A 144,179-nucleotide genomic window follows, 5' to 3' on the forward strand; every position below is an offset into this window, starting at 1 on the left:
CTCCCTCCCTAACTGCACAGTAGGTGTGCCTACACCTCAGCGACTGCTGGGGTTCACGAAGGCCACTCACCACCACCTTCACGAGGGCAATTAGGGGTGGGCAATGGAATGCTCGTCTCGCCACAGAAGCCCACATCCCGTGAGAAACACAATAAATGAGAATGCTCATTCCTGGCGGGAATCTCACATCGGTTTAACTGGGTGACGACAAAGCTCCGATTACAAAATAGTCAGGCAAAATTCTTACAGAGCTCCACAGGGTAGACACACACAAGACATTTCCCCTGATTGGGGAGTCTGGAACCAGGGGGCACAGCCTCAGAATGAGGCGCAGGCCATTTAGAACCGAGATGAGGAGGAATGTCTTCACTTCGAGGGTAGGTGATGGATTTTGATTAGAGGAGGGAGTCAAGAGTTATGAGGAGGAAGAGGGGGCAGGGGGGGGGGGGGGTGTAGGCAGACGAGGAAGTGAAGCAGAGATCACAACCTGATCAACAATTGATCTGATTGAATGCTGGAGCAGTCTGATGGGCCGAATTGGCTACGCAACTACTTCGCATTTCCATTCTTGCTCCGAATACATTCACCCTTTTGTGAGTTTCTTTTTAAGTTATGCAAAAATCACGTTCCTGGCAAGATGTAGTAGAACATCAGTCCTGACCACCATCTTGAGAGCACAAGGAATGCACTAAATCTGTTCTCATCTTCATAGTGTAGAGAATATGTCTGCGGATGAGATGATAGGAATAGAAAGTGAAAGTCTTCCATTTCTGCAGCTCTTTTCAGAACACTGGAGGTCTCACAACATTTTACAGCCAATGACATCCTTTTCAATGTGTAATCACTGTTGTAATGTAGGAAACATCGATATGTGAACAGCCAATTCTCACAGTGTAAGGACAACCAAATCTTCGGTTTCTGTGATGTTGATTGAGGGATAAATAGTGTCAGGATACCAAGGATAATTCCCCCTGCACTTTGAATAGCCAGTTTAGCTCAGTGGGCTAGACAGCTGGCTTGTAATGCCAAATAAGGCCAATTCCCATACCGGCTTACCCGAACAGGCGCCGGAATGTGGCGACTAGGGGCTTGTCACAGTAACTTCATACTTGTGACAATAAAAGATTATTATTATCAAATCTCAGTGACAGTGGGCAGGATTCTCCGCCCGTTCACATCGGCGGGACTCTCTGGTCCAGCTGCAGTTAGTGGGCGATTTGGCTGAGTGCCAAATTCTCCGTCCTCACTCGCAATGGAAGCGAGGCGACGTCGCAACATAGAATCCCGGCCAGTACCTGCAACAGTGCAACGTTCCCTCAAGTACTACACTGGGTGTCTGCTTTGATCTTTGAGCTCAAGACCTGGGGCTGGATTCTTCGCACCCCGACGTCAAAATCGCGGCTGACGCCGGGGCAGAGAATCCATTTCCCCGCATGGAATTGGGACCTGCGCCAGTTTCCTAATTCTCTGGGCCCCGAAAAGTGGCATACTCGGCCGCATATCGCCTACCTGTGGCCATTGCTGGAGGCCCGCCCCGCCATTCTCCGCCATCGACCGGCCGAAGTCCCGACGGTGTGGATCTAACATGGTTCTGCCGGTCGAGATACTAGGGTGTTGGCTGCGGACCCAGTCCGCGGCCGCCCTGGTCAGGGGCAGGCGATCGTAAGGCTCGGGGGGCCTTATATGGGACCGGGCAATTTTTGGGCGGGTGGTCTAGGTCGGGCGCGCGGCCGATCGGGGGTACTTTGTTTAAGGTCCAGCTCCGCGGTCTGAGTCCGCCATGGAGCACAAGGCGGCCACTGGAGGCCATCACCGTGCGCATGCTCGGCCTCTGACCCGGAACTGCGTGGGTTTGTATCTGAAGCAAAAGCTGTTAGTTTCACGCTGCGAGTTCCCTGCAGAGCTCGGAATATGTGGCCCTTTCATGCCAGTTTTTCTGGCATGAAAGTCCACAGTTTTTACGACGGCGTGGGCACGTGGTCCCAAAAACGGCGAATCCAGCCCCTGGAGTGTGAGTTGAACTCAGAACCTGGTGATTCAGGGACCAGGGGCTGGTTTAGCACAGTGGGCTAAACAGCTGACTTGTAATGCAGAACCAGGCCAGCAGCGTGGATTCAATTCCCGTACCGGCCTCCCCGAACAGGGCCGGAATGTGGCGACTAGGGGCTTTTCACAGTAACTTAATTGAAGCCTACTTGTGACAATAAGCGATTATTATTATAAGAGCGTGACCAATGAGCCATGGCTAAAGTTAAAACACAGCACATGTCCTCTCAGGTAAATGTAAAGAAATCCCATGGTGCTGATTGAAGAGGAGGAGAGAAATTGTCCCGTTGTCCTGGCTAATATTTATCCCTCAATCAGCATCACTTAAACTGTTTATGTGGTTATTACCTTGTTGCTACGTGTGCACAATTGGTGGCTATCTTCTCTACATTACAATAACAATCTCACTCTAAAAGTACTTCAAAGGCTGTGAAGTGACTTAGGACATTCTGAGGTTCTGAAAAGCTCCATGTCAATGCAACTTTAACTTTCTTTCACTTACGTAATTTTTACATTCACACGCACACCACTGCACCACACCTATCAGTGTAGCTCAAGGCAGGGACTGGCAGAAGTACAGGGAAGGCGGGAGTACTCCACCCCTGCCACATTCACTTCAGCAGTATTGGCACGGCCCAACATTAGTCAAAGACAATGTGGGTCTGCCCCTGAATGTTCCCAAATAACTATCTTTCCTCATTCCCATTGCTATCACTAAGAAAACATCTTCCTCAGTTGCGCAACACCACTCTAGTACATATTGCAAAATTACATTCCCTGACTGATTCACTTTCCCAAAACTTGTTTTCCTTTGAAAAATTTCAAGTTTTTAGGTGTCCAGATTACTAACAACCTGTCCTGGTCCCCCCATGCCGACACTATAGTTAGGAAAGCCCGCCAACGACTCTACTTTCTCAGAAGACTAAGGAAATTTGGCATGTCAGATATGACTCTCACCAACTTCTACAGATGCACCATTGAAAGCATTCTTTCTGGTTGTATCGCAGCTTGGTACGGTTCCTGCTCCGCCCAAGACTGCAGGAAACTACAAGAAGGCGTGAATGTAGCCCAGTCCATCACGCAAACCAGCCTCCCATCCACTGACTCTATCTATAATTCCCGCTGCCTCGGAAAGGCAACCAGCATAATTAAGGACCCCCACATACCCCGGACATGTTCTCTTCCACCTTCTTCCATCAGGAAAAAGAGACAAAAGTTTGAGGTCACGTACCAACCGACTCAAGAACAGCTTCTTCCCTACTGCCATCAGACTTTTGAATGGACTGACCTCGTATTAAGTTGATCTTTTCTCTACATCCTAGCTATGACTGTAACATTACATTCTGTAGTCTCTCCTTCCTTCTGTATGTACAGTATGCGTTGTGCAGTAGAGCATTCAAGAAACAATACTTTTCACAATATACTAATACATGTGACAATAATAAATCAAATCAAATCAAAAAGCTCAATCCATTATACCAAGGGCTATCACACAGGTAAGAATAATTGTCATGGGTTCCATCAGAATTGAAATTCCTCCTGCGGATAATTTTCCTGAAAAACAAAAATATGCCTTGGAAGAACCTCATCCCAGAGCGAGAGAACGTTTTGTTTATTAATTGATGAGGAAAAATGTTGTGAGTGACAGTGATTAAGTAGGAAAGTCTTTTTCATCAGTGTAATGAATCGGCCATTTCAATTTACCCCATTGTCAGTTTGCTTGTATTGTATATGTTGGAATCATTTTGAAAATTGGGGTTACACTTGCAAATCAAAACTTTAAAAAATGATTTCATGAGATGTGGGCTTCACTGACAAGGCCAGCATTTATTGCCCATCTCTAATTACCCTTGAATAGGTAATAGCTTGAATTTGAAATAGCTTGCTAGGCTATTTCAGATATTTCAGAGGGCAGTTAAGAGTCAACCACATTGCTGTGGGTCTGGAGTCACATGTAGGCCAGACCAGGTAAGGACGGCAGATTTCCTTCCCTGAAGGACATTCGTGAACCAGATGGGTTTTTACGACAATCGACAATGGTTTCATGGTCATCATTAGACTTTTAATTCCAAATGTTTAATTGAATTCAAATTTCACCATCTGCCATGGCGGGATTTGAACTGGGGTTCCCGGAGAATTACCTTGGGTCGCTGGATTACCAGTCCAGCGACAATACCACTTCCACATTGCCAAGAATATATGTACAGAACACCTGGAGCTGCTAGATTTATAACCACTGCGCGGAGAAATCCCACCATCTCATAAATGTCATGTCAAACTGGACTATGCGACCATTACCAACACAATGCAGATAAAGGATCCACAGAGTACACCAAATAACTGAGCAGAATAAGGTGCTTTACTCAAAAGTGTTGCAATTTTAATTTTTGTTAGCTATCACCAAACTGTTCTAATCTCTGTAAATCATAGAGGGGGACATATGTTAGCTATTATGTAAATCAGTTCAAAGTGGTGCAAAAGCAGCGAGAAATATATTTGAGCTTCACTTTAGCAAATTCATGTTTTTTCTTTGAAAGGTGGGGTAAACGGAAGTGGGTAATTTGCATAATAAACCTTTCTTGTTCCCAGTCATTTTTTTAAGCTTCAATTCCCGGCTCAGTGGACTATTAAATTTATCAACTATGTATTGCACAATATATGTTAATACCCTTCTATAGGTAAAACTCTTCTGATTTGCGGCATAAGCTACGACATTTGGGACACCACAATAGTCAAGGGATAGAGTGGGAAAGTGGATTGGAGCTAGAAGATCAGCCATGATCTTAGTAATGGTGGAGGAGATTCAAAGGGTGCTGTGGCCGACTCCTGCTGTTACTTATTAAGTTTGTATAATGTAAAAACAACATCCTATAATATTATAAAGCCGATTAACTAACATACAATTTAATATACAGTATAATAAAGTCCTGAACATCCATTTCCATATGTAGAAGCTATGAATAGAATGTATATTTGTTGGAAAGCAGACTGTATTTTCTGTCCATGACAGTTTCTTCCACATTCATTTTACTGCTGCGCTTTTCCTTTTGTACCTTTCTCAGATGGAAGTGTTGAGCCTTTGCTTGGCGGGAGGTTCATTGCTGCCAGTCCTTCTAGCACTCTGTCCCAAAACTGTCATCGGCATCCTTCCATGTACCAACGATGATGAACATGCAGCAAACAACCCATTTCAGATGGGGTGTCCTCATACGCTGCACCTCTGCTGAAGGATGAAGAGTTCGATTTTTGAGAGGCAGGTTCTGCCACAAGGGCCGTACATGAAGCTACCAGCTGGCGCATTGGATTGTTGTGTTCAGTGTTGGCATTTCATGCCAAGCTGCTGTACATCCTGGTCATCGTGGTGGTGAAAATCAGCCTATAAGAAGTGTCGCTATTTTCCTCTGTCATCAGCCTGTGACATGCAGGTATGATAAGGGCCTTCATTCTACATTTGCAAGCATCCTTGAAGTGGAACTATGGCCATCCTACTGGTCACCTGGCTTCGGTCATTTTGAAGATGAGGAGGCCCTTGGGTATTCAACCATCTTCCATCCTGCTGATGTGCCTCAGCCAATGAGGCCACCTCTGTTTAAAGAGTGCTCACAAACCTAGAAGCTCCGCCCTTGAGAGGAATTCACGACTTTGTCCATGATATACTCATAATGCACCTCAGATGGCGAAGATGGAAATTATTGAGCTTCTTTTCCTGGATTGTGTAAGTCAGCCATGCTTCACAGCCATTCAAAATGATGCTGAGAATACAGGCCTTATAAACTATCAGCTTGATCCCAAAGGTCAGCTTGATGTTATTTCATGTCAGTTTTGTGAGTGAATCAAAGGCAGTAGCTGCTTTCTCCTTGCATGCTTCGAGGTCCGCACAGATTATCACCGTGGAACCTAGGTAGCAGAATTTGCTAAATATTTCCACTGGGATGATAGTTAGTGCGATTAGAGGTGGAAATACAACACTTGCCCCATTTCCACAGTTTTCCTGAAGCATGTAGTCAGGGAGAACAAGGTACAGGTGTGGGAGAGATAACCCAGAAGCCTTTGTGGTTGAGTTTCCAAGTGAGCTATGAATGCAGCATCATCAGCGTAGAGGAGTTCTCTGCTCAGGATACAAAGGGTGGAATTCTCCATGTGACAGACGAAGTGCTGACGCCGGGACTAAGTCACAAATGTTCTATGTCCCCGAAAGCGACGCAGGTCCCGGAGCAATTCAGGGCACATTAATGGGGTAGCACCGGTGCCACATGGAACTAGTGCAATTCCAGTGCATGCCGGCGTGTGATACGACGGGGTTGGGATCGGCAGTGGAGAGCCTGACAAGCTGCAACAGGCACTCCGCTCCCCCCCGCCCCCCCATCCCAGCCAAGAAGGTGGCACTGGTTGCGCTGGAACACACCCATCCTGTTGATGGGTTGGATGGGGCCAGAGAGTGCCAGAGAGGGCCTGGGGAGGCACCCGTACAACCCGTGGTGCTAAGTGCATAGTGGGCAGTCAGCATCGTGCGCAGCTGCACGGCTGCCTTTCCGGCTGCGGCAATGGTGGTCTGTACCCGGCCATCCCAACCCCACAGCTCACCTTCTGGCCGCTCCCTGGCCCTGGCAGACCCCCCACCCCCCCCAGCCAGTGGCACAACTGTCAGCACATTATAGTGATGTTGGACACTTTGTGTACCCCCTCGCTCTCCCTCAGTAACCACGGCGCCCAGTCCCAACTTTTAATACCACAAGTGAACCTCGTCATCGGTAATTCCATCTGGCGGAAGCGGAGCATCGCGGGAGGTCTGGAGAATGCTGGGTCGGGTCAGCTAATGATATGCCAAGGGCCTTTACTGTACAATTTGCACTCCCACGCTGGCGTGCAGCATGGAACGCATTCATGCCGCTGCCAGAGCATGGCATTCCATTGGGTGCCCGGCACTGGCCTCGATTTTCGGCCGACGTGTGATTCTTGCTGGATGGAGAATCCTGCCCAATATGTAAAGAGGCAAATCCTGTTCCCAACAGTGCTCTTGTAACTGCTGTATGGAGAAGATGATGTCCACAGTGGATGTGCTGGCACAGAAACCACACTATGCTTCCTCTGCAAGTAGATGGAATCTTCGAAGTGTGACCCTAACAAAGACCATCCCCATCATGCTGAGAAGTGAGGTACCCGTGTGGATGTGGCAGTCTCCCATACCTTTGGATGAGGATAAATGAGCAGTTTTTTAATAATGTGATGATTTTGCATCACCATCTCCTGTGAAATAGGGCCTATCTTCCAACAGAGAAGGAGCAGGTCATAAATCTGCAGCAATGGATAGGACTTTCTGTGCTGAGCAGGTTGGTTGGACTTCACTCCTTGCTGGGCGCCTTTTTGTTTGCTAAGCAAATGGCCAAAGCATCAAATTCAATATTCCTGTCTTCATTTATAAACTTCTCTATGGCCTCACTCGCCTAGTTTCTTTGGTTAAACAGTGCAGATTGCAAGGTGACATGATAGAAGCCTTTAAATTCATGAAAGGATGGGACAGAGATGATAGATGAGACTGTTTGCTGTAGTTGTGTGTGTTTGTGTGTGTGTGTGTGTGGGGGGGGGGGGGGGGGCTGCTCTAGAAGGAAGGACAATAGATGAAAGATCAAGTGCAAGAGGTTTCCAACAAAGAGCAAGAGAAACTCCTTTACACAGAGCAGTGAAGTTGTGGAATAACTCACTTCTTGGGTGAGTGATTGAAGCAGCTTCGACGTGGAGAATCAGGATTTGATTGGAGAAATGGATGAAAGAGAAGATGATAAAGAGGTTTTGGGTAAATGTGATTGGAACCATTTGCTTGTTTGGAGGGTAAATGCAGACAAGGATTGGATGTGATGAATGGGCTGTTTCTGTGGTATAACTTCACTGTATTTCCTGCAGAATGACATTCCTGTCTATGCCCTATGGGATCTGCATCCTTTCCCTCTTCTGACATTTAAAACTTTGTGCAGGCAATTTGATGTCTCGTTCTGACAGGGTGCAACTAAAACTCTAAACATCTTCAACTTCTTCTATTCCTTTCCATCTTCAAGAGCCTCATCAAAAACCTACAGTTTCTGATGATGATTTTGGTTATCTCTTGTCGTTTTACTGTACTTAGTCTGTTTTGTCCTATTTGTGGCAATTTGGGATTTTCTTTTATTAAAATGCTAAAAAAGGGAAGTTTGTTTTGTTGGCAGCTTTTTCTACCCCGAAAATATACTTTATTTATAACATTTGTGAAAGTACATTACAATCCTTTTGAATTGAATATTGCAGAAAGTGCGATTCAATTCATCTTGTCTCCATGCAGCACATTGCACTCTGAGGCACCTCAATACAATTTCAATATTCTTGATATTTGCATTATACATTCCATGTTGGGCATACAGCTGAGGGGTTTGACACAGTTTCCAGCCCTTGCTGTACTATGGCTAATAGGCCTTAGACAACCCTTTGATGTTATCTCTGTCCGAAGTCCTCAGCTCTGGGTTCCCTCTATTATGATCCCAGCCCAGACCCCGAGGGAGGCTAGGATACTGGCCCAAAACCCCACTATTTTAGTTTATTTTAAGATTGTGCGGAAAGAATGATTCTCTCCAGGAGTGATTGCATGATAAAATAGGGCTTTGGTATTTCAAAAACAAAACGTTATTGTGAATATAATGTTAAACTTTTAACTTCACAACAAAAAGTAACAGCTCACAATTACCCCTTAACACAACTATACAATTTCCCATTGAACAACAAAAGTAGAAACATACAGCCAGCTTTAAATTAGCAGGGCATAGCACAATACTTGCTTTATAAAACAAATTTGGCTCTGGTTGGAACCCCTTCAGACTCTGGCTGAATATCTTCAAATAGCTGCTGCAACTAGGTTGAAGTTTCTTCCTTCTTTTCGGACAAGGTTGCTCTGCTTTAAACTATTATTACTGTTTTTTTAAACTATCCTACTGGGAAAGAATTGTGGACTCCGAGCCAGGCAGATCAGAATTCAGCACCCTCTCTCTCAAAGCTTCTCCAAACTCACTGCCTCTCTACCTTTCCTGGATTCCACCCAGCAATGACCTCGGGCGGGCTTCTCTGATACTGAGGCTACGTGTTGACGGCGTCATAAACGTTGTCGCGAAACACGCCCTCAGGAGAAGCAATTCTGACCTCTACTGGGGGCCAGCACGGCACTGGAGTGATCCACGCCGCTCCAGCTGCTGATGCCAGCGTCAAATGGGCGCCGTGGGTCTGCGCATGCGCGCTGCGACCGGCACCAGTACGCGCATGCGCAGTGCGGCTGGCGCCAATGTCCCTTCTCCGCGCCGGCCCCGACGCAATGTGGCGGAGGGCTCCAGGGGCCAGTGTAGAGCAAAAGAGGCCCCCAGCCCGACGGGCCGGCCCGCCGATCGGTAGGCCCCGATCGCGGGCCAGGCCACAGCGGAGGCCTCCCCGGGGTGGAATCCCCCTCCCCCCCACCTGGACACCCCCGGATGCATGCACACCGCGATCCCGCCGGGTAAGACCACATGTGGATGGCGCTGGCAGGACTCGGATTTGTTGTGCGGCGGCTCGGCCCATCCCGGGCGGAGAATCGCCGGGGGGTGCCGCATAGAGCGGCCCCCGACGGCTGCCGCGCCGACCACGGAGAATCGGCAGACCGCTGTCGGGGCGGTCTGTCGTTTGCGCCCGGCCCGGCGATTCTCTCGCCCCTCATCTCTCCAAGCTAAAAAACAAATGATCGCTGCAGGTTGCAAAAGCATATTCACTCCCCAGGGACCACTGCAGTCAAGTCACATTCCTCTGGCCAATTTCTCCTGCTTTTTCTGGAAGCAAAACAAAATCCTTTGAAAAACCATGACCGCTATAACTGCAGGCTTGTTAAAATAGTTAGAAGCCAATATTCCTAAAATTTTCCAATTGTCACACCTCCCTAAATCTTTAAGAACATAAGGAAATGGAGGTGTGGACTACACACAATAATAATAATCTTTATTGTCACAAGTAGGTTTACATTAATACTGCAATGAAGTTACTGTGAAAATCCCCTAGTCGCCACATTCCGGCGCCTGTTCGGGTACACGGAGGGAAAATTCAGAATGTCCAATTCACCTAACAAGCACGTCTTTCAGGACTTGTGGGAGGAAACTGGAGCACCCAGAGTAAACCCACGCAGACACGGGGAGAACATGCAGACTTCGCACAGACAGTGACCCAAGCTGGGAATCGAACCTCGGACCCTGGCACTGTGAAGCAACAGTGCTAACCACTGTGCTACCTTGCCGCCCGATATGGAGTCTGCTCCGCCATTCTATACAATCACTGGGCTCAGAGGCGGATTAACAATGAAACACACCATGCCTAGGCACAGGGCTCCAACCATTGCAAGAGGGGGTGCGGGGGGGGGGGGTGGGGGGGGGGGTGCGGCCAATGTCTGTGGGCACCAATCACAGCCTGATAATTCTGCATTTGTTGATTGGCTTATTTCTTTTTGTTCACTTTTCAGCAGGAATGCAGAGTGATATCAGACTCTGATTGCTTGAGTCCCCTTAGAGTAGTAAAAAAGACTGGTCTGAACATTGAGGCACACGCATGCAAGCAACGAGAAACGACTAGGTGAGGAGGGAGCGAGGCAGCATTGTTTTACTTTGCTGAAAGAAGGTCCAGCCAGCAGGCGTCTCGAACCCCCAGAGCTGAGGAGGTCAGGCTGGCCAGCAACAGAGCGACATGACGCATGAGGCGGCAAAACAAGCCATACCAGCACAAGGATACGATGAGTGAGACAGGAGACTTGAAGACGCAAGGCAACCGAGGTTGGTGTGATTGTGAGAATGGGAGAGTGTGAGCGGAGGAGGGGGGGGTGGGCTACTGTGAGGGGATGGTGATGGGGGGAAGAGTGTGAAGGCGTGCGGGGACAGGGTAAGGAGAGCATGTGAGGGAGTGTTAGCCAGGGTCGCAGACTTGCAGGGAGGGCCAATCTGAGGGCCAGGATGGGGGAGGGAGAGTTTGTGACGGGGGAATGGTTGTTTGAAATCCAGTGTCACAGCTTCATAGTTGAAAGATGAATCCAAATTTTGCAGAGCTTGAATTGGGATTGTGAGTGCAACAACCAGGGGCTGGATTCTCCGCAGCCCTGCACCGAAATCGTGTTTGGCGCGGGGGCGGAGAATTGAAGTTCCTGACGGAATTGGGCCCGGCGCCGCTCCGGCGCTTCTCCAGGCCCCGAATATCCGCCCATCCGCGAATGACGTCACCCGGCTGGGGGGCCATTGACAGAGGCCCGCCCAGCGATACTCCGCTCCCGACCGCCGGAGTTCCCGACGGCATGGAACTAATATGGTCTGGCCGGTCGGGACTCTCGCACGTCCACAGCCGCCCTGTTGGGGGTCAGGGGGATCGAGCACCGAGAGGGGCCATATGGGCGGCCGGGGCAGCAATCGGGGGGGCCTAGTTTGTTTGTGTTGGTCCACGGTCCGAGTCCGCCATGGCGCTCGGTGCGGCCGCTGGAGGCCGCCGTCGTGCGCATGCGTGGACACGGATCCAAAAGTGCGGGGGCCCGTTTGCGCAGCGAAAGCTGCGTGAAGCTCCCCGGGTCCCTGCTAGCCCACTGAAGGGAAGTGTATCAGGTTGTTTTCCAGGAAACTCGGGAGTGCAATGCCAGCGTTTTCTCGTCAGCGTGGGGAGAATCCAGCCCCTGCTCTTTCAGAAAATTCATTAAAACCAGGTTTCTTTAGTACTATGCAGCTGTCAATCTGGCTGTCAGAAGTGCAGAAAACTGAAAGCGAGACAAGAGGACGAAACTCGACAAGAAGACAGTTTGTCACCTTAATTAAAACATTTTGAAGGATTGTACTGTACACAAACTGGACATTCATCCTCATCCAAATGTCTGGGTGAATTGTCTGATAGCTTAGACTTTTCGGAAATACCACATTGCCTGAAAAAGGAACTGCAAGATATTGCACATTCTGCTGCTGAAGTCAGGGAAGAAACCTACCCTGAGTACTTTACCTTGTGGGCAAAATCTGTTCCACTGGGAAGGATAGAATATTTCACACCAAATAAATCAGAAAACATAGGTGACATGGGAAATTTGAGAAAAGGGTTTGAGGTTGCAGGTTGAAAACCAGAGAGAAGTCTTCAAAGTCCCAGTTTCTGAGGGTGAAGAGAAATGGAATGATGGAAATTGGGAATTGGTCGATTTCTCGGAAATCTCTAAGGCAGTCTGCTGTTATATCGGCAAGTTGTTCCCTGGTAAAGGGAAACAAACATTCGTCGATGGGTACTCTAACTGGAGAAATGTTGGAAGAGATATGCTGATCAGAAACTTCCAAAGTTCATATTAAAGCTGTGTGTGCATTCAATCAAAGGTGTAAATGATCTGGAAGAATTGATTCTACTTTATTGGCTCAGTTTGAAAAGGAGTGTTCTTATTGGAGGAAAGTTGCAGTCAAACTGCTGTCTTCTTTGGGACTATCTCTAAGAGGACATGATGAGTCATCATTGTGTTGCTCTCTTTGGTTGGCTCTGAATATGGCGGTCAATATGGTCGCCTTCCTTAATCCTAATTATATTTGCTCTAGAGTCACCCGGTATCTTTCGATACAGCCACAAGGTTCAAACCCGAATACTGATGAAAAGAGCCAATACACCAGTTAGTTAGTTCAAAGTCAATACTATTTATTTATACACACAGTAATATCTACTCATGCACGAAATACTACAGACTAAACTATCACTACTGCTAAAGCCTATACTTAGCTTCGGGCGCCCACTCAGTCAGAGGAACAATGGCCGTTGTTTGGATCTGAGGCTGCTGGGGTCGAAGTGGTAGAGGAGAAACAGCTAAGGTCGTCCGTCTGGTAGCGAGCGCTGACCTTGGACTTACTTGCTTCTGGTGGACGGGTCTCTCCGCTGTGAGAGCCAAGTCCAAGAGAGCGATTCTCTCTTGGGGCCTTCTTCTTATACCTGAAGGGGGCTTTGCGCGCTTTTGGACGGGCCTTGTACTTGGCCCAATTAATTGGGCCACATCTTGATCATCCGTATTGATCCTGACCAATAAAGGGGTGGGTGCCCTGATGGCTGGGCGTGTCCTAGGTGGCTGTTGGCCTGCTTTGTTTTCTGCTTTCGATTTGGAGAACTGGCGCCGCGAGGTCTGGGGCCAGATCGGTTACTTAAGTATCGCCCTTTGTTCCCGGAGATGGGCCATCCATATGCTAATGGGCCTACAGTTTCAGTCTCGGCTGGGAGCTGCGGCTCCAATATGCAGACAGGCTCTGTGCCTGCTTTCTTAACATTGTCCATTTTTCCCTGCAATCTTTGCAAATGTCCATTTTGTATTCTGGAAGTGGCCATCCCAGATGGCTACAATTGTCAAAGCGAAGAGATAATTTTGTAGCCTGCCTTGAATATCTCTATGAGTTTGACGAGCTTCTCAAAGAGCATTTGAAAAGTTATCAATGTTGTGGCTCAGGAAAGACCAACATTTTAATGCACAGAACCTACGATGACTTCATCACTGTAATGACAAAGCAGCTCAGAAACCAAGTCACTAATGATGTAAAAGATGCCAAATACTCTTCCATAATAGTTGATTCACTACCAGGTGCGAGTCATGTGGTCCAAGTAACATTAACTTTAAAGCATGTGACCAGCGATGGTGACGTTGCAGAGTGATTTCTTTGTTTTGTCCAGCTACAATCCCACACCTCTGAGTGTCTGAAGACAAATGTTTTGGAAATCATTGCAAATTTAAGTTTGGACATCATAAATTGTCATGGGCAGAGCTTCCTCAATTCCGGAAATATGGCAGGAAAATATTCAGGTCTACAAGCCAGACTGAACAATGCAAGCAAGCCTCAGTGCATTATTCACCCCATGTTCCAGTCACTCCTTCAAATTAATCTGCAATGCTGCAGCTGAATCCTGTGAGGCAGTCGCACATTTTTTTGACTTTGTTCAAAATGGGTATGCCTTCTTTTCGGTTTCCACGCATTGGTGGAATATTTTGCAAGCACGTCGATGAAAAACATTTGATGGTCAAAAGAGTTTGTTACACCAGGTGGTTCACTCGTGCAGAGGCTGGTTTGGCTTTGGAAATGAACTTTGCTGCTATAAAGGAAACCTAATCAGACATAGCCACGCCAAATTCAGAAAAAACATATATGAAAGTTGAAGTAAAATCCTTAGCAGAGAAGTTTGAAAAGTACGAAATTGCAGTTTTTACTGTTTTGTGGAACCATTAAATCAAAGAATAAATGCAATCAGCAAATCGCTGAAAAATGTTGGTACAACTTTGCTGAATGCAGCACAATTCTTAGCCTCAGTTAAAAACGTTGTCATGGAAATTCGAATTGACTATAACTCAGTGGAAGCAGAGGCACTAACGTTAACAAAAAATACAGCTCCCTCTGATGATAAGAAGCATAAAGGTATTTTTCGCTGAAACTAGAGACAATGAAATCACTTTAAAATTGAAAGGGAAGATCATCATTGAGACTGTCAATATTATTTGTGACACATTAATAGTGCAATTGCAGAGTAGAAGTGAATAGGGGATTTTCACAGTAACTTCATTGCAGTGTTAATGTAAGCCTAATAATGTGACACTGATAAAGATTATTATTATTTACGCCCACTCTCCATTTTCTATCCTTTAATTAATCCTCTGTCCATGCTAATATATTACCACCACTCCATGAGCCCTTATCTTACCTATTAACCTTTCGTGCAACACGTGATCGAATGCCTTTTTGAAATCCAAGTATACTACAGCTACTGGTTCCTTTGTATCTACCCTCCTAGTTACATCTCCAAAAACCCACAATAAATTTGTTGAACGAGATTTTGCTCTAGTAAAACCATGCGTTTTTGTTCATAAAGGAATTTATATAGTTTTAAAAATATGTCCATTAATTTTATTTATAATAAACAAAATTATATAGAATAGTTAACAAAAATTACACAATAAAAGAGAAAGACTAACAAGCAAAAACACATCTTAACTTAAACCCAAAAACTAAATTAAACCCCCTAACAGCTGACGGTGACTAGCTCTTTAAAAAAGGAAATGGATGGCTGCCATCTTAGGTAGAGCCTTTCTTTTTTTTTCTTTATTCGTTCATGGGACGTGGGCATCGCAGGCTGTGCCAGCATTTATTGCCATCCCTAATTATCCTTGCGGGACAGTTAAGAGTCAATCACATTGCTGTGGGTATGTAGTCACATGTAGGCCAGACCAGGTAAAGACGGCAGATTTCCTTCCCTAAAGGACATTAGTGAACCAGATGGACTTTTATGGCAATGAACAGTGGTTTCATGGTCATCATTAGATTTTTAATTCCAGGTGTTTTATTGAATTCAAATTTCATCATTTGCGGTGGCGGGATTTGAACCTGGTCTCCAGAGCATTACTCCGGGTCTCTGGGTAACTAGTCCAGTGACAATACCATTAGGCCACTGCCGCCTGTCTACCGACCCTCTAATGATGTACTTAACCTTCTTCAAATGCAGAAAGGACATGAGGTCACGCAACCAAACCGAGGCACTGGGCGGTTTAGAAGACCTCCACCCAAGCAGAACTTGTCTCCGGGCTATCAACGAGGAGAAGGTGAGCACATCCGCCTTCACCCCCATCTGAAGCACCAGCAAGTCTGATAACCGAAAAAAGGCCATCAGCGGACATGAATCCTAATCAACATTGAGTATCTCCGACATGGTGTTGAAGAAGGAGGTCCAGAAGCTTGCCAACTTGGGACAGGACCAGAACATACGAGTGTGGTTAGCCGGCCCCCGAGAGCAATGTTCATACTTGACCTCCACCTAGAGACAAATCCACACATCCTCGCTTTAAAAATAGAACATACAGTGCAGAAGGAGGCCACTCGGCCCATCGAGTCTGCACCGACCCACTCAAGCCCTCACTTCCACCCTATCCCCGTAACCCAATAACCCCTCCTAACCTTTTTGGACACTAAGGGCAATTTAGCACGGGCAATCCACCTAACCTAGGTCTTTGGACTGTGGGAGGAAACCGGAGCACCCGGAGGAAACCCACGCAGACATGGAGAGAACGTGCAGACTCCGTATGGACAGTGACCCCGCGGGGAATCGAACCTGGGATCCTGGCGCTGTGAAGCCACAGTGCTAGCCACTTGTGCCATGCTGCCTCAACTTTAGCCAGATATGCTCTACGTACTACCTTGAATTGAATCAGACTTAGCTGAGCACATGAAGACGTGGAGTTGACCCGTGAAGGACCTCACTCCACACCTCATCATCCAGAATGGGAACCAACTCACCCTCCCATTTCGCCCTCACCTCACTCAAGGTAGCTGACTCTGCTGAGAGGATCTGGCCATAAATGCCCGAAATAGTCATCTCACCAGACCTGGCCAAAGACAAATTCATCTTCAACAAGGAAGAGGATGGTGCCAGGGGAACGGATGGAAAAGCCTCGCGTGGAAAATCGTAAATCTGAAAGTATCTGAAAAGACTGGAACCAGGCAGTTGGGAATTTCTCCGTCAGTTCCTTAAAACTGTCAAACCTCCCCTCCACAAACAGGTCTCCCAATCTCTCCAAACACTTTCTCTCCTATAACTTAAACGTCGAGTCTAAACCCGCTGGCAGAAAAAGATGGTTATTGCAAATGAGGGCTAACAAAGACATGAACAGAGCTTGAAATGCTGCCTGAACTGCTTCCAGAGTCTCAGGGTGGACACCACCACTGGATTCAGGGAAAATCTTACTGGAGAGAAATGCTACAATGGGGTTACTATTGTACCAAGGCTAGAAACAGTGCAGGAGCTCACCTCCACTTGGCCCAGGACCACTGAATGACAATAATATCTTCAGAATATTGGCTGCCCAATAGCAAAACAATAAATTGGGCAGAGCTAAGCCCCCTGACTGCCGATCTCTTTGGAGCAAAGCCCCACGGATCCTTAGAGTCTTATCCGCCCAAATAAAGGAGGACATGAATTTATTGACTTTGTTAAAAAAGGACCTGGGAGAAAAATGGGGAGGAATTGAGAAAGAAATAAAAATCTCAGGAGTACGTTCATGCTGATAGTCTGAACCCTGCCCGCCAAAGTCAGGAGGGGCTTATCACACTTCTGTAGGCCAGACGTGACACTATCAACCAGACTAGAATAATTTAATTTAATTTATGAAGCTACAATTGCCGACCCTTAACGAAGCCAGTTTGAACCTTCAAAATGGCCTCTGGGAGGCAGGTCTGCAGCCGCAGCACCAGCAGTTTGGCCAGTAACCTAATGTCTGCATTTAAGAGTGATATAGGTTGATGCAACCCACACTTTGTTAGGCCTTTGTCCTTCTTAAGAATCAAGGAAGTAGGGGCCTGTGCGAGGGTAGAGGGCAGCGAACCCCGGGATAAGGAATCATTAAACATGTTCAGAATTAAAGGTACAAACTGCTCAGCAAACCTCTTATAAAATTCAGTGGGGAAGCCATTAGGGCCAGGGGCTTTCCCAATCTGAATCAACCCAATGCATTTCATAATTTCCTCTGGGCTCAACAGGGATTCCACCTCCGCACACCACTCCCCCTCCACTCCTGGGATGGATAAGCTGTCAAAAAAGTGAAACATGGCTGACCCCTCAGTCAGAGGCTCTGATCTATAGACATCCCAATAGTACGATTCAAAAGCCACGTTGACCTTCGGAGGGGCAGAAACCAGGCTGCCGCTTGGGTTAAATACCCGGACGATCTCCCGGGAAGTCACCTGTTACTTCAGCTGGTGAGTTAAGAGGCGACTCGTCTTTTTACCGTGTTCATAAAGCAAGAATGGAGTCCACCAGCCTCTGCTGCTCCGCCCTTGCTGTCTTCACCATATGCAATTTGTAGAAGATAATCTCCCCCCTGAAGACCACTTTAAGGGCTTCCCACAATGGAGAAGGTGAGATTGACTCACTTTTATTACATTTTATATATTCCCCAATGGAGGTGGACATTTTGGATTGGATTGGATTTGTTTATTGTCACGTTGTAGCACCGTCAATATGACGCGAGGCAGGTTGAGGTAATGTCAATTGAAGGCTTTATTAAGCAGAACTTTATCCCCAGCAGCGTGGTTACAGAATGCAACTGCTGAGGGAAATGGAGGGAAAAACTGGGTTCTTATACCGGCATTTCTGGGTGGAGTCCAGTAGGTGGCAGATCCTATCAGGACCTGGCATCCCTCCACCAATAGCCTGTCGACACGTGGTGTACCGTATTACCCCTAATACATACCACCACACACGTGTACCGAGGTACAGTGAAAAGTATTTTTCTGCGAGCAGACCAACAGATCATTAAGTACATGGGAAGAAAAGGGAATAAAAGAAAATACATAATAGGGCAACACAAGGTATACAATGTAACTACATAAGCACTGGCATCAGATGAAGCATACAGGGTGTAGTGTTAATGAGGTCAGTCCATAAGAGGGTCATTTAGGAGTCTGGTGACAGTGGGGAAGAAGCTGTTTTTGAGTCTGTTCGTGCGTGTTCTCAGACTTCTGTACCTCCTGCCCGATGGAAGAAGTTGGAAGAGTGAGTAAGCCGGGTGGGAGGGATCTTTGATTATGCTGCCCGCTTTCCCCAGGCAGCGCAAGGTGTAGATGGAGTCAATGGATGGGAGGCAGGTTCGTGTGATGGACTGGGCGGTGTTCACGACTCTCTGAAGTTTCTTGCGGTCCTGGGCCGAGCAGTCGCCATACCAGGCTGTGCATGTGTTCGCAAAATTTCTTGTCCGCTAATAATGTCGTGCCCAGTCTCCAAGGCAGACGCTAGGAGGGGGCAGATCTTAACGGCAAATCAACAAAGTGCGGGACGTGGTCCAAAATCACAATCGCTGAGTAACCAGCCGCCACAAAGGGAGGAGAGACCTATCTACCAGAAAAACATCGATCTTCGAGTACACCTGACGGACATGTGAGAAAAATGAAAAATCTTTAACACCCCCCCCCCCCCCGCACCCCACCTCACCCCCCCGCCCCCCCCCCCCCCCCACCACCTGTGCAATGAAAAACAACAATCTCTGACCGCCCATGATTTGAGTTTGGACTGATCCAGACTAGGGTTCAGAACACAATTTAAGTCCCCACCCAAAATAAGCTGACGAAAATCCAAATCGGGGAGGGAGGCAGCAAATTATTAATAACATTTGTATCATCTCAGTTTGGAGCACAGATATTAACCAGAACCACCGGAGTGCCTGCCAGAGAACAACATGTCTGCCATTGGGGTCAGACAAATCTTAGCGGCAGAGAACGGAAACCTGTTATTAATATCTCCGCACCCCGGGCCCCACGTCTTGGTAAATCCTGATGGCATGGCCTTCCCATTTGAAATCACGATGCTCCCTCGCCCATCTCAGGATCTGCTCTTTGTCTTTGAAGCTATCGGATGGCACGGTAGCACAGTGGTTAGTACTGTTGCTTCACAGCTCCAGGGTCCCAGGTTCGATTCCCCGCTGGGTCACTCTCTGTGCGGAGTCTGCACGTTCTCCCCGTGTCTGCGTGGGTTTTTCCGGGCGCTCCAGTTTCCTCTCACAGTCCAAAGATGTGCGATTTAGGTGGATTGGTCATGCTAAATTGCCCCCTAGTGTCCAAAGGTTAGGTGGGGTTGCTGGGTTACGGGAATGGGGTGGAGGTGGGGTGCTCATCAGGGCCTGGTGTAGACTCAATGGGTCGAATGGTCTCCTTCTGCAAAGTAAATTCTATGATTCTATGATAAATAAATGCAAGTTGATGTTGCTAATGCAGGGTTGATTGACAAGAGGATTTAGTCCAATAAAAATCTTTTTTTAATAATTTAGAGGATGTGGGTGTTGCTGGCAAAGGCCAGCATTTATTACTCATTCCTAATTGCCCTGAAGAAGATCACGTGGGGCGCGATTCTCCCAAAGGGAGACAAAGTCCCGACGTCGGAGTGAAAACCGGAGTGTTTCACTCCGGCGGTGGAGCCCGCTCCCAGCCCCCTGGGCGCGATTTTCCCAAAGGGAGGCAGAAGTCCCGACGCCGGAGTGAAAACCGGAGTGTTCCACCGGAGCGGGGTCGCATATTTTACGCGCTGGGCCTTGGCGCCGTGTAAAAAGCGGCGCCGCGTAAATAATGCGGCCGGCATCGCGTAAATGATGTCACCCACGCATGCGCGGTTGCCGTCCTCCCCGAGGCCGCCCCGCAAGAAGATGCCGGATGGATCTTGCGGGGCAGCGGAGGAAAGGAGGTCCCCCTTTAGAGAGGTCAGCCCGCCGATAGGTGGGCACCGATGCGCGGGCCAGACGCCATCGGAGGCCCCCCTGGTGAAGGAAACCCCACCACAGGCCGCCCCCCCAGCGTTCCCGCACAGTTCCCGCTGACAGCGACCAGGTGTGGACGGCACCGGCGGGAACCTGTCGTGTCGGAGCGGCCGCTCGGCTCATCCGGGCCGGAGAATAGCGGGGGTACCGGAGAACCGCCGTTGTGAGTGTCTTGGCCGATTCTCCGGCGGCCGCGGCGCAGAACCCGATGGGGCCGTTTTCGCCGGTTGGGAGAATGGCAGGTCGGCGTCGGACTGGCGTGGCGCGATATAATGGCACGGCCGGCGATTCTCCCAACCGCCGCGGCCGCGGAGAATCGCGCCCATGGAACCATCTTAACGTCTGAGAGGCTTGCTCGATCATTTCCGAGGGAGGTTAAGGATCAACCACATTGCTGTGGGTCTGGAGTCACTTGTAGGCCAGACCAGGTAAGGGCGGCAGACTTCCTTCCCTAATGGACATCAGTGAACCGGGTGAGGTTTTAAAAACAAAAATGGAAATCCAGCTATTTCATGGCCACCATTACAGATACTTAAAAATAAAATTCCAGATTGATTGAACTAAGTGAATTTTAATTCCCTCAACTGCCACAGGGGGATTTGAACTATTAGTTATATAAACGTAAAACAATATAAAATGTACTATTTTAAGTTAAACCAATTAACTTCATCAGTGCAGATCTATTCCAGAGATTGAAGGACTGGGATAGAGTGGGGTGAGCTCATTCTCTCCGTGTTGATGGAACGGATATTTATGATGTCACACTAGAGGGAGCTCTACACAAAATGTCCGCTCCTCATCGGCTTCAACCCAACAACTTTCAAATGGTCACAAAGGTTCACTGCAAGACGGAAAAAGTATGGGCCACAGAACGTCGAATCCTATGATAATTGGGTAGAATACGTACTTAACTTTAAAAGGCACATCATTCAGACTTGGGAATTTTCGTTGAGCAGTCCTTATTCTGGGGAAGTCTCGTTATAAAAAGATTAATTTGGAGCAACCAAGTTAGATGCAGAGGCACATTTAAGCTGAAGCACATGTGGCATCTATAATAACAGATGCCATTAATGTTATTTATGCTGCACCACAAACTATTCCAATGCATATTTCATGGTAATATTAAACTTCAGCAGCATGTGAGGCAGCCCTTTAGGGAAGGAAATCTGCCATCCTTACCAAGTCTGGCCTACATGTGACTCCAGGCCCACAGTAATGTGATTGACTTTCAACTGCCACACAACGCCAGGGACCTGGGTGTCATGATATGCAACCATGCAACCAATGAACACTCAGAATAGGACACAACCAATGGGCAGTCAGGACACTCAGAGGTGGCATCACCACAAGGGGGCATGACATAAACACTATAAAAGGGATGAGGCACTCACACCCTGCCTCTTTCCACAGACAGACATCTAGAGGGTTAGACAGGTTTGATCAGCAGCATCACACCCAAGCACCTGGCTTAGAGCAAGCTGCTAGAGTTAGACTGAGTTACTACAGTTAGATTAGCAGAGAGTCCAACGCATTTGAGAACTGTGTTAATAGTTCAATAAACACGTTGAACTCATTTCAGAGTCTGGAGCATCCTTTAGTTAAGACTGCATCAAGTAGCAGCCTGTGTTCTCCGAAGCAGCATAACACAACATGATACCAGGAGTGCCTGTTCAATCTATTTAGTTCAACTCAGCAAAATCCGTGACAACCAGCTACTGAATACAGGCACAATGGACAAGATTCCATTGTGCTCATCAGCTCAGGACCACCGGCAATCTTAGTGCCAACTGGTGATCATTCAAGCAGAAATTTCAACTCTACGTGGAAGCATCCGACCTCAATGGCGCGACCGATGCTCGCAAGATAGCTCTTCTACTCACAACTGCGGGTGACCATGCGATAGAGATGTTCAACTCCTCTCACTTTTCCGAAGGGCAGGACAAAACGAAGTACCAAACCATCCTGGACAAATTCGACAGCCACTGCGAGGTGGACACCAACAAAATCTTCGAGCGCTACATCTTCAAGCAGAGGATGCAAGGTAAAGACAAATCCTTCACCTCCTATCTAACTAACCTTAGACTGCTAGTGCAATCCTGCAACTTCGGTGATATCACTGACTCTATGATCAGAGACCAAATCGTTTTTGGAGTCCACTCTGATCCTCTGCGAGAGCAATTGTTGAAAATCAAGCACATGACCCTGCCAGTCGCGATTGAAACGTGTACTGTGCATGAGCACTCTAAAAATCGCTGTTCACAGTACAAAATGGCAGAAAGTGAAAAACAAGCCTTGTGGTAGTCACCACTGTTTGTATAATAGTTGTATTAGCGGTAATACGGTAAGGTAATATTACAGGTACGGGGTAGATCCCTGCCTGTTGGCTCCGCCCAGTAGGCAGAGTATAAATGTGTGTGCACACCGAGCTTCTCCCTTTTCTGGTAGCAGATGCAGGAGGCCACACATCTCTGCTTAATAAAGCCTCGATTACTCTCTACTCTCGTCTCGTCGTAATTGATAGTGCATCAATTTATTAAGCAGAGATATTACAGCGATGGAACTACGCATCAAGCATGATCGCCTACAGCTGCACCCGCAAGCAGCCAACGTCGGCCTTCGACCACTGGCTTGCTTGTTTCGAGAGCTACCTCCGATCCGCGACGGACCAACCCTCGGACGCACAGACGTTCCAGGTCCTTTACTCACGGGTGAGCTCTGATATTTTTCCCCCTTATCTGGGATGCGCCTACTTACACGGAAACAATGGAGCTCCTGAAAGGACATTATATTCGCCCGATCAACAAACTGTATGCCAGGCACCTCCTGTCCACGAGACAGCAACTCCCTGGTGAGGAATTGCGATTGCCAGGCAGTTTTGGCAGTCGACCATACTGAACTTTCAATCAGGGACGCTTTTGTTACGGGCATGGGGTCAGCGTGCATCCGTCAGGGCCTATTAGAAGGGGGTACGCTCGACCTTGCGGCAACCAGGCAGCTCGCGAACTCCACATCTCTCCCAAAGTGGATTCCAGAACTGCAGAGTCGGGTCGGTTAGCTCGGTTGGCTGGATGTCTGGTTCATGATGAGGAGCAACGGCAACAGCATGAGATCAATCCCTGTACCGGCTGAGGTTATTCAAGCATTCTCAACCTTGCCCCTTGCCTGAGGTGTGGTGACCCTCAGGTTAAACCACCACCAGTCAGCTCTCAAAGGGGAGAGGGACTGTGGTTGCATTTTACATTTAGGAAATAGGAGCCGGACTAAGCCATACAACCCCTTGGGCCTGCTCCAACATTTAGTGCCACCAAGGATGATCCTCAACCCCATGTCCTTGCCCAATCCCCACATCCCTTAATTTCCTGGGGTAGAGAATTCCAAAAGTTCACAACCCTATGAGTGAAATATTTTCTCCTCATCTCAGTTCTAATAGCCTTATTTTGAAATTATGCTCCCTCAGTTCTGGAGTCTCCAGTTGACGTTAGCAACCCTTTCACGATCTTATATGTTTCATCACCTCTGATCCTTCTAAACCTCAGAGAGCAATCAGTCCCGTAAACCTTTGTGGCTAAAACAACCATATCCCTCCATAGCTACGAAGACCAAAACTACACACAATATTCCAGGTGTGGACCATCCCTCCCTTCCACCTCCTCTGACCTATCCCCCAATAACTTGGTTGTGCCCCTCGCCACCTCCAAGGCCTTCCCTACCCTCCCAGCTCTGGCACCCCTGGCCCTTACCTGGGCTTCCTGTTCCCGGGCCTTAGGCCCTGGAAACTCCATGCCTGTCTTCCGGCCTGTAGAGGTGCTGCTGGAGAGGCTGGGGAGCTTCTGGGCAATCTGATTGGTCGGCATTCTCTTCCTCCCCACAAATCGGGGGCTGGAGGATGGGAAAATCTCTCGCCTTATGCCAATCAACGCAAAATAGTAGCAGGGTTCCTGGATGTCATCCTAAAGATTCCCACCTTGAGGGCGAATCTTTGTCCATATATGGAGGTGAGTATGGAGATGGGTGGGTGCAAACATTTATTGACACTGCTGGCTGGCGTGCTGGTTTGCTGGCACCATTCCACCCCGGGGCATTTTCCTGTGTACCCAGGCTGGTCTGTGGAGACATGCCATCTCTCTTTATCTTCTCTCCGACTGGCCCTCCAGCTTCAGGAACCTGTCCGCATTTTTCATTGGAAATTAAATGCACTCTCAGGTCACTAATTGGCCGATTCAGGGAAAATCACTGTCAGATGACTCGCCTACATAGTCAGGGATCGTGACCCCCATTGGGCTCCTGTTTTGCCTCCCTGTGTGTACCGGGGAGGAAGATGGACTCATGTTACTTAAAGTTCTTCTGTTTCTGTAAATTACTCTTTTGACGACCCCCCCCGATACGACCATCAATTCACTCGAGACGGGAGTAGAAGTAAACTGTGGCTTTAATCAACTTAGAACAGTGCCTGCCTGCGACTGATCCAATACTGAGAACCACCTACAGGTCGACTGCTCTTTATACCTCCCTTCAAGGGGAGGAGCCATGGGCAGAGCCAATACAGGCCCCAACATGTTCCTCTATGGATAATGCCATCCAATGGCCCATAGGAGGAGCCCACAAGGGCAACAGCATAGCACAGATACAAATACAAGGGCAACAGCACAGATACGAATACAATGGTGGATTATTGGCATAATATATTCACCACAATTTGTAAGATGAAAGAAATACATTGTGAAAGTAAATTGTTACTGTCATGAAGGAATGTCCAGTTGACAAAAGAGTAGAGCTGCCCTGTTAAGAGGAATAAGCAGTCCTCAACCAGGCTCCAAGTTCATCAATCAGCTATATCATCACCCCTCTGTTTCACCACACCCTTACTGAATGTGACCTCACAGCCAATTGAATGGCAATGAATTTGGCCCTTGGTCATTTTTGTTTTCTTTGACCTGATTGAAGAGATGCAGGGGGTCAGGGATTAAGAGCAACCCCTCCAAGAGCTCTTCAGGGATCACATTTATGTTTATTTAGGTAAATTAATTGAGAAACTAGAGAGTGCATTAGGAAGGTTTTTTTTTGTTCATGGGATGTGGGCATCGCTCGTTGGCTGGGCCCGAATTTACTGCCCATTCCTGAGGGCGTTTCAGAGTCAACCACATTTCTGTGGATCTGGAGTCACATGTAGGCCAGACCGGTAAAGGTGGCAGATTTCCTTCCCTAAAGGGCAATTGTAGGGCAGCATGGTAGCACAGTGGCTAGCACTGTTGCTTCACAGCGCCATGGACCCGGGTTCGATTCCCGGCTTGGGTCACGCTGTGCGGAGTCTGCACGTTCTCCCCCGTGTCTGTATGGGTTTCCTCCAGGTGCCCCGGTTTCCTCCCACAAGTCCCGAAAGACTTGCTTGTTAGATGAATTGGACATTCTGAATTCTCCCTCTGGGTACCTGAACAGGCGGCGGAGTGTGGCGACTAGGGGATTTTCACAGTAACTTCATTGCAGTGTTAATGAACTTTACAGTGGGGAGAGACCGTTCACCTGCTCCAACTGTGGGAAGGGATTCACTCAGTCATCCACGCTCAAGAAACACCAGAGAATTCACAAATGATAGGTTGAGGTACAGGTTGAGAAATGACCATTGTAAATTCAATCAAGTTTTGCAAGCCTTAACCATCCAGTCAGAATGGATTCTTCAAATGGTAAATTCTTAGGATTCATTAACTGTTAAGAGGTAGGAAGGTTAACAAGTTAAAAAGATTTTTTAAAACTTTCAATTAAAAGTAGGTCGCCATCAAGACAGGAAGATGAAACATATCTGTCAGCTGGGCTACTTTATAAAGTCTTTTTATTAATGTTTTTCAAAAGTTACAACGGTTTGGCTCCAACAGGAAGGCTTTTCAAACAATTGTGTCTGCGCAGGTCAAAAACAACCAGCAAACTATTGTAATCCCATTTCCCAGAACTTGGCCCATAGCCTTGGCATCACAAGAGCACATCTTCGGCACAATCGTTAGCACTGTTGCTTCACAGCGTTAGGGTCCCAGGTTCGATTCCCGGTTTGGGTCACTGTCTGTGCGGAATCTGCACATTCTCCCCGTGTCAGCGAGGGTTTCCTCCGGGCGCTCCGGTTTCCTCCGGACGCTCCGGTTTCCTCCCACAAGTCCCGAAAGACGTGCTGTTCGGTAATTTGGACATTCTGAATTCTCCCTCAGTGTACCCGAACAGGCGTCGGAATGTGGCGACTAGGGGCTTTTTACAGTAACTTCATTGCACTGTTAATGTAAGCATACTTGTGACAATAAAGATTATGATTATATTATTATTAATGTAAGCCTATTTGTGACACTAATAACAATTATTATTATTATTAGTGAATCAGATGGGATTTAATTCTGGTTAATGGTCATCATTAGACTTTTAATTTTAGGCATTTACCGAATTCAAATGGTGGAGTCGAACTCGGGTCCCCAGAGCATTACCCTGGGTCTCTGGTTTACTAGTCCAGCGACAATACCACTTCGCCACTGCCTCCCCGGGGGGGGGGGGGGGGGTCTCCACGGTGGCCTGGCCCGCGATCGGGGCCTACCAATCGGCGGGCGGGCTAGTTCTGTGGGGGCCTATGTTCTTCTGCGCCGGGCACCTGTAGGGCTCCGCCATATTGCCCAGGGCCGGCGCGGAGACGGGAACCCACACGCCGGTCGTGGCACGCATGCGCGGACTCGTGCTGGCCGTGGCTCGCCGGCTTTCGAGCGCCGGAGCTGCGGACACCACTACACCACACCCTTGCCCCCTAGGAAGGGCTGGATACCTGCCTCTTGAGGCCTGTTGACACCGGAGTGGCTCCCGCCGCCTTTCACGCCGGCGTCAGAACTTGGACGTGGGATTGGAGAATCCCGGCCCCTGGCCGGGAACTTATATAGCTGCAGCGAAAGCTGACCTTTGTGGATTTTATAATGGAACGTAAGTTTGTAACGATGGCAAAATTCTCTGCCTTGCACCGCCGCCAGCGGAGTCACCGATGAGGTGCAGAATCCAGAGTCGCGCTAATCCATTTCCCATATTCCAGCACTTGCTGGCATCAGGGGTCGAGCCCCGCATCAACAGGAAGTTGCAAATGGGCCATTAAGACCCATTTACATCCACTTAATGGGACGGGCACCATTTCTGTGGGCCCTTGTGATTCTCCGATCCTCTGGGTCGGGAATAATGTGGGCAAGAATCACTACTGGTCTTGACAAGCATGGCCCTGATGGGTGGACCTCACGTTAGACCAAGGGAGTGACTCTTTAAGGAAATTGTGCCCAAAGCTCACGCTCCCCACCCCACAATGCAAGACCTGCCCACCCCATGCCCACCAGACCCCCTCCACCACCACCCCTTACCAGAGACCCCCTAAATAAAGAGACCCCCCCAGAGACTCCCGAAACAAAGTGACCGCCCCAGAGACCCCTTAATAAAGAGACCCCCACAGAGATGCCTAAATACGGAGATCCCCCCCCCCCCTCCCCCCCCCCCCCACCCAAAGGGGCTGGTTTAGCACAGTTGGCTAAACAGCTGGCTTGTAATGTGGAACAATGCCAGCAGCGTGGATTCAATTTCAGTACCGGCCTCCCCGAACAAGACTGGAATGTGGCGACTAGGGGCTTTTCACAGTAACTTCATTGAAGTCTACTTGTGACAATAAGCGATTATTATTATTATTATTAGTTCTTGCACTGTGGGGTGGCGGGAGTAGCCCTCAGATAGACTTTGGACGCAACCCCTTTTAAAGACTGGGAATCGCTTCGGGGGCACAAATTAGGTGCAATTCAGCTCCGGCAGGAGAACATAGTCTGCTAAATGGAAAATTTGCCCCAATGTATATTATTTTAATTATGTTTTCATTTTTGTTCTTCTTCGTTTGATGAGTCATGTGGTACCAGTTCTACAAGAATCAAGTAACAGACCATGGCCCGGTTTTAATTCACCAGAATGCACAATTCCTTCTAACAGATCCTCTGATCATTTCCACTTCTGAAGTGCCATTATTGAACAAGTCACTATGATCAAACATGAAACTACTTCTTTCCCAAGTGGTTTCAAAAGGAATCTTTAGGAATTTTAGGGAAACTCCAACAGCAGCCAATTTCAATTGTTCTGTGGCCTTTAAAACACATTTCTTCTTTTCAGTATGTTTTACCCAATTTTCTAGTAGCAATCTGACATTTACGTTCTATGCTTCAGCTTATTAGTTTTTTCCAGCCGTTGGTTATGCATTGATGTAATCTTGTTTATATTATTATGTTACGTATAATTCAGGAGTAGCAGTCCTGCCTCTGGGTTTATGGGTCCAGATTCCAGCACAATATGTAGGCCGACTCTCCAGTGCAGCCCAGTGTAATTCCCATGGTCAAATCTGACCATGTTGGCATCGGTCAGCCAGCACAATTTTGGAAGGATTGGCCAATCTATGGCCAGATGGCTTGCTCGCCATCCAATTAAGGATGATAAGCAGGGCCCGGACAGCCAACAGGAGGCCTTCCTGCAGCCTGCCATGTCAGGTAAGTGAGAGAGAGGGGGCACTTACATCTTGAAGAGTGGCTTCTAAGCACTGGTACTCCACTCTGCCAACAGGAGGCTACGTTCCCTGTCACAAGGGGTGAGGTATGGGGATGAGGGGTGGAGTACATCTACTGCAAAATTCCAGTCAACCTCTCATCTTAATTGGCCTCTTAAATGAGTTAATAAGCTGCCCGTTGCTTGTGTTGGAAGATTCTTGGCAAGGTCTTCTGGTTGTTCACACCAGCGGGATTTTCCAGTCCTGCCGATGGCACACTCCACCGCGGGTTTCCCAGAGTCATGGGGAGGATTCAATGGGAAATCCCATTGACAGCAACAGAAACAGAAGATCCCCCCCCCCGCCAGCCAATGGTGGGCTGCCTCTCGCTGCTGAGAAACACACCATGGAAAGGCCAGGGAATCTCGCCCTCTGTGCCAGCCCACTTCCGTTTCAAACCCCATACTGGCATTACCACCCTGTCCTTTGAGTCACATTGCTGTTAATAGAAATTACTGCAGGGCGAGATCTTCCGGTCTCGCCTCTGCCAATGGGATTTCCTCTTGAATCCACCCCACGCTGCCGGGAAACCCGCAGCAAGGGTGTGCCATCGGTGGGACTGGAAGATCACACCCGAGTAGAATCTGCTGTGATTTTGCACTAAGTATTTAAAGAGATGGCAGCAGCCTCTTTCTGACAATACAATTTGTTGCTGATAGAAGGGGGTGGGGCTGCTGAGAGGGTATTTAAAACCAATATTTGAAATATAATTAAATTTATTTCAGTAACTTTGGCCCTGGGCTAAGTTGATTTGTGTTTCAACCTATGACGGTTTATCAACCGCGATCACTTACACCCTTCAAGGAATGTTTTATTTGACAGACACACTACGAGTACAGAATAACAATATCACTCAGCAGCAGTGGTGATGGAGAATGTAATTGTTATCAGTGCGCAGTATCAGAAGTGATAGTTTCTATTCATTATCCCAACCCTTCAAATTCCAATCTGTTTTCTAGTAGAAATATAATAATATGCAATGATGACCGGGAGGTTTTGAGTTACAGTTGTCAAACCAAGAGGAACAAACTTGATTACAATGGCAGTATTTAACTTTTTGGAGCTGACTTAACCAACTATAAAACGACAGCCATTGAATCCGCATCCCCGCCTTTGGGGCATTGGAAATGAAAGCTTTTGTTTCGAAACAGAGTGAAGTAACCTCAGAAGATCTGAGTGCTGATAGCTCTCCAGTTATAATGCACATCTGCAGCTATTTCAGTTGTCCAGCTCTATAAAATAATGGGAACATCTGGAGTTTTGAAGCAAGGGGAAGCATTGCATTTGGATTCAATAAAGTAACTTGAATTTTCTAGATAATTCTGTTCATTATCTATCTTTCACATATCACGTAACAGAAGAAACCATTGCCACATTGGATTTTATTTATGTAAGCCGATCATACTGACAGCTTTCATGCAACTTTATCCCAAAATCAGGTTAAAAAGTGTTTCTCGGTGCATTTTACTCATAACATCTGCTGGTTACCTTCATAATTTCCTTGAGGTAAATGCAACCAGTCAATGGTTGACTGTCCATTGAATTGCGATGTTTTATACGGCACTGGCTTGGACAACTGCAGTACTGTAATATCTTACATCTGCTCAAACCACAAGTGAACCTCCCCTGGTGTTATACAAGGTAAATTCAAGCATAGATTTCATTTTAGGAATGGAAGAGCTGTACCACGCAATGCACAATGGGGGTTACATTTTGACAGGGGCCTGCCACAATCTTCCACCAGAACTTTGACAGAAGATCAATGAAGTTCCCACAGACATGTTCTACTTAAAAAAAATTAATTTACGGGATGTGGCCATCGCTGGCTAGGCCGGCATCTACTGCCTATCTCTGGATGCTCTTGAGACGATGGTGGCGAGTTGCCTTCTTGAGCCACTGCAGTCCCTAAGGTGTAGGTACACCCACAGTGCTGTAAGAGAGGGACTTCCAGGACATTGACCCAGAGATATTCTTTACAGTTTCCATGTATCTCCTGACACAGCTATGACAGACAGGTGACCTTACTGTCATAATATACATCTATGTATACAATGGAGTGCAGACAGGCAGTGATTGACACACAGATGACCAAAAAGGACACAGAACAGAGCAGCCAATCACCAGACAGCACACAACCACTATAAAGCCAGAGGGCACCAGTGTTCCCGCTCTCTCGGGACCCAGCCTCTGGGACAGTCAGAGATAGTGAGCTGGCCAGTGCAAACACCATGTGGTAGCTAGTAAGTCTGGTTAGGCTAGTATCAGGTCTCCAGTCAAGTCAGCATAGTGTCAACCCACAGTTGAACATGTATAATAGATTAGATGTTAAATAAAATCATGTTGCATCTTATCAAGTGTTGGAGGTCTGTCTCTCGCTACACTGCATCAAGTTCATTGACGGGCTTACCTTGAGTGGATCAGCGTTGACCAGCAAACAGCCATCCGGTGACATAGAAAACGTCCGCCCTCCTCCACAGCTCCGCATCGCCGGCAACCTCGGTGCAAATTGGAAGATCTTCAAACAAAAGTTCAAACTCTATCTAGAAGCCACCGACCTCGAGGCCGCATCGGACACCAGGAAGATCGCACTATTCCTCTCCACAGCCGGGGACCACGCCATCCACATCTACAACTCCCTTACATTCACTGAAGGCGAAGATAAGACAAAATTTAAAACAGTCCTACTGAAGTTCGACAGCCACTGCGACATTGAGGGGTGAATGAGAGCTTTGAACGGTACGTTTTCCAGCAGAGGCTTCAGGGTAAGGATGAACCTTTTCAATCCTTTCTGACCCATCTCCGCATCTTCGCGCAGTCATGTAACTATGACTCGACCACTGATTCCATGATCCGGGATCAGATCGTTTTCGGGGTCCACTCCGATTCTCTTCGCCAGCAGCTCCTGAAAGTCAAGCAGCTCACCCTCACCATCGCCATCGAAACGTGCGTTCTCCACGAACATGCTAACAATCGGTACTCCCACATCAGGGCTGCAGAAACGGCAAAGCTAACCTCCCACGAGGCGGAACGGGTGCAGGCCACCCCACAAATGCAGGGCCTAAGTATCGACGAGAGTGGCCATTTTGCATGCTTTTCCCAGGCCCCTGCGCATGCGCGCCACAACCGAGGGGACGGCGAGACCGACGACCAGACTGCGCAGGTGCGTACGTTGTTCGACCGCACTGCGCATGCGCGATGGCGCACGGAACGCACTGACATTGGAGTCATGACGTGTCCGAATTGTGGCTCCGCCCATTTAAAGTGGCAATATCCGGCAAAATCACGACGGTGTCTACAATACAGCAGGCCATGCCAGACTCCGACTTCGACAGCCCAACATATCCTGATGCTGCGTGCCTCAAATCTCCATACTGGGTGGGCATCATTACGAAGCATGCGCTGCCTTTCTCCACGACAGCGAAGCACCTCCCGATCCTCAGCGTGGATCCCGACAACGAGTGGTGTACTGTCCTCACAGTCAACAAGGCTCGCATCCGGGTCAAACTGGACACCAGCGCATCGGCGAACTTCATCTCCAAATCCGATCTCGACACCATCCGCGTCAGTCCAAGCATTCTTCCACCAGCCTGCCAGCTCCTTGACTACAATGGCAATGCCAGAGCTGCCAGTGGCTCATGCCAACTCGGAGTTTCCAATAAGTCATTTAAAGCGACACTGCGATTTGAGATCGTGGGACCTGCTCGGTGCTTGGGCCTGCAAACTCCTGAACTTGGTTCAGCGAGTCCACACCATGTCATCCTCACAGGCGACGGCCTCACCTGATGAGAACTTCCAGGCTGAAATTGATGACATCATCACGCAGTACCAAAGCGTGTTCGACGGAATGGGTACACTCCCATACCGATACAAAATCCTGCTCAAACCAAACGCCACCCCTGTGATCCACGCACCACGTCGGGTGCCGGCACCCTTCAAGGACCGCGTCAAGCAACAGTTACAGGACCTCCAGGACCAGGACATCATATCAAAGGTCACAGGACCCATGGACTGGGTCAGCGCCATGGTCTGCGTCAAGAAGCCGTCAGGGGAGCTTCGAATCTGCATCGACCCCAAGGATTTAAACCGCGCCATCATACAAAGAAAGAACAAAGAAATGTACAGCACAGGAACAGGCCCTTCGGCCCTCCAAGCCCGTGCCGACCATACTGCCCGACTAAACTACAATCTTCTACACTTCCTGGGTCCGTATCCTTCTATTCCCATCCTATTCATATATTTGTCAAGATGCCCCTTAAATGTCCCTATCGTCCCTGCCTCCACTACCTCCTCCGGTAGTGAGTTCCAGGCGCCCACTACCCTCTGCGTAAAAAACCTGCCTCGTACATCTACTCTAAACTTTGCCCCTCTCACCTTAAACCTATGCCCCCTAGTAATTGACCCCTCTACCCTGGGGAAAAGCCTCTGACTATCCACTCTGTCTATGCCCCTCATAATTTTGTATACCTCTATCAGGTCGCCCCTCAACCTCCTTCGTTCCAGTGAGAACAAACCGAGTTTATTCAATCGCTCCTCATAGCTTATGCCCTCCATACCAGGCAACATTCTGGTAAATCTCTTCTGCACCCTCTCTAAAGCCTCCACATCCTTCTGGTAGTGTGGCGACCAGAATTGAACACTATACTCCAAGTGTGGCCTAATCATGAGGGAACATTACCCAATACCAAAACGAGAGGAGTTGACCAGCGAGATGGCTCATGCCAAACTCTTTACGAAGCTGGACGCCTCCAAGGGGTTCTGGCAAATACAGCTGGATGCATCCAGTCACAAGCTGTGCACATTCAATACCCCGTTCGGTCTCTACTGCTCCAACCGGATGCCTTTTGGCATCATCTCTGCCTCAGAGGTATTTCACCGCATCATGGAACAGATGATGGAGGGTATCGAGGGGGTGCGTGTGGATGTTGACGATGTCATAATCTGGTCCACAACTCCTCAAGAACACATCGATCGCCTCAAGCAGGTATTCCACAGAATCCATGAGTATGGCCTCTGACTAAACAGAGCCAAGTGCTCATTCGGTCAATCAGAAATCAAATTCCTTGGTGACCACATCTCGCAGCAAGGCGTGCGGCCAGATGCTGACAAGGTCTCGCCGATCAACGCCATGAAGACCCCAGAGGACAAGAAGGTGGTCCTCCCATTCTAGGGATGGTCAACTTCCTCAGGAAGTTCATTCCCAACATGGCGGCACACATCACAGCCCTCCGCCATCTTGCCACAAAGTCGACGGAATTCCAGTGGCTGCCCGCTCATGAGAACGAATGGCGTGAGCCGAGGGCAAAACTCACCACAGCCCCGGTTCTGGTGTTCTTTGACCCTACCAAAGAGACCAAAATATCCACTGACGAGCCAGGACGGTATTGGGGCGGTGCACCTCCAACGGGATGACTCCTCCTCATTGGGCCCAGATGCGTATGCCTCCAGAGCCATGACGCCCACTGAGCAACGGTACGCTCAGATCGAGAAGGAATGCCTGGGCCTCCTAACGGGAATTGACAAATTTCACGACTATATGTATGGCCTCCCAAAATTCACGGTTGAGACGGACCACAGGCCACTAGTCCACATAATCCAGAAGGATTTGAATGACATGACGCCTCGGTTACAACAAATCCTTCTCAAGCTACGCCGCTATGACTTGGAGTTTGTCTACACGCCAGGCAAAGAACTCATTGTTGCAGATGCCCTTTCCAGGTCTATCACCACACCGTGTGAACAAACTGACTTTGTCTGCCAAATCGATGCGCAGGTGCAATTTTGTGCCTCCAACCTTCCGGCCACTGATGAGAGGGTCATCCAAATTCGTGAGGAAACAGCCAAGGATCCTTTGCTACAGCGTGTGATGCAGCACCTCACGAATGGCTGGCAGAAGGGACAGTGTCCCCAGTTTTACAACGTCAAGGACGACCTGACGGTGGTGGACGGCATCCTCATGAAGCTCGATAGGATTGTGATTCCGCAGAGCATGCGAGCTATGGTGCTCGGCCAACTCCATGAGGGTCACCTGGGGGTCGAGAAATGTTGATGCAGAGCTCGAGAGGCGGTCTATTGGCCGGGCATCAGCCAGGACGTTGCCAACACAGTCCTCAACCGCCCCACATGTCAGAAATTTCAGCCAGCTCAACCCAAAGAAACTCTGCAGCAACATGAGATAGTGACCTCCCCATGGTCCAAAGTCGGTGTCGACCTTTTCCACGCCAAGGGGCGTGACTATGTCCTCCTGGTCGACTATTTCTCCAATTACCTTGAAGTGGTGAAACTGTCCGACCTCACGTTGAAGGCGGTGATTGAAGCATGCAAAGAAACGTTTGCCAGGCATGGGATACCGCTCACAGTGATGAGTGACAATGGTCCCTGTTTTTACAGCCAGTAATGGTCTAATTTTGCTCGCCTATACAACTTTCGTCACCTAACCTCCAGGCCCCACTACCCGCAGTCAAACGGGAAGGCCGAAAAAGGGGTCCATATCATCAAGGGATTACTATACAAAGCTGCAGACTCAGGCTCCGACTTCAACCTGGTGCTGCTGGCAGACAGAGCATCCCCGCTGTCCACTGGGTTGTCTCCCGTGCAGATGCTCATGAATCACACTCTGCGAACCACGGTTCCAGCCATCCATGTTCCAGACCTTGACCACCTCACGGTCATACAAAAGATGCAGCAGTCTCGGGCCCAACAGAAATCAGTGTACGACGCTCATGCCACGGATCTCCCCGAGCTGGTCCCAACTGATCGTGTTCGGGTGCAGTTGCCTGACGGCGGCTGGTCCGCCACAGCTGTGGTGGTCAAGCAAGTGGCCCCGAGATCGTTCCTCGTCCGCATGGCTGATGGCTCCTTCCTACGACGCAGCAGACGGGCGCTGCGCAGCGTTCCACGCCCGCCACCTAACCATGATATCCCGCCTCACACAATGCTTCCTCCGGACGTGCCCTACCACGAGGCCACTGATCTACCAGCAATCCTGCCGACCTCTGCGACCACCGCATTGGTGGCGGTCCCGCCTACCCAAGTGCAGGCGGCCCCTGATCCACCCTTGAGGCGGTCAACCAGAATTCGTCGCCCGCCGCAGAGACTAAACTTACAGACTGAACTTTTGCACATCTGTGTTACATTATCGTTTTGACCTCTGTAAATATCGTTGTTACCGTTTCATCTGCCCTATATCTGCACTAGCGACACCTTCCTGTGTACATAAGGTCATTTTAGCACATTCTGTATATAGTCACGCATATCCACACGCACAAGCACCTTAATATTTATTATCTCAACACACACAATACAGAACAAAAAAAAAAGGGGGGGGGGGAGATGTCATAATATACATCTATGTATACAATGGAGTGCAGACAGGCAGTGATTGACACACAGGATGACCAGTAAGCACACACAACAGAGCAGTCACTCATCAGACAGGACACGACCACTATAAAGCCAGAGGGCACTAATTTTCCTGCACTCTCGGGACCCAGCCTCTGAGACAGTCAGAGTTAGTGAGCTGGCCAGTGCAAACACCATGCGGTAGCTAATAAGTTTGGTTAGGCTAGTATCAGGTCTCCAGTCAAGTCAGCATAGTGTCAACCCACAGTTGAACATGGATAATAGTTTAGATGTTAAATATAATCGTGTTGCATCTTATCAAGTGTTGGAGGTCTGTCTCTCGATACACTGCATCAAGTGAAGTCCACTTCAACCCAGCCTACCCAACACATCACTTACTATCCCTATTCCATCCACCCTCCCCCACCTCCACTCACTCCCCCCTCCACCCCACACCTTCGCAGCTCCAAGGAAATTTAAAGCCATTTTGCATCACAATAACTGCTAGCCCTCAGCTGCACGTTGCTAGGAAGCAGTTTGCTCAAAATGGGTGAGAAGCAACAGCCCATCGGCAGGCCGAGTAGAATATTAAGTGGCAGCAAAGCTCTGACCTGCAACAAAGGAACTGTCACACAGGGGAGATGGCGGCACTGTGTCATGTCATTGGGCTAGTAATCTAGAGGCTCAGGCTAATGCTCTGAGGGTAAGGGTTCAAATCCCATCATGGCAGATGGTGGAATTTAGATTCCAATAATAATAAGGGGCGAAATTCTCCGGAAACGGCGCGATGTCCGCCGACTGGCGCCCGAAACAGCGCAAATCAGACGGGCATCGCGCCGCCCCAAAGGTGCGGACTGCTCTGCATCTTTGGGGGCCGAGCCCCAACCTTAAGGGGCTAGGTCGGCGCCGGACGAATTTCCGCCCCGCCAGCTGGCGGAAAAGGCCTTTGGTGCCCCGCCAGCTGGCATCTCCGTGCAGCGCATGCGCGGGAGAGTTAGCGACCGCTGACAGCTTCCCATGCATGCGCAGTGGAGGGAGTCTCTTCTGCCTCCGCCATGGTGGAGACCGTGGCGAAGGCGGAAGGGAAAGAGTGCCCCCACGGCACAGGTCCTCCCGCGGATCGGTGGGCTCCGATCGCGGGCCAGGCCACCGCCCCCCCCCCCCCCAGGACCCCGGAGCCCGCCCGCGCCGCCTTGTCCCGCCGGTAAGGTAGGTGGTTTAATTTACGCCGGCGGGACAGGCATTTTAGCGGCGGGACTTCGGCCCATACGGGCCGGAGAATCGCGCGGGGGCCCGCCAACCGGCGCGGCGCGATTCCCGCCCCCGCCGAATCTCCGGTGCCGGAGACTTCGGCAACCGGCGGGGGCGGGATTCACGCCAGCCCCCGGCGATTCTCCGACCCGGCGGGGGGTCGGAGAATCTCGCCCAAGAAATTTAAAGTGATGACTAATGGTGACCATGGCAACCATCATCGATTGTCGTAAAAACCTACCTGGTCCACTAAAGTCTCTTTAACTGCCCCAGTTCGAGGACAATTAGGGATGTGCAACAAATTCTTCCCACATTCCATGAACGAATAAGGAAAAATCAAGTGACCGTGGAACTAGGAAGTAGATCTTAGGGAGAGCCTCTCAGAAGAGAAAGAGAGGGGGCAAACTGAGTGCTAGCCCAAACCTTGTTCTGAGGAGCTCGGAAAGTAATCCTGCTCCTCCTAACTCCACAAGAAACATTAACAAAGCAACTGAAGAAAATATCAGCAGCATCTGTGGCTGGAGAAACAGAGTTAACGTTTCAATGGGACTCTTCTTATGAATTGGTTGGAAAGTTGCTGAAGGTTTTCTCTCACTGGAATATAAAATTAGTGGGTTTACCCCATCCCGACCAAGTTGAGCAGATTCTGTAGATCGCCTACCAGTGAATCACTGCTGTCAGCTGGGGGTCAGACTAGCTCCTGGGAGGAAGGAGGCAGAAATTCTTTGTCTAGAAGACAAACATTGAAGGGTTTTGTGATCGAGTGTGATCACTAATGGGCGTCATGGTGGCACAGTGGTTAACACTGCTGCCTCACGGTGCCAGGGACCTGGGTGCGATTTTGGCCTTGGGTGGCTGTCTATGTGGAGTTTGCACATTCTCCCCTTGTCTGAGTGGGTTTTCTCCGGGTGCTCCGGTTTCCTCCCACAGTCCAAAGATGTGCAGGTTAGGTAAATTGGCCATGATAAATTGTGTCCAAATGTTAGCAGGGTAATGGGGTTACAGGTATACAGTGAGGGAGTGGGCCTAGGTAGGCTGCTCTTTTGCAGGGTCGAATCAGTCTCGATGGACCAAATGTCCTCCTTCTGCACAGTAGGGATTCATAGAATCTACAGTGCAGAGGAGGCCATTTGAAATGAAATGAATGAAAATCACTTATTGTCACAAGTTGGCTTCAAATGAAGTTACTGTGAAAAGCCCCTAGTCGCCACATTCCGGCGCCTGTTTGGGGAGGCGGGAATTGAACCGTGCTGCTGGTTTGCCTTGGTCTGCTTTAAAAACCGGCGATTTAGCCCAATGTGCTAAACCAGCCCCTACCCATCGAGTTCTATGAACTAAAACCTGACTAGACTGCTAATCCAATTTGTACGTTCTATCTTAATTGTCTCTGACATTTAATTCATACCACAATTTGGCTATTAATTCATGTTTAACTCTAATTAATTCTGGATATTAGATAGATATTATTTAGTGTTTTCTTTGTTGGCTCTTGTATAATAAATGTTTTCTGTTTTAAACCTTGGAATCCTGAGATGTTATACATTTGGTAATTAACTGTGACTTTGAATTTTTAAATTTTTTTTAAAAAGGTTACTGATCTCTACCAAAATCATACCAATCTGATGACATTAGATTTCAAGCTTATCGAAGGATCCCACAGGATTCAGCCTGGTGTCCTCCTGATTTCTGGCAGGCAGGTAGAGTTAGCTCAGCATTTTAAGATTGTTTTGTAACTAAATAAAATGAGACGTCATGGTGTTTAATATTTACATTATGTAGATGTATTGCAGAGGTCCCCAGCCAATCATTAGCCAAATTCATTCACTCCAGGTGACAGCAAGAATTGGTTGACTGTGCTATAAAACGGGACGGGCTTAACAATAACTTAGTTTAGGTTCCACCAGGACTACCCAGCCCTGACATCATTACAGCCCTCGTCTAAACCTAGAAGAAAAAGAGGTTGACTAAATTGGTGTGCTTGGAGTGGCTGTCCTTGACAGCAAGGCAAGATTTGACCAAATGTGGCATCAAGGAGCCCAAACAAAACTAGAGCAAATGGGGATCGCCAGAAAATGTTCCACTGCGGGAGTCATACCTAGCACAAAGGAAGATGGTGGTGGTTGCTGGGAGCCTTTCATCTCAGCCCATGACATTGCTACAGGAACTTCTGAAGGTAGTGTCGTGGGTCCAGCTATCTTCATCAATAACCTTCACCAATTATGTCAGAAGTTTAGGTATTTTTGAAGGCAGCATGGTGGCACAGTGGTTAGCACTGCTGCCTCACAGCGCCGAGGACCCGAGTTCGATCATGGCCCCGGGTCACTATCCATGTGTAGTTTTCACATTCTCCCAGTGTCAGCATGGGTCTCACCTCCACAAACCCAAAGATGTGGAGAGTAGGTAGTATGGCCACTCTAAAATGGCCCCTTAATTGGGAAAAAAAAGAATTGGTTACTCTAAATTAAAAAAAAAAAGTTAAAGTATTTTCAGATGTTTGCACAATGGTCAGAATCATTTGTAGCCCTCAGATAATGAAGCACTCCATATTCAGATGCAGCAAGACCAGGACAACATTCAAGCTTGGGTCGCTAAGTGGTAAGTAATATTTGTGTCACACAAATCCAACCATTGTCCCTTGATATACAATGAACATAGAACATACAGTGTAGAAGGAGGCCATTTGGCCCATCGAGTCTGCACCGACCAACATAAGCCCTCACTTCCACCCTATCCCCGAAACCCAATAACCCCTCCTAACCGTTTTGCACACTAAGGGAAATTCAGTATGATCAATGCACATAACCTGCACAGGACTGTGGGAGGAAACCGGAGCACCTGGAGGAAAACCACGCAGACACGGGGAGGACGTGCAGACTCCTCACAGACAGTGACCCAGCATGGAATCGAACCTGGGACCCTGGGGACGTTGTGAAGCTACAGTGCTAGCCACTTGCGCTACCGTGCTGCCCATAGATTTGCCATTACTGAATTTCCCACTATCAACATCCTGGGAGTTACCATTGACCAGCAACTGAACTGGTCTAGCCAGATAAATACTGTGGCCGCAAGATCAGGTCAGAGGTTGGGAATTCTGTTGCAAGTTACTCACACCCTGACTCCCCAAAGTCTGTTCACCATCTACAAGGCACAAGTCAGGAGTGTGACGGAATACTCTCCCCTTGTTTGGCTCCAACAGCACTGGAATGTGAACACCAACGAGGACAAAACAACCTGCTTAATTGGCACCCCATCCACCACAATAAACATTCACTCCCTCCACCATGGCAGCCCAGTGGCAGCCCTTTGTACCACCTACAAGATTCACTGCAGCAACTCAACAAGGCTCCTTCGACAGAACCTTACAAACTTTCAGCCTCTACCACATAGAGAAATACAAGGGCAGCAGATACATGGGAGCACCGCCACTTGTACGTTTCCACCAAGCCACTCCCATCCTGACTTCAAATAATTTGTCGTTCTTTCACTGTCACTGGGTCAAAATCCTGGAACTCCCCCCTAACAGCACTCTGGGTGTACCTACACCCCATGGACTGCTGCGGTTCAAGAAGACAGGTATACCACCTTCTCAAGGGCAATTAGGGATGGGCAACAAATGTTGGCCGAGCCAATAAAAGAAGAAAAAGATAAATTAATAGGTAGATGGAAATCCGACAAAATATACAAAGTGAAAAAAATGTTTCCTGCTGTTCACTTTCTGACCTTGAAATAACTCGGAGAATAATCTGGAGAAATAAAGCAGATACCAATCTGGAGAAAGTTCCACTATAACAATGAGACTGTAATTGACTCAGGGCCTTTTAGACTACTTGCCCCATGGGGAATACCTGCAGTATGTAGCCTTGAAGGAAGAGTTGCATTTATACATCCTGAGGAGGTCCCAGGGCCCTTTAGAGGAGCTGACGTGACTTTGAAGTGAAGTTACTGATGTAATGTAGGAAACAGTAGCTAATTTGCATACAGCAATTTATATGAACAGCAAAGAGATAAAGGATCAGATAATCTGCTTTTAGGTATAAATGCTGGCCAAAGACTGGGGTAACTCTCCTACACTTCTTCAAAACAGCACCTTTATACCCACAAGAGAACACACAGAACCTCTTCAGAGTTTAATGTCACATCCAAAAGATGGCACCTCTGGCAGTGCAATCCTCCAGACCAGGTTAGCAATTAAATAATATAACCATGTTCCAACTCAAACTACCAATGAGGAACGCCACAGGAGACTAGATCCATCTCTATTGCGTTAACTGCATCTAAAAGAATCATAGAATGCCAACAGCGCAGAAGTAGCCCATTTGGCCCATCAAGTCCATACCGACCCTCTGAAAGAGCACTTACCTAGGGTCACACCCCATCCTATCCCTGTAACCCCATCTAACTTTGGACACTAAAGAGCAATTGATCAAGGCCAATCCACCTAGCCTGCACACCTTTGGAATTTGGAAACCGGAGCACTTGGAGGAAACCCACGCAGACACGGGGAGAATGTGCAAACTCCACACAGTCACCCAAGGCCGGAATTGAATCCGGGTCCCTGGTGCTGTGAGGCAGCAGTGCTAATCACTGTGCCACCGTTCTCCATATACAAGAAGATGCACCAATCTTTCTGCACTTTATCACTCTATGATATCTCACAGCTTCCACAATCTTCTGATGTAAGAATTTTCAAGAATGATTTAACCCTCAAATGTAAATGTCATACTCCAATTTTGCCTTTATATTCCTGTCTCATCCACAATGCTGGCCAGTAACGTGAGCTTGAAGGAATGCGATAAAGAAACAACATCCACGCCGCTATTGATTAAATCTCCCTTGGCCCCCTCAACAAAAAAATATTATTCTAAATTTCCATCTTCCACAGTCATATTTAAATTATTAAGCTGATCCTAAACCTTTGTTTCTATTGTTTCTGGTTGGGCTCTGGATTTGTCTCCATAAAAAGATTGGCTCTCTCTCCTTTAAGATGTTTCTTAAAACTTACCACACCTTAAAACAGACCAGCTTTTGGTCTGTTGTCGTCATCTCCCCTTGGGTGGTTGTTGTCAAGGTCCAAGCACCTTGTGATGTTGTATGAAGATAAGGTACGGTCTAAATTTAAAATCTTTATAATCTTTATTATTGTCACAGTAGGCTTACATTAACACGGCAATTAAGTTACTGTGAAAAGCCCCTAGTCGCCACACTCCGGCGCCTGTTCGGGTACACTGAGGGAGAATTCAGAATGTCCAATTCACCTAACAAGCAAGTCTTTCAGGACTTGTGGGAGGAAACCGGAGCACCCGGAGGAAACCCACGCAGATTAGATGAGAATGTGCAGACTCCGCACAGACAGTGACCCAAGCCGGGAATCGAACCTGGGATCCTGGCGCTGTGAAGCAACAGTGCTAACCACTGTGCTACCGTAGCCATCCATTATTGTTAGAAATTATAGGATGAATTTAATGTGAGGCTTCAGGTTCTGAAACATGATATCTCACTTTGGCAAGTTGTCCTAAGCACCATCATCATCAGATGATTCAGAGGAAACCATTGCCAGACTTTTAGAAGCAAAACATGGATCATTCATTTTGAGTAATACTGAAATGCGTGAATTAACAAGGGCAACTATCGACATATGTGACAGGTTCTGCTGACACCAGTAAGGGAGGCTGTTGGGTAGTTTAACCTCCTGCCTTTTCACAGCCCAGATCTATTTCATGTCCTCTAGCCCTTGAAATTCCATCCCTTCAAACGCCTGGAGACAGAATTTTATACTAAAACAAAAACATGTCAAGATTTGTTACATCTGAGAGCTGACTAAGGAGCCGCACACATTCAAACGAGCCTCTCCATAATTCGGGTTAAGTGGGGAGAGGGAGTTTGGGTGCGGATGTTAATTGTTGTTGGACTGAATGATGGGGAGTTAAAATAGAATCATTGATCCCCACTCCCGCGTGGCAGTCATTGTACTTTCTACAAAGTAATCCGAGAGTGACCTGTGTGTGTCTAGGAAAGTAGCACTTGGCATCGTTTGATAGAATTATTGTCACTATTAATGTGACTGAGGGTAACTGAACAAACTGGAATCCTGTAGATAAACAACAGACCCACAAATGGTGTCCACCTGGGGATTGTAGTCTTGCCTTATGTTCGCTGTTAATTGTTATTACACTTGGAGATTTCCAAACATTTAATCGTTGTAATAATTCTTTTTAATATCAGATCTCAAAAATAACATTTTCCTAATCCCTCTGTGTCTTTCTGTAAATACAGGGAGCCTCGACATTCTTCATGTGTGTTTTCTGTTCACAGTATTATTAGTATCTTATTTTTGAACTGACTTTTAGCGGTTTAATCCACTCAGAATGGACATGGGCAATATCTGCAGTCTCAGGTTACACGACGCAACAGATTGTTGTGCAGTTCTGACTGCTCTTAAAATATGTTCAAGTCCAGGGTGCCGTTTTACAGCAACTTAATCCCTTGTTTTGAAGGAATGATAACACCTATCTTTAGACTGACCCATTAAGTTATTAAGTATAAGTCTGGCGCACAATTAGAATAAGGCAACAACAACTTAGGAAGCGATAACCTTACCAATCGTTGCTTACCTCCCACTGGGGATGCAAGGACTTTCGTCAGCATGGAATCCTTCTCTCTGCAGGCACCAAGTTCAAACTCCAAACTTGATACCTTGGATCACTGTGTCTTGAATTCGTATGTATAAATATATAGCACTTTTAAGACAGCAAAACTCTGCATTGTACGTTTTCACTTTCAGCCATGCTGTTGGTTGGGGGGGGGGTGGTGAATGTATTATGCCAATAATCCACCATTGTATTTGTATCTGTGCTGTTGCGCTTGTATTTGTATCTGTGCAATGCTGTTGCCCTTGTGGGCTCCTCCTATGGGCCATTGGATGGCATTATCCATAGGGGAACATGTTGGGGCCTGTATGGGCTCTGCCCATGGCTCCTCCCCTTGAAGGGAGGTATAAAGAGCAGTCGACCTGTAGGTGGTTGTCAGAATTGGATCAGTCGCAGGCAGGCACTGTTCACTGTTCTAAGTTGATTAAAGCCACAGTATACTTCTACTCCCGTCTCGAGTGAATTGATGGTCGCATCAATTTAATCAACTTAAACGCAACTATGGAATCGTCCCTCAAACCTGACCGACTGGAACTTGATCCGCAGGCCGCGGAGGCGAAATAAATTTTTTCGCACTGGCTCCGCTGTTTCAAGGCTCCTCCATGCCTTCCGTCACCGAAGAACAGAAGCTGAGCCTCTTCCACGCACGGCTGAGCCATCGAATGTCTGTTCAACATCGACAAGGCCTCATCCTACGCAGACGCCCTCGTGATGCTCGAACACCTCTATGTATGGCCCGTGAATGAGGTCTACGCGCGACACATCCTCACCACTCGCCGCCAGTGCTCCGGGGAATTGCTAGAAGACTACGTTCGCGACCTCAAAGCCCTTGCACGCAGCTGCAACTACCAGGCCGTTACGGCCACTCAACATATAGAACTCGCCGTCCGAGACGTCTACGTGGCGGGAGTCCGGTCCAACTACGTGATACAGCGCCTACTCGAAAAGGGGGCCCTGGACCTGGATCAGACGGTAAAATTAGCCTCCTCTCTGGAAGTAGCGTTCCAGAGCCTTAACGCCGTCCCGGCTGACCACGCGACCCCTCTCGTGGCCCCCGACCAAAGACTACCCCAGGCCTGTGTCGCGTGTCCGCCTGCCCACCATGGGGGGCTACTCTGCTATTTCTGCGGCCAGTCCCAACACTCCCGGCAGCACTGCCTGGCCCGTAACGCGAACTGCAGCAGCAGGAGAAAAGGACATTTCGCCAAAGTTTGCCTGGCCAGGGCCAAGAACTCTAACTTACAGGCCCGATCCTCAGACTCACAGGCCCACAGACCCCGCAGTGTGGCAGCGTGTCTGCCGACTCCGCCTCCTGTAGAGGCGTCATCAGCCTCGTGCTATCTGTGGGGGCAGCCATCTTCCAGCCCTCACAGCACGTGCGACTCATGGGGGCCGCTATCTTGGCCATCCATCCTCCCCCACGCGGCCGGCCACGTGCGATCCATGGGTGCTGCCATCCTCCTCACCGCCCGCCACGCTCGACCAACGGGGGCCGCCATCTTGGCTGCCATCTGCTACGCCGCTCGACGCGATCAATCAACAAGGGCAGCCATCGCAGAACCGTCCCAGCGCCTCCGACCACGCCGGCTACCCTCAACTCAGCGCGGTCACCCTGGACCAGTCGCGACCAAGCATCTCCGGAGCTCCATGATGACCGTCCGGGTAAACGGGCACGTGACACCTTGCCTCTTTGACTCCGGGAGCACAGAGAGCTTCATTCACCCGGACATGGTAAGACGCTGCTCGCTCCCAAATTTCCCGGCGCATCAAACTATCTCCCTCGCCCCTGGGTCGCACTCGGTGCAAATCCGAGGGTGCACTACCACAACCCTCGCAATACAGGGCGCAGAGTACGCCAATTTTAAGTTATATGTGCTCCCAGACCTCTGCGCTCCTCTCCTATTGGGACTAGATTTCCAATGCAACCTCAGGAGCCTAACCCTGAAGTTCGGGGGACCCCTATCCCCACTCACCATATGCAGCCTCGCGACCCTAAAAGTCGACCCTCCCCCACTCTTCGCAAACCTCACCACCGACTGCAAACCAGTCGCCACCAGAAGCAGGCGGTATAGCATACAGGACAGGACTTTTATCAGGTCCGAGGTCCAGCGTCTCTTGCGGGAGGGAGTCATCAAGGCCAGCAACAGCCCCTGGAGAGCTCAGGTGGTGGTCGTCAAGACCGGGGCAAAGAACCGGATGGTTATAGATTACAGCCAAACCATAAACCGGAACACTCAACTCGATGCGTACCCCCTTCCCCGGATTGCAGACATGGTAAACCAGATCGCACACTACCGGGTGTTCTCCACGGTAGATCTGAAGTCTGCATACCACCAACTCCCAATCCGCCCGGAGGACCGCCACTACACGGCTTTTGAGGCAGACGGCGGCCTTTTCCATTTCCTCCGGGTCCCCTTTGGCATCACGAACGGGGTTTCGGTGTTCCAAAGAACAATGGACCGAATGGTGGACCGGTATGGGCTGCGGACCACATTTCCGTACTTGGACAATGTAACCATCTGCGGCCATGATCAGCGGGACCACGACGCCAACCTCCACAGATTTCTCCAAACCGCTCAAACCCTAAACCTCACATACAACAAGGAGAAATGCGTTTTCCGCACAACCAGACTAGCCATCCTCGGCTACATCATGGAAAACGGGGTTCTAGGACCCGACCCTGACCGCGTGGCAGTCATTGTACTTTCTACAAAGTAATCCGAGAGTGACCTGTGTGTGTCTAGGAAAGTAGCACCTGGCATCGTTTGATAGAATTATTGTCACTATTAATGTGACTGAGGGTAACTGAACAAACTGGAATCCTGTAGATAAACAACAGACCCACAAATGGTGTCCACCTGGGGATTGTAGTATCGCCTTATGTCACCCACTCCTGCAACTCCCCCTCCCCCAATGCCCCAAGGCCCTGAAGAGGTGCCTCGGGTTCTTTCCACATTACGCCCAGTGGGTCCCCAACTACGCGGACAAAGCCCGCCCACTAATCAAGGCCACCATCTTCCCACTGGCGACTGAGGCCCGCCAGGCCTTCAGCTGCATCAAGGCAGACATCGCCAAAGCCACGATGCACGCGGTGGACGAGTCCGTCCCCTTCCAGGTGGAGAACGGCGCATCAGAGGTCGCTCTCGCCGCTATCCTCAATCAAGCAGGCAGCCAGGTAGTGTTTTTTTCGCGTACCCTCACCACCTCCGAAATTCGGCACTCCTCAGTCGAAAAAGAGGCCCAAGCCATCGTGGAAGCCGTACGGCACTGGAGGTACTACCTCGCTGGTAGGCGGTTTACCCTCGTCACCGAACAACCATCGGTAGCTTTCATGTTCGATAATACGCAGCGGGGCAAAATCAAGAACGATAAGATCTTGAGGTGGAGGATCGAACTCTCCGCCTATAACTACGATATAGTATAACGTCCTGGGAAGCTCAACGAGCCCCCAGATGCCCTGTCCCGCGGCACATGTGCCAGTGTGCAAGATGACCGACTATGGGCTATCCACGATGACCTCTGCCACCCGGGGGTCACCCGGCTTTTCCACTATATCAAGGCCCGCAACCTGCCCTACTCCACCGAGGAGGTCAGAGCTATGACCAGGGACTACCAGATCTGTGCGGAGTGTAAACTGCACTTCTATCGACCAGATAAGGCCCACCTGGTGAAAGCATCCCGGCTCTTTGAGCGCCTCAGCATCGATTTCAAAGGGCCCCTCCCCTCCAATAACCGCAATACATATTTCCTCAACATTATTGATGAGTTCTCCCGCTTCCCCTTTGCAATCCCTTTCCCCGACAGGACCAGGTCCACCGTCATTAAAGCCCTACATAGTGTCTTCACCCTGTTTGGTTTCCCCAATTATGTCCACAGTGACCGGGGCTCATCGTTCATGAGCGACGAACTCCGTCAGTACCTGCTCAGTAAGGGCATCGCCTCGAGCAGGACTACCAGTTATAACCCCAGGGGAAACGGGCAGGTGGAGAGGGAGAACGCGTCGGTCTGGAAGACTGTCCTACTGACCCTGCGGTCCAGGAATCTCCCAGTTTCTCACTGGCAGGAGGTCCTCCCCGAGGTGCTCCACTCTATTAGGTCCCTACTTTGCACAGCCACAAACGAGAACCCTCATGACCGCCTTTTTGTTTTCCCTCGGAGATCCACCTCAGGGGCCTCGCTTCCATCCTGGCTGAAGACACCGGGGCCAGTCCTACTCAGAAAACACGTCAGGAGCCATAAGTCCGATCCTTTGGTAGAGAGGGTCCAGCTCCTACACTCCAACCCCCAGTACACTTATATCGAACACCCCGATGGCCGACAGGATACGGTCTCCCTCCGGGCCTTGGTGCCTGCCGGTTCCACCACCACCACCACCACCGCCGCCCCCCCACCATATCCTGCCCGCCCTACCATGACCAGCGCCCCTGCCCCTATATGGCTCCCGCGCTCTCTCCCGCCCGCCATCCTCCCTTCATCGATCCACAGGAATGAAGCTCCAGAAGAGACGCTCCCAGAGTCCATGTCTGCACCCGCACCGGTGCCCTCACTACCGATGCCAGCACGGACGAGCTCGACACCCGGGCCAGCAACAACGCCAGAGCTTCGGCGATCACAGCGCACAATCTGTGCGCCGGACCGGCTGTACTTATGAACCCGTCACCCCTGCCGGACTTCATTTTTTTAACAAGGGGTGAATGTGGTGAATGTATTATGCCAAGAATCCACCATTGTATTTGTATCTGTGCTGTTGCCCTTGTATTTGTATCTGTGCTATGCTTTTGCCCTTGTGGGATCCTCCAATGGGCCATTGTATGGCATTATCCATAGGGGAACATGTTAGAACATAGAAAAATACAGCACAGAACAGGCCCTTCGGCCCACGATGTTGTGCCGAACCTTTGTCCTAGATTAATCATAGATTATCATTGAATTTACAGTGCAGAAGGAGGCCATTCGGCCCATTGAGTCTGCACCGGCTCTTGGAAAGAGCACCCTACCCAAAGTCAACACCTCCACCCAACATTAAGGGCAATTCTGGACACTAAGGGCAATTTATCATGGCCAATCCACCTAACCTGCCCATCTTTGGACTGTGGGAGTAAACCGGAGCACCCGGAGGAAACCCACGCAGACACGGGGAGGATGTGCAGACTCCGCACAGACAGTGACCCAAGCCGGAATCGAACCTGGGACCCTGGAGCTGTGAAGCAATTGTGCTATCCACAATGCTACCGTGCTGCCCTTAAGAACAAATAGATCTACACTATATCATTTTACCGTAATCCATGTACCTATCCAATAGCTGCTTGAAGGTCCCTAATGTTTCCGACTCAACTACTTCCACAGGCAGTGCATTCCATGCCCCCACTACTCTCTGGGTAAAGAACCTACCTCTGACATCCCCCCTATATCTTCCACCATTCACCTTAAATTTATGTCCCCTTGTAATGGTTTGTCCCACCCGGGGAACAAGTCTCTGACTGTCTGCTCTATCTATTCCCCTGATCATCTTATAAACTCTATCAAGTCGCCGCTCATCCTTCTCCGTTCTAATGAGAAAAGGCCTAGCACCCTCAACCTTTCCTCGTAAGACCTACTGTCCATTCCAGGCAACATCCTGGTAAATCTCCTTTGCACCTTTTCCAAAGCTTCCACATCCTTCCTAAAATGAGGTGACCAGAACTGTACACAGTACTCCAAATGTGGCCTTACCAAAGTTTTGTACAGCTGCATCATCACCTCATGGCTCTTAAATTCAATCCCTCTGTTAATGAACGCTAGCACACCATAGGCCTTCTTCACAGCTCTATCCACTTGAGTGGCAACTTTCAAAGATGTATGAACATAGACCCCAAGATCTCTCTGCTCCTCCACATTGCCAAGAACTCTACCGTTAACCCTGTATTCCGCATTCATATTTGTCCTTCCAAAATGGACAACCTCACACTTTTCAGGGTTAAACTCCATCTGCCACTTCTCAGCCCAGCTCTGCATCCTATCTATGTCTCTTTGCAGCCGACAACAGCCCTCCTCACTATCCACAACTCCACTAATCTTTGTATCGTCTGCAAATTTACTGACCCACCCTTCAACTCCCTCATCCAAGTCATTAATGAAAATCACAAACAGCAGAGGACCCAGAACTGATCCCTGCGGTACGCCACTGGTAACTGGGATCCAGGCTGAATATTTGCCATCCACCACCACTCTCTGACTTCTATCGGTTAGCCAGTTTGTTATCCAACTGGCCAAATTTCCCACTATCCCATGCCTCCTTACTTTCTGCAGAAGCCTACCATGGGGAACCTTATCAGATGCCTTACTAAAATCCATGTACACTGCATCCACTGCTTTACCTTCCACATGCTTGGTCACCTCCTCAAAGAATTCAATAAGACTTGTAAGGCAAGACCTACCCCTCACAAATCCGTGCTGACTATCCCTAATCAAGCAATGTCTTTCCAGATGCTCAGAAATCCTGTCCTTCAGTACCCTTTCCATGACTTTGCCTACCACCGAAGTAAGACTAACTGGCCTGTAATTCCCATGGTTATCCCTAGTCCCTTTTTTGAACAGGGGCACGGCATCCGCCACTCTCCAATCCCCTGGTACCACCCCTGTTGACAGTGAGGATGAAAAGATCATTGCCAACGGCTCTGCAATTTAATCTCTTGCTTCCCATAGAATCCTTGGATATATCCCGTCAGGCCCGGGGGACTTGTCTATCCTCAAGTTTTTCAAAATGCCCAACACATCTAGCTTCCTAACAAGTATTTCCTCGAGCTTACCAGTCTGTTTCACACTGTCCTCTGCAACAATATGGCCCCTCTCATTTGTAAATACAGAAGAAAAGTACTCGTTCAAGACCTCTCCTATCTCTTCAGACTCAATACACAATCTCCCGCTACTGTCCTTGATCGGACCTACCCTTGCTCTAGTCATTCTCATATTTCTCACATATGTGTAAAAGGCCTTGGGTTTTTCCTTGATCCTACCCGCCAAAGATTGTTCATGCCCTCTCTTAGCTCTCCTAATCCCTTTCTTCAGTTCCCTCCTGGCTATCTTGTATCCCTCCAACGCCTCTTAACAAGACATTCAACCTCTCTTGTCAACCATGGTTCCCTCACTCGACCATCTCTTCCCTGCCTGACAGGGACATACATATCAAGGACACATAGTACCTGTTCCTTGAACAAGTTCCACATTTCACTTGTGTCCTTCCCTGACAGCCTATGTTCCCAACTTATGCACATCAATTCTTGTCTGACAACATCGTATTTACCCTTCCCCCAATTGTAAACCTTGCCCCGTTGCACACACCTATCCCTCTCCATTACTAAAGTGAAAGTCACAGAATTGTGGTCACTATCTCCAAAATGCTCCCCCGCTAACAAATCTATCACTTGCCCTGGTTCATTACCAAGTACTAAATCCAATATTGCCCCTCCTCTGGTCGGACAATCTACATACTGTGTTAGAAAAGCTTCCTGGACACACTGCACAATCACCACCCCATCCAAACTATTTGATCTAAAGAGTTTCCACTCAATGTTTGGGAAGTTAAAGTCACCCATGACTACTACCCTGTGACTTCTGCACCTTTCCAAAATCTGTTTCCCAATCTGTTCCTCCACATCTCTGCTACTATTGGGGGGCCTATAGAAAACTCCTAACAAGGTGACTGCTCCTTTCCTATTTCTGACTTCAACCCATACTACCTCAGTAGGCTGATACTCCTTGAACTGCGTTTCTGCAGCTGTTATACTATCTCTAATTAACAATGCCACCCCCCCACCTCTTTTACCACTCTCCCTAATCTTATTGAAACATCTATAACCAGGGACCTCCAACAACCATTTCTGCCCCTCTTCTATCCAAGTTTCCGTGATGGCCACCACATTGTAGTCCCAAGTACCGATCCATGCCTTAAGTTCACCCACCTTATTCCTGATGCTTCTTGCGTTGAAGTATACACACTTCAACCCATCTCCGTGTCTGCAAGTACTCTCCTTTGTCAGTGTTCCGCCCATGGCTCCTCCCCTTGAAGGGAAGTATAAAGAGTAATCAACCTGTAGGTGGTTCTCAGTATTGGATCAGTCGCAGGCAGGCACTGTTCTAAGTTGATTAAAGCCACAGTTTACTTCTACTCCCGTCTTGAGTGAATTGATGGTCGCATCACAAATGCTGTAGAAATAATGACTCATGAGAATGCTTTTTCAACAAATAGATAACTAACGTACATTTTACAGATTCCATAGACAGTTGATAGTCAAACGAGTCAAGAAGAATAAAAGTGGAAATGCTGAACACCAATTTTCTGATCTTATTAACTTTTTATGTCTTGACAATCGCAATAAAATTCAGAAACAATTTAAAGAAGCAAATTTTTGACCTCAGGGTAAAGCTTTGGTATCACATATTTGCTACTTGAGCAACCTGCATTTGTAAATTTTGGAAAATATTGGGAATACTGTAGTCAGTCAGTATTTATCATACAGGTCTGCAATCTTAGACAAAAAACAAAATCAACTGAAATCAATCCTGCCCGTTTTACAATTGTTTTAGTGCTTACATCTTGATATGATAGCCCAGTACATTACTTGTGGACCTGACATCTGATGAGAGTCAATAGGCTTGGTTTAACCACCACCTTGCACCCGGCGTGGATCTGGGCGTGGTGGTGAAATAGTGGGAAAAGGCAAAACCATCAGCGGCCCGCACCCAATGGCTAGTTCTGGATCACGACCCAAAATAGTGAGCGTATCCATTAACCCTCATTTGCATTCATTTCCATCTCATTAGCAAGATTGAAGTCAAAAGCAGCGGCCTCAGGAGAATTAAGCAACTCCCCAGTGAGAAATCACACGGGTGTCGTTTACTACTCATTTTTAAAAATGTGAAGCTGGCTCAATGGTAACTGAGGGGACGTGAGGAGGTAAGTAGCCATTTCCCTTTTCCAGTGTGTAGCTCAAGAGCACCGGAGTTGCTGCCCCAGTGCTTTGGGGGGGGGGGAGGGGGAGGGTTTTGGCTTGTTCAGGGGGCTGAAGCGTTCCAGGTTGGGGGTCGCCCCTGGGCGGGGGGGAGGGGGGGATGTGTTTGTGTCTATGAGGCCTTCGAGCCATCTTTAAATATTGTGGAGACCCATAACAGTGGCAAGCTGTAGCCTGTCTGTCCTACCAAACACTTCCAGGATAGAGCCTTGCTGTGCCTTCAATGCTGAAAGTAAATTTCACTCCCTTTGACTGTGAGCAGCCTCTAGCTTCACAGCTGAAGGCTATTGCGAATGACGAATTAGTCTTGTTCGTTAGGAGAGCACTTCACAGCTGCAGGTTGTGTTTGCTGCTTGCTCCTGCTGATGGTGCAGATGCCTGGAGGCTGCTGTTGCTGTTTCCTTCCTTTTCTGTAGCCGGAGGGAAGGACATTTTTTCCCAAGATATCTGGGTCCTGGGACACCGACATGAGTCCAGAAGGCAATCCAGTTTGAGGCAAGAAGATGCTGCGGGACTTGGTGCGCAACATTGTTCCAAATGGCCACCTACTAACGCCGTTGAAGAAATGCTTTCATAGATGCTGATGCTTGTGAAGCTGGTGTGGTGAATGCTGCATGTAACTGGCACCTTCACCACGAGTTAAACATGCTGGAAATCAAAGATGTTCAACTACACCTTGAGCGCCAGTGGAATATGTGAATGCCAGGATTTGGTTCCAGTGTAATTGGGCCGTGTGGGAGGGGCCGGCACAGCTGCGGCTCCTGGACGGAGAATGGCACCGATACGAGGAACAAGTCACACATTGATGGACAGATCATTTCTACAACAAAGTTCTGGACATGATGACACATTCTCAGGCTTATCCTCTGTCTCTGTTGAGGAACCTGTGAACATAAGACTTGCTGACCCTTATAAACAGTGCTCTAAAACGCATAATGCCTTGAATCTAATTCGTTCCTGAACTTCTCAGTAACCCATTCCACACATTCAGCACTTTCATTCTTCTGAAATTGAATCCATACAACAGGGGAAGTTTGGATTGGATTGGACTGGAGTTGATTTATTGTCACGTGCGCCGAGGTACAGTGAAAAGTATTGTTCTGCGTACAGTCCAGACAGATCGTTCCATACATGAAAAAAACCCACAGGGCAAACATAAATGCACAATGTAAATATCTCGACACATGCATCGGGTGAAGCATACAGGAGTGTAGTTCTGTTCAGTAGGGATGATGTGTGAAGAGATCAGTTCTGTCCATTAGAGGGTCATTTAGGAGTTTGGTTACAGCGGGGAAGAAGCTGTTTTTGAATCTGTTAAAGAAGCTATCCCCTATGGACAAGCTCGCCGTATACACAGGATCTGCTCAGACGAGGAGGAGCGTAACAGACATCTACAGACGTTGAAAGATGCCCTCGTACGAATGGGATATGGCGCTCGACTCATCGATCGACAGTTCCAACGCGCCACAGCAAAAAACCGCACCGACCTCCTCAGAAGACAAACATGGGACACAACCGACAGAATACCTTTCGTCGTCCAGGACTTTCCCGGAGCGGAGAAACTACTTCACAGCCTTCAACACGTCATCGATGAAGATGAACATCTTGCCAAGGTCATCCCCACACCCCCACTACTTGCCTTTAAACAACCGCGCAACCTCAAACAAACCATTGTTTGCAGCAAACTACCCAGTCTTCAGAACAGTGACCACGAAACCACACAACCCTGCCATGGCAATCTCTGTAAGACGTGCCAGATCATCGACATGGATACCACCATTACATGTGAGAACACCACCCACCAGGTACGCGGTACATACTCGTGCGACTCGGCCAATGTTGTCTACCTCATACGCTGCAGGAAAGGATGTCCCGAAGCGTGGTACATTGGCGAGACCATGCAGACGCTGTGACAACGAATGAACGGACATCGCGCGACAATCACCAGGCAGGAATGTTCCCTTCCAGTCGGGGAACACTTCAGCTGTCAAGAGCATTCAGCCTCTGATCTCCGGGTAAGCGTTCTCCAGGGCGGCCTTCAGGACGCGCGACAACGCAGAATCACCGAGCAGAAACCTATAGCCAAGTTCCGCACACATGAGTGTGGCCTCAACCGGGACCTGGGATTCATGTCGCATTACATTCATCCCCCACCATCTGGCCTGCGAAATCCTACCAACTGTCCTGGCTTGATACAATTCACACCTCTTTAACCTGGGGTTACCCCATCTCTGGATCTGTAAAGATTTAATCACCTGCTAATGCTCGCATTCCAAGATGCATGTCTTGCATCTTTGAATTTATCTATATATATGTTTCTGGAACATACCTCTTCATTCACCTGAGGAAGGAGCAGCGCTCCGAAAGCTAGTGACATCGAAACAAACCTGTTGGACTTTAACCTGGTGTTGCAAGACTTCTAACTGTGCTCACCCCAGTCCAACGCCGGCATCTCCACATCTTGAATCTGTTAGTGTGTGTTCTCAGACTTTTGTATCTCCTGCTCGTGGAAGAAGTTGAAAGAATGAATAACCCGGGTGGGAGGGATCTTTGATTATGCTGCCTGCTTTCCCAAGGCAGCGGGAGGTGTAGACAGAGTCAATGGATGGGAGGCGGGTTCGAGTAATGGACTGGGCTGTGTTCATGACTCTCTGTAGTTTCTTACGGTCTTGGGCCGAGTAATTGCCATACCAGGCTGTGATGCAGCCCGATAGGATGCTTGAGGTCACATGTTGGATCTCGTCCCCTAACATTGAATCCAGTTCAGAGACTCAACAAAATAAACGTAATCAAAATAACAACAATGAAGAAAATAATGGTGCAAAAGGAGTGACAAATCCTCAGCACCAAATAGTTTCCATCTTAGGGTTGGCAAGGAAGTAAGTGAGATCATTACAGATGCTTCAACCATAATATTCCACCATTCTCGCAATTGGGTCTAAAGTTACTTTAGATTAGAAAATTACTCGTCGCCTGGCTGTTTAAGAATTGTGAGAGAGGTAAGGCAGGGAATTATAGGTCAGTTAATGTTTGTTGTTGGGATAGTACTAGAACCCATAATCAAGGATAGGCTGACTGAATATCTTCAAATGTTACCATTGATTAGAGAAGTCAGCATGGATTTGTAAAGGGTGCTTCTGACAAATGTGCTCAAACGTTTTTGCACAGTTGACGATCGTAGAGAGGGGAATGTCTATGATCATTATTTATGTGAACTTCCAGAAGACATTTGGTAAAATCTTTCATAAGAGACTGCTAACAGTGGTGGATGTACGTAGAATTGATGGTCTTGTTTACAAATGGATGAGTGGCAGGAGACAGAGAGTAAGTGTAATGGGTCAGGGCTCTAGGGTGTTACTATTGATGTCCTGCAAGGACCTCAACCATTGACCCATATTTATTAGTGACTTGGAAGATGGGATAGAAAGTCATGTATCAAAATTTGTCAATGAAAGTGGGTCAAGAGCATAGAAGTGTCAAAACGTGTCATGGGGGGGGGCATGTGTGACACGGGAACTTAGAAACAGGAGTAGGCTATTTGGCCCACAAACCTGCTCCGTCATTTAACTAGATCATGGCTGATCTTCCACCTAAGCGTCATCTTCCCTCACCATCCCCATATCCCTTGATGTTATTGGTATCTAGAAATCTATCGACGTCTGCTTTCAATGTACCCTATAGCTGAGCCTGCACAGCCCTCTGGGGTGGAGAATTCCAAAGATTCAGCACCCTCAGAGTGAAGAAATTCCTCCTCATCTCAATGGTAAATGGCCTGTTCCTTATTGTAAGACGGCCCCCTGGTTCTAAAGCCTCCAACCAGGAGACGCGTCCTTCCTGCATCTATCCTGTCGAGCTCTGCAAGAATTTTGTGCACTTCAGTGAGGTCACCTAACATTCTTCAAAACTCTAGAGAATACAGACCCCAATCTCTTCTCATAGGACAGTCCCACCAACCAGGGATTAATCTGGTGAACCTTCATTGCACTCCGTCTGTGGCCAATACATTCTTCCTCAGATAAGGTAACTAAAACTGTTCACAACATTCCAGGTGTGATCTCACAAAGGTAACTGCAGCAAGACTTCCTTACTCCTGTACTCAACTCCATGAAGGTTGGTTGCCATGAAACTAATTGTTTGTGACGCCTTCATGTTAGCTTTCAGCGACTTTCACCCAGGTCTTTTTGGACATTAACATTACCTGATCTCTCCCCATTTCTGAAATATTCTGTGGGCGGATTTTCTGGTCGCGCCCAACCCGAGACCAGAAATGCCTGCCTGAGGCCAATGGACCTTTGAATGGTCCATCAAATTATCCGTCCCACCAAGGCGATTCCTGTGGCATGCGGGACTGGAAAATGTATCCCTGTATTTCTGTTTTCCAGCAATGAGGGCCAATGTGGGGTGGGGTGGGGGCTGACTGGAAAGACAGAACTTGGCTTTGGAGGTATGGGCATAGAGGTTGGGTGGAGAGACCGAGCTTGGCATGGGGGCATGAGGAAGTTCTTTTGAACTTGCCTTTAAAAAAGGTCCCCTCACGCCGACTGGTGTTCATGACCCCTCCGAGGCGCCATGAACCGCGACTCTTTAAAAACCTCGCCCGACTCCATATAAAGAGCGGAGGAGTAGGAGATGTCACATTCGAGTCGGCCAGATTGTGACCGCTTGGACCTGGGGTGGGATCCTGCCCACACCCACTACTGAAAATCAAACAGCCCGGGAATGGGAGTCACCAATCCTATCATCTCAACTCGCCTGTGGTGTTTAAAGGGCTGAGGAGTAATCCTGACTCGATGAAAATCCAGGCCAACATTCCCTCAGGGAATTTTTGCTACTTTTATTTATCCATGAAAAGGTTTAACAGAAAAGAAGAAAGCAAATGTATAGCAGGCCTGGCAGCATCTGCGGAGAGAGGAAACCAGAATTATATGTTTCAGGTTAATGGCCTTTCATCAGAACAAGATCTGACTAACTTTCCTGAGCACTAGTACAAGTTATATGGTTGATTCCAGTGAATAATCCAGCAATATTCTCCGCTCCCTCTCCTGTGTGAAGCTCCATTGTCTACAACCATTTAACTCTTTTCAGTAATTTTTAATTTCCCTTTCGTGGACTTATAATCTTGCGTTATTCTGCATTAAACGTCATTTGTCATTGATTGGCCTACTTATCCAGGTCTCTTTGCATTGGGTTCACTGATTCCCAGTGATTTGAACACTCCCGTCCTCAACATGGGGCGAAATTCTCTGGAAACGGCGCGATGTCCGCCGACTGGCGCCCAAAACGGCACAAATCAGACGGGCATCGCGCCACCCCAAAGGTGCGGAATGCTCCGCATCTTTGGGGGCCGAGCCCCAACATTGAGGGGCTAGGCCGGCACCGGACAAACTTTCGCCCCGCCAGCTGGCGGAAAAGGCCTTTGGTGCCCTGCCAGCTGGCGCGGAAACGACATCTCCGGGCAGCGCATGCGTCAGCGGCCACTGACAGCATTTCCGCGTATGCGCAGTGGAGGGGGTCTCTTCCGCCTCCGCCATGGTGGAGACCGTGGCGGAGGCGGAAGGGAACAAGTGTCCCCACGTTACAGGCTCGCCCGCGGATCGGTGGGCCCCGATCGTGGGCCAGGCCACGGTGGGGGCACCCCCTGGGGCCAGATCGGCCCGCGCCCCCCCCAGGACCCCGTAACCCGCCCACGCCGCCTTGTCCCGCTGGTAAGGTAGGTGATTTAATTTACGCCGGCGGGACAGGCAATTTATCGGCGGGACTTCGGCCCATTTGGGCCGGAGAATCGAGCGGGGGGCCCGCCAACCGGCGCGGTGCGATTCCCGCCCCCGCCGAATATCCGGTGCCGGAGACTTCGGCAACCGGCGGGGGCGGGATTCATGCCAGCCCCCGGCGATTCTCTGACCCGGCGGGGGGTCGGAGAATCTCGCCCCTGGTGTTAATCAGAAACTTCGATGGTTCCATTCCTGTCCCAGCCCCAAATCATTTATTTACGTAGTGAACAGGTAGTGTCTCAGTGTTGATTCTTGTGCCGCCTCACCAGTAACTCCCTGGCATCTTGACCCAGCTCCATTTATAATTCCATCCTTCAGCCTCTCCACCTCTCTACCTCTCCTTGTCACTTTTAGATGCTCCTTAAAACCTACTTTTGTGACCAATGATTTTGGGCATCTACAATAATATTGCTTTATGAGAGTTGGTATCATATTTTGTGTGATATTGCACTTTGGGCTGTTGTATTATGTTACAGGTGCTACATAAATGCAAATTCTTGTTGTTCTCAGATTTTTCCTTTCAACAGGGGCCGGTGTTGTTAGTTCACCCCCGAGGGCAAATCATGGCCGTTTGTTTTCATCAGTGTGGGTTGAGTTCCAAGCTTGGCCATAAATCTACAAGAGTTGCCATTTAGTTCACTGCACTAACCCTCTGTCTGCCCCCTCCCCATCTATCCAACCTCAGTACTGAATTGCTTCAACGTACACCATCGGCAACAGATTAATGTCGTTGCACAAAAAATTGTGTCAGCCCTGGCGTATCGTTCAATTGTATGTTAACACAAAATAATCAGATTGGCTGCAGTCGCTGTATCATCTGCCTTTTGGAGGTTGGTGGGAATTGCTGCTCCCTAGCCCCTGTCAATGCTGTTCTTGAATTCACCAAGAAGATATGTTCATAGAAACCCCACAGTGCAGAAGGAGGCCATTCAGCCCATCGTGTATGCACTGCCCTCTTTGAAAGATCACCCTACCCTAGCCCTCACCCTCGCCCTTTCCCCGTACCCCCATCTAATCGTTGTACACGAAGGAGCAATTTAGCAAGACCAATCCACCTAACCTGAACATCTTTGGACTGTGGGAGGAAACTGGAGCACCCGGAGGAAACCCATGCAGACAAGGGGAGAAAATGCAAACTCCGCACAGACAGTCACCCGAAGTCGGAATCGAACCCGGGTCCCTGGCGCTGTGAGGTAGCAGTGTCACCCACTGTGCCGCCCCAATTGTGTTGCGTGTGGCCCAATTGGGAGGTTTCCTTTGCCTTTACTCAGTGGGTAACAGTATTACCTGCTCCTTAATGAATTTGAATCATAGGAACGCCCCTGCATCTGTGCCTGCTCCTGAGAATTTAAATGATTAAGAACTCCAGGTATAAGGTGGGGCCTCACTGCTCTGTGACATGGTGCCAACATGTGTTCCTTTTCTCATGGCTTCAAAGCAAATGGTAAAATGTCAGGAAAATGAAGAGTCACTGGTGGATATAGGTTCGAAAAGGGAGGACAGCATCAGCTCGAGCTCTCCTTAACACTTTCCCACTGTCCATCACTCTCACTTAGACGATGAAATGAAATTCAAACCATTCTTCAGCTGACTCCTCTGTCAGGTCGCTATCAGCAAAGGACAGCTGCACACTCGTCAAAAAACATATTCTGGTTACATTAAGCATTAAGTGTCGGTGGCAGGATTTTATCAAAGGCTGTCGCTCAGTAAGAGCCATTAGAAGTTTCAGAAAATTTAGGCTATCTCCCTATCCTGGTGTCGTGACCTTACATTCTTGTTTATATTATTCTGTTACTTCTAATCTAAAGCTCAGCAGTTATTTAATCACTTTTAGACCACACAAGCCAAACATATCCTAAAACACTTTGAGCAAAGGCTCAAACCTAATTGAAATAAAATGGGTGGCTCTGACCTCGAGGCTATTGTCAGGTATTCCTCTTGGCTTTGAATCTGGAGCCAGGTCAAAGACTCTTCAAAAACAGCAAACAAAGAAGGGATTTCTGGAATTAAACCTAAAATACACAAATTCACTGAGGTTTTAAATTGTAACAATTAAACTAGAGAGATGTAGGCAAGCTTCCCAAAGCAGGTTGACCATATTCCGGGATCTTTAATTATATCACAGAAACACACTATGCAGAAGAGGCCCTTCGGCCCACTGAGTCTGCACATTAAAAACATCTGACTTGCCTGCCTAATCCCATTTGCCAGCACTTGGTGCGTCGCCTCGAATGCTAAGACGTGCCAAGTGCTCATCCAGGTACTTTTTAAAGGATGTGAGGCAACTCGCCTCGACCACTCTTCCAGGCCGTGCATTCCAGCCCGTCAGCACCCTCTGGTAAAAAAGCCTTTCCGCACCTTGAACTTGTGTCCCCTCGTGACTGATCCTTCAACTAGGGGGAACAGCTGCTCCCTATCCGCCCTGTCCATGCCCCTCATAATCTTGTACAGCTCGATCAGGTCACCCCTTAGTCTTCTCTGCTCCAAAGAAAACAAGCCATTCCTATCAACCTCTCTTCACAACTTAAATGTTCCATCCCAGGCAACATCCCTGGTGAATCACCTCTGCACCCTCTCCAGTGCAATCACATCCTTCCTATAATATGGCGACCAGAATTGCACACAGTATTCCAGCTGATCAAAGTTCTGTACAACTTCAACATGGCCTCACTGCTTTTGTAATCTATGCCCCGATTAATAAAAGCAAATGTCCCATATGCCTTTTTCACCACCGTATTAACCTGCCCTTCTGCCTTCAGAGATCTATGGACGAACACGCCAAGGTTCCGTTGTTCCTCAGATCTTCCCAGTGTCAGATCATTCATTTGATACTTCCTTGCCTCATTAGTTCTTTCAAAGTGTATCACCTCACACTTTTCAGGGTTAAATTCCATCTGCCTCTTAACGGCCTATTTGACCATCCCGTATATATCGTCTTGCAACCCAAGACACTCAACCTCACTGTTAACAACCCGGCCAATCTTTCTATCATCTGCAAACTTACTGATCCTAACCCCCACATCGTCATCTCTGTTGTTTATATAAATGACAAATAATAGAGGACCCAGAACAGATTCCTGTGGCAAGTGAAGTAAAGTTGGCATAGTCCCAGAGGATCATAGGCTTTTTTCCCCTTTGAGGGAGAGAGTTGACTGGTGGTGATTTAATCTGAGAATCACCACACCTCAGGTGCGAGACAAGGTTGAGAAGGCCCTACAGCAGAAGGTCGAAAGCTGCAGGGTACCATTTTGGATAGAACCACGGATCCCAAAGGAGAGGCAAGGTGACATTTGTAAAAGGCCAGGAGCACTTTGGGATTGTTTAAATAGTCATGAGTATCTGTAAAAAGTGGATAAATGCACTGGGACTGTCAAGCTGTTGAGGGAACAGTCAAGCTATCAAAACATTTAAATCTCCTGGCCCTTAAAGTTTTGAAAAAAGCTGTTTGTAGTTTAAAAAACAGTGCTTGCTCTTTCACTCTGTCCATTGACATAAACCTGAGGGCCAGAATTATAGGATTAGTGCTGCATGACTGATTTTGCAACCTACAATTATCACAGTGGGGTGTCTGGCTGTATATTTTTTGATTGATGGCTCCAATTTCTTACAAAGACTTTGAAGTGGGGCTATGAATACAAATTTCTGTTTTTACAAGGAATTGTAGATTGGAGACATGAGGTGGATTGAGTTGGTACGGGGCCATAAAGGACCATTGGGATGGATAGGTTGGCATGGAGGATATGAGAGGACATGGGGGTGGGTGGAGGGTCATAAGTTGGCATCGAGGATATGAGGGCCATGCATGTTCTTTGAGATCACCTCTCCCTCCCGGAGCCGAAATCTGACTGTCAGGAATACTTTCACTCAACCCATTTGCAGAGCCATGAATGTACCCGACTCTGCTCCTGATTTTGGAGTGAAAATTCAGGCCATATGCCTGCATTGGAGAAGGTACAGTTTGGGTCCTGGTTTGAGGGATTTGTCACATTAATGGGTGTAACATAACTCAGAACACTTTTTCCTCAGCATGGATGATAGAGTTTCAACTCTTATTTTTTCAGGTTTTCTGTTTAACTATGGCAATTTCATAGTTCTGCAATTGATACTGGAAGAAGGTGCAATTTGTTGTCAAATCTGCCTTCATTTCTATAGGAGCAGGTACCTGAATATTCAAAGGCATACTGACTCACCCAGCAGTCAACATCCTGAACAAAATTGCAGACTGAAGTTGAAATTATTCTCTGCTGTTTCTTAAAGCATGCGGCTCTCTTACACCTTTCAAAATCAACTCAATTTCAGCTGCTACTCCTAACACCGTGTTCCAAGTGGTGGATGCAATAGATTCTGTTCCCATGCCTATATACACCGAGAATGACATCAGCTGATAGAAAGCCACTGTGCACACAAGCACTTCTGCAAACACTCTTGAAGGCAGACTTATGCTCATAGATTTGTTTTGCTGCAATAATAAAACAAAGTAAGTTTTCCATCGGGGGAATTTGGCTTTTAGTCCATTCCTCCCTAACCTTTCCGCTTGGAGAGCAAACAGCAAGAAACAAGATCACAGCATCTGATCGGCACGGTAGATTTCTGCGAAATGCTGGGTGTTAGGGTGTCAGGTGCAACAGCTTAAATGCCCTGACCCCAATCAAAGCTCACCAAAGAGAGGGCAGCACGATGGCGCAGTGGTAGCACTGCCGTCTCACAGCGCCGAGGTCCCAGACTCGATCCCAGTTCTGGGTGACTGTGTGTAGTTTGCACATTCTCCCCGTGTTTGCGTGGGTTTTGCCCCCACAACCCAAAGATGGGCAAGGTAGGTGGATTGAACACGCTAAATTGCCCTTTTAATTAGAAAAAATGAATTGGGTCCTCTAAATTTTTCCAAAAAAAAGCTCACCAAAGAACATTGCAATTTTCACAATTGTACAAAGGCTTCATCAGTGCTCAGTTGGAAGAAGGGGGCAAGCTGCCATCATTGGCAGAGGGGAGGATTGAGTCCAGAGAAACATCTGTCAAACCACAAATACAAACAGGAAGAATTTTAAGACAGGCTCTAATTGCTGGAGCGGCACTTGAAGTGCCCTTAAAAAAAAATTAATTTACAGGATGTGGGCATCTCTGGTTAGGCCGGCATTTATTGCCCAACCCTAGTTGCCCTTCAGAAGGTGGTGGTGAGCTGTCTTCTTGAACCGCTGCAGTTCTGCAGGTGTAGGTACACCCACTGTGCTGTTAGGGAGTTCCAGGATGTTTTCCTAGTGACAGCGAAGGAACGACGATATATTTCCAAGTCAGGGTGGTGAGTGACTTGGAGGGGACCTCCAGGTGGTGGGGTTCACAGGTATCTGCTGCTCTTGTCCTTCTAGATGGTAATGGTCGTGGGTTTGGAAGGTGCTGCCAAAGAAACCTTGGTGAGTTACTGCAGTGCATCTTGTAGATGGTACGCACCACGGCTGCCACTGTTTGTCGGTGGAGGGTTTGAATGTTTGTGGAAGGAGGAGCAATCAAGCGGGCTGCTTTGTCCTGGATGGTGTCAAGCTTCTTGACTGTTGTTGGAGCTGCACTCATCCAGGCAAGTGGAGTAGCCAGGCTTTGCAGGGGTCAGGAGGTGAGTTACTCTCCGTATGATTCCTAGCCTTTGACCTACCCCGGTAGCCACAGGATTAATACTGCTGCAACATAAAGCACAGCTGGCCTTGTCCACCTGGATACTCAGCAAGACCTTGGTGCCTCCGTGCATCAATTCCTGAAGGTAAGCGCGCAGGTACAGCAGGCGGTAAGGAAGGCCTTGATGCGACCATCAATTCACACGAGACAGAGAGTTAAAGTGAAGAGTGGCTTTAATCAATTAGAACAGAGCCTGCTTGTGACTGCTCAGCACTGAGAGCCGCCTACAGGGCAGCTGCTCTATATACCTCCCCTCAAGGGGGTGGAGCCAGGGGCAGAGCCCACAAGGGCACCAACATGATACAAACAGTGTAATACAGTATAATCGTCCATAGGTGGAGCCCACAAGGACAACAACAAAGTACAATGCAATACAGTGGTGAATGGTTGCCATAATGGGCGGAATTCTCCGGAAACGGCGCGATGTCCGCCGACTGGCACCCAAAATTGAGGGGCTAGGACGACGCCGGAGGAATTTCCGCCCCGCCAGCTGGCGGAAACGACCTTTGTTGCCCCGCCAGCTGGCGTGGAAATGACATCTCCGGGCGACGCATGCGCGGGAGCGTCAGCGGCCGCTGACAGTTTCCCACGCATGCGCAGTGGAGGGAGTCTCTTCCACCTCTGCCATGGTGGAGACCGTGGCGGAGGCGGAAGGGAAAGAGTGCCCCTACCGCACAGGCCCGCCCGCGGATCGGTGGGCCCCGATCGCGGGCCAGGCCACCGTGGGGGCACCCCCCGGGGTCAGAACGCCCCGTGCCCCCCCCAGGACCCCGGAGCCCGCCCACGCCGCCTTGTCCCGCCGGTAAGGTAGGTGATTTAATTTACGCCGGCGGGACAGGCAATTTATCGGCGGGACTTCGGCCCATCCGGGCCGGAGAATCGAGCGGGGGGGCCCGCCAACCGGCGCGGCGCGATTCCCGCCCCCGTCGAATATCCGGTGCCGGAGACTTCGGCAACCGGCGGGGGCGGGATTCACGCCAGCCCCCGGCGATTCTCCGACCCGGCGGGGGGTCGGAGAATGTCGCCCAATATGTTCACCACATTCACCCCCTGTTAAAAATTGAAGTCCGGTGGGGGTGAAGGGCTCACAGGTTGATTCTGACCGGCGCCCTGATCGTGCGCTGCGATCGCCTGAGCTCTGGTTTCGCAGCGGGCATGGGTGTCGTACTCATCGGTGCGGGCATGGGTGTTGAACGCGTCGCTGCAGGCATGGGTGTGGACTCCGGGAGCGTGTCTTCTGGAGCTTCATCCCTGTAGGTCGGCGATGGGGGGAGGGGGTATAGGAAGGGGTGTGGAGGCCATGTAGGGGCGGGGGCGCTGTTCGGTGTAGAATGGGGGGGGGTTTGGTGATGGTCGTAGGGGAACCTGCGGGTGCCAGGTCCCGGAGGGAGACCATATCTAGTCGGCCGTCGGGGTGCGCCACGTATGCGTACTGGGCATTGGCGTGAAGGACCGGATCCTCTTGACCAGGGGGTCGGACTTATGGCTCCTCATGTGTTTCCGGAGGAGCACGGGCCCCGGTGTCTTCAGCCAGGCTGGAAGCGAGACCCCGGAGGTGGATTTCCTCGGGAAAACAAATAGGCTGTCATGAGGGGTCTCGTTCGTGGCCGTGCAAAGAAGTGACCTAATGGAATGGAGCGCGTCGGAAAGGACCTGTGCCAGTGGGAAACTGGGAGATTCCTAGACCGTAGGGCCAGGAGGACGACCTTCCATACCGTCGCGTTCTCCCTCTCCACCTGTCCGTTTCCCCGGGGGTTGTAACTGGTAGTCCTGCTCGAGGTGATGCCCTTACCGAGCAGGTACTGACGCAGTTCGTCGCTCATAAACGAGGAGCCCGGTCATTGTGGACGTAAGTGGGGAAGCCGAACAAGGTGAAGATACTATGTAGGGCCTTAATGACGGTGGCCGCGGTCATGTCGGGGCAAGGGATTGCAAAGGGGAAGCGGGAGTACTCGTCAACGACGTTGAGGAAATACGCGTTGTGGTTGGTGGAGGGGAGGGGCCCTTTGAAGTTGATACTGAGGCACTCGAAGGGCCGGGATGCCTTCACCAGGTGGGCCTTATCCGGCCGATAGAAGTGCGGCTTACACTCTACGCAGATTTGGCAGTCCCTGGTCATGGCCAAGACCTCCTCAGTGAAGTAGGGCAGGTTGCGGGCCTTGATGTAGTGGATGAGCCAGGTGACTCCCGGGTGGCAGAGGTCATTGTGGATGGCCTGGAGTCGGTCATCTTGTGCGCTGGCGCATGTGCCGCGGGTCAGGGCATCTGGGGGCTCGTTGATATTCCCAGGACGATATACTATATCATAATTATAGGTGGAGCGTTCGATCCTCCACCTCAAGATTTTATCATTCTTGATCTTGCCCCGCTGTGTATTGTCGAACATGAAGGCTACCGACCGTTGGTCGGTGACTAGGGTAAACCTCCTACCAGCGAGGTAGTGCCTCCCAGTGCTGTACAGCTTCCACGATGGCTTGAGCTTCTTTTTCAACTGAGGAGTGTCGAATCTCGGAGGCGTTGAAGGTACGGGAGAAAAATGCTACGTGCCTGCCTGCCTGGTTAAGGGTGGCGGTGAGGGCGACCTCTGACACATTGCTCCCCACCTGGAAGGGGACGGACTCATCCACCGCGCGCATCGTGGCTTTGGCAATATCTGCCTTGATGCGGCTGAAGGCCTGGCGGGCCTCAGCTGCCAGCGGGAAGATGGTGGCTTTGATCAGAGGGCGGGCTTTGTCTGCATAGTTGGGGACCCACTGGGCATAATAGGAAAAGACCCCGAGGCATCTTTTCAGGGCCTTGGGGCAGTGGAGAAGGGGGAGTTGCAGGAGGGGGCGCATACAGTCGGGGTCGGGCCCTAGGACATAGACATAGCCGAGGATGGCTAGTCGGGTTGTGCGGAAAATGCATTTCTTCTTGTTATAAATGAGGTTGAGGGCTTGGGAGGTTTGGAGAAACTTCTGAAGGTTGGCGTCGTGGTCCTGCTGGTCATGGCCGCAGGTGGTGACGTTGTCCAAGTACGGAAATGTGGCCCGCAGCCCGTACTGGTCCACCATTCGGTCCATCGATCTTTGGAAGACCGAGACCACGTTGCTGATGCCGAAGGGGATCCAGAGGAAGTGGAAGAGGTGGCCGTCTGCCTCAAAGGCCGTGTAGTGGCGGTCCTCCGGGCGGATTGGGAGCTGGTGGTATGCGGACTTCAGATCTACCGTGGAGAACACCCGGTAGTGTGCAATCTGATTAACCATGTCCGCTATCTGGGGAAGGGGGTACGCATGCGTATACCGGTTTATGGTTTGGTTGTAATCTACAACCATCCGGTTCTTTTCCCCGGTCCTGACGACCAGCACCTGGGCTCTCCAGGGGCTATTACTGGCCTCGATGACTCCCTTCCCGCAAGAGTCGCTGGACCTCGGACTTGATAAAAGTCCTGTCCTGGATACTGTGCCGCCTGCTCCTGGTGGCGACGGGTTTACAGTCGGCGGTGAGATTCGCGAATAGTGGGGCGGGTCGACCTTCAGGGTCGCGAGGCTACAAACGGTGAGGGGGGATAGGGGCCCGCTGAACTTTAGGGTCAGGCTCCTGAGGTTGCACTGGAAGTCCAGTCCCAACAGGAGAGGAGCGCAGAGATCGGGGAGTACATATAGTTTAAAGTTTGCGTATTCGAAACCCTGATTCGCGAGGTTCACAATAGTGTACCCCCGGATCTGCACTGAGTGCGATCCGGAAGCGAGAGAGATTTATTGAAATGCGGGGGAGATTTGGAGAGAACATCGCCTTACCGTGTCTGTGCGTACGAAGCTCTCCGTGATCCCGGAGTCAAACAGGCAGGGCGTCTCATGCCCATTGACCCGGACGGTCATCATGGAGTTCCTGAGGTGCTTTGGGCGTGACTGGTCGAGGGTGACTGCGCCAAGTTGTGGGTAGCCGGCGTGGTCGGAGGTGGTGGGGCGGTCCCAAGATGGCTGCCCCCGTCGGTCGCACATGTCGGGCGGCACGGTAGCATTGTGGATAGCACAATTGCTTCACAGCTCCAGGGTCCCAGGTTCGATTATGGCTTGGGTCAATGTCTGTGCGGAGTCTGCACATCCTCCCCGTGTGTGCGTGGGTTTCCTCCGGGTGCTCCAGTTTCCTCCCACAGTCCAAAGATGTTCAGGTTAGGTGGATTGGCCATGCTAAATTGCCCTTAGTGTTGGGTGGGGTTGCTGGGTTGTGGGGATAGGGTGGAGGTGTTGACCTTGGGTAGGGTGCTCTTTCCAAGAGCCGGTGCAGACTCGATGGGCCGAATGGCCTCCTTCTGCACTGTAAATTCTGTGAAATTACGTCTATGAAATTGAAGGTGGCGGCCCCCGTCGGTCACACGTGTCGGGCGGCGATGAAGATGGCGGCCAAGGTGGGGGCCCCCATGAGTCGCACATGGCGAGCCGCGTGGGAGACGGCGGCCAAGGTGGCGGCCCCCGTGAGTCGCACGTGTTGTGTGGAGTCGAAGATGGCTGCCCCCACGGACAACATGAGGCGGGTGACGCGTCCGAAGGGGGCAGAGCCGGCAGCTGCGGGGTCTGCGGGCCTGTGAGTCTGAGAGTCGGGCATGTGGTTTGGAGGACTTGGACCTGGCCAGGCAAGCTTTGGCAAAGTGTCCTTTCTTGCCACAGTCGCTACAGGTCGCGTTCCAAGCCGGGCAACGCTACCTGGGGTGCTGGTTCTGGCCACAAAAGCAGCAGGACAGCCCCCGGGTTGGGCGGGCAGCCGCGTGGCACAGGCCTGGGGCACCCTCTGGTCAGGTGTCCACGAGGGGGTCGCGTGGTCGGAGGGGAAAGCGTTGAGGCTCTGAAACATTACTAGTGGCTAGTTTTACCGTCTCTTCTAGGTCGAGGGTGCCCTTCTCGAGCAGGCACAGTCTGACGTAGTTGGACCAGACTCCAGCCACATAGGCGTCCCGGACGGCGAGTTCCATGTGTTGGGAGGCCGTGACGGCCTTTTAGTTGCAGCTTCGCACGAGGACTTTCAGGTCGCGTAAGTATTCCTCCAGCGAATCCCCGGGGCAGCAAGTGGTGAGGAGATGCCGCGCGAACACTTCGTTCACCGGCCTCATGTATTGCCGCTTCAGGATCGCGAGTGCAGCTGCGTATGTGGTCGCTCCCTCGATTTGCACGGAGATTCGATGGCTCACACGGGCGTGGAGGGGGCTCAGCTTCTGATCGTCGGTGACGGAGGGCGAGGACGAGGCGGCGAGGTAGGCCTCGAAACATCGGAGCCAGTACGAAAAAATCCCTTTGGCTACGCGGCCTGTGGGTCGAGTTCCAGTCAGTCAGGTTTGAGGGCTACTTCCATCGCGATGTTGTAGTTGATTAAATTGATGCACCATCAATTCACATGAGACGGAGAGTTGAAGTGAACAGTGGCTTTAATCAACTAGAACAGTGCCTGCCTGCTGGAATCTAAGTGTGCAGGTACAGCAAACAGTAAAGAAGGCAAATGTTATGTTGGCCTTCATAGTGAGAGGGTTTGAGTATAGGAATAGAGATGTTTTACTGCAATTGTATAGGGCATTGGCGAGGCCACACCTGGAGTATTGTGTGCAATTTTGGTGTCGGGGGCTGGCGGGAAAGGCCTTTGGCACCACACCAGCTGGCGCAGAAAGGACTTCGCCGGGCGACGCATGCGCGGGATCGTCAGCGGCCGCTCACGGCATCCCCGCGCGGGCATGCGCAGGGGAGGGGGTCTCTTCCGCCTCCGCCATAGTGAAGACCATGGCGAAGGCGGAATAAAAAGAGTGTCCCCACGGCACAGGCCCGCCCGCGGATCGGTGGACCCCGATCGCAGGCCAGGCCACCGTGGGAGCACCCACCGGGGCCAGATCGCCCCCGGAGCCCGGAGCCTGCCCGCGCCGCCTTGTCCCGCCGTTCAAAAGGAGGTCTAATCCACGCCGGCTGGTGAGGGTTGACAGCGGCTGGACTTCGGCCCATCGTGGGCCGGAGAATTGCCGGGGGTGGGCCCGCCGACCGGCGCGATTCCTGCCGACCGTCGCGGCGCGATTCCTGCCCCTGCCGAATCTCTGGTGGCGGAGAATTCGGGACACGGCGGGGGCGGGATTCACGCCAGCCGCCGGCGATTCTCCGACCGGGTGGGGGGGTCGGAGAATCGCGCCCCTGATCTGAGGAAGGATGTTCTTGCTATGGAGGGAGTGCAGCAAAGGTTTACCAGACTGATTCCTGGGATGGCAGGTCTATCATATGAGGAGCGACTAAGTTGGTTTGGATTCTATTCATTGGAGTTTAGAAGAGTGAGAGGGGATCTCATAGAAACTTACAAAATTGTAACAGGATTAGACAGGGTAGATTCCTTTTAGGACTGAGGTGAGGCTAGATTTCTTCACCCAGAGAGTGATGAATCAGTAGAATTCGCTACCACAGAAAGTAGTTGAGGCCAAAATGTTGTGTAATTTCAAGAAGGAATTAGATATAGGTCTTGGGGCTAAAGGGATCAAGAGATATGGGGGGAAGGGGAGTCAGGCTATTGAACTTGATGATCAGCCATGAACATAATGAATGGCGGCGGAACAGGCTCGAAGGGCCGAATGGCCTCCTACTGCTTCTATCTTCTATGTTTCTGTGTGCAAAACCAAATGGACAAAAGATTTACTTTGAGAAAGGCATGGGCTAATCTGGCAGAGCCAGTGTGGATTTGTAACGGCAATCATACTTGAATGGAGCTTCGTTTGAGGGTGTGGCAGTAGATGAAGGGAATAGGTGGTTGAGTATTTACATCAGAACACTGACTGTTCACTTCCAGAACCTGAACTGATGCTGATAAAACAAACAGATCTTTGAAATGAAATTAAACTAAGAGGGTAAATTTGCACACGACTCAGCTTTTGAAATTGCAGCGGAAGGTCTGGAAATCCACTGCAGAAATCCATCCTTCAGTGTTTAATGTGAGACCTTGGTGCAAAACTGCTCGTCACAAATTGAGAGTTTCACCCAGAGAGGCTGAAATTCATTGTTTAGTTGGAACAGAAGTGCCCCCTTGAAAATGTACAATCCTCAAAATGGACTGGTGCACACTGCTGTCAACAACTGATTTCCAAAATGTTCCGAAAATAAACAACTTTGTAAACAATTTCAGAATCACAGATCAGCGAAAACAAGAAGCTCGCGGCTAAAGGGTCTTAAAGTGACTGGCAATTGGAAGTACATTGAGCAGAGTTCTTTCCAAAAGTGGCTTCCTCGATGAAATTGATATTTCATTTCATTCTTTCAATTTGAGATTTAAGTGTATTAACCTATTTTAACTGGATCGGGGCCACGACTAGATAGTGTTCTTGTGGCACCATCGATAACACACGAGGTGAGACGTAGAGAACTCAATCGAGGCTTTATTGAGCAGACTTGTTCCCCAGCAGCTCAGTTACAGAATGCGGCTGCTGGGAGAAACCGGGTTCTTATACCCCGCCTTTCTGGGTGGAGCCCAGTAGGCGGCAGATCCAATCAGGACCCAGTATCTGTCCACCAATAGCCCCTCGGCATCATGGTGTACCGTATTACCCCTAATACATACCACCACATTCACCCCTTGTTAAAAAGGAACCCGGCGGGGTGGTGGATGGTATGGTGCCTTAACCATTAACTATATACAACAATGCCGCTTTTACTGGGCCACTGAATTATTTACATCTTAAACCGATTTGATGAGCCGAGAGGGTGCCCTGGTTGCCCTTTCCGATTGTCTCAGCCCGGGTGGTGGTGGTGGTGCTGGCTCGGGTCCGGTCGACTCTGGGAGCATCGCGCTGTCCATCCCTGTTTCCTTACTCCTGGGCGAGCCTGGGAGGAGAACCGATCCCCCCGGGAAGGGGATGGCTGTGGGGTGCACCGGCGGGAGTGAGGGGATGGTGATTGGTGTTGGGGGGGTGTGGGGAGCTCCGGCGGGCGCCAGGTCCCGCAGAGAGACCGTGTCATGTCGGCCGTCTGGGTACGCCACGTAGGCGTACTGCGGGTTTGCGTGGAGGAGATGTACCTTTTCCACCAGCGGGTCTGATTTGTGCGCCCGCACATGTTTCCGGAGCAGGATGGGGCCTGGGGCTGCCAGCCAGGTCGGAAGTGACGTTCCAGAGGAGGATTTCCTAGGGAAGACAAGGAGGCGCTCGTGAGGCGTTTGGTTAGTGGTGGTGCACAGCAGGGACCGGATAGAGTAAAGGGCATCCGGGAGGACTTCCTGCCAGCGGGAAGTTGGGAGACTCCTAGACCGTAGGGCCAGTAGGACGGTCTTCCAGACCGTTCCATTCTCCCTCTCTACCTGCCCGTTCCGCCGGGGGTTGTAGCTGGTCGTCCTGCTCGAGGCTATGCCCTTGCTGAGCAGGAATCGACGCAGTTCGTCACTCATGAAGGAGGACCCCCTATCGCTATGGATGTAGGCGGGGAAACCGAACAGGGTAAAGATGGTGCCGAGGGCTTTAATGACAGTGGCCGCGGTCATGTCGGGGCAGGGGATGGCGAAGGGGAAACGTGAGTATTCGTCAACGACGTTAAGAAAGTACGTGTTGCGATCGGTGGAGGGAAGGGGGCCTTTGAAATCCAAACTGAGGCATTCAAAGGGACGGGAAGCCTTTATCAGGTGCGCTCTATCTGGCCTGAAAAAATGCGGTTTGCATTCTGCGCCGATTTGGCAGTTCCTGATGACTGTTCGGACCTCCTCGACGGAGTACGGGAGGTTGCGGGCCTTTATAAAGTGGTAGAAATGAGTGACCCCTGGGTGGCAGAAGTCCTCGTGGAGGGCTTGGAGACGGTCCACTTGTGCGTTGGCACATGTGCTGCAAGATAAGGCATCGGACGGCTCGTTCAGCTTTCCGGGACGGTACAAGATCTCATAATTGTAGGTGGAGAGTTCGATCCTCCACCGCAGGCCTACTGGGCTCCACCCAGAAAGGCGGGGTATAAGAACCCGGTTTCTCCCAGCAGCCGCATTCTGTAACTGAGCTGCTGGGGAACACGTCTGCTCAATAAATTGTGGCACCATCGATAACACACAAGGCGAGACGTAGAGAACTCAATCGAGGCTTTATTGAGCAGACTTGTTCCCCAGCAGCTCAGTTACAGAATGCGGCTGCTGGGAGAAACCGGGTTCTTATACCCCGCCTTTCTGGGTGGAGCCCAGTAGGCGGCAGATCCAATCAGGACCCAGTATCTGTCTACCAATAGCCCCTCGGCATCATGGTGTAACGTATTACCCCTAATACATACCACCACAGTTCTTCAGATAAGGTAAGCGTTAAGTCACATGAAAGTTGGTTGAAATCACAGCATTCATAAAACCTGGAGTAAGCCCAAAGGTTCTATGAAAATCAATCCAGAAACACATGCAGTTACTTATAGTGGATATAGAATTAAGATAAGCTAACATGCTGTAATAATTTACTTTATTTATTATGAAGATATGTAACTAGGATAGTCTATCCTGTTGGTATATCTTGTTTACACCAAGACCGTAGGGAGTAGTTTAATATTCAGCAAGGGTTCACGGAGGAAGTATTGGTTGGGCCACTTGACTTTAATCTAAATCAATACCTTCACTCTGGGGAATGAATTGAATTTGATCAGACTGATCTGAAGTGAGGTCAATCTGCTCACCGTTTACACTTACTGAACAGTGAGTCAGGGTGAGAGTCGATTAAGTTCGACTGGAGGACTGCTGCTAAGCAGGATATTAGACGGTTCCATTCTCACCAACATCATTTGAATGTGAGTGTTGCTGAAAATAGATGGGGGGGGGGTCCACCTTGAGCCCATGTTTATCGTCAGTGAGAACGGCGACGCAGGGGGAAAATTAGGTGAGAATTGGAAAACGCGATTCTCGCCGTCAAGGTCGCGATTTCCACTTTTCCAGCCTCCCCCCGCCCCCCCGCCCCCCCCCCCCCCCCCCCCCCCCCCCGCCAGTGGAGTGATCAGAAATCCAGCACGGTAGGTTGGGAACCTCGGGCGAGATTCTCCGACCCCCCGCCGGGTCGGAGAATCGCCGGGGGCTGCCGTGAATCCCGCCCCCGCCGGTTGCCGAATTCTCCACCACCGGATATTCGGCGGGGGTGGGAATCGCGCCGCGCCGGTTGGCGGGCCCCCCCCCCCGCGATTCTCCGGCCCGGATGGGCCGAAGTCCCGCCGCTAAAATGCATGTCCTGCCGGGGTAGATTAAACCACCTACCTTACCGGCGGGACAAGGCGGTGCGGACGGGCTCCGGGGTCCTGGGGGGGGCGCGGGGCGTTCTGACCCCGGGGGGTGCCCCCACGGTGGCCTGGCCTGCGATCGGGGCCCACCGATCCGCGGGCGAGCCTGTGCCGTGGGGGCACTCTTTCCCTTCCGCCTTTGCCATGGTCTCCACCATGGCGGAGGCGGAAGAGACTCCCTCCACTGCACATGCGCGGGAATGCCGTCAGCGGCCGCTGACGCTCCCGCACATGCGCCGCCCGGAGATGTGATTTCCACACCAGCTGGCGGGGCACCAAAGGCCCTTTCCGCCAGCTGGCGGGGTGGAAATTCGTCCGGCGCCGACCTAGCCCCTCAGGGTTGGGGCGCGGCCCCCAAAGATGCGGAGAATTCCGCACCTTTGGGGCGGCGCGATGCCCGAATGATTTGCGCCATTTTGGGCGCCAGTCGGCGGACATCGTGCCGATACCGGAGAATTTCGCCCCTCATTTTAATAGATTATAATATTATTCGCGAGCCCTCCCTCTAGGACCTCATCGGTCGCTGCTGTGATGTCACGCCGGTGCAATTTGCAACAGTTGTATAAAAACGAGAACCTGTCGCCCTCCTCTCTGAAGATCGCCATTACAATCCCGGGTGTAAGTCCAAGAAGTGGAGAAGACGAGGGGGATCCGGATAGATTCAACTCGGGGCCGAGGGGGGAGGTGGGGGAGGTGGCCATGGTCCCGTTTCAGCATCTCGGGGAGGGGTCACTCACCTGCCTTCGCAGTCCTTCAAGTCTATGAGACTCTTGCTGTAAAGGGGTCTGGTTTGCAGGCAGTGCTTCACTTGTCCCCCATGCTGGGCTTGTGGCGATATCATCGCTGAGGGATTGCCCTTCCAGGGTGGCAGCTGGAAAGTGGGAGCAGGTAAATCCACAGGTTCAACACTGGGGCCGACTGTGAGGCTCTTGAGTGGGGTCCCATGAGAGACCAGGCCATAGGAACAGCACCCTGCAGTGGAGGAGAAGTTGGGCCTGTTGCTCTTCTGGGAGCAGGTCCACAGACGACGGAGCGTCGGAGGAGATACTGCTGACCAAGGGTATTCCAATGTCGAACTTCCTGTCAGAGCTCTAGTGCCGGAGAAGACTATGTGGGGGGGGGGGGGGGGGGGGGGTGGATTTTCTGCCCGTTCTCGCCAGCGGGATCTTCCTGCCCTGTCGACCGCAAACCACCATCTGTGGAAACCTGTGATGGGGGGTGGATTCAATGGGAAATCCAAATGTCCTGTGACGACTTCCTTAATAATGAATTCTAACAATTTCCAAATGACAGATGTTAAACAAACTAGTTTATAGTTTCCTATTTTCTGCCTTCCCCCTCTTTTTGAATAATTAGTATTTTTCCAATCCACTGGAACCTTTCCCGTATCCAGGGAATTTTTGAATATTATAACCAATGGATCCACTATCTCCACTGCCACTTCCTTAAGACTCTAGGATGAAATCCATCAGGCCCCGGGTACTTGTCTGCCTTCAATCCTAATAGTTTGTTTCCTACTTGTTCCCTATTGATGATGATTGTTCCAAGTTCCTCCCTTTCTATTACCTCTGAAGTACCTGTTAATATTTGTTAATATTGGGATGCACCAGTGTCTTCTACAACATCACTTCACTCACCTGATGAAGGAGCTACGCTCCGAAAGCTAGTGACTCCAAATAAACCTGTTGGACTTTAACCTGGTGTTGTAAGACTTCTTATTGTGCCCATCCCAGTCCAACGGCGGCATCTCCACATCATGGCTACCCTTTGATATACGAACAGAGGCTTTTGCTATCCCTCTTTATGTTTTGTGTTAGTTTTTTGTCATAATTTTCAATCTTCCAGTCTGCGAGTGCCCTTTGCAATATGGTCTGCCTTAGTTTTTGCCTTTATGTTATTTTTAATTTCCTTACTTAGCGATGGATGTTTTTCTCCCCCTCTTGCAATCTTTCCTCCTCCCTGGAATATATTTTAGTTGGTAAAGATTGAATATTTCCTTAAACCTTAAACAACTGCCGCTGTTCATCAAGTCTTTTTGAGTCTTTTTGCCCAGTCCACTAGGGCGAAATCTGTGCTCATGCTGACGTACTTACCTTTATTTAACTCCAGAATATTAATGTGGGACTCCAGTTTTTCACCCTCAAACTGAATTAGCTGGGGCTGTTTAGCACAGGGCTAAATCGCTGGCTTTGAAAGCAGACCGAGGCAGGCCAGCAGCACGGTTCAATTCCCGTACAGAACAGGCGCCGGAATGTGGCGACTAGGGGCTTTTCACAGTAACTTCATTTGAAGCCTACTTGTGACAATAAGCGATTTTCATTTTCATTTTTCATTCATTTGAAATTCCATCATGCAATGATCACCCTTCCCTAGAGGATCCTTACTATGAGGTCATTAATTAATCGCTCCTCATTACTCAATCATTCACCTCGGGCTGACTGCCTGAAACAGGCAGGCATTTGGCCTCCAGTTTTAGATCCTTTTAAAAAGAGGAGTGACTGGTACATCAGTGTTAATGGGACAATAAATCTACCAATCCCATTTTAAAGTGGAAACACTGATTGATCAAATTAAAATTGCCTCTTTTGATTCTAAACACACATGGTCACTGCACTTCAGCGTAATTCATGGTCTATGAAACATTTTGGGATATTTTTAAACAATGTAGTGAGGCACTGAATAGATGCAGATCAATTCTTTGTCCTTATTCACAGTGAAAATAAGGACTATTAGAGAATGTACACTTCAGGTGGCTCCGTTCTTTTGAAGTTTGCATGTGCATATAAAATTGACTGAAATGAAAGAATGCATTTATCAAGAATGAATCTTATGACCAAAGTTACCCAGTGCCAGGATGATAATACTGGCCCTATGGCCAGTCAGTGGCATGCTGTTTACAACTGTGAAGCTGGAAGAGTGTGTCACTCCCGCTCTCTTGCTTGTCCCAATTTTCCGTGTGATTATAATTAAAATGGAAAGAGCTGGAGGCATAAACAGCAGCAGAGGATTCAGCTGCAGCGGAAGTTTTCATTGGTGGAAGCAGCGGCCAGCTGACAATGCTGCACTTACACGTGGGTTATAATAGAGCCTCCTGGACAAAGAGGGAAACAACTTTCCTGACAACCACACTGCAATGAAGATGAGACTTGAGAGTACATAAAATTGAGTTTCACTTGCAAATATTTCACAGTGCTTTGGTCTCACTTTATTCATGCCGCATCACTGTTAGTTGTTGACACCAGCTCAATCAGAGAGCTAACTGTACTGGCACACCTCAGGGTTGACATGCATTGCTGGTTACAGCGGAGTTATGGACATTTCCTTCACTGGAGAACAACAATGTTGTGTTTTTTTGTTCACTCTTTGCTGAATATCCGTGTGAGTGCCTAGTGTTGCACTCACCACCCTGTGGGGCATGGCTGAAGGTGCAGGTTCAGCTCGCCCTCTTTTATGCATGGGCGGTACTGTAGCACAGTGGTTAGCACTGTTGCTTCATGGCGTCAGTGTCCCAAGTTCGATTTCTGGCTTGGGTCTCTGTCTGTGCGGAGTCTGCACGTTCTCCCCGTGTCTGCGTGGGGTTCCTCCGGGTGCTCCGGTTACCTCCCACAAATCCTGAAAGACGTACTACAAAACAAAGAACAATACAGCACAGGAACAGGCCCTTCGGCCCTCCAAGCCTGATACGAACCTTTGCCAAAACCCTCAGCACTTCCTTGTGCCTTATCCCTCGATACCCATCTGATCCATGTGTTTGTCAAGATGCCTTTTGAACACGGTTAATGTATCTGCTTCCACAACCTCCCCTGGCAATGTGTTCCAGGCACTCACCACCCTCTGTGTAAAAAACCTGCCTCGTACATCTCCTCTAAACTTTGCCCCATGGACCTTAAACCTATGGCCCCTGGTGACTGACCCCTCCACCCTGAGAAAGAGTGCCTGCCCATCCACTCTATCCATGCCCCTCATAATCTTGTAGACCTCAACAGGTCACCCTTCCATCTCCATCTTTTTAATGAAAACAGTCCGAGTCTATTCAGCGTCTCCACATAGCTAACGCCCTCGATACCAGGCAACATCCTGGTATTCCTCCTCTGCACCCTCTCCAAAGCCTCCACATCCTTCTGGTAGTGTGGCGACCAGAATTGTGCGCAATATTCCAAGTGCAGGCTTACCAAGGTTCTATACATCTGCAGCATGTCTTGCCAGTTTTTATACGCGATGCCCCATCCAATGAAGGCAAGCATCCCGTAAGCTTTCTTGACTACCTTGTCCACTTGTGTTGCCACCTTCAAAGATCTGGGGACCTGCACGCTCTATATTCCTAAGAGTTTTGCCATTTACGGTATATTTCCCCTCTATGTTAGACGTACTAAAATGCATTACCTCATTTGTCCGGATCAAACTCCCTTTACCATTTCTCTGCCCAAGTCTCCAACCTATCTATGTCCTGCTGTATCCTCTGACAATCCTCAACACTATCTGCCACTCCACCAACCTTGGTGTCATCCGCGAACTTACTAATCAGACCAGCTATATTTTTCTCCAAATTATTTATGCACACTACAAACAACAGAGGCCCAAGCACCAATCCCTGTGGAACACCATTAGTCACAACCTTCCATTCAGAAAAACTGAAAAACCCTTCTACTGCTACCCTTTGCCTTCTGTGACCGAGCCAGTTCTGTATCCATCTTACCACCTCACCTCTGATCCTTTGTGACTTCACCTTTTGCACCAGCCTGCCATGAGGCACCTCATCAAAGGCTTTCCTGAATTCCATATAAACAACATCCACCGCCCTTTCCTCATCAATCATTTTTGTCACTTCCTCAAAAAACTCAATCAAGTTAGTGAGGCACGACCTCCCCTTCACAAAACCATGCTGTCTAACGCTAATGAGTCCATTTGTTTTCAGATGGGTATCAATGCTGAGAATTCTCTCTAATAATTTACCTACTACCGACATGAGGCTCACCGTGCTTATAGTTTCTAGGATTATCCCTGCTACGTTTCTTAAACAGCAGTACCACATTAGCTATTCTCCAGTCCTCTGGGATCTCACCTGTAGCCAATGAGGATACAAAGATGTCAGTCAAAGCTTCAGCAATTCAAATCCCATCCGGCCCAGGAGACGTATCGACCTTAATATCTTTTAAAACACCCAATATGTCCTTCTTTTTGATGTTCACATGATCCAGACTGTTCACACACCCTACCCAACAATCACCTTCCACAAAGTCCCATTCTTTGGTGAACACTGATGCAAAGCACTCATTTAATACCTCACCCATTTCCACTGGCTCAACACATAGATTCCCCCCATTGTCCTTAAGTGGTCCAATCCTTTCCCTGGTCACCCTCTTGCTTTTTACATATGAATAAAAAGCTTTGGGACTCACCTTAATCCTACTTGCCAAGGACTTGTCATGACTCCTCCTAGCCCTCCTAATTTCCTGCTTCAGTACCTTCCTACTTTCTTTATACACCCCAAGGGTTTTGACTGTCCCCACCTTTCTAGACTGTACAAAAATCTCCTTTTTGACGAGTTTCACAATATCCCTCATTATCCAAGGCTTCCTAAACTTCCCATACTTATCCTTTGTTCTTTCAGGAACATGACTTTCCTGAATCCTAATCAACTGTCGCTTGAAAAACTCCCACATGTCCAATGTTGATTTATTATCCAACAGCCGCACCCTATCCAAATTCTTCAATTCCTGTCTGATGTTATCGTAATTTGCCTTTCCCCAGTTTAGCACCTTAACGCGAGAGTTACCCTCATCCCTGTCTAAAAGTACCCTAAAATTTACGGAATTGTGGTCCCTACTCCCAAAATGTTCCCCCACTGAAACCTCAACCACCTGTCCAGGCTCATTCCTCAATACCAGACCCACTACTGAACCTTTCCTGGTTGGACTATCTACAAACTGCATCAATACGTGCTGTTAGGTAATTTGGACATTCTGAATTCTCCCTCTGTGTACCCGAACAGGCGTCAGAAAGTGGTGACTAGGGGCTTTTCACAGTAACCTCATTGCAGTGTTAATGTAAGCCTACTTGTGACACTGATAAAAATTACTATTACTATTGTAAAGAAGATTGCCCATGATGACTCACAGGTGGGATAACTGAAATATTGCAGGTGAACTCAACAGGTGAGCTCTTTAAGGACTCTGTCAGTCAACAGCCTGAGCTGGACCCATATTTGGCCAGTATTGACACAGTCCTTTCAAACGTAAACTGACTATCCCCACCAACATCCAGCACAGCAGGAATCCAAGCCTTTTCCTCTTCACTGTTCCATTCCCCTGACTCCACCCTCTGTTCTCTCCTGGGTCCTTCATCCACTCCTTTATGCCCCTGGCCCTGCTCCACAACCCCCACCCTCACCATTTCCCACCGCAAGCCTCCATGCGAGCTGCCATTCTCCTGCTCACCTCCGTTGTACCAGAGAGTTAAACAGGGAAAAGCACTGACCTTCCAACCAGCTGCAATATACAAATACACGTTCTTTCTTCCATATAAAAATAATTGGCAAGGGAGCATAACCAACAGCACTTTAACTTACACATTGGATGAGTGAATTTTTTCCTGCTTCTTGCCTCATACAGGATACTTTGGACGGAATTGTCTCCTCATGCAAGCAACGGGAGTCCTGGTGGCAAGATATGACGAGATTCAAAACTAATCAGTTTACTGACATCGGGAAAAGAGGTCAGAATCTGCTTCTCCCGACTTTTGTGATGGCTTCGTGGTGGGTCAGCTTTCCAGTTGATGTACATCCCTTTGGCATCTCATGAATGCTCATTAAAACTCCGAGATACAGGATCTTGCTCCCCCATTAAATTTCCCCCCTCATCAGCAAGAATTTAGACCATTCTGATTAATGACTCAACATTCGGCGAGCTAGATATCCAGGGCACTAACGCTGCCTGCAGCATTCCCAGAGGCCACTCTTGGATGCTGGGAGACAACAGAAGATGGTACCCATGGGAAAGGGGGGGGGGGGTTATAGGTAGATAACAATGACATATGTAGAACAGGAACAGAGGTTCTGATAAGGGAGTATGAACCGCTAGGAGCTAAATTATAAAGCAGAACCAAAAAGGTTATAATCTCTGGATTACTACCTGAGCTAATTTGCACAGGGTGAATAAGATTAAGGAGGTAAATGCATGGCTCAAAGATTGGTGTGGGAGGAATGGGTTTCAATTCATGGGATATTGGCACCAGTACTGGGGAAAAGGGAACCTGTTCCGATGGGACGGTCTTCATCTGAATCATGCTGGGACCAGAGTCCTGGCGAATCCTATAACCACACTGTAGATAGGGCTTTAAACGAAATAGTTTATTACCAGTATTACAATTAAATAAAGGTAACAACAAAGACATGAGGGGGAAGCTGGCCAAAGTTGATTGGAAAAGGAGCAGGGAAGACAGTGGAACAGCAATGGCAGGAGTTTTTGGGGGTAATTCGGGAGGCACAGCAGAAATTCATCCCAAGGAGGAGGAAACATGCGAAGAGGAGGACGAGGCATCCATGGCTGAGGGATGTCAAGGACAGCGTAAAAGCAAAAGCATAGAAAGTGGTGAAGGTTAGTGGGAAGCCAGAGGATTGGGAATCCTTTAAAAGTGAGCAGAGGACAACTAGAAAATCAATAAGGGGGAGAAGATGAAATATGAGTGTAAGTTGCTGGTAATATAAAGGAAAATAGGAAGAGTTTTTTGTCAATATATAAAAGGTAAGAGAGAGGCAAGAATAGACATTGGACCACTGGAAAACATGGCTGGACAAGTAATAATAGGAAACAAAGAAATGGCAGAGGAACTGAATAGTTACATTGCATCAGTCTTTACAGTGGAAGACACCTGTGGGATGCCAGAGCTCCAGGGGAATCAGGGGGCAGTGGTGAGTGTGACGGCCATCACTAAGAAGAAGATTCTGGGGAAACGATATGGTCTGAAGGTGGATAAATCACCTGGACCGGTGTTCTGAAGGAGATAGCTGAGGAGATTGTGGCGGCAGTGGTAGTGATCTTTCAGGAATCATTGGAGGCAGGGAGCGTCCCAGAGGACTGGAAAGTGGGTAATGTAACACCGCTGTTTAAGAACGCAGGAGACAGAAGACAGGAAATTATAGGCCGATTAGCCGGACTTTGGTCAATGGCAAGATTTTAGAGTCCATTATTAAAGATAAGATCGTGGAGTACTTGGAAGTGCATGATAAAATAGGACTGAGTCAGCACGACTTCGTCAAAGGGAGGTCATGTCTGACAAATCTGTTGGAGTTCTTTGAGGAGGTAACAAGGAAGTTAGATAAAGGAAAACCAGTGGACGTGATTTATTTAGATTTCTAGAAGGCCTTTGACAAGGTGCTGCATAGGAGACTGTTAAATAAGTTAAGAGCCCATGGTGTTAAGGGTAAGATCCTGGCATGGATCGAGGATTGGCTGACTGGCAGAGGGCAGAGAGTGGGAAGGGGTCTTTTTCAGGATGGCAGCCGGTGACTAGTGGTGTGCCTCAGGGGTCGGTGCTGGGACCACAACTTTTCACAATGTCCATTAATAATCTGGAAGAAGGATCCCTGGAATGAAGAGCTTGTCATATGAGGAACGGTTGAGGACTCTGGGTCTGTACTCGTTGGAGTTTAGAAGGATGAGGGGGGATCTTATTGAAACTTACAAGATACTGCGAGGCCTCGATAGAGTGGACGTGGAGAGGATGTTTCCACTTGTAGGAAAAACTAGAACTGAGGGCACAGCCTCAGACTAATTGGGCAATCCTTTAAAACAGAGACGAGGAGGAATTTCTTCAGCCAGAGGGTGGTAAATCTGTGGAACTCTGCTGCAGAAGGCTGTGGAGGCCAAATCACTGAGTGTCTTTAAGACAGAGATGGATAGCTTCTTGATTGGTAAGGAGATCAGGGGTTATGGGGAGAAGGCAGGAGAATGGGGATGATAAAAATATAAGCCATGATTGAATGGTGGAGCAGACTTGATGGGCCGAGTGGTCTAATTCTGCTCCTATGTCTTATTGTCTTATAATTGCTCTCCCCTTTGGAAGAGAGCTGACTGGTGGTGATTTAACCTGAGGGTCACCACACCTCAGGCGAGGGCAAGGTTGAGTATGCGGGGCCTTCATGGATAACCTACCCATTGACCCCTTATCTCACCCATCTACCCACTGTACCCATTCACTGACAATCACCCATTCACTAACCATTTATACTGGACCTTTAAACAGACCTATCAAGGACCACCTGGTCATGATTCAGTTGCTGTTCGTGGGAACTTGCTGTGCACATTGGCTGCCATATCTCCTACGTTCCAACAGCGGCTACAATTCAGAAAGGAACATCGTTGACTGTAAAGCTTTTGGGACACTTTAGTAAGGGCCCCGAAGAATCCAGTACGAGTTTTAAGGATACAAAATAATAAAGTTTATTTACTATAACAACATATACATAGCAGTAACTTCCCTTGCTACCTTCTCCTTCCTCCTGGTTCCTGGACTGGCCAGCTTATTTATAGTAGGAGTTTCTCCGCCCCCCTCATTGGGGAAGTTCATACTCCCATAGGATTGTGGGATAATCATTAGTCCCCAGCCAATCGTCAGTAGGCAAGTTATAACATCCCTCCCCCCCAAAGTCCAAGGAATCCACCGTAGGCCCTGGCGAAGGGAGGCGTCGAACTCGTTTGGCCGCAGGCCGGACGCCATTTGCACGCGGCGCTGGATCAGGCGGCGTATAACGAGACGGAGACCGGCGCTTCCGTGATGAACGGCGCGGTTGTACATCCACGGCCTGTGGACCCGAGGATTCCCCCTCTGATTCATCCTGTGTCTCCATCTCGGAGTCAGAGTCTGCTGCCTCCGTCATGTCAGCGTCTCTGTCCCCATTCGGTCCCGTCATGACCTGCGCAGGTTTTGAGTGAGGCACCAGTGGAAGATTTGGAGGACTACCTTCCCTTGTTTCTGGTCTTTGCCGCTGTTGAACTGAGCTCCGGGGGCGGAGAATCTTTTGCGGGGATGATCTTCTGGACCGGACGTGGTCTACATGTTTTCGCTGGAGACGACCCTGGGCCTGCACTTGGTACGATATAGGGCCCGTTTGGCGAAAGATTACCCCAGGAACCCATTGGGCACCACCAGCAAAATTCCGCACGAATACTGGGTCACCGGGCGCAAACTGCCGAATCGGACGATGCTGAGACAATCCCGGTCCCTGCCGTTCTTGTGTGCGGCGTACTTTTGCGCCAATGTCCGGGAAGACCATACTAAGGCGGGTGCGAAGTCTCCGGCCCATTAGGAGTTCTGCGGGAGCTACCCCAGTCACTGTATGGGGGGTGGTCCTGTACGTAAACAAAAACCGAGCCAGTCTCGTGTCCATTGATCCGGAAGACTGCTTCTTTAGGCCTCTTTTGAATGTTTGCACTGCACGCTCTGCCAACCCATTTGAAGCCGGGTGGTAAGGGGCAGTGCGGATATGGCGGATGCCGTTCATCTTTGTAAACCTAGCAAACTCCTCACTCGTGAATGGAGTGCCATTATCCGTGACCAGCACCTCGGGGAGGCCATGCGTGCTAAATGATAAACGCATTTTTTCAATTGTTGCGCAGGACGTTGTCCCCTGCATCTTATGCACCTCCAGCCATTTGGACTGGGCGTCATTTAGTAGAAGGAACATGGATCCCTGAAAAGGGCCTGCGAAATCTGCATGTAAGCGTGCCCAAGGCCGCCCTGGCCATTCCCAGTGATGTAGGGGCGCGGCCGGCGGAAGCTTCTGATGCTCCTGGCAAATGGAGCAGTTTTGGGCCACCTTCTCAATGTCGGTGTCGAGGCCTGGCCACCAGACATAACTCCGGGCCAACATTTTCATCTTGGTCACGCCCGGATGCCCATTGTGCAAGTCTGATAATATCAGCTCCTGGCCTTTTTCCGGGACAACCACACGCGTCCCCCACAAGAGGATGCCGTCTTCCACGCTGAACTCTGACAGCTTGGAGGAAAATGCCCGTAACTCGCCTGGGAGCTGTCTATGCTGCCCACCATACAGGACTATGTGCCGAACCTTTGACAGGACTGGCTCCGTCTGGGTCCACTCACGGATCTGTGATGCCGTGACAGGCAAGGTGTCCATAAAATTTAGGGTTGCGACCACCTCACCAGTCGTGGGGGTCGACATGGGGCCGGTCGATAAAGGCAATCGGCTCAGTGCGTCGGCATTTGCTATCTGCGTACCTGGTTTGTGCTCCAGAGAATACTCATATGCAGCAAGCAACAAAGCCCAGCGCTGGATCCGTGCAGAAGCAATGGGCGGTATCGGCTTATCCTCTCTGAAGAGTCCCAGCAGGGGCTTATGATCAGTCACGATAGTGAAATGGCGGCCGTACACATACTGGTGGAAGCGTTTCACCGCGAAAACCACTGCCAGGCCCTCCTTCTCGATCTGCGCGTACTTCTTCTCCGCTGCAGTCAATGTGCGGGAGGCGAAAGCTATCGGTCGCTCGGCCCCGTTCTCCATCTTGTGGGACAGGACAGCCCCAATACCATACGGGGATGCATCACATGTGACGAGCAAAGGCTTTCCCGGATCATAGTGGGTTAGTAACCCAGACGACGACAATCGTTGCTTTACCCGCCGGAAAGCGGTTTCTTGCGGCTGACCCCAAACCCAGGTGTGATTTTTCTTTAGCAGAAGGTGTAACGGGGCCAGCGTAGTTGCCAGATTGGGGAGGAACTTCCCGTAATAGTTTACGAGACCGAGAAAAGAACGAAGATGCGAAGTGTCAGTCGGGGTGGGGGCATGTTGAATTGCACGCACCTTCTCTGCGACGGGGTGCAGACCCTCGCGGTCCACCCGATAACCTAGGTAGACTACTTCTTTTGCCTGAAATACGCACTTTGTGTGACGTAAACGGACTCCAGCCTCCGAAAGGCGTTTAAGGACAGCCTTCAGATTTTCCAAATGCTCTTGCTCCGACGTCCCTGTAATCAAAACGTCATCTAGGTAGACAGCCACACGTGGTAAACCTCTCAAAATGCCCTCCATAACACGTTGAAAAATTGCGCAGGCAGAGGATACTCCAAAGGGCAACCGTGTATATTCATACAGGCCCCGGTGTGTGTTAATTGTTACATATGGTCGGGAGGCAGGGTCCAGCTCCAACTGCAGGTAGGCGTGACTCATATCTAATTTTGTGAATGAGAGTCCGCCTGCAAGTTTTTCGTAGAGATCCTCTATGCGAGGCATTGGGTATCGGTCGAGTCGGGAAACTGTATTCACTGTAAGTTTATAGTCGCCACACAAGCGAACTGTGGCATCTGGCTTCATTACTGGCACAATTGGTGCTGCCCAGTCAGCAAAACGGACAGGCCTGATAATACCCAAACTCTCCAAACGAGTGAGCTCCCCTTCTACCTTCTCGAGCAAAGCGTAAGGCACTGGGCGCGCCCGGAAATAGCGCGGTGTGGCTCCTGGTTCAACTTGGATACGGGCTACGGCCCCTTTTATTTTCCCCAGACCAGGCTGGAATACCTCTGGGTATCGTCCTAGCACCTCAGTCAACCCTCCAGAAACTGTTTGGAGGATGTGCTGCCATTGCAACCGCAAATGGCGCAACCAGTCCCGACCCAACAGGCTGGGCCCATGGCCACGCACTACGATAAGTGGGAAACGCCCCTCCTGGCGTCCATAGACAACAGGGGTCATTGTAGTTCCTGCAATGTCCAGTGGTTCCCCCGTGTAGGTGGCCAACCTGGCCTGTGAGTCAGTTAGTGTAAGGGTCTGTCTACCCTGCTTGATGCGGTCAAATGTCCTCTGGGCGATCACGGAGACCGCTGCGCCAGTATCCAACTCCATCTCCAGCGGGTGGCCATTGACCCGTACTGTCACCTTAATGGGGGCCACACGGGGAGCTGCCACACAATGCAGCTGCAGGCAGTTGTCCTCCGTCTCCACGTCCTCAGGAGTGGTCGCCGCAGGTTCATCCACATGGAAGGTACGGCCTCTGGGCTGGTCCCAGTTACGGCCCCTGGGCTGGTCCCAGTTTCGGTCGGAACGACGGCGCCTCTGGCGTCCCCAGGACCGCCGTCCGCGACGGGGTCGGCGCCTACAAGTCTGACACGGACATGGCTCCTCATCCATTGGCTCTGGAGAAGGCTCCCTTCGGGGAGGAATGTCCGATGGCCACTGGCGTCGGTCTGGTCGTTGCCTCGCCCAAGGTACCGCAGGAGTGCGGGGGGACGTTTTTGGGCGTAAAGGATTTCGCCCCAAGGCATGCACTTCCATTCCCTGTAGCTCCTGTACTCCTCGCTCTGCGCTCTCTCAGGACAAGACTATTTGTATTGCCTGTTGAAAAGTCAATGTTGGCTCCGCTAACAACTTTCTCTGGGTGGCCGCATTGTTAATACCGCAAACCAAACGGTCGCGTAACATTTCTGACAAGGTCTCACCATAGTCACAGTATTCCGCAATCCCGCGTAGCCTGGATAAAAAATCGGCAAGGGATTCTCCAGGGGTCCTCTCAGCGGTAATAAACCGGTAACGCTGGACTATCGTGGACGGGGTTGGGTTAAAGTGTTACCCCACTATATTCACAAGTTCATCAAACGTTTTGGTGTCCGGCGCAGCTGGGTACGTAAGGCTCCTAATCACCCCAAACGTATGCGGGCCACAGGCGGTGAGCAATATGACCACCTGGCGCTCGTTTTCAGTGATATTGTTTGCCCGGAAATAGTAACGCATCCGTTGCGTGTACTGGTTCCAGCTTTCCAGCGCAGCATCAAAAACATCCAAACGTCCGTACAGAGGCATGGTATAATAGAAAATAACTTCCAACCTGTATCCAACAAAAATCCAGGGAGGTGGCTTCAGCAGTGTAGACAGCTACTCACTTTTACCTTCGTCGCCAGTTTTGTAAGGGCCCCGAAGAATCCAGCACGAGTTTTAAGGATACAAAATAATAAAGTTTATTTACTATAACAACATATACATAGCAGTAACTTCCCTTGCTACCTTCTCCTTCCTCCTGGTTCCTGGACTGGCCAGCTTATTTATAGTAGGAGTTTCTCCGCCCCCCTCATTGGGGAAGTTCATACTCCCATAGGATTGTGGGATAATCATTAGTCCCCAGCCAATCGTCAGTTGGCAGGTTATAACAGACACGCTTGAAGGTGTGAACGGTGCTATATAAATGCAGTTTCTGCTGTTCATGGCACCCCATGAGTCAATGTTAATCAGGCGCCCTCTCACTGACCTAGTGTACACAGTTAGAGCTGTTATCCACCAGCTGAGTGTTAATGCAGGGGTCATGACCTTGAGCGATTTCTGGGTCCAATGGTCTTTTTGTCAGTCTGTTAGCCATTAGCATTTTCAGGGAAATATTACTGAAGGTTAATTGAGGAACACCATGAAAGCACCGGGCAGGAATGTTACGCCACTGTTTTGGCTGGAGCATTTTTAAAAAGAGAAAAATGCATGCTGATAAAATTTTGAGAAGAATATTTATTTAAGCTTGAAAATGAAATTATCTAAAAAGCTGCTTGTTCAAAAAAATACTTCAGTCAACTGGAGTTAATTGAACTTTTAATAGGCTGACACCTCTGTTAAAAGGAGAGAGAGAGGGATTTCAGGCATGTTGAATGATTGTACACCCTTATAGTCGTTAACCTCTGCAGAAATTCACTGAACTACTTGGCTGGAGGCTTTATTGGCAGCAATCCAGTTGTAATTCCTTTAATGTAATTCACCCTCAGACTTCAGACAGAAAATGATCATCGAGTAGTTGGTATTTCCTCTCATTTCTCTTATTTTTCTTAAATCTCATTCTGCTTTAAGATGAATTAAAACCCTATAATGGAATACTCTCCACTTGCCTGGGTGAGTGCAACTACAGCAACACTAAAGAAACACCATCCAGGACAAAGGATTGGCACCCTATCCATAAACATCTAATCCCTCCACCACTGACACACAATAGTGGCAATGTGTACCATCACAAAATGCACTGCAACAACTCATCAAGGCTCCTTCAACAGCACCTTCCAAGCCCATGATCTCTACCAAATAAAAGGACAAGGGCAAAAGATACATGGGACAATCACCACCTGAAAGTTTCCCTCTAAGGCACACGCCATCCTGATTGGATTGGATTGGATTTGTTTATTGTCACGTGTATTGAGGTACAGTGAGAAATAATTTTCTGCGAGTAGCTCAAACAGATCATTTAGTACATGGAAATAAATTAAAATAAAAAGATAATACATAATAGGGCAACACAAGGTGCACAATGTAAATACACAGACACCGGCATCGGGTGAATCATACAGGAGTGTAGTATTAATGAGGTCAGTCCATAAGAGGGTCGTTTAGGAGTCTGGTGACAGTGGGGAAGAAACTGGTTTTGAGTCTGTTTGTGCGAGTTCTCAGACTTCTGTATCTCCTGCCCGATGGAAGAAGTTGGAAGAGTGAGTAAGCCGGGTGGGAGGGGTCTTTGATTATGCAGCCTGCTTTCCCACGGCAGCGGGAGATGTAGATGGAGTCAATGGATGTGAGGCAGGTTCGTGTGATGGACTGGGCTGTGTTCCCGACTCTGAAGTTTCTTGCGGTCCTGGGCCGAGCAGTTGCCATACCAGACTGTGATGCAGCCTGATAGGGTGCTTTCTATGGTGCATCTGTAAAAGTTGATAAGGGTTAATGTGGACATGGCGAATTTCCTTAGTTTCCTGAGGAAGTATAGGAGCTGTTGTGCTTTCTAGGTGGTAGCGTCGACGTGGGTGGGCCAGGACAGATTTTTGGTGATGTGCACCCCTAGGAATTTGAAGTTGTCAACCATCTCCACCTTGGCCCCGTTGATGGTGTCATGTGAGAGTACCTTTAAGAAATGGTTGTTTAAGAAATGTACCTTTAAGAAATGGGTGTTTATCAGTGATGCCAGAGTGGGGTGGAGCTGGACTGTCTGTCAGCTTTTTACTTTTGTTTTAGGCTGTTTGCTGCAGGGTGTGTTTTAGTTTCGTTTTCAGTGTTGGAGCTGAAGCCAGACAGAGCAGGTGTACTGCTGTTCTCTCTGCCATCAAAAGACTATCTCTCGATCATTTGGTGAATTCAGAATTATAAATGTTCTCAGTAGTGAATGTAAACCTAATGTGCTCCTGTTAAAAGGTGTTCCTTTTGTCTTCTGGATGTTTGGGAAGTTATTAAGCATTACTTAGTTTTGTATTCTTTGGGGGTTGTATTTGAATTAATGGTTGCTAAGATGTTCACTGTATATTTTAAAAAGATGAACTTGAGTTCCTAGAATAAACATTGTTTTGCTTTAAAAAAATACTTTTCCATTTCTGCTGTAATACACCTGTAGAGTGGGCCGTGTGCTCCCCATACCACATTCTATTAAAAGTTGTGAGTCAGGTGAACTCCATGATACACTGTGGGTTTCTCTAAATCCTGGCCCATAACAATGCTGACAGGGGTGTATACAGTACTTTGCTTCCTGAAGTCAGTTACAAGCTTTTTAGTTTTGCTAGCATTGAGGGGTAGATTGTTGTTGTTGCACCGCTCCACTAGGTTCTCAATCTCCCTCCTGTATTCTGACTCATCGTTGTTCGAGATCCGGCCCACTATAGTCGCGTCAGCAGCAAACTTGTAGATGGAGTTGGAACCAGATTTTGCCACACAGTCGTGTGTGTATAAGGAGTATAGTAGGGGGCTAAGTATGCAGCCTTGTGGTGCCCCGTAATTCAGGACCATAGTGGAGGAGGGGTTGTTGTTTATTCTTACTGATCGTGGTCTGTGGGTCAGAAAGTCAAGGATTCAATTGCAGAGTGAGGAGCCAAGTCCTAGGTTTTGGAGCTTTGATATGAGCTTGGCTGGGATTATGGTGTTGAAGGCAGAGCTGTAGTCAATAAATAGGAGTCTGATGTAGGATTCCTTGTTGTTGAGATGCTCTAGGGATATGTGTAGGGCAAGGAAATAGCTGAGGAACTAAATAAGTACTTTGCATCAGTCTTCACAGTAGAAGACATGAGTACTATCCCAACAATTCAGGAGAGTCAGGGGGCAGAGTTGAATATGGTAGCCATCACAAAGGAGAAAGTGCTAGTGAAACTAAGAGGTCTAAAAATTGATAAATCTCCAGGCCCAGATGGGCTACACCCTAGAGTTCTAAAGGAGATAGCTGAAGAAATAGTGGAGGCGTTAGTTATGATCTTTCAAAAGTCACTGGAGTCAGGGAAAGTCCCAGAGGATTGGAAAATTGCTGTTGTAACCCCCCCTGTTCAAGAAGGGAACAAGGAAAAAGATGGAAAATGATAGGCCAATTAGCCTAACCTCGGTTGTTGGCAAGATTCTAGAATCCATTGTTAAGGATGAGATTTCTAAATTCTTGGAAGTGCAGGGTCGGATTAGGACAAGTCAGCATGGATTTAGTAAGGGGAGGTCGTGCCTGACAAACCTTTTAGAGTTCTTTGAAGAGATAACAAATAGGTTAGACCAAGGAGAGCCAATGGATGTTATCTATCTTGACTTCCAAAAGGCCTTTGATAAGGTGCCTCACGGGAGACTGCTGAGTAAAATAAGGGCCCATGGTATTCGAGGCAAGGTACTAACATGGATTGATGATTGGCTGTCAGGCAGAAGGCAGAGAGTTGGGATTAAAGGTTATTTTTCGGAATGGCAACCGGTGATGAGTGGTGTCCCGCAGGGTTCAGTGTTGGGGCTACAGCTCAGGGATCTGCAATATCAGGTGTGGCCTCACCTGAATATGATCTATCCAGATGAGGGGACAGGGCTAACCCCCTTTTTCTAGGACTGCTGAGATATATATACCCCAGCACACACAGGGGAGACCCTTCGGGGAGTCGGAGGAGTGTATAGTAACCAGAATAAAACCAAACCTTTCTATAGGCATCGGTTCCGAGTGGTCGCTCGCCTGAGACTTTACAAATGGGGAATGAATCCTGGCCTCGCCAGTGACACCACATCCCATGGAAGAATAAATCCTTTTTAAAAACCACAAATATTTTAAAATCCAGCCACAACAGGATCTGAAGCAGGCATTTATTTTTGCTTCTCCCTGATGTAAATATTACACGTTAAAATTAAAACCCATTGGGCGGGATTCTCCGGCAGTGATCGCCCAGCTGAATTTTTCCATTGTCGGCATCTCGCCTGTGGTGTTCTTGTGGTGGGCGGGGCAGAAGAATCCTGCCCATTAAATTAGTCCCACAATGGCCTGTGGCTCACGCTCACTTTTTGCCTTCCCGTTATAATCTATAAACAATGATCTTTGATGGTTTTGTAAGTATTTGAAGGCCAGGGGAGTACAGGGCAATGGGCAAAAGGCAGAGCAGTGCAAATTATTTTCAATTGCTTTGACAACGAGAACAAAAGAAACACAACAGGAACGTAGAAACACGAGTAGGCCATTTTCGAAACTCGAGTAGGCCATTTAGCCACTCAATCCTGTTCTGTCATTCAATAAGGCCGTCGCTGATCTTTGACCTAACTTTATATTCATTGCCCCATTAGCTCTGGGCGCGATTCAACTAGGCGCCTGCAGTGGCAAGAAAGATCCTGCTATTCAACAGCACTTTGACTTTCTTTTGGCCTTGAAACCGCGCTTTAGTCATTTCCTGCTCTGACGACCTTTCCGTGGCTTCCTGACCTCCCCACTTCACCCAACCTACCTCTTCCGGGGTCCTCGAACCCCCCTCACCCCAGCTCTTATGAGTAAGGCACCCACGGGCTTGACCCCTGGCATGGGCAACCTGGCACCTAGGCACCCGGGCACCTTGGCACTGCTAGTGTGGCACCCTGACAATACCCATGCCTGTCTGACAGTGCCACCTGGGCACCTTGGCAGTGCCCCCACCAGCCTGTAAGTGGCAGGTGGCCTGGTGGAAATGCCAAGGTGCATGGGTGGCAGCCGGAGTGCCAGGGTATCACCCTGCTCTGCCACCAACCGCCTGGGGGTTTCTAATGGCCTGCCACCCGCTCCCCCCCCCCCAAGTGCTGTTACAACTGGTCCGTTTGTGGTAACTGTCATGATATTCAAGTGAACATCACAGCACATACACACAAACATAATGATGGACAGATCAACCGACCAATTAGCACATACAACACGACAACCAATCACAGACAAGAGCATACACAGTACAAAACAAGGAACACGGCACTTCCTGAGCAGTCCAGCAGGACACGGCTCAGGGCACAGACCTGATTGCCAGCCACTCAGACAGTCACCATGTGCTGAGTGCCAGAGTTTACTATGTCAATAGTTAAATCAAATAAAACTGCGTTGTACCATTCGCAACCGTGTTGGTTCGTCTGTGTCTCAGAGTACCCAACACTTCATGGTACCAGAAGTGAATTAATACCTACCACAAATCTGCCATCCTGCGCCATGAACACCGTCAACACACCGCAGCCGTTGCAAGGCGCTGGGAACTTTGGCGTAAAGTGGGCGTTGTTAAAACAGCGTTTCGAACACTTTCTGGAAGCCAACGACAAAGAGAGCGCCCAGGACAAAAGAAAGATCGCCATCCTCCTCACCACCGCAGGTCAGCACGCCATCCATGTCTACAACTCCCTGGTGTTCGCGGAAGGCGAGGACAAATCTAAATACAAGATGGTCCTCCTCAAGCTCGACCAACACTTCAACGTCGAGGTCAACGAGAGCTTTGAGAGGTAGGTCTTCCAGCAGCGCCTGCAAGGTAAGGATGAGCTTTCAGTCATTCCTGACGCATCTCCCCATACTCGCGCAGTCCTGCGGTTACGACACCACCTCAGAGTCCATGATCCGGGACCAGATCGTTTTGGGATCGTCTCGGGCACCCTACGCCAGCAGCTTTTAAAAATAAAAGGCCTCACCTTAGCATCTGCAATCGAAGCCTGTGCCCTGCACGAGAACGCGACTAGCCGCTATGCCCAATTTCAGGCGACCGAATCAGCGCGGAGGGGGTCCTACGCGACCGGATCGGCGAGCCAGGTGCCCCACGAGGCCGAACGGGTCCAGGCGATCGAGTTCCTCCCGGCCCGCGGCCCAGACGAGGGCGGCCGTTTTGCGCGCTTTTCGAGGCCTCCTGCGCTTGTGCGCGCCAAAACCTACGGCAACACTGAGGGACGTGATGCGCAGGCTTGTTCGACGCAAGACCGAACTGCGCATGCGCAGTGGCGCAACCAACGCCATGACGTCATGACGTGCGGAAACTGTGGAGCTGCACATTTAAAAGGGCAATGTCCCGCAAGAACCTGACAATGCCTACGCTGTGGCAAGGTGGGCCACTATGCTGCTTACTGTCGAGCAGCTCAACCTGTCGATCTTCCACATCTCCGACAACCTCGCAGGGACGTGCGGACCATTCAGCCTCCCCATTACGAATCGGGCCCAGACGACATCCAGACCGGTGACACAGATGACCGAGACGTCTTCCGTGTTGCGGTCATTGATGGGAACCGAGTCAACAAGATCAATCCGGGTGATGAATGGTGTGCCACCCTGACGGTCAACCGATCGCTGATCACTTTCCGCCTGGACACTGGCGCCTCCGCCAACCTCATAGCATGGTCAGCCTTCTATGCCATGAAGGTCAGACCACAAATCCGGCCGTCCCGGTGCAGGATGGTCGACTACAACGGGAATGTTATCCCGGCCATGGGATCCTGCCAGCTCCAGGTGACACACAACACACACACGGCCACAGTCTCGTTCGAGATAGTCGGCTCATCGAAGGACTCCCTGCTGGGCGCACAGGCATGCAAGGCTCTCCACCTCGTGCAACGAGTCCACTCTTTCTCTCCAGACGGCATGTCTGACTTCCCGGATGCAGAGTTCAACGCACAGCTCCAATCGCTCCTCGCCCACAACCAGGAGGCATTCGAGGGCATGGGAACACTGCCATACACCTACCGAATTCGCCTCAAACCAGACGCCATCCCGGTCATTCATGCACCTCGCAGAGTCCCTGCACCACTCAAAGACCGCCTCAAGCAGCAGCTGCAGGATCTCCAGGACCAAGTGGTCCTATCCAGGGTCACGGAGCCCACGCCATGGGTCAGTTCCATGGTGTGTGTCAAGAAGCCCTCCGGAGAGCTCCGGATATGTATTGACCCTAGAGATCTCAATAACAATATCATGAGGGAACATTATCCCATTCCCAAACGGGAGGAGATCACGAGCGAAATGGCCCAGGCGAAAATATTTACGAAACTGGATGCCTCTAAGGGGTTTTGGCAGATCCAACTCGATCCGTCCAGCCGAAAGCTGTGCACCTTCAATACCCCTTTCGGCAGGTTCTGCTACAACCGGATGCCATTTGGCATCATCTCGGCATCCGAGGTCTTTCATAGGATCATGGAGCAGATGATGGAAGGCATCGAAGGGGTGCGCGTATATGTGGATGACGTCATCATATGGTCCACCACACCACAGGAGCATATCTATCGTCTCCAACACGTTTTTGCCCGCATACGGGAAAACGGCCTGCGCCTCAACCGAGCTAAGTGTTCCTTTGGCCAAACCGAGCTGAAGTTCCTGGGGGACCATATTTCCCGGTCAGGGGTCCGTCCGGATGCAGACAAGGTGAGCGCCATCACAGCCATGCCGCAGCCGGCAGACAAGAAAGTAGTGCTACGCTTCCTTGGCATGGTCAACTTCCTGGGGAAGTTCATTCCCAACCTTGCCTCCCACACGACAGCTCTGCGCCACCTCATCAAAAAGCCCACAGAGTTCCAGTGGCAACACACACACCAGCTGGGATGGGAGGAGCTCAAACTCAAACTCACCACTGCACCGGTCTTGGCGTTGTTTGACACGTCTCGTGCCACCAAAATCTCGACTGATGCCAGCCAGTCCGGCATTGGGGCAGTGCTCCTGCAGCGGGATGACATGGCGTCATGGGCCCCAGTTGCCTATGCATCACGAGCCATGACCCCCACAAAGCAGATCGAAAAGGAGTGCCTGGGCTTGCTAACCGGTTTAGACAAGTTCCATGATTATGTGTATGGTCTTCCCCGGTTCACTGTTGAGACTGACCACCGCCCCCTGGTCAGCATCATAAACAAGGACCTGAACGAGATGACCCTTCGCCTCCAGCGCATCTACTTCAACTCAGGAGGTACGACCTCCAACTGGTCTACACCCCAGGGAAGGAACTCATCATTGTGGATGCCCTATCCAGAGCACTGAGCACGCCGCCAGATGCAGAGGGGTTCGTATGTCAGGTCAAGGCACAGGTGGCTTTCACATCGGCAAATCTGCCGGCTGACGACTCCAGTCTGGCCCGTATTCGCCGAGAGACAGCAGCCGACCCCCTTCTACAATGGGTGATGCGCCACATGACGGGAGGGTGGCTCAAAGGGCAGTGCCCGCAGTTCTACAATGTCCGAGACGACCTGGCCGTCATTGATGGTGTCCTTCTGAAGCTGGACCGGATTGTGATTCCGCACAGCATGCACAAGCTGGTTCTCGACCAACTACACGAAGGCCACCTGGGGGTCGAGAAGTGCAGACGAAATGCCCGAGAGACGGTATACTGGCCGGGCATCAGTGACAATATTGCCAACATGGTGTTCAACTGTCCCACCTGCCAAAGGTTTCAGCCGGCGCAACATCCTGAAACACTTCTGCCCCATGAGCTGGTGACGTCCCCCTGGGCGAAGGTGGGTGTCGACCTATTTCATGCGCTCGGCAGGGACTATGTCATCATCGTTGACTACTTCTCAAACTACCCTGAAGTCATACGCCTGCACGAAATGACATCATCTGCTGTCATAAGGGCCTGCAAAGACACATTCGCTCACCACGGCATTCCGTTGACTGTCATGTCGGACAATGGGCCCTGTTTTGCCAGCCAGGAATGGTCATCGTTTGCTGCCTCGTATGGCTTTACACACGTGACGTCTAGCCCTCTTCATCCCCAGTCCAATGGAAAGGCGGAGAAGGCCGTTCACATTGTAAAGCAGCTCCTCTGCAAGGCTGCTGCTGCCGGATCGGATTTCTGCCTCGCCCTGCTAGCCTATCGCTCGGCCCCACTAGCCACTGGTCTCTCACCAGCCCAGCTGCTGATGGGTCGCGCCCTCAGGACCACTGTGCCTTCCATCCTGGCACCCACAATAGACCATGCTCCAGTACTGCACAGGATGCAACTGCAGCACGGTCACCAGAAGAGGTCATATGACACACGGGCAACTGATCTTCCTGCCCTGGCCCCTGGAGACGAAGTCCGCATCCACCGACCAGAAGGTGGCTGGTCAGCACCTGCCGAAGTTCTCCGACGCGTGGCTCCCCACTCGTTCCTGGTTCACATGCCTGATGGATCCGTTCGGAGGCGCAATTGCCGGGCTTTTCGCCTACTTCCACGCTCGCTACGAGACCTTACACTGACACCGTGTCCTCCTGTTGTTCCTGATAGCGACTTCGTGGAGCTGCCTGCTATCATGCCCCTTCCGTCGTCGCCCATGGCCAGGCCCGCACCTCAGCCCGTGGTTCCAGACCTACCCTTGAGGTGGTCAACCCGAATTCGTTGCCCACCTACTAGACTGGACTTATGAGACTGTTTACACGTTGAACTCATGCAACCACTGTATTAACATGTTTATGTTCTTATCGTTACAGGAATTCATTTTATCGTTCCACATTTCCCCGTTCTTTGTTATGGTACAACCTCGTTATTATGTCACACCCGACATCGCCCCTTGTATATAGTTAAGCCCCATGTACATGCTGTAAATATTACACACACACACATTTAGCTGCACTCAGTACACATCTCTATTTCTAACCACGTAGGTGCATAATCTTGTAAAATAGGGGGGATGTCATGATATTCAAGTGAACATCACAGCACATACACACATACATAATGATGGACAGATCAATGGACCAATTAGCACACACAACACGACAGCCAATCACAGACAAGAGCATACACAGTACAAAACAAGGAACACGACACTTCCTGGGCAGTCCATCAGGAGACGGCTCAGGGCACAGACCTCATTGCCAGCCACTCAGACAGTCACCATGTGCTGAGTACCAGAGTTTATTATGTCAATAGTTAAATGAAATAAAACTGCGTTGTACCATTCGCAGCCGTGTTGGTTCGTCTGTGTCTCAGACTACCCAACACTTCAGTAACCAGTATTAAAAGGCGCTCTGGTGAGGTCTCCCAGATGCGGCCATTAGGTCCCAGGCCTAATGGCTCATTTAACTATGCTGATTTGAATCTTGCCCAGCGGGAGCGAGATCCAGAAGGCGACATCGCGAGGTCCTCCCCACCCCCAACACCCACAACTCCCTCCGTGATACATACCTGCCGCACGATGGGGTGGGGGCCCTGGGTTTGCAGTAACATTGGGCCTGGTCCATGGGATGGTGGATGATGACAACCCGCTCTGCGATGAGCCCTGGTGCTCCGAATTGTCTGATAATGTCTGACTCCTGCCCAGGGTAGGACTTCCCACCGTCCACCTGGCTAATCACTGCATGTGAGCTGGCCATTCCATCACACGGTCTCATTGAATCCCTGGGTTGAGGGTGATGGGGGAGAGGGCTGTGTGTGGAGGCTGGGCCACCCACAACGTATGCGGATCCCCCCCCCCCTCTGGCCAGCTCAGGCCAGTCCACCCTTCATACCCGCCTGACAGAGCACAGAGACAGTTTGTAACAGTGGTAACAGGTTTTTCACGTGAACAAATATTTACAGGTTTGTGCCCTAGCCTCTCTAACTGAACTGTGCCCTGCACCCATGCCAACTCAACAAGTACCTAACTTTCTGATCTTATTGGCCCTAATGCTACGCTTAGGTGGTTCCCCAGACTGTACAGCAGGAATGATTCCTGGGGCGACCTTCTCCGACCCCCCGCCAGGTCGGAGAATCGCCGGGGGCTGGCGTGAATCCCGCCCCCGCCGGTTGCTGAAGTCTCCCGCACCGGAGATTCGGCGGGGGCGGGAATCACGCCCCCCCCGCTCGATTCTCCGGCCCGCATAGGCCGAAGTCCCGCAGATAAATTGCCTGTCCCGCCGGCGTAAATTAAATCACCTACCTTACCGGCGGGACAAGGCGGCGTGGGCGGGCTCCGGGGTCCTTGGGGGGGCGCGGGGCGATCTGACCCCGGGGGGTGCCCCCACGGTGGCCTGGCCCGCGATCGGGGCCCACCGATCCGCGGGCGGGCCTGTGCCGTGGGGGCACTCTTTCCCTTCCGCTTCCGCCACGGTCTCCACCATGGCGGAGGTGGAAGAGACTCCCTCCACTGCGCATGCGTGGGAAACTGTCAGCGGCCGCTGACGCTCCCGCGCATGCGCCGCACGGAGATGTCATTTCCGCGCCAGCTGGCGGGGCACCAAAGGCCGTTTCCGCCAGCTGGCGGGGCGGAAATTCCTCCGGCGTCGGCCTAGCCCCTCAATGTTGGGGCTCGGTCCCCAAAGATGCGGAGCATTCCGCACCTTTGGGGCGGCGCGATGCCCGTCTGATTAGCGCCGTTTTGGGCGCCAGTCGGCGGACATCGCGCCGTTTCCGGAGAATTTCGCCCCTGCCCTGCGACCTGGCACTAGTTGTTGGCGGGCGTCTTCTGGGTCGACTGGACCTGTAGGGCCCAGCTGCTGTTCGGGTGTTCCGGGTGGCATGGTGCCACCCTGTTCTGCCCGCTTCCCACCAGATTCACCAGGAATGGAAGAGCGGGTGGAAAGTCCGAGGTGCTGCGGTATTCCAGCACCACCCTCTCTGGAGTCACCGGCACAGGTCCCATCAACTCTTTCGCCCTCGGGGTGCCCGATGGCCCCCCGGGTACTCCTGAGGATCCCCGCCACCTGGCTATGCCAGCCCTCGAGGTTCGTTCTGGTCTCGACCAGGGTCCGCACACTGACGGCCATGGAGCACAGAGAGTGGACCATCTCAAAATCAAACACTAGTGTTTTGTGCTTAAACAAAGGAGATTACAATGGGATGAGAGAAGAGCTAGCTAAGGTAGCCTGGGAGCAAAGACTTTATGGTGAAACAGTTGAGGAACAGAAGAGGACCTTCCGAGCGATCTTTCAGTGCTCAGCAAAGGTTTATACCAACAAAAATTGTCCCATTGGGCAGACGCAGCATGGGTTCATAAAGGGCAGGTCATGCCTAACTAATTTAGTGGAATTTTTTGAGGACATTACCAGTGCGGTAGATAATGGGGAGCCGATGGATGTGGTATATCTGGATTTCCAGAAAGCCTTTGACAAGGTGCCACACAAAAGGTTGCTGCATAAGATAAAGATGCATGGCATTCAGGGTAAAGTAGTAGCATGGATAGAGGATTGGTTAATTAATAGAAAGCAAAGAGTGGGGATTAATGGGTGTTTCCTTGGTTGGCAATCAGTAGCTAGTGGTGTCCCTCAGAGATCAGTGTTGGGCCCAAAATAGTTCACAATTTACATAGATGATTTGGAGTTGGGGACCAAGGGCAATGTGTCCAAGTTTGCAGACGACACTAAGATGAGTGGTAAAGCAAAAAGTGCAGAGGATGCTGGAAGTCTGCAGAGGGATTTGGATAGGCTAAGTGAATGGGCTAGGGTCTGGCAGATGGAATATAATGTTGACAAATGTGAGGTTATCCATTTTTGTAGGAATAATAGCAAAAGGGATTATTATTTAAATGATAAAATATTAAAACATGCTGCTGTGCAGAGAGACCTGGGTGTGCTAGTGCATGAGTCGCAAAAAGTTGGTTTGCAGGTGCAACAGGTGATTAAGAAGGCAAATGGAATTTTGTCCTTCATTGCTAGAGGGATGGAGTTCAAGGCTAGGGAGGTTATGCTGCAATTGTATAAGGTGTTAGTGAGGCCACACCTGGAGTATTGTGTTCAGTTTTTGTCTCCTTACTTGAGAAAGGACGTACTGGCACTGGAGGGTGTGCAGAGGAGATTCACTAGGTTAATTCCAGAGCTGAAGGGGTTGGATTACGAGGAGAGGTTGAGTAGACTGGGACTGTACTCATTGGAATTTAGAAGGATGAGGGGGGATCTTCTAGAAACATATAAAATTATGAAGGGAATAGATAGGATAGATGTGGGCAGGTTGTTTCCACTGGCGGGTGAAAGCAGAACTAGGGGGCATAGCCTCAAAATAAGGGGAAGTAGATTTAGGACTGAGTTTAGGAGGAATTTCTTCACCCAAAGGGTTGTGAATCTATGGAATTCCTTGCCCAGTGAAGCAGTTGAGGCTCCTTCATTAAATGTTTTTAAGATAAAGATAGATAGTTTTTTGAAGAATAAAGGGATTAAGGGTTATGGTGTTCGGGCTCCGGAAAGTGGAGCTGAGTCCACAAAAGATCAGCCATGATCTCATTGAATGGCGGAGCAGGCTCGAGGGGCCAGATGGCCTACTCCTGCTCCTAGTTCTTATGTTCTTATGTTCTTATCTCTGACTGGGACTGCACCACATCATGTTGCAACTGTGTCACATAAGCCAATGACTGCACCACCTCCCTCTGTGTCTGCACCATGTCAGCCAGCGCCTGGGCAATGCCGCCGTTCCCAGCCATGGCCTGCTGTGACTGGGCCACGCTCAGGAGCACTGCTGCAATGTCCAGGTGGCTCTGGCACATGGTTGCTTGTGGTAGGGCAGCCCTGTCCTGGGCCTCGGCCAGCCCCTGCACAGAATTCCCTAGGCCTTGGACATGCTGATCCATAACCACAACCGTCACCCCTGCGGTGTTGGCCTGGGTGGCACGCATGGTCAGCACCACCTCCTGCCGCTGCACGTGGTTGGACTCCTCCAACTGTACCTGCAGGTACTGGATGCTCACCGACAACCCCTCATGTAGTCCCTGGCTCTGCGACTACATCTCCACTGTAGATGGGAATGTCCGTTCCAGAAGCCCGATTCCCGCCTGGACGGCTGCTAGTCCCTGGGATCGGTCTGACCTCCGACCGTCCGCCCCCTCGTTCCTGCCTCCACCTGCTGGACCAGAGCAGCTGTGTGGTGAGCAACAGATTGTGTCCCAGGAGCCTCTTCATTGAAGTGGACAACCGAGGTGAGAGTCTCTGGGATGGTGGAGGGGTTGGAGACAGCTGTGATGGGAAATCAGTGTCACCCTCCGACCCGAGCTCCGGGGTCACCTGAGTCTCGGTCGGGAGGCTGGTGTCCGAGCTGTACCTGCACACTAACGTTTTATGGTTTCTGTACCAGGACACCAAATCCCTCAATACCGAAGACTTATGGAATCTCTCTCCATTTGAAAATGAAATGAAATGAAAATCGCTTATTGTCACAAGTAGGCTTCAAACGAAGTCACTGTGAAAAGCCCCTAGTTGCCACATTCTGGTGCCTGTTCAGGGAGGCTGGTAAGGGAATTGAACCGTGCTGCTGACCTGCCTTGGTCTGCTTTAAAAGCCAGCGATTTAGCCCAGTGTGCTGAACCAGACCCTGGCAAAATGTGCTTTGCGGGGCTCATCCGGGATTTAAATAGCATGCTGCTTTTCTAATCTTCCATCGAGGACAAGTTCACATTTTCCCACATTATACTCCATTTACCAAATTTCTGCCAGTCAACCTATTGAAAGCTCGTTGCAGGCTCTTTGCATCTTAATTCCCTCCCTATCTTTGCGTAATCAGCAAATTTAGCAGCCAATCATGCGGTCCCTTCATCCAAGTCATTAATATAGATTGTAAGGAGTTGCGGCCCCAGCACCGATTCCCCTGGCATTCCACACATTACAACTTGCCAACCCAAAAATGAACCATTTATGCCTATGCTCTGTTTAATATTAACTAGCCAATCATCTATCCATGCTAATATGTTACTCCTCCTACACTATGAGCTCTTATTTTGTTTAGTAACCTTTGATGTGGCACCTTGTGAAATGTTTGCTGGAAGTCCAAGTACACCACATCTACAGGTTTCCCTTTATCCATGGTGCTGGTTACTTCCCCCCAAAAAAATTTCCTTTCAGAAAACCATTCAGACTCTGCCTGATTGCATTGAGATTTTCTAAGTGCCCCATTATAACCTCCTTTATACATAGATACATAGAAAATAGAAGCAGGAGGAGAACATTCAGCCCTTCGAGCCTGTTCCTCCATTCATTATGATCATGGCTGATCATCAAGTTCAATACCCTGATCCTGCCTTCCCCCTTGAACCGTTTAGCCCCAAGAACTATGGGCGGGATTCTCCGACCCCCCACCAGGTCGGAGAATCGCCGGGGGTCGGCGTGAATCCTGCCCCCACCGTCCTCCGAATTTTCCGGCCCCCCAAAAATTGCCCCGGCGTGACTCTTGCCGCCCGCCTCGGAGAATGGCAGGGACCAGCGCGACTCAATGGGCCCCGGGGTCGCCCAAATTCTCCGGGCCGTGATGGGCCGAAGTCCCGCCCGTTTAACGAGGGTCCCGCTGGCGTAAATCAAGCTTGCTCCCCACCGGCAGGACCCAGCTCCGTGGGCAGCCTCCGGGGTTCTCGGCGGGGCGCGGGGGGATCTGGTCCCAAGAGGTGCTACCACGGTGGCCTGGCCCGCGATCGGGGCCCACCGATCCGCGAGCGGGCCTGTGCCGAGGGGGGGCACTCTATTCCTCCGCATCAGCCGCTGTGGTCCTCCGCCATGGCCGATGCAGAGATGAATCCTCCCGTGCATGCGCCAGGATGATGCCAGCACACACTGGAGCTCCCGCGCATGCACCAACTCATACTGGCCGGCGGAGGTCCTTCGGCGCCGGTTGCCGTGGCGCCAAGCCCCTTCCCCGCCGACCGGCGGGGAGCAAAGCACTTCGGGGCCGGCCTAGCCCCTGAAGGTGTGGAGGATTCCGCATCTTTGGGGCGGCCCGACGCTGGAGTGGTTCACGCCACTCCTCGGCGCCGGGGCCCCCTGCCCCGCCGGGTAGGAAAGAATCCCGCCCTATACCTAGTTCCTTCTTGAAATTACACAACATTTTGGCCCCAGCTACTTTCTGTGGTAGTGAATTCCTCAGATTCACCACTCTCTGGGTGAAGAAATTTCTCCTCACCTTAGTCCTAAAAGGTTTACCCCTTATCCTCAAACTATGACCCCTCGTTCTGGACTCCCTCACCACCGGAATATTTTTTCTGAATTTACCCTGTCTAATCCTGTTGGAATTTTGTACGTTTCTATGAGGTCTCCTCTCACTCTTCTAAACTCCAATGAAAATAATCCTAACCGATTTAGTCGCTCCTCATACGACAGTCCTGCCATCCCAGGAATCAGCCTGGTAAACCTTTGCTGCAGTCCTTCCATAGCAAGAACATTGGGCGGGATTCTCCCAGACCTGGGCTAGGCTGGAGAATCCCAGCGACCGGGCCACGCCGCCCCGACGCCGGCACGCGATTCTCCGCAGAGTGGCGTGTTTGGCGCGACGCTGGTCGCGGGCCGCACTCTGCGGCCGGTCTGCCAATTCTCGGCCCTGGATGGGCCGAGCGGCCGCAGTTAAAACGCTGAGCCCCGCCGGCGTCATCCACACCTGCTCGCAGCCGGCGGGAACTCTGCGAGCAAGGGTCGGGTGGCGGCCTGAGGGGGAGGAGGGGGGCTCCGGCCCTGGGGGGGGCCTCCGATGCAGCCTGGCCCACGATCGGGGCCCACCGATCGGCGGGCCGGTCTCTCTGTCCCCCGGCCTCTTTTCCTGCGTGCCGGCCCCTGTACACCGGCGCCATGTTGCGTCGTTGGCACCGGTGCAACTCCGCATGCACGCATCCCGCGGTGCACAGTTCACGCCGGGATCGGCAGAATTACCCCTGGCAGCGACCCGCTCACACCCTTGTAAAACGCAACGGCGTTTACAACGGCGTGGACACTCTGCCGCGGGATGGGAGAATCCTGCCCATTCTGCCTCAGATAAGAACACCAAACGGCACACAATACTCCAAGTGTAGCCTCACCAATACCCTATACAATTGCAGTAAAACATCTCTATTCCTATACTCAAATCCTCTCATTATGTAGGCCAACATACCATTTGCCTTCTTTACTGTCTGCTTTACCTCCGTGCTTGGATTGCAGCTGTTTCCCTGTGAAATATTTTAAGCTAACTGGTCTGTAGTTTCTTGCTTTATGTCTCCATCGGGAGACATCTTTAGTTTGATTAATTTTCTCATAGCCCTTTTACAGTTACACGCTCCTCGTGTCTTTCACCTTTTAGTTCACAATTATTTTGGGGATGTTATTTGTGCTTTCCATGATGAAGGTAGACACAAATTATCAGTTCAATTCCTCTGCAATTTCCTTATTTTTCATTATTAATTCATTCCCCTTCTCACTCTCTCGATTACCAACACTCATTTTAGTTACTCTTTAACTTTTAAATACCCGTAAAACTCTTACTATCTGTAATTATATTTCTAGGCAGCTTTCTTTCATACTTTAGTTTCTCCTCCTTGTTTTTTAACATCATTCTTCCCTGTTTTTATATCCTGTGCCCATTTCCTTGATCTACCATTAATCTTCACATAGTTATATGTTTTTTCTTTCAATTTGATTCAATTCTACACAAAATCTGGAATGATATAAATGCATTTATTCTTTTTGACAATATGTACATAAAGAATGCAGATTGAGGATCACATAGTTTCCAAAAATGGCATAACATAGGGACACGACGGCACACTGGTTAGCACTGCTGCCTCACAGCTCCAGGGTCCCAGGTTCAATTCGGGCCTCGGACGACTGTCTGTGTGGAGTTTGCACTTTCTCCCCGTGTCTGCGTGGGTTTCCTCCGGGTGCTCCGGTTTCCTCCTACAGTCGAAAGATGGGCAGGTTAGGTGGATTGGCCATGATAAATTGCCCCTTCGTGTTAGGTGGGGTTACGGGGATAGGGTGGAGGCATGGGCTTGGGTGGGGTGTTCTTTCCAAGGGCCGGTGCAGACTCGATGGGCCGAATGGCCTCCTTCTGCACTGTCAATTCTAAAAAAAATGAGTCATTCAATTTTCATAAGCTATCCAGTGCAAAGGTATGTTCTCTTTATGCAACAGAGATATGCACTGTGTTATTAAATACAAATAATTACCTATTTATCTCAGACATTGCATTTGTCTTTTCTATTTTTAGCATTAGTCTGTATATGGTTTTAGACTGTGGCAAGCCAGATGTGAAAATACACATAGTGCTGAGATGTTACTTATCAGTTTGAGGTTTGGTCCTAAAGTTTGAGATTCAAGACACATCTAGTCATTGGAAAGCATGTAATTCACTGTAATATAACTCCAGTGAAGAACTGCATATTGTTCCATAAAATAACTTAAAGGAGATTAATTTCACAAATTACCCATGGAAGTAAGCCAATGGACAAGATTTCACTTTTTAAGACTTTTACTGAAGCAAACAAACTGAAATCAACAAAAAATCAATTATTAATGAACGGGCAACTAATATATTAAACTAAAGAAAATACTCCTTCATGTTAATAACACAACTGAATATGTCTCAAGAAACCCTTTCACTGTGTGCTGCATTTCTGGCAGATATGGAGCATTACAGGAACCTTCCCACAATTATTCCCTACTCTCCAGCAGAGGTTCACTTTTCCCTGCCAGGCATTGGGTAAAACTTCCAATGCCCTTCAGCAGGTATTCCACAGCCTGGGTTTTCCCAGATAGGATTTTCAGCAGTAAGGTGGATCTTGGCAACTCTCCATTCCTCAAATCTTCAAGGACCCGGTCTGTTATGTTCCCTTTCTTTGAAGCAGAAACTGAACTCTCACAAGAACCCGGCTCGGTCATTAACACCAAAAACAATTCACCCTTCTAGCATATTTCCCTCCATGTCTCAAACAGCAGGTGCTTCTTTTCTGTGAGATCCCACGGAAAGGTGTTAAAACTTCCCCCCTCCCATATTCTTAATGGTTTTCGATTTGAGTTTCTTACCCCATGGCAATCACAGCACATGGGTCTGCCTCTTGGCTGCGGTTCTTATCCTACATTCTCTTCTCACTTTGAGTTAAAGGTACATAACTGTGTTGTAAAGCTCAGTGATCAAGTGATTGAGTTTTGATGGAGTTAAAACCAGACCCTTTATGTAATGTAATCGACATCCAACTTTAAAAAAGCATTGTTGGCAGTGTAATAAAAGTTTCCATCCTTTGTCCTGCTGGATGGTTGGTGATGGCTGAAGCCATTTCTCCACTACTCCTTGCCAACCATTACGCTCTGATCAGCTGACAGGAAGCACTATTTGAGCAAGGTAAGATGAATGATGTCAGGATCTGTCATTTCCACCGACTAACAAACCTCCATTTAAGAGTCTGGCAGAGTCAAACCAGGTTATCCTAATATCCTAATTAACAGGTGATTCTGGGACTGAAATGCATACAAATATTTTTCAATTCCTTATGTTCAGTTATTGTGCAAACAAGCCAAACATGGAGAAGGAATTCTACCGAGTCCATTCCTGTTCATTCACCCAGAAAGGCTTCGCTGATCACACAACAGTTCGTCTCTGTGCCACTTTGTGTTGACTATTTTTTAGATACAGAACCTCCTGACATTAGTCCTAAATTTGCCTGATATTGTCTGCATCTCTCTAACCCGCAGTGGGCTAAATACCTGTCTTGTAAAGCAGACCAAGGCAGGCCAGCAGCACGGTTCGATTCCCGTACCAGCCGCCCCGAACAGGCGCCGGAATGTGGTGACTAGGAGCTTTTCACAGTAACTTCATTGAAGCCTACTTGTGACAATAAGCGATTTTCATTTCATTTCATGTGGAGTAAATCTCATGATCCCCGTTGCCCATACTATCACCTAATTCCTTTTCAATCATTTCATTTTGCGTGATATTCTTTAGCTGTTGTTGGTTATAGTAATTTAAAAACCATGGGCGGGATTCTCCCAACGGGAATCTAAGTGCCGATGCCGGAGTAAAAACCGGAGTGTTTTACTCCGGCGTCGGCACCTGTTCCCAGACCTCTGTTCTGGGGCCTTCGTGGGGCTGGCAGGTGCGTGGCACGGTTTGCGGGGCTGGGGCCTCGGCGCCGCGTAAAAGACATGGCGCCTTGGGTCTCGCGTATGCGCAGTTGGGCAGGCGCCAACTAGCGCACGCGCAGTGGCCGTTCTCCCCCAGGACAGCCCGCACAACAATGGCGCAGGGTTGTAACATTGCCGGCGGAGTAAAGGAGGCTCGTCGACAGAGAGGCCGGCCAGCCGATCGGTGGGCCCTGATCGCGGGCCAGACCCCTTCGGAGGCGCCCCCTGGTGAAGGAGCCCCCCTCCCTCCCCCCCACAGGCCACCCCCCGAGCATTCCTGCAGAGTTTCCACCGGCAGCGACCAGGAGTAAAGGGCGGCGGCGGAACTGTGACGAGTCGGAGCAGCCGCTCGGCCACTCCAGGCCGGAGAATCGGCGGCCCCGTGATTCTCCGAGCCCCGCGCCAAACATGCCGGAGCAAATGGTACCGATTCTCCGCACCTCGGAGAATCACGCGCCGGCGTCGGGGGGCCGTGGCGCGGTTGCTGCGATTCTCCGGCGTCGGGGGGCCGTGGCGTGGTTCCTGCGATTCTCCGTTGCGGGGCTCGGAGAATCACGCGCCGGCGTCGGGGGGCCGTGGCGCGGTTGCTGCGATTCTCCGGCGTGGGGCTCGGAGAATCCCGCGCCGGCGTCGGGGATCGTGGCGTGGTTGCTGCGATTCTCCAGCGCGGGGCTCGGAGAATCACGTGCCGGCGTTGGGGATCGTGGCGCAGTTGCTGCGATTCTCCGGCGGGGGCTCGGAGAATCACGTGCCGGCGTCGGGGGGCCGTGGCGCGGTTGATGCGATTCTCCGGCGCGGGGCTCGGAGAATCACGCGCCGGCGTCGGGGATTGTGGCGCAGTCGCTGCGATTCTCCGGCGCGGGGCTCGGAGAATCACACACCGGCGTCGGGGGGCCGTGGCGCGTTTGCTGCGATTCTCCGGCGCGGGGCTCGGAGAATCACGTGCCGGCGTTGGGGGGCCGTGGTGCGGTTGCTGCGATTCTCCGGCGTGGGGCTCGGAGAATCACTGACCGGCGTCGGGGGGCCGTGGTGCGGTTGCTGCGATTGTCCGGCGTGGGGCTCGGAGAATCACGCACCGGCGTCGGGGGGCCGTGGTGCGGTTGCTGCGATTCTCCGGTGCGGGGCTCGGAGAATCACGTGCCGGCGTCGGGGGGCCGTGGCGCGGTTGCTGCGATTCTCCGGCGCGGGGATCGGAGAATCACGTGCCGGCGTCGGGGATCGTGGCACGGTTGCTGCGATTCTCCGGCGTGGGGCTCGGAGAATCCCGCGCCGGCGTCGGGGATCGTGGTGCAGTTGCTGCGATTATCCGGCGTGGAGCTCGGAGAATCACGCGCCGTCGTCGGGGGATCGTGGCGCGGTTGCTGTGATTCTCCGGCGTGGGGCTCGGAGAATCACGTGCCGGCGTCGGGGATCATGGCGCGGTTGCTGCGATTCTCCGGCGTGGGGCTCGGAGAATCACGCACCGGTGTCGGAGATCATGGCGCGGTTGCTGCGATTCTCCGGCGTGGGGCTCGGAGAATCACGCGCCGGGGTCGGGGGTTCGTGGCGTGGTTGCTGCGATTCTCCGGCGTGGGGCTCGGAGAATCACGTGCCGGCGTCGGGGGGCCGTGGCGCGGTTGCTGCGATTCTCCGGCGTTTGGCTTCGGAGAATCACGCGCCGGGGTCGGGGGGTCGTGGCGTGTTTGCTGCGATTCTCCGGCGTGGGGCTCGGAGAATCCCGCGCGGCGTCGGGGATCGTGGCGTGGTTGCTGCGATTCTCCGGCGCGGGGCTCGGAGAATCACGTGCCGGCGTTGGGGGGCCGTGGCGCGGTTGCTGCGATTCTCCGGCGCGGGGCTCGGAGAATCACGCGCCGTCGTCGGGGGGTCGTGGCGCGGTTGCTGCGATTCTCCGGCGCGGGGCTCAGAGAATCACGCACCTGCATCGGGGGGCCGTGGTGCGGTTGCTGCGATTCTCCGGTGCGGGGCTCGGAGAATCACGTGCCGGCGTCGGGGGGCCGTGGCGCGGTTGCTGCGATTCTCCGGCGCGGGGATCGGAGAATCACGTGCCGGCGTCGGGGATCGTGGCACGGTTGCTGCGATTCTCCGGCGTGGGGCTCGGAGAATCCCGCGCCGGCGTCGGGGATCGTGGTGCAGTTGCTGCGATTATCCGGCGTGGAGCTCGGAGAATCACGCGCCGTCGTCGGGGGATCGTGGCGCGGTTGCTGTGATTCTCCGGCGTGGGGCTCGGAGAATCACGTGCCGGCGTCGGGGATCATGGCGCGGTTGCTGCGATTCTCCGGCGTGGGGCTCGGAGAATCACGCACCGGTGTCGGAGATCATGGCGCGGTTGCTGCGATTCTCCGGCGTGGGGCTCGGAGAATCACGCGCCGGGGTCGGGGGTTCGTGGCGTGGTTGCTGCGATTCTCCGGCGTGGGGCTCGGAGAATCACGTGCCGGCGTCGGGGGGCCGTGGCGCGGTTGCTGCGATTCTCCGGCGTTTGGCTTCGGAGAATCACGCGCCGGGGTCGGGGGGTCGTGGCGTGTTTGCTGCGATTCTCCGGCGTGGGGCTCGGAGAATCCCGCGCGGCGTCGGGGATCGTGGCGTGGTTGCTGCGATTCTCCGGCGTGGGGCTCGGAGAATCACGTGCCGGCGTCGGGGGGCCGTGGCGCGGTTGCTGCGATTCTCCGGCGTTTGGCTTCGGAGAATCACGCGCCGGGGTCGGGGGGTCGTGGCGTGTTTGCTGCGATTCTCCGGCGTGGGGCTCGGAGAATCCCGCGCGGCGTCGGGGATCGTGGCGTGGTTGCTGCGATTCTCCGGCGCGGGGCTCGGAGAATCACGCGCCGTCGTCGGGGGGTCGTGGCGCGGTTGCTGCGATTCTCCGGCGCGGGGCTCAGAGAATCACGCACCTGCATCGGGGGGGCCGTGGTGCGGTTGCTGCGATTCTCCGGTGCGGGGCTCGGAGAATCACGTGCCGGCGTCGGGGGGCCGTGGCGCGGTTGCTGCGATTCTCCGGCGCGGGGATCGGAGAATCACGTGCCGGCGTCGGGGATCGTGGCACGGTTGCTGCGATTCTCCGGCGTGGGGCTCGGAGAATCCCGCGCCGGCGTCGGGGATCGTGGTGCAGTTGCTGCGATTATCCGGCGTGGAGCTCGGAGAATCACGCGCCGTCGTCGGGGGATCGTGGCGCGGTTGCTGTGATTCTCCGGCGTGGGGCTCGGAGAATCACGTGCCGGCGTCGGGGATCATGGCGCGGTTGCTGCGATTCTCCGGCGTGGGGCTCGGAGAATCACGCACCGGTGTCGGAGATCATGGCGCGGTTGCTGCGATTCTCCGGCGTGGGGCTCGGAGAATCACGCGCCGGGGTCGGGGGTTCGTGGCGTGGTTGCTGCGATTCTCCGGCGTGGGGCTCGGAGAATCACGTGCCGGCGTCGGGGGGCCGTGGCGCGGTTGCTGCGATTCTCCGGCGTGTGGCTCGGAGAATCACGCGCCGGGGTCGGGGGGTCGTGGCGTGTTTGCTGCGATTCTCCGGCGTGGGGCTCGGAGAATCCCGCGCGGCGTCGGGGATCGTGGCGTGGTTGCTGCGATTCTCCGGCGCGGGGCTCGGAGAATCACGTGCCGGCGTTGGGGGGCCGTGGCGCGGTTGCTGCGATTCTCCGGCGCGGGGCTCGGAGAATCACGCGCCGTCGTCGGGGGGTCGTGGCGCGGTTGCTGCGATTCTCCGGCGCGGGGCTCAGAGAATCACGCACCTGCATCGGGGGGCCGTGGCATGGTTGCTGCGATTCTCCGGCGCGGGGCTCAGAGAATCACGCACCTGCGTCGGGGGGCCGTGGCATGGTTGCTGTGATTCTCCAGCGTGGGGCTCGGAGAATCACGCGCTGGCGTCGGGGGGGTCATTGCGCGGTTGCTGCGATTCTCCAGCGTGGGGCTCGGAGAATCACGCGCCGGCGTCGGGGGTCATGGCGCGGTTGCTGCGATTCTCCGGTGCGGGGCTCGGAGAATCACGTGCCGGCGTCGGGGATCGTGGCGCGGTTGCTGCGATTCTCCGGTGCGGGGATCGGAGAATCACGCGCCGGCGTCGGGGATCGCGGCGCGATTGCTGCGATTCTCCGGCGCGGGGCTCGGAGAATCAGGCACCGGCGTCGGGGGGCCGTGGTGCGGTTGCTGCGATTCTCCGGTGCGGGGATTGGAGAATCACGCGCCGGCGTCGGGGAGCCGTGGTGCGGTTGCTGCGATTCTCCGGCGTGGGGCTCGGAGAATCACGCACCGGCGTCGGGGATCGTGGCGCGGTTGCTGCGATTCTCCGGCGCGGGGCTCGGAGAATCTCGCGCCGGCGTCGGGGATCGTGGCGCGGTTGCTGCGATTCTCCAGCGTGGGGCTCGGAGAATCACGAGCCGGCGTCGGGGGGCCGTGGTGCGGTTGCTGCGATTCTCCGGTGCGGGGATCGGAGAATCACGCGCCGGCGTTGGGGAGCCGTGGTGCGGTTGCTGCGATTCTCCGGCGTGGGGCTCGGAGAATCACGCACCGGCGTCGGGGATCGTGGCGCGGTTGCTGCGATTCTCCGGCGCGGGGCTCGGAGAATCTCGCGCCGGCGTCGGGGATCGTGGCGCGGTTGCTGCGATTCTCCAGCGTGGGGCTCGGAGAATCACGAGCCGGCGTCGGGGGGCCGTGGTGCGGTTGCTGCGATTCTCCGGCGCGGGGCTCGGAGAATCGTGCACCGGCGTCGGGGGGCCGTGGTGCGGTTGCTGCGATTCTCCGGCGCGGGGCTCGGAGAATCGCCCCCCATGTGTAAGTCACAGTGTGATAAATTTTGTTTTGGTGAAATGCTAAATATGTCTTTCTCTGCCTGACCTGTTGACTTTTTCCCACCTTTTTTGTTCTGCTTTCAGATTTCCCAAACCTGCTGTATTTTGTTTTTGGGCTGCAATGTATTTTGTTTGTGCTTCTGGCTGATTTAGGAGTCAAACTGAGAATACCTCATTTTTTGCAGGACTATGGGGGAAAGGAAAGGCTGTGGGACATGCTGAGTAGCGCTTAAAGAGAGGTAGCACAGACATGACAGGTTGAATGACCTTCTTATGCTCTGTAAGCAAGCACAGTGGTTAGCACACTTGCTTCACAGCACCAGGGAGCCGGGTTCGATTCCCAGCTTGGGTCACTGTCCGTGTGGAGTCTGCACTTTCTCCCCGTGTCTGCGTGGGTTTCCTCCGGGTGCTCCGGTTTCCTCCCACAGTCCAAAGATGTGCAGATTAGATGGATTGACCATGCTAAATTGCCCTTACTGTCCAAAAAGGTGGGGTGGGGTTACTGGGTTGCAGGGATAGGGTGGCGGTGTGAGCTTAACTAGGGTGCTCTTTCCGAGGACCTAGATTCTAGGTGAATTGGACATTCTGAATTCCCTTCAGTGTACCCGAACAGGCACCGGAGTGTGGTGACTAGGGAATTTTCACAGTAACTTCATTGTAAGTCTACTTGTGACACCAGTAAAGATTATAATTATTAATATTATAAAGTCTTCTGCCTTCAGCCTTGGCACTTTCTCCTGTATTTTCAATATTAAAAGACGGCAGGTGTTCCCAATTCTGCTGATCCCCCACCTTCTGGTTGGAAATAACAACAGAAAAGAAGTCAAAGAACAGGAAGAGAGTAAAACTCCTTCCCAATTGAAAATATGAATATTGGCATGACATATGAAAAAGAAAACATTTGGCACAATATATATTCTTCCATAAGCTAATTGAAAGCAAAGGCATCTAGCAAAATGACATCTTTGTAAAGCAAACCCTAATTACCATGTAGTATTTTGGGATTGATATATAAATGTGGATCATCTGTTAATGATCAAGATAAAATGAGAAATGAATCATTCCAGATTTTGGTGAGGGTCGATTCCTGGCAACATTGTAAACAAATTCTACCCATGTATACATGAAAAATGTTTTTGAAAACCCATGTGTGACTCCTCAGAGTAAAAAGCGAAAACCTCAAAACTGCAGTCATTTACCGAACTTTCCAGAAGCGTCGGGGGAAAGAAAATAAGAGTTCCTCTAAAACTCCAGAGACAATGCAGACATCCTCTCTGAAGTGAGGTGGTGTTGGTGCCATTCTTCATTTTGATATTTTGCTAGTCTTTTGATGCACTGAATGATTGATTTATTGTCACACGTACCGAAGTACAGGGAATAGCATTTTTCTGCGGCCAAGGGAACGAACACAGTAGACAAAGTACATCAATAATTTGGGCAGCACAGTAGCACAAGTGATTAGCATTGTGGCTTCACAGCGCCAGGGTCCCAGGTTCGATTCGCTGCTGGGTCACTGTCTGTGCGGAGTCTGCACGTTCTCCCCGTGTCTGCGTGGGTTTCCTCCGGGTGCTGCGGTTTCCTCCCACAGTCCAAAGACGTGCGGGTTAGGTGGATTGGCCATGATAAATTACCCTTAGTGACCAAAAAAGGTTAGGAGGGGTTACTGGGTTACAGGGATAGGGGGGAAGTGAGGGCTTAAGTGGGTCGGTGCAGACTCGATGGGTCGAATGGCCTCCTTCTGCACTGTATGTCCTACGTAAACTATGTAAAATAAACAATTGGGCTTCTGCTCTCCTCACATCAATACTAATTCATTGGTTAAGTAATGGTATTTGTATTAATGGAGCTGTGTGCGACCTTTGAGGGATATCTGCCTTCCCCAACCTATTCTGAGTTAGCTGGGGCGAAATTCTCCTACCCGCCCCGCCACATTTCTGCGCTGACCGGCCGGCGGGAGTCTCCGTAACACCGGCCGGTCAATGGGGTTTCCCATTGTGGGGCAGCCCCACGCCGTCGGGAAACCCCCGGGCGCCGGCAGAACGGAGACCCCGCCGGCGGAGAATGACGCCCCTGGTCTCAACTACAAGGATGATTGGGATACTATCAATGGCTTCTGCACACCCTTGATTAGGTGGTGGAGAGATTGACAAGGGTTTCTGCTCTGAATTCCTATTCAGTAAGTACATGAACATTGGGTGAGAACAAGTTGGACTGGGGAGGCCCATTGTCAGGTAATACCCACTGCCTCGGCTGAAATATAATGCATCATAATTTTGGCTTGGCAAGGGACTGCTGGGGTCTGTTCATTACCTGGATCAACTTCTTCAGGTGAAGAATAGAAAACAATTGAGAGAAGAATTCCTTTTGTAAGAAAAAATATGATATGGCCATTCCTTTTATAGAATTGAATATTGAATTGAATTGAAACAAATATTGAATTCAACAGTTGCGCTGGTGAAATACAGAGAGAAAATGCTGGACAAACCTAGCTGGTCAGACAGAATTTGTGGCAAAAGGAAGATAAATTTAACATTTTAGGTCCAGGACCTACCTGTTAGACTTAATTTTTAGTAGCACAGCTGTCTCAATCCTAAATCATAAATGTGCCATAATAAATCATACATTTTTTAAAAGGTTTTAGATTTATGTAGTGCCATTCTTGACCGTAGGTTATCTAAACCTATTGGGGGGGGGGGGGGGGGTGTGCAGTGACAAATTGGTATTGTCACCAGGCACCCAGGCTAATGTTCTGGGGACCTGGGTCTAAATCCCACCATGGCAGATGTTGAGGTCTGAATTAAATTTTAAAAATCTGGAATTAAAAGTCTAATGATAACCATGAAACAATTGTCACAAAAACCCAACTGGTTCATTAATATCCCCACAGCAATGTGGTTGACACTTAACGGGCCTGAAATGGCCTCACGAACCACTCAGTACCGAGGGCAACTAGGGATGGGCAACAAATGCTGGCATTGCCAACGTCTCCCACATCACAAGAACGAATAAAAAGAAAATCCTTTACAGCCAATGAATACTTTTGGAATGAAAAGTAGAAAATGTATCAGCCAATTTGCACTCCGCAAGCTTCCCCTCCCAAAACAAACTGTCGTAGCGTTCATGGTGCATCTTTAATACTTAACAGATAATTTTTTCTAGCTCTGGGAAGATTAATGTTTAACGATAGAAAATGGGATGAATGCAACTAAAGCAGCTTGGAGTCTATTACATGTTGGCTGAAAGGGTTATCAGCAAAAAATGTAAGAGCATAAAACAGCAGATTTACCGAGCTGGAAACATTGGGTCAGAATTTTGTGCTTCCCCCTCAAACATTTTCTGAGGTCAGGGGATGGAGCATAAAACTGGAACGATGGAATTCCCGCTGGGACCCTGCCTGCACCGACCCAGATGCAATTATTTACGGCCAGGTGGGCAGGGCCTAAGACAGGAAGCCCGCTCATATCCCATTATAGGGTGTTGGTGAGACCACATCTGGAGTATTGTGCCCAGTTTTGGTCTCCTTATTTGAGGAAAAATGTGGTGGCATTGGAAGCAGTTCAGAGGAGGGTCACCAGATTGATTCCGGGGATGAAAGGGTTGACGTATGAGGAGAGATTAAACAGTTTGGGCTTATACTCTCTGGAGTTTAGAAGGATGAAAGGAGATCTAATCGAGGTGTATAAAATACTAAAAGGGATTGATAAAGTAAACATAGACCAAGGGCGGTTTTCTGGTGCAGTGCACCCTCGCGGCAGCGGGATTCTCTGTCGGTTTTGGGCAGCTCCATGCTGTAAGGAGATCCCCCAGGCGTGGGTGCGCTGCCGGCGCAACGGAGAATCCTGTCAGCGGAGAATCCAGCCCCAAACGTTCCCCTCTGTGAGGTCATCTGGAACGAGAGGTCACAGATATAGATTGAGAGGCGGTAGATTTAGAACTGAGATGAGGATAAACTACTCCTTGCAGAGGGTGGTGAATTTGTGGAAGTCGTTGTCCCACAGTGCGGTGGAGTCCGAGTCATTGAATGGTTTCAAGAAGGAGATAGATACATTTCTGATTAAAAAATGGGCTAAAGGGTTATGGGGAACAGGTGGCGTAATGGTATTATCACTGGACTAGTAAACCTGACACCCAGGATAATACTCTGAGGACCCGGGTTCGAATCCCACCACTGCAGATGGTGAAATTTGAATTAAATAAAAATCTGGAATTAAAAGTCGAATGGTGTTCATGTGGTTCACTAATGTCTTTCAGGGAAGGAAATCTGCCATCCTTGGCTGGCCTGGCCTACATAAGACTCCAGGCCCACAGCAATGTGGTTAGGGCTTTTAACTTCCCCCTCAAGGGCAATGAGGGATGGGCAATAAATGCTGGCCCTGCCATCGATGCCCACGCCCCGTGAATGAACAAAACAAAAGGTAGGGAGGTGGATTTGAGACCAGGAAGAGATCAGCCATGATCTGACTGAATGTCGGAGCAGGCTCGAGGGGCTGAATGATCTATTTCTGCTCCTAATTGCTATGTTCTAATTAAGGCCCTCAAGTGGCTACTTAAGGGCATATTCCCACTCAGCCTCAATTTCCAGGCTGACAGCTACTAGTTGTATGAGCGTGCCAAATAGAAAAAGTCTTGATCTCGGGCAGGAAGCTGGGGTGAGGTTGTTTCAAATTTGGGGCACCCTCTCCTTCGAGACCTGGGAGCTCCAGCCCCTCCCTCCAATCCTCCAATCTTCACCTACTCACCCACACTGAGTGACATCCCCTCCTGACCCACCAGGGCACTCCCTATCCTCCCGCCCCCAGGACCCCTGGTGCTCAGCGGAGGTGGTGACCGAGTGGTATTGCCACTGGACTAGTAATCCAGACACCCGAGGTAAAGGCACCAGCAGCAAAGGCGGGTGGCAGCCATGTTGGCGCCATGCCGAATAGAACAGGCGTCTCCTTAAATGACCTGGAGCTGGAACACAAAGGAGAGCAGCCAAGCACACTAAGTAGCAGCACTCCGCCCAGTGCAAGGTGGTCCATCCGTTTTCCACAAATAGAAATAAACTTTCTAATGTCCCCACATACATCCGACCCCTGGGCACGAACGTACACCAGACTCTTTGGATTTGCTGATTTGATCTTTGAGAATCCTACCCTTGTCCTCCTTGGCCGTCAAACATGTTCTTAATGGAAGCCAATGTGCTATTAATTGAATGTGATCAGCTTCCCTCAGCCCACCAGCCCTTTGAAAGTTTCAAATTGCCCCACAGGCGTTGGGATCCCGAGACGACCTCCAGGTCCATGATTTTCAAACTGTAGCTGCACCATGTTGCGATGCCTCCAACATTGTGAAATCTTATTTTTACTTTTCCTTTCTGCTTCCTCTTTCCTTTCTCTTCATACAGGCCAGGATATACTGCTCTGGGCCTAGATTCTGTGGCAGGGGGAGAAAGTCGGAGGGACTCCTGCCGCAGAATCTAGTGGGAAAACTCACTGAATCGAGTGATTCTGCACAAATTAATTAATCCGGGCGCCATATTTAAAAGATGTCCAGACAGCTGCTCATTCATTGCATGTTGGATTTCGGGCCAGGATGTGGCAGGCAGGAGTCAACAGGCACCGGTCCCTGGGTTCAGTGATGCCTCGCTGGACACACTTCTTCAAGCAGTGGGGGACATGGTGGGTGTCCTTTCTCCGAGGGGTGGGATGAAGAGCTCACCTGTCTTATCACACCTAGGAGGAGGTTGCCAGAGTGGTGAGTACAAAGCCAATTGACTGGTGGACTGCCTTGCAGTGAGGGAAAAGAATGAATGATCTCACCCATGCTTCCAAGATAAGCGAACCGTGTGCCCATACTCACCTTACTGAATTGGTCAGGCACGTAGTCCTATTAATGGTAAGACAACCATCCATGTTGCTCATGCACAGAAGCACCTTTGCAAGGTGCTGGGATGCTGCCTCATAGTCCCACTGCAGTCCAAATGGTCTGCTGGCAGACAGATGGCCGTGGGTCACTGATCCAGCCACACTGGAGGCCCAAATGTTCACACAGATAGCAACTGCAGATGTTACTGCTGCCAGGTCTCTGTTGTCCTTGACCTTCTAGCTGTTGGGGCTTGTGGGCCTGGAGGATGCTGCTGAAAGACCTTTGAGGACTAACAGCAATCCATCTTTCGCATGGCACCACAACAGCACCATCAAGCGGCTCTTTCTTAGCTCAGTTTGGGTTCCGCCAGGTTCACTGAGCTGCTGACCTCATTACAGCCTTGGTTCAAATGTGGAGAAAAGGCTGAATGCCAGAGATGAGGTGAGAGTGACTGTCCTCGACATCTAGGCAGTATTTGACCAAGTATGGCATCAAGGAGCCCTACCTAAACTGAAGTCATGGGAATCAGGGGAAAACCTTCCATTGGTTGGCGTCATACCCGGCACAAAGGAAGATGGTCTTGGTGGTTGCAGGCCAATCATCTCAGTACTGGGACATTGATGCAGGAGTTCCTCGGGGTAGTGTTCTAGGCCTAAACATCTTCCGCTGTTTCATCGATGACCTTTCCTCCATCATAAGGTCAGAAGTGGGGCTGTTTGCGGATGACTGCACAATGTTCAGCAACATTCACGATTCCTCAGACACGGAAACAGTTCATGTCTAAATGCAGCAAGACCTGGACAATATCCAGGCTTGGGCTCACAAGTGGCAAGTCACATTTGCACCACATAAGTGGCAGGCAATAACCATCCAATGGTCATTGGATAGACATATGGACGATAAGGGAATAGTGTAGATGGGCTTTAGAGTGGTTTCACAGGTCAGCGCAACATCGAGGGCCAAAGGGACTGTACTGCGCTGTAATGTTCTATGTTCTATGTTCTTTCTCCAACAAAATAGAGTCTAACACTCGTCCCTTGACATTCAGTAGCATTACCATCGCTAAATCCCCATCAGCAACATTCTGGGGTTACTACTGACCCAAAACTGAACTGGACTAGCCATATAAATACTGTGGCTACAAGAACAGATCAGAGGCTAGGAGAGTAACTCACCTCCTGACTCCTCAAAGCATGTCCACCATGTACAAGGCACAAGTCAGGAGTGTGATGGAATACACCACCTGCACCACCGACAAACAGTGGCAGCCGTGTGTACCATCTACAGGATGCATTGCAGGAACTCACTTTACAAGGTTCCTGACAAGTCCCCGACTGCTACCATCTAGAAGGACAAGGACATTAGATACCAGGGAACACCACGACCTGGAGCTTCCCCTCTAAGCCACTCCCCATCCTGTTCCCTCACTGTTGCTGGGTCAATATTCTGGAACTACACCGAGGGACTGCAGGCATACAATAATTGTTGCGAATCATGCTGACGTTAAAGGCAAAGGTATCTCAAAACCCAGGAGGGTACCTTGGAACACCGGCTCTTAGTGGTGTAAGTCCCGGCATGTGCACGCCACGTTATTCTGGCTTCAGGAAACAACTTTTCACTTGCGCTATATTCTCCGCCCCCACCCTCCGCGAACCTCACTGCTGGTTGAACAACGGGATTCCAGCTGCAGGCCTTCTTTCCGCTCTTTATTTCTCTCATAGTACCTGATTTTGACACCCACCCACTCTAATTTACACTCTTGTCTCAGTCTTTGCGTTGTTTATTTGACAATCCTTCAACCTGATTGGTTAAGAAGATCCTCCTTTAGTTCACTCAGATTCCAGGTGCCTGGTTTCTCTCATTGTGACATTATCAGCTCACACTTTCAGTCAATGTCCATGCAAAACAGTTAGAAACCCTAACAGACAAGGGCAAATCTAATCAACAGTGTATCCTATTAGAGGCCCTGCTCCAGGAAAATTATGATGTGGAGATACCGGCGTTGGACTGGGATGGGCACAGTAAGACGTCTTATAAGACCAGGTTAAAATCCAACAGGTTTGTTTCGAATCACTAGCTTTCGGAGCACAGCTCCTTCATGAATTGAGTGAAGAGATAGGTTCCTTCATGACGCGTGACAACGCAGAATCGCCGAGGACTAACTGATAGCCAAGTTCTGCAGACATGAGTACGGCCTCAACCAGGACCTTGGAATCATGTCTCATTACATTCCCCCCCCCCCCCCCCCCCCCCCCCATGCCCCCCTACCAACTGTCCTGGCTTGAGACAATTCACACCTCTTTAACCTGTGATTATCCCTCTCTTCAGTCGCTCCGTCTGGACCTGTTGTTGTTAATTTTGCCTTAGTTTAATTGCTCTGTTTTATTACCTTTGCTCTTGAGTCGCCAGGTATCTTTATGATACCGCCACGGGGTTCAAGTCCGAGTAATGATCAATAATCCAATACACCGATTAGTAAGATTTAAATCAAAGCACATTTATTATACACAGGAATCGCTACTCATGCACAAATTCTACGTCTAAGCTACTTCTACAACTAACAGGCCTATACTTAACTTGGAACTGGCCCACCAGGTCAGGGAAACAAATGGCCTTTCGTTGGGGTTCTGAGCCTGCGGGATTCGTAGTTGGTACAGGTTGGTAGCTAGGAGTGCCTATCTCGTAGCGGGCGTTGAAGTAAGGCTTACAGGTTCGATCGGCTGCTGAAGAGTGACGAGAGCTGGAAGAGAGCGCCTTGAACTTGGGGCTCAAGTCTTATAGTCCCCAGGCGCTTCCCGCCTTTTGGGGCGGACCCTGTACCTGTTCCCAAGTGATTGGACTTTGTCCCAATCACTTGGTTCGATTTTCTCCATGCTGGAGCGGTTCCCTGATCGATGGGCGGTCTTGAAGTGGTCGGTCACCTCCTTTTGTGTAGGCTTCTGCTGGCGCCAAAGAGTCTGGTTTTGCTTTGTGTGTCTAAATGTTGCTTATTGTTTCCGGGGATTACTCATTAGTATGCAGATGGCTGGTGTTTTGTTTTGCTGATGGTTGCTGGTATCGATCTTGTCTGGCCTTTCCAGAGGTAAATACACAGCCAACCTGCAGCTGCTCGTTTTTGTCCTGTTGGCTGACTTTCCCATCAGTCTTTGCCGTTCGCCATTTTGAATCGGGAGTTGGCCATTTTAAGTGGCTACACTGTAAAGACTTAATTACCTGCAAAGACTCGCATTCAAAGTATCGTCTTGCACCTTTGGCTTTGTCTATATATATGTTTCTGGAACCCACCTCTTCACTCACTCGAGGAAGGAGCTGTGCTCCGAAAGCTAGTGATTCGAAACAAACCTGTTGGACTTTAACCTGGTGTTGTAAGACTTCTTACTGAGCCCAGGAAAATTAGACTCATTATAGATGTCATGGATAGAATTTCTATGTTCATTCTTTTTGCCCATGATTAATATGTTTGTATGTAAGAGATGCGTGTTGTTTACTTATGGAGTGTAGAACCCAATTAAATTATTCAACAGCAAGCATTTTGTCAGTTTTAAAATAAAGAGAACTTTTTAGTGTCACACACCAAACCACAGATGTTTAAAATGCAAATTCACTCATCTCTCACACACTAGCACACATACAAAGATTAGAGAAAGATGAAGATAAAATAACTATCTCAATCTCTTTCATGGCAGGTCTGTAGTTTTTTCGATGAAGTCTGGAATATTCCTTTTGTTCCCTCCTGATACAAGGGAGTGGTTTCAGTCCATAAAATAAGTCACATGATCCTTAGCCGGCCATATTTTTGCAACCTTTTGTGATTAATTCTTAAATTTAAAAATTAGTTTGAGGTTCAGCGTATATTGGGACATGACGGGCGTCATTCTCCGACCCCCCGCCGGGTCGGAGAATGGCCGTTGGCCGGCGTGAATCCCGCCCCCGCCCCCGCCGAAGTCTCCGCTCCCGGAGATTGGGCGGGGGCGGGAATCCGGCCGCGCCGGTTGGCGGGACCCCCCGCTGGATTCTCCGGCCCGGATGGGCCGAAGTCCCGCCCAGGAATTGCCTGTCCCGCCGGCGTAAATCAAACCTGGTATTTACCGGCGGGACCAGGCGGCGTGGGCGGGCTCCGGGATCCTGGGGGGGGGCGCGGGGCGATCTGACCTCGGGGGGTGCCCCCACGGTGGCCTGGCCCGCGATCGGGGCCCACCGATCCGCGGGCGGGCCTGTGCCGTGGGGGCACTCTTTCCCTTCCGCCTCCGCTACGGCCTCCACCATGGCGGAGGCGGAAGTGACTCTCCCCACTGCGCATACGCGGGAAACTGACAGCAGCCGCTGACGCTCCCGCGCATGCGCTGGGAAACTGACAGCGGCCGCTGACGCTCCCGCGCATGCGCCGCATTTCCGCGCCAGCTGGCGGGGCAACAAACGCCATTTCCGCCAGCTGGCGGGGCGGAAATCCCTCCGGCGTCGGCCTAGCCCCTCAATGTTGGGGCTAGGCCGCCAAAGATGCGGAGACCTCCGCACCTTTTTGCCGGCGCGATGCCCGTCTGATTTGCGCCGGCTTTGGCGCCAGTCGGCGGGCATCCCGCCGTTGGGGGAGAATTTCGCCCGACATCTATCCTTAAAATCAAAAAAAAAATAATCCCGATGGCATTTTCTCTAACATGGCTTCCTTGCAAAGCAAAAGAAAGATGTGCACTTTCACGTCTTCATATATTCTGACATTGGCACACCGTAATCTGGCAGTGACACAGTTTGTCAGCCGCATTCTCTTTTTCTTCCAATTCCCAGTCATGTTTTATCTGGTGAATGCTCATTAATATCAGTAAGCAATTGTAACTGTAACTGACATGTCATTCTCAATGCGTTTAGCAGTTGGTGGGAGTTCAACCTCCGTGCTGGCTTCTAGGGAGGAATCACGTTTCACAAGGCTGGATTCTGTTTTGAAGCTTGCAATATGTAAATTCCTATGACTGTTTTGTTTGGTTTGCTGTTGGGCCCTTCACACTTTCCTAGTTAACTCCCAAACGCAGGATTCTAACGATTTAGGTTCTGGTTCGTAGCTCATTCTGATTTCCAGCTTGATGACGTGGGGTGTATTGTTTTTAAACCACGGTGAGGTGTTGGACGCCTCCCTCTACGTCTTAGCAACAGTTACCTTGGAAATTGAAGGGCTGGATTCAGGTCCATTTAAGTTTTGAACCTGATCCTGTGACGGCTCAGTGGATATTCCTACATCGCCTCCACGTTTACTTCCCTAGTGACTTCACAACTACTTAACGAATATTGGCTTCTCCTTTTCTGTTAGTCTGGGGTTGGGTTTGCCTCCAAAGTAGGCCCACATCCTGTGGAACATTACTTCCTACAGGTGGCTGGTCAGCTTCTGCTGTGCTGTCCTGCGGCAATTCCTCATTGTCTGGGTTGGGAATGATTTCTGTCCCTATTTAAATCCTGAAAGAAGATGTTTGCTCATCAGACCTCCAGTGCATCCCCTTCATTTTCTTTAATTCCATAGGCCTGCCTTGGAGTCGGTAAACACTACTGGACTGGTTTTGGCTTCTTTAGATTTAATGGCTTCCCTCTTGAGCCTTTTTACCTGGGTAGGTCCTCTGTTGGCCTCTGGAAAGTCCTCTGGTTTATCTTCTATTTCCCTAATCCTTATTGGCTCTATTGGCCCCAGTCGGGTGTTGAGATTTCTTCTCCTCATTGCAGCTGAAGAGAATCTTTCCGGTTTCCCCAGCAAGGGCGGGAGACTCCAGTCTTCCAGCCGCATGTTTCTCGACAGCGCTCCGCTTCCTGGCAGTGAGAGTCTCTCTTTCCGCCGCTTGTCAATGGGATTTCCCATTGAAGCCACCACATGCCACCAGGAAACCCACGGGCAGGCGTGTGGACCCAGCGTGAAAAGAGAAGCCCAACGGCTGGAGAATTCCGGCCGATGTGGACTGCTTTTGATGTTCTGGGCGTAGTACCTGGTACTCATCAAGTCATTTCCCAACAACAGGTCCACTCCCTCTATGGGTAAGTGGAACACAACCCTGACACGTTTACGCGACAGGTGATTTTTACTATTGGAACCTTTAAACATGTGCTTTTCTGGGTTGTCCGTCATACCTCTGGGCAGTGACTCAACAGCCTTCACTGCAACCAGTGTTTCAAAACACCCTGCATCTCTACAAATAGTTATTTCTCTTCTTGGAGCTAGTGATACAAATTTAATCACTGTTCCTTTGTATAAGAAACCTTGGTTGGTATTTTGTCCAACCCCATCCCATATGAGTATAGACTCGATACCCTCAAGGCGAGTCTCAACTTCTGCCTGCAGCTCCCCTTCTGGTTTCTTGGTGAGCCACGTATGGGTCCATGCTTGCCACACTGGGCATGTTCCTGCTAACTTAGTTCTCAGGGTTTTCCTTTTCAAAGTTGGGGATTGATCTGCTCTGACTTCTCTAATTCCTCTGGATCATATTTCTCTTCAACGATCTTCTTTTGCTCTCTCCCTGGCAGTTAAGAGTTATTAGATGCAAATTTGCCTTACTTTAGATGTTTATAAGTTAAATTTCTAGTCATTAGTCATGATGATATCGTCTCTGGCTTTTAAAATCCTTTGTTCCTCCAGGACAAGAACACTCAAGTGGTTGTTTTTGACCGGTGCAGACTTGATGGACTGAAGAGCTGAAGGGCCTTTGCTGTGCTGAAGACCTTTATGACTCGACTCCAGTATTTTTCAAACCACTGTGTCCGGGATCCATTTTTACCAACCAGCCATCCTTCGCGACCCACACCGGCTGACCTACATGACTGACTTTTTTGTTTACCTTTAATGCGGCAGGTGAGCCTGTTTGGTCCTCACGATCTCACTAACTTTGTCATTCAATGTTACATTTCTGCCGTTTTCAAAATGAAATTTGTTCCGGGGACAGCACGTTGATGCCAGAAGGAGACGGTCCTAGGACAGCGCGCTGACGTCAGAAGGAGATGGTACTGGGGCAGCATGCTGACCTCAGGGGTGGGATTCCCCCGTACCCAGCGGGGCGGGGGGTCCCGGCGGGACGGAGTGGCGTGAACCACTCCGACATTGGGCCGCCCCGAAGGTGCGGAATCCTCCGCACCTTCCGGGGCTAGGCCCGCCCCGGAGTGGTTGGCGCCCTGCCGGCTGGCGGGATAGTGGCTTGGCGCCATGCCAACCAGCGCCGAAGGGGCTCTGCCGGCCGCCGCGAGTCGGCGCATGCGCGGGAGCACCAGCGCATGCTGGCATCATCCCCTCGCATGTGCGGGAGGGTTCGTCTCCGCATCGGCCATCGCGGAGGTCCACAGCGGCCGATGCGGAGAAATAGAGTGTCCCCACGGCACAGGCCTGCAGATCGGTGGGCCCCGATCGCGGGCCAGGGCACCGTGGGAGCACCTCCCGGTGCCTGATTCCCCCCGCGACCCTCCAGGAACCCCGGAGCCCGCCCGCGCCGCCAGGTCCCACTGGTAAGGGACCTACTCTGATTTACGCCGTCGGGGCCGGCTACAGACGGGCAGGACTTCGGCCCATCGCGGGCCGGAGAATCCGGGCGGCACCGGCGGGCGGCGCGACTCACGCCGGGCCGGTTTTTTTGGGGTGGGAGAATTGGGAGGACGGCGGGGGCGGGATTCACGCTGACCCCCGGCGATTCTCCCACCTGGCGGGGGGTCGGTGAATCCCGCCCCAGGACGAGATGGCACTGGAATAGCGCACTGACGTCAGGAGGTAGCATTCTGCCCCACGGGGCACCGGGCCTATGCACTGCTGGATCTGCCTGAGAGGGCATCCATGCGGATGGCATTCTCTTTTTTTTAAAACAGTACATGGTGTCCCATGAGTTTTATTTGTGAAGACTAATAACTTAAAATACACCATTATAGTGACACAATTGCAGAGGTTTCAAACATTCACACAGATTTCACATGGTGCTTAAATTCCACTTGCCGTGCCCCAGAAGAGAACCACACACCATTTATTTTCTGAGATTGTTGGTGCCTTCTTGGTCAGCATGGTAGTACATGTGGCTAGCACTGTGGCTTCACAGCGCCAGGGTCCCAGGTTCGATTCCCCGCTGGGTCACTGACTGTGCGGAGTCTGCACGTTCTCCTCGTGTCTGCGGGGTTTCCTCCGGGTGCTCCGGTTTCCTCCCACAGTCCAAAGACGTGCAGGTTAGGTGGATTGGCCATGATAAATTGCCCTTAGTGTCCAAAAAGGTTAGGAGGGGTTATTTGGTTGCGGGAATAGGGTGGATGTGAGGGCTTGAATGGGTCGGTGCAGACTCGATGGGCCGAATGGCCTCCTTCTGCATTGTATGTTCTGTATGATTAAAAATGTAGACCCCCCCGATCGGCCTTGCACCCGAAGATCTAACCGTGCCAATCTGTCCTCCGGCTGCCTATATGGCCCCCCCCCCCCCGGTGTCCGATCCCCCTGCCCCCCACCAGGGTGGCCGTAAACTCAGTCCGCAGCCACCAGGCGAGCATCCCGACTGGCGATAGGTGGTTAGTTCCACGCCATCGGGGACTCGGCCGGTCAGGAGCGGAGGATCGCTGGGCGGGCCTTTGTCAACCGGCCCCCAGCCGCGTGGAGTATCTGCAATCATGCTGATTCTCGGGTCCCGGAGAATCGCCGGACTGGCGCCAGGCCCAATTTCGGCGTGAAAGCGGATTCTCCTCCCCCGCGCCGAACGCAATTTTGGCATGGGGCTGCTGAGAATCCCGCCCCTTGTGTATTAAAGCAAGGTTATCTGTCTCGAAGGGCAGACAAATATAAATTAAGCAATATGACTGTGTGCAAATTATACCAGAAACAATATTTTGGTTCTGAATTGTATTAAATCAGTAAGTTATCTGGATTTTACACAAAGTGAAATATTTCCTCTTATATCTCAAAAATTATATTCATTTGTATTGTATATATGTCATATATTCCAGTCGGATTTGATGTTATGGCAGGTGGCAGATGGTGTTGTTCTGGTAAGATTACTGGACATTACATCCAGAGGGAATTGAATTGATAAATCTGGAATATCTCCCTTGGCGATCACTCGCTAATGAGTATGATTGTCCACCTGGGAAATTCTGTCTTACTGGACATGGGTTCTGTGGCTGATGAGCCTGATTCTAGAGCCGCATCTTCGACCGCACACTCGGCAAGTGTTTCCGGAAGGAAACTGACATGAGTCCAGAGAGCTGGAGCAAAGACCCCCTTCCGTCACTCCCGGGAAAGCCTTTTAATCAGGGATTAGTCTGGCTGAAGTGAGAGGAATTATCTCCTTTGATCGATCTACCAATCAAACCTTCGCCAAAGAATCTCTGTTATTAGTTGCTCTGAAGTCCATCATTGTTTCTGTCAATTGAGTGGAAGTGGGAAAGTTTATTCAAGATAGGCGAATCGGCTTCAAGGACAGTCAAAGCACAATCTGGCTTCTTTATCTTTATGGCAATAACCGGCAACTTCAAAAACATTCGGAGATTAGTATAGGATGTATCATGTTTACCTCCTTGCTGTCGCTCTCTGTGATCACTTTTACTGTATTTTAATCCTTGATCCATTGGAAACAACTTTATAAAATATGAATGCTGGCTTTCTTTAACTAACAATCCAATAACACACAGAAAAGAAGGAGTGATGGCAGATTTCAAAACCAATACAACTAAATGCAGATTTGATTCCTTCACGCATCAAATTAAGATTTTTTTTTTATTGATTATGTCCCTGTGTTCACTTTAAAGAATGCATTTCAAGTTGTTTTGATGACAAGGAACATGATGGATAGTAGACCACCAGACCCGATGGGCGGATTCAGCCCAAAAATCGTCAAAGTCTGATTTTGGGAGGGCAAAGTGACATCTGACCTACTGAGGCCAGTGGCGGTGTTTTCCACCATATTGTGCGGCACTTTGTTTACCCATTGTAGGGGCACGGATTTCTCATCGGTCTCTGATTCACACATCCCGCCGTGACCTCAGAGCTTCCGTAATCCAGGCGTCATATTTAAAGGCCACCCCTGCACAGAGCTCATAATCCTCAAAGAATAGGAAGCCGCTGGGAACTGACGGCTGCCAAAGCTAAAATACATGCTTCTCCCAAATTTAGCATGCCTCCCTTGAATGCCTATTAGGTGCAGTGGAGGCCCACTGCAGTGTCCTGTATCCCCACCCAGCAAGCAAGGTGGCAAATCCATCATGGGAGCCGATGGTCAGCGTCTTTATTCTTCCATGGGATGTGGCGTCATAGGCAAGGGCGGCATTTTTTGCCCATCCTTAATTACCCTCGATGGAGTGGCATTGTTTTTAAAGAGTCAACTAGGTGGGGACGGCAGATTTCCTTCCCTAAAGGACATGAGCAAACCAGATGGGATTTTACAACAATCGACAATGGTTTTCATGGTCACCGTGAGACTTCTAATTCCAGATTTGTATTGAATTCAAATTTCAGCATCTTCCCCGGCAGGATTTGAACCTGGGCCCCCAGAGCATTACCCTGGGTGTCTGGATTACTAGGCCAGTGACAATACCAGTATGCTACCACTTCCCATCTACCCTGCAAAAGAGGAGAGCCCCCCAAGTGCCGAAAGGCGATGAGTGATCCCTTCCGTTCTGTCCGGTAAATCACTCTTCTCGTTACTCTCAACTCACACACTCACAAACCCATCACACATCTACAGAGACCTCACTGACTGCCAGCTCAAGGTACACCATCGCTCACTCTCCCACCACACACACCTTCCTCTCCCCTGTGGGCCATATCGTCATCCCTTCCCTGACCTCATTCACCACCCACACATGCCAGACATCCTTATCATCTGCTCCGGCAGGCATCCCACTCATACTCTCTCCATCAGTATTCATGCAGCCCAAGCTGGCACACAACAAAACCTACAGTGCAGAAGGAGGCCATTTGGCCCATCAAGTGATGACAGATTTCAAAACCAATATGACTAAATGCAGATTTGATTCCTTCACGCATCAAATTATGATTTTTTTTTATTGGTATGTCCTGCGTTCACTTTAAAGAATGCATTTCAAGTTGTTTGGATGTCAAGGAACATGATTCTCCCATGTTCATCAACTCTCTGAAAGAATAGACACACTTCCTCCATCCTTGCAACTCCATAGTCAAACTGTCACATCTTTGGACACTAAGGGACACGTTAGCACAGCCAATGCACCTAACCTGCACAACTTTGGAATGTAGGAACAAATCAGAGCACCCAGAGGAAACCCACGCAGTCACGGGGAGAACGTGCAAACTCCACACAGTCACCCAAGGATCGAACCCAGGTCCCTGGCGTTGTGAGGCAGCAATGTGTTAGGTGCCAGACTGTGCCAGGTCCTAGACAGGTGGAGAAATGGCCGAATTCAAAGTCCTGACAGACATTGAAGATGGAGCATTTCAGCTGGACGGCAAGGATGTGGACTGTTCCTGTGTTGACGGTGAGGTCAGCGACGCTGAATCAAGTGAGGATCCTGCGCTACAATAGTTGTAGTTAAGTGCACCTTAGGTAATGTCATAGCGCACCATTCGTTAATCTGCAATGTTTGGACGTGTTATGGATTACAGCAGCAATAAATGTGATCTGTTTGACCAGGTTCCGGGTAAAGTTTGAATCTGGTGACGATGGGAGGGATGCCAGTCTGAAGTAACAATTTCTTGTCTGAAACCATTTCAATTAAATTTGTTACAAAGCCAATAGTCCCTCCCGCCAATCCTCCCCACCACCGCCTCCTGGCTCGGTATTTCTCTTGAGAGTCCAACATTGGGTTATTTGGCTGAAATGCAGTTTAGATTCTGGAGCATTGTTCAGAACTGGCTCATCAGAGATTTGTTTTTGTACACGCTGTCTGCAAGAAAAGTCTAAAACGATGAGGCTCGGGTTGTTCCCATGGTAACTTAATGCCGTTTAAAAGAAAGAGGTGAGGAATACTTACAATTGGCCAAAGCTCACAGGGATTGGAAATTGGCCTTTGGATTTGAAAATTGGAAATTCCATCCATTATTTCAGAAAGGAGGCAATGAGAAACACAATAAATACAACCATTGGCCTAATAGAATAGTCTCTTCAGCTGAATGGCCTACTTCTGGTCCTCCGATGAGAGAAAATAAATCTACAGATGAATAAAGCCTAACACGTTCATCAAAGGTTTATTTATTTAAAACTCAACCGCCAACCCAGCCAAGGGCCACAGTGAGATGAGTTTTACAGTCATTGCGAGTGCATTATAAAAACCAAAAATCGAACGAACAAGAATAGAATTTGATTTAAAACCACACAGTCACCATGCAATGGGTGGCACGGTAGCACAGTGGTTAGCACCGTGGATTCACAGCGCCAGGGTCCCAGGTTCGATCCCCGGCTTGGCTCGCTGTCTGTGCGGAGTCTGCACGTTCTCCCTGTGTCTGCGTGGGTTTCCTCCGGGTCCTCCAGTTTCCTCCCACATATCCCGAAAGACGTGCTGTTAGGTGAATTGGACATTCTGAATTCTCACTCTGTGTACCCGAACAGGTGCCAGAATGTGGCCACTAGGAGATTTTCACAGTGACTTTATTGCAGTGTTAATGTAAGCCTACTTGTGATAATAATAAAGATTATTAATGCATATAGCCGTCATTATGTTCTATTATCTTAATTCTCCTTGACCTAGGTGTGGGTTGATTAATTGGCCCTCATTGCTGACCTAATTGATGTCCGCAGCGTCTTTTAAGTCACTCACATTTTTATAAACATTCAAGCATCAGGAAATTAGATCATCAGGATTGCTTCTTTCATTTCATTTTCATTTTCATTCATTCATTAACTATAATTCTGTTTTCCAGCAATACATGAAAGGAAATTCTCAGTTTGGACATTTTTCTTTGAAGTCCTTTGTTTACACTGATATTTAGGTGACTCGCTTGCAGCATAGTCACCGACAGAATTCATACAAAATGGCAAGTCGTTTTGACTTCATGTAACGCAGGCAAAATAAGTCAGGCAGCAAAACATTAGTTGATGGTTTATTTTGTTTCTGATTCAGTACCTCCCGTTACATATTCTCCCTCCAGACACCAGTACTTCAATCAGACATCATTGCTGAGATGTTATTGACCTCGCTTGGAACTGGTACTGGAAACGCAAGTGGTAACTAAATGAAAAATCACTTTCAGTCAGGGCCAGGCTCAGGTCCAACTTTTCTGTAAGCTTCTACTGTTTGAGGCTCCCTCCAGATGCATTGACAAACAAGCCGCGATCAAACAGACATTGCAGCGATTGACTGCAACATAACTCACTGTTAAATGCTAGCGCTTCCAGAAAAATTCAGCAGTGCTATGTCAATGGACTTTGATGAAGGCAAAGCAGCCAAATGTATATGTGGCCTGATGAGCCTCAGGCCAGCTGGCCTTTGCGACAGTAGCAGGGAGAGATCTACACACAAGACATTTCACTGGGAATGGCCAGGGTCTAAACACTTTAATATTAAAGTGCAAAGAGCATGGTGGGGGAGGAGAAGGAGAGGGCAAGAGGTCACTGCTCAAGTGTGCAGTTTTTAAAAAGACTCAAGTTGATTCATTGTAAATGGCCTCTTTTTGAGTCGTACTTGTCTCTTCATTGATACTTACTTTTCACGTTAGCCATCGATAATCCTATTGTTTTGTGGCTCAATGCTCGATATAGGTGCCTGAATGTTCCGGCTGCTCATTCAACCCCAGTAAATCCAATCTGTTGAAAATCACCCACTTTGCACTGTGGCCATGCTCCAGCCTCAAACAGGCCGCAACTTCATTTTAACACTTACTTGGAAGCTTTAACATGCTGCGTACCATTTTGCGTGAGCATGCAGTTGTTTCCATAGGAAACCAACTGTGGCTGATATAAAGGGACCAAATAAACCAACTTTTACACACATTAAAAAAAAAATTTAGGATATCAAATTCTTTTTTTCCAATCTTTGGGTTGTGGGAGCGAAACCCACGCAGTCACGGGGAAAATGTGCAAACTCCACACGGACAGTACCAGAGCTGGAATCGAACCTGGGACCTCGGCGCCATGAGGCAACAGTGCTAACTACAGCGCCACCGTGCCGCCCATCGTCACTTCTTCTCTCACCCATCTGCATCTGCAAACAGAAGTCAATGTGTCCCATCCTGAAAGACAATTAGTGCAACTGGAAGCTCCAAAGGTAAAGTGTGGGCAGCACGGTAGCACAAGTGGGTAGCACTGTGGCTTCACAGTGCCATGGTCCCAGGTTCGAATCCCCGCTGGGTCGCTGTCTGTGCGGAGTCTGCACGTTCTCCTCGTGTCTGCGTGGGTTTCCTCCGGGTGCTCCGGTTTCTTCCCACAGTCTAATGATGTGCAGGTTAGGTGGATTGGTCATGCTAAATTGTCCTTTAGTGTTCAAACGTTAAGTGGGGTTAGGGGGGCAGGGGTTTGGACCAAGGTGGGGTGTTCTTTCGATGGGCCAAATGGCCTACATCTGGACTGTGAGGATTCTATGAATGCTGGTTGTTTTTGAGAAGAAACAGCATAGTAAGTCATGGATTCAGTGGCAGACCTGTGAGCAACGTTAACCACTGACATTGACAACACGTAGATTGCCGGCCCTCACCAAAATGCCAGGCCCTGGGGCATCGTCCTGGAAATAGCAGAGTCTGAGGTGCCGAGTTGTGCATTCAGCTGCCTAGAGATGGCCATTGTGTCTACGCCTATCAAATAAAAAGTAAAAAATCAGTCATCAGACAAAGGGCAGGCGCTGAGATGCTGCCACTTTTAGTGACATATTTGATTGACTATGTAACGGGTATAATTGGGATATTTTAGCACTTTGTAAATACATAAAATGTCTTACTTTTCCAACTCCCCACCCCCATCCCAGAGTTTCTCAAACCAATTCAGAAGAAATTAAGATACCCTCCTCGCTTAAAAGTGCGAACAGACGGCATGGAAACCGATTCCTACCCTGTCTCTGCTTCCTTGATATGAGCATTTCAAGCTCTTTCTCTTCTGCAACAAGGAACAATGCTGGCGACTCAGTGGTAGCCTCTTGCCCTTGAGTCAGAAGGATCACTCCAGACACCTGAGCACAATTTCCGAGCTGACACTCCAGTGTAGCGAGGGAGTGTGGCGCTGTTACTGGGATCAGCGCGGTAGCATTGTGGATAGCACAATTGCTTCACAGCTCCAGGGTCCCAGGTTCGATTCCGGCTTGGGTCACTGTCTGTGCGGAGTCTGCACATCCTCCCCGTGTGTGCGTGGGTTTCCTCCGGGTGCTCCGGCTTCCTCCCACAGTCCAAAGATGTGCAGGTTAGGTGGATTAGCCGTGATAAATTGCCCCTTAGTGTCCAAAATTGCCCTTAGTGTTGGGTGGGGTTACTCGGTTATGGGGATAGGGTGGAGGTGTGGACCTTGGGTAGGGTGCTCTTTCGACGAGCCGGTGCAGACTCGATGGGCCGAATGGCCTCCTTCTGCACTGTAAATTCTATGATCAGGTGTCAAACTGAGACTCCATCTGCTCTCCCACATGATGACAATTCAAAGAAGAGTAGGGCAGTTGTCCCTGGTGACCTGATCAATATTTATGCCTTGACCAACATCAGCGAAACAAATTGTCTGGTCATGATCTCATTGCAATTTGTGAGAAATTGATGCACTTAAATTGGCTGTTACCATTCCTACATTACAAGAGTGTCTACACTCGATAGCACAGTGGTTAGCAGTGTTGCTTCACAGTTCCAGGGTCCCAGGTTCGATTCCTGCTTGGGTCACTGTCTGTGCAAAGTCTGCACGGCTTCCTTGTGTCTGTGTGAGTTTCCTCCGGGAGCTCCGGTTTCCTCCCACAATTCCCGAAAGACGTGCTGTTAGGTGAATTGGACATTCTGAATTCTCCCTCAGTGTAACCGAACAGGTGCCGGAATGTGGCGACCAGGGTCTTTTCACTGTAACTTCATTGAAGTGTTAATGTAAGCCTACTTGTGACAATAAAGATTATTATTATTACTTCAAAAGTACTTCATGTTTTAAATGCACTTTGGGGCATCTAAAGGTCATAAAAGGCACTATATAAAGTAAGTCCTTTTTTTCCTTGTTCGTCCAGACACAGGTTCGAAGAGCCACTGGTGGTTATGGGCGGTGTAAGGTGATTCTGTCTTTGAAATCAGCATGGGAGGCACGGTGGCACAGTGGGCAGCACAGTGGTTAGCACAGTGGGTCTTGGGTTCAATTCCGGCCTCGGGCCACTGCCTGTGTGGAGTTTACACTTTCTCCCCGTGTCAGCGTGGGTTTCCTCCGGATGCTCCGGTTTCCTCCCACCGTCCAAAGATGTGCAGGTTAGGTGGATTGGCCATGCTAAATTGCCCCTTTGTTTCCAAAACGGTTAGGTGGGATTACTGGGTTACGGGGATAGGATGGAGATGTAGCCTTGAGTAGGGTGCTCTTTCCAAGAGCCGGTGCGGACTCGATGGGCCGAATGGCCTCCTTCTGCACTGTAGGGATTCTATTCTACTCTATTCTATTCTATTCAGCCATGGAATTCACCAAAGAGTGCCACATTAGGTCTGAAACATAAGATTGCAAACATGTTGGGCAGACATGGGCGTGATCTTCCGGCTGTTCACACTGGCAGGATCCTGCTGATGGTGAACCCCACCATGGGGGGGTGGATTCAATGAGCAATCACATTAACTGGGGTGGGAACCAGAAGATCCCACCAGCGGCCAATGGCGTGCCGCCTCCCGGATTCGGGAAACACATCACGGGGTAGGCCGAAGAACCTTGCCCATTATCGAATGATGTTATTTTTAAAATTAATCTCAAATATGGAAATATGGCTTCATCTGAAAAGTGCAATTTATTTTCCTCTCGTTTAAAATTGTAGCCCATACGTCTGTAACTTTATGAATGAAAGGGAATTGGAATGCCCTAAATAAAATGCTGCGATTGGTTGATTCCAAGCTTTCCGTTCAACCACAGAAATCAATAACAGTTCAAACTCTGACAGATTTAGGTGCTGCTTGGAAACCTTTCTCATGTTGTTAGAAGACAGCTGCCAAGCTCCTGTCATCCCAAAATGCAAGCCCATTTCAAAGACATCCACAGATTCCCAACACTGCAGGGGATTGCACTGAGTTACCAACTTCCAATATTGGCTTGGAGTTGAAGGTTAATCTTCGGGGCACTGTTCCATGTAAACAGGGGCAAAATACACGGACGTTAAAAGCTGCTGTTTTAAAAAAATATTCCCTTGCAATGGTTTTGCTTTCTCGTTACAAAAATATCGGAGTTGGCGTAAAAAAGGCTGCTCTACTGACTCATGCAATCTGGTAGGAAAGAGTCTGTTGGCTTTGCAATTGGCGTGGGATTGCGCTACATTGGATGAACATCTCTAACGAGAGTGTCCGAGCCACACGGGGGGCAAGGGAAGAGGGTGGGGTGTTGGTGTTTGAAGTGGACAGTCATGTGCTGGAAACTCCTGGAGTACATTGAGAACCGCAGTCAGCAAACCTAGTCTGCGGAGACAGTTTGGGTGTGGGGTTGTTGATTCCCAAATTTCTTTCTCCGTCAGTCTGGCCTCAATAAAAGTTGAGATGGATTTGCACGTAAAAAGAAGTTATTTATTTAGCTTGCAAGCTTGATTCATCTTACAGAAACATAAGAGACATCCAGTCTCCTACACTCCAGAAAGCGAATGAACAAAGAGACAAAGGGATCTCTGCAAATCAATTCAAATGGTATCAAGTTTCACATACTCGACGCCCATAGGTCAGCCTATATTCCTCCTGACCTGTTTGATCTATTCTGATTGGCTCACTTCCAATCCCTTTCTCTGGCCCCTATCAATGCAGCATCACTCTCATAGACACACCTCTTCCTGCTTTTTCCATGCGGTCTCAATCCCTTTGTCTCTATCTGCCAGAATCAAAGTGGCTTATTTCTACATTACATTAACTAGTATCTCTAAAGTAACTATTTTATATCACATTCGTCAGGGTGGAGCGTGTTGAGATGGCCCAAGGTTGAACAGCAGGCGAGAGCACCAGGCCAGGGCTGGTGTGGAGATAGTAGAATCTGTTCAGGATTAGGCTGAAGGCCTGAATCGGATGTGAGGATGCAGAATTGAGATAAAAATGACAGAATATTGAATTCTATGGACTGGATTCTCCGCTCCTGAGGCTAGGGGCTGGATTCCCCGATTGCCCACGCTGGAATCGCGTTTGGCGATTGGCTGGAGAATCCGTTTTTACGACAAAGCCGGGGGCGGTGCTGTTCTACAGATGCTCCGCCCCCTCAGAAACGGCGTAATTGCTGAGTACGCCGCTACGCCGTTGGGCCAACTTCCCGGTGGCATCGGTCGCGTGTCCTCTCAGTCTTCGGTGACCTCGCGAGGCGGCTGTGAACTGTGTCCAGCGCTACCACAGTCGGGGGGGGAGATGCTCTGCTGGTCGGGGGGGGGGGGGGCTTCAGTGGGGGCTGGGGGGGTGGTCTGTGGGTGGCGAGGGGGGTTAAGAGGGGACACTATTTGGCAGTCCGGGTCTGCGCGTGGCTGGTGCCATGTACGGCGCGGTCGCTGTGGGTTGCCGCTGTGCACTTGCGCAGCCACGGACCTGTCCATTCTCTGTCTGTATCTGCCGGTAAAGCTGGGGGCTTTACGTGGCATGGCTGCTAGCCGCGCTGCGTAAAACCGCTGGCTTCCGCAATACAAACGGCTGGAGAATTGCTGGGTCCATAGCCGCGCATGAGCACGGCGACAACCTGCAGTGGGCGCGCCGTAAAATCTGGCGCCAGCCGTGCACGGACTCGACCTGCCAGATAGTGACCCCCTGGTCATCCCCTGGCCACTCCCCACCAGCCTTCGCGGATGCCCTGCCCTGACCAGCAGCATGGCCCCCGCCCGACTGTGGCGGCGCTGGACAGAGCCCGCAGCAGCCACTCCGGGTGTGCCACCGCTGAGACCACTCGTGCCCCGCACGGTCGGCAACTCGGCCCATCGGGGGCGGAGCATCGGGGGAGGGCCTTCAGGTGACGTCCTGGTGACCGTTTCAGAGGGCGCGGAGCATCAGAAACCTGCGTCACACCGGTGCCGCCCACGATTTCGGCGGTTAAAGGGATTCTCCGCCCAATCGCAGATTACGTAATCGGTGTCGGGGAATGGTGAATCCCTATCTTTACAAGAGTCTGGGAAACATATACTCAGCTCTCTCTGTTTTATACTGGCGTGTGAAGCACATGTGTACAAGAGAGCAGTGCAGATTTTCTTATGTTCCCGTCCCTTGATATATCACGCCAATCCTTTTTTAAAATACATTTTGAGTACCCAATTCATTTTTACCAATTAAGGGACAATTTAGCGTGGCCAATCCACCTACCCTGCACTTCGTTGGGTTGTGCGGGCGTGACCCACACAAACACGGGGAGAATGTGCAAACTCCATACGGACAGTGACCCAGAGCCGAGTTCAAACCTGGGACCTCGGCGCCGTGATTACCACTTGCTAACCACTTGCGCCATCGTGCTGCCCGATATTAGGCCAATCCTTATCTGACTGCAACACACACCTATTTCTGAGTTTAGGTAACCACCCCAGGCCCAATCTCGTGTTATGCCCACGAAATGGGGATGGAAAAGAATGTGTGGCTAAAGAATTGATGCAGGAGGCAGGGATTCAGATTCTTAGATCATTGGGATCTTTTCTGGGGCAGAGGTCACGTGTTTAAGAGGGACGGGCTGCATCTGAACTGGAGGGGGACCAATATCCTGGGGGACAGATTTGTTAGTGCTACAAATGAGGGTTTAAACTAGATTGGCAGGGGGGTGGGATCCTCAGCAGCAGGAAGCAGAGGGGATGAAAGGAGATGAAGTACTCAGCAACAGCAAGCTGAATAGACATGATAGGCTGGAGCACGGCAGGGAGCGGGGAAAACCTGCTGGATTAAATTGCATCTATTTCAATGCAGGAGGGCTGACACGTAAGGCTGATGAACTTAGAGCATGGATAGCTACATGGGACTGGGAGATTATGGCCATAACTGAAACATGACTAAGGGAGGGACAGAACTGTCACCTTAATGTTCAAGGGTACAGGTGCTTTAGGCAGGACAGGGGTGGAGGAAAGAGAGGAGGAGGAGTTGCATTTCTGATTAAGGGGAGCATCACGGCAGTAGTCAGAGATGAAATAACCGAGGGATCATCCAGTGAAGCTTTGTGGGTGGAACTTGTAGTGATCTGTACATCTGTACATACATCTGCACATACACCAGGGACTGCAGACAGATGTAACAGCCACAGCATCACGAGAGGGCAGCATACAAAGGGTCCAGCCCAAGGGAGGATCCGCCTCTTTCAGAAGCACAGGGCTAGTGAGCAGCAGCAGACAGAGACAGCTCTGCATAGGCAGCTTACCTTAGCTTCACTGGTCATATCTCTTGACTGTATTACATCTAGTTAAGCTCTGGAAACAGAACAAACCTACTGAATAAAGTATTTGCGTTAACTGGAAGTCTACAATCTTTATTCAGATTTAGAGAATAACATATGGTACCCGGAGTGATTTCAGAAAGCTAGCTAGACACCAGCAAGAGAAGAAAAACTTAAACTAGATATTCGACTGTGGAAGACTTCGCAGCAAATGGATCCTCGACACTAACTGATTCGATGGAACTTGTTGGAACTCCATGGCAGCTGGACACAGCCGGTAATTTAAGTTATAACTGGAAAATGTTTGAACAGCTGTTCCAAATATTTATCACAGCTAATGATTTAAGCACTGCCTCTGATGCAACAAAAATAGCCCTACTACTCTCAACAGGAGGGCATGAAGCTAGATAAATCTATAATTGCTTTAATTAATTAGAAGGTGAAGACAACACAAAATAGAAGTAATACTCAAAAAATTTGATGCACACTGTAAGAATCACTGGTGAGATGCTGGAAAGATTTAACAATTGTCAGAAATGTCAGACAAACGGAGGGCCCATCACTGATTTTATTACAAATCTCAAGTTAATACCACAAGGCTGTGATTATGCGGAATTCAGAGACACTGTGATAATGAATCAATTAATTTCTGGACTAGCTGATAAAAATTTGAGGGAAGAACTTTCACAAAATAAGTATCTAACTCTAGAAATCGCTATACAAAAATGCCTTGCTTACGAAAAAAGACAAAATCAATACTTTGAGTCTCTACAAACACAGAATCATTATTTAGAAAATAAACTCGGTAAAAATGGCGCAAACACTCACCACGAGGCAGCGGCAGGATCACCATCGATGCAACAGCACTTTGTGATTGGCAGCCATCTTGAGAAAGGAGCCGCACATGCGCAGTTGCGAAAAGAGCGCACAGTACAGGAAACTCGGAGTGCGCATGGGCAATCAAGTCCTACGCGTGACGTCACGAGCGTCATGACGTCGGAGGACCAGGACCACGCCCATTTAAAAGGGAAATGCATGAAAATGAACAAAAAGAAATTTAAGGCTGCAAAACCCAATTTTCTTGCCTCAAAAGACAGAACAATGCCCGAACTTACACCAGCAGTTGAAAATAACTTTCACAACACCCTGGAATAAGCAGTTAGCACCGCCCTAGAAGATGATATCGTTCTTGTAGGCTACGACACAGACGAAGACTTCATCTTGGGAGATGGCTACCCCAATACCAAATCCAGAACCGCAAGCACGGTAGCATGGTGGTTAGCACAAGTGCTTCACAGCTCCAGGGTCCCAAGTTCGATTCCCGCTTGGGTCACTGTCTGTGCGGAGTCTGCACGTTCTCCCCGTGTGTGTGTGTGGGTTTCCTCCGGGTGCTCCGGTTTCCTCCCACAGTCCAAAGATGTGCAGGTTAGGTGGGTTGGCCATGCTAAATTGCCCTTAGTGTCCAAAATTGCCCTTAGTGTTGGGTGGGGTTACTGGGTTACGGGGATAAGGTGGAGGTGTGCGGTTGGGTAGGATGCTCTTTCAGAGAGCCGGTGCAGACTCGATGGGCCAAATGGCCTCCTTCTGCACTGTAAATTCTATGATCTATGATCTATGAACTAGAGACGTTGTACCCTGATGACCCCGATGATCAGTTCTTCGGATTGGGGAATCTTAAGCCCAGCATATATGACATCCTGACTCGTGAGTGCAGGATTAAGCTGCGGCCTGACGCCAAGAAACAGAGAGTGGTCCACGCACCACAAAGGGTTCCAGCCTCATCACAAGAAGATGATTTGTTCATTGAACATGAAGAGAACCCGGCACTGCAGGTGTTCTGGGTGGGGGTGGCAAAGGTGCTTTCGAAGGTGGTGGGGGTCCGGGTCGAGCCAGGCTGGGGGTTGGCTATATTTGGGGTTGCAGAAGAGCCGGGAATGCAGGAGGCGAGCGAGGCTGATGTTTTGGCCTTTGCGTCCCTAGTAGCCCGGCGAAGGATATTGCTTATGTGGAAGGAAGCTAAACCCCCGGGCGTGGAGACCTGGATAAACGACATGGCAGGGTTTATAAAATTAGAACGATAAAGTTCACGCTAAGGGGTTCGGCTCAAGGGTTCACCAGGCGGTGGCAACCGTTCATTGACTACCTCGCAGAGCGATAAAGGAAATGGGAAGGTAACAGCAGCAACCCAGGGGGGAGGGGGGAGGGGGGGGGGAGGACTCGGGTGGGTTCTCAGGGGGGGTTTTGTATACAGATATTTGTACTTGGTTATGTATATTGGATTGTTTGATTTTATTATCTGGAGAGTTATTGGGCGTCATTCTCCGACCCCCCGCCGGGTCGGAGAATGGCCGTTGGCCGCCGTGAATCCCACCCCCGCCGAAGTCTCCGGTACCGGAGATTGGGCGGGGGCGGGAATCGGGCCGCGCCGGTTGGCGGGACCCCCCGCTCAATTCTCCGGCCCGTATGGGCTGAAGTCCCGCTCAGAAATTGCCTGTCCCGCCGGCGTAATTCAAAGCTGGTATTTACTGGCGGGACCAGGCGGCGTGGGCGGGCTCCGGGGTCCTGGGGGGGGCGCGGGGCGATCTGACCCCGGGGGGTGCCCCCACGGTGGCCTGGCCCGCGATCGGGGCCTACCGATCCGCGGGCGGGCCTGTGCCGTGGGGGCACTCTTTCCCTTCCGCCTCCGCCACGGCCTCCACCATGGCGGAGGCGGAAGAGACTCTCCCCACTGCGCATGCGCGGGAAACTGTCGGCGGCCGCTGACGCACCCGTGCATGCGCCGCATTTCCGCGCCAGCTGGCTGGGCAACAAACGCCATTTCCGCCAGCTGGCGGGGCAACAAACGCCATTTCCGCCAGCTGGCGGGGAGGAAATCCCTCCGGCGTCGGCATAGCCCCTCAATGTTGGGGCTCGACCCCCAAAGGTGCGGAGCATTCCGCACCTTTGGGCCGGCGCGATGCCCGTCTGATTGGCGCCGTTTTTGGCGCCAGTCGGCGGACATCGCGCCGTTGGGGGAGAATTTCGCCCATTGTTTTTGTTATGGCAGTTGCCATTTAGTTTATATATTATTTATTTACTTGTTAAAACGGTCACTGTTATTTATATTGTTTTACTGTTGTAAAAAGGGAAAAACATTTGTATTGTTTCGCTTGGCCGAAAAATTTGAATAAAATATATTTTTAAAAAAAGAACATGAAGAGAACGATCACAACTCCGAAACAAACAGCGATGATTTGTCTATCGAACAATACACACAATACTGCTCAGACATGGCTGAGTTATTCGGAGATCCTGGGCGTCATTCTCCGCCGGCGGGAGTCTCCGTTCTGCCGGCGCCCGGGGGTTTCCCGACGGCGTGGGGCTGCCCCACAATGGGAAACCCCATTGACCGGCCGGTGTTACGGAGACTCCCGCCGGCCGGTCGACGCAGAAATGTGGCGGGGCGGGTAGGAGAATTTTGTCCCCTGATCACAGCATCAGCAACACGGTTGAAAAGCTCAATACGACTCTTCTCATGGTAGATGAATCCAATACCATGGTGCCATGGCAGATCGTCGATACATTGGATGACAGCAATACCCAAGACGAAGACAACGCCACACAGAGAGCACAGAACGACTCCTTTGAGAGAGCACAGATCGACTCTACAGTGAGAACACTGCACAACTCCACAGAGAGAGCGATGACAGACTCCACAGAGAGAGCGATGACAGACTCCACAGAACAAAGTCTTACAACACCAGGTTAAAGTCCAACAGGTTTGTTTCGATGTCACTAGCTTTCGGAGCGCTGCTCCTTCCTCAGGTGAATGAAGAGGTCTGTTCCAAAAACACAAAAATAGACAAATTCAAAGATGCCAAACAATGCTTGGAATGCGAGCATTAGCAGGTGATTAAATCTTTACAGATCCAGAGATGGGGTAACCCCAGGTTAAAGAGGTGTGAATTGTACCAAGCCAGGACAGTTGGTAGGATTTCGCAGGCCAGATGGTGGGGGATGAATGTAATGCGACATGAATCCCAGGTCCCGGTTGAGGCCGCACTCATGTGTGCGGAACTTGGCTATAAGTTTCTGCTCGGCGATTCTGCGTTGTCGCGGGTCCTGAAGGCCGCCTTGGAGAACGCTTACCCGGAGATCAGAGGCTGAATGCCCTTGGCTGCTGAAGTGTTCCCCGACTGGAAGGGAACATTCCTGCCTGGTGATTGTTGCACGATGTCCGTTCATTCGTTGTCGCAGCGTCTGCATGGTCTCGCCAATGTACCACGCTTCGGGACATCCTTTCCTGCAGCGTATGAGGTAGACAACGTTGGCCGAGTCGCACGAGTATGTACCGCGTACCTGGTGGGTGGTGTTCTCACGTGTAATAGTGGTATCCATGTCGATGATCTGGCACGTCTTGCAGAGATTGCCATGACAGGGTTGTGTGGTGTCGTGGTCA

The 144,179-nt window shown here is 50.1% G+C and overlaps 1 long non-coding RNA gene across 1 annotated transcript; it reads left to right on the plus strand.

Moving 5' to 3' along the window:
- The first annotated feature begins 10,580 nt into the window (after positions 1 to 10,580).
- On the plus strand, positions 10,581 to 90,310 carry LOC140386051 (uncharacterized). Its single transcript, XR_011933562.1, has 3 exons — positions 10,581 to 10,850; positions 81,403 to 81,505; positions 89,628 to 90,310. It is a non-coding gene; the product is annotated as an uncharacterized lncRNA (long non-coding RNA).
- Positions 90,311 to 144,179: the final 53,869 nt, after the last annotated feature.

Source organism: Scyliorhinus torazame, chromosome 11, assembly GCF_047496885.1.
Source record: "Scyliorhinus torazame isolate Kashiwa2021f chromosome 11, sScyTor2.1, whole genome shotgun sequence".
NCBI classification, from domain to species: Eukaryota; Metazoa; Chordata; class Chondrichthyes; order Carcharhiniformes; family Scyliorhinidae; genus Scyliorhinus; species Scyliorhinus torazame.